The 144,179-nt window shown below is 44.2% G+C and overlaps 1 protein-coding gene across 3 annotated transcripts; it reads left to right on the top strand.

Moving 5' to 3' along the window:
• The first annotated feature begins 37,540 nt into the window (after positions 1 to 37,540).
• Positions 37,541 to 141,889, top strand: HCN4 (hyperpolarization activated cyclic nucleotide gated potassium channel 4). 3 transcript variants are annotated; one of them, XM_050903455.1, is made up of 9 exons: positions 37,541 to 38,244; positions 67,910 to 68,333; positions 100,527 to 100,688; positions 109,336 to 109,554; positions 123,078 to 123,224; positions 125,234 to 125,474; positions 127,418 to 127,582; positions 140,286 to 140,857; positions 140,975 to 141,889. In XM_050903455.1, exons 1-9 carry the CDS (start codon positions 37,541 to 37,543, stop codon positions 141,887 to 141,889), a joined length of 3,549 nt encoding a protein of 1,182 aa, XP_050759412.1. The 3 variants fall into 3 exon arrangements, with proteins under 3 accessions (XP_050759412.1, XP_050759411.1, XP_050759409.1); XM_050903454.1 differs by having other exon boundaries at positions 140,969 to 141,889; XM_050903452.1 differs by having other exon boundaries at positions 140,286 to 141,889.
• Positions 141,890 to 144,179: the final 2,290 nt, after the last annotated feature.

The following is a 144,179-nucleotide window of genomic DNA, read 5'->3' as shown; positions in this document are numbered from 1 at the left end:
ACCATGAAGTGCCACTCAATTTTCAGATACTTAGCTCTGAACTTAGCTCACCTCATACAACTTTTTCACAGAGTTGTTATTTCCATGAAGAAGGATTTCCAAATTATTCTCTGTTGTCAGAATGCAAACAGACAAAACTCGGTAAATCCTCAGCTACATGAAATATGCCAGTTGACAACCATTAGACTCACACTGTCATATGCTTTAAACTCAGATTTTTGTCTTGCCTTAAAATGGTTGTAAATTTGTGAGAATAACCTTCAGAATCAGAGGGCCAAGTAGTGGTGCCAGGCACGGGGAGACACTGCTTGCAGTGTTCAGCTTGGACAGTAGGATGGGGAAAAAGTATACGACAGATGGCAGTTTTCTAGAGATCAGAAGAGATTCTTCTGCAGTTCTCGCTGGTTTTTACTGCTTATCACACCATAGGCACTAGCTAATCTGATTGTTGCACATCATGCACCAGCAGTGTTTTAGGTAACCATCCCCCCTAGCTTATACCTGTGGGCCAAAGAAGAAACTGGGTAAGAAGTGCATACGACAGGCAACTTTGACCTGATTCAGAATACAGGGTGTCTTTGCCTGTAATATGAAATATAAATGTAACTCCGTATTGCTGTAATAGGAAATACAAGAATAATAGCCACTTACATTCATAATGGTAACTGATCAGCCTCATATGCAAGCTCATGGACTTAAACTGTCAGGAATTTTCTCTCATTAAAGCACATATAAAACAATCTTTTCATGACACAATATCTTCAATCAGTTTTTAAAAGTTCTATCATCTGCTCATAAATATGTAAATGAATAATATTTTCTCCCTAACAATCTCTCAGAAGAAATAATAATCAAGAATTGATAGGTGAGAGTTAAGGGTTCATCCTATTGCGATGAACTATGCAATTCATAATGCCTGAGCAGAATAATGTGTTTGCTTATTCCATGAGCACTATGGGATACTTTAGTTACAAAGTAACAACGAGATGAAAAGACTTAGCCTTGCCGTAAGTTCATATGGAATTAGCACCAGCAAGCAGCTACCCCCTTACTCCATTAAGGCCATCTTGCTTGCATTTTATAGACACTGATGGATAATTTTTAGCATCAGCATTAGTTCATAAGCCAGTTCATCGCCTCTTTTGTTCTAGGATGACAGTAGGCTTAGACACTCATAGTGTGCACATAATATTTTCCAAGCTCTAGTTTGCAAGTATAAGGGCTAGAAATACAACTCTTTTTTTTACAAGAAAGGTGGGAGTATCTGTTAATGATGTGACACTAAGAACTGTGGACCTCAGCATATGTTATAGCTTCTAAAACTTAATCTGGGTCATGTGCCAGAGGGATCACGATACTTATTATTATTGAAATGTATGGATATATTATTGCAAGGGTATAGAAGAACATTCAAGAAAGAAATGTCCAAAAAGGAGTTAAATAGATAGAAGGCAAAATACTGCTCTATCTAGGTGCTTGAAAATGCTCTCTGAAACAGTGTGAAGATCCAGAAGACACTGGCAAGTCATTGCTGATTAAAGAGAACAAGTCAGGGAGTTCAGGTTCCAGCTGATGACTTTTCTTATATGAGAGTTTACAGATTCCATTACACTCATCCTAACTTCAGAATTGTTCTTGCTAACTTTCTCCATTGAAGTGCATTGCTTGAAACTTGATAAAATAGAAAAAGTAATTATAAATTTGGCTCAGAGACAGACAGAAGCTATGTCTGGTTGGATCTGTGGCTGTTCAATATTCATTTTTCTTCTTCCTTTTGCACAGTGAAAGGACACAATTTATTTTTACAATTGTATTGAGATATTTTGTGGATGCTATCAGATGAGCAATTTAGTTGGAATCTTCTCACTATACTAAGAAGCTGTTCTTGGTCAGTCCTTTTATTCATGCATCACAGAATTCAGACCTCAAGGAAAAAGGAGGGAAAAGAACAAACTTCATGTGGTCACGTTACTTAGCATACAGCTGGATGACAGTCAGATATAATGAGGAAAGCAGTATAGGAATCTATATAACACACCTGTGCACTGTACTAAGGAACGCTACAGTACAGTTCAGGATGCAGTTTCTTGAGAATCAGAGACTCTGTTGGGAACGTGTAGCCTGACTTGTATACCATAAGCTGTAGAATTTAACCCAGTGCTTCAAACTGCAGCTTGTAGATGAACTAGAGCACTTCTCTCAGAAACAGTGATTCGGTCTTGTTTTAAAGCCACTAAATGATGCTGTACCATTTCAATTTAATCAACTCAATTAGGAAGAGAAATCTTTTTTAAAAAATCACCTTATAGAAACAATACTACCTCTTCCTCTTCATTCTGTGAGGAGTAGACCAGGCATAAGCTGGTGATCATAACACTTTGTATACAAACTCTTGAAGCATTCAGCAGAAAGAGGGTGGTCCTGAGTAGGCCTGTTACTGTCACGGGCTGTTCACCTTCTGTCAAGTTGCACATTTCCTGCTGTTGCTGTCAGTATTGCTCCGTGCCCTCAGTAGGTGGTACTAGCACTGTGACTGCTTTTCCAGATACAAGTTAAAAAGTATCTTAGTCTTAATACTCAGGCAATGGTATGTACCTCCTTTGATACTGCACCCCGAATTTCCTTCTTTGGGCTTAATATTCTCAGACTTATCCCAGCAGTTAGAGTTGTTTCATTCCTTATCAGAGGCTGAACGTGGAAGCATTTGAAGATGCTGTTGAAGTTCTTGAATAAAGTCAAATGTGCTTCTCACTGTGAGCCTAGGGAAGCCCTGGCTTCTGACATACAAAGTAGGATAGATGGAGCGGTTTCCATGTCGTCATTACTGTGGCCAGTGAAAAATATTCCTACTGAGTTTCATGCAAGTGGCAGGTGCTGGGGTTAAAAAAGGAAGACATGAGTCTAACAGGAAATTCAAGGAAGAAACTGCAGCCTCTCAAAGTCCCTTTGAATTAGGTTTGGGTAGGAATGATTCTTCCTGCTGGGTGATGGAGAAAGGTGGTGGAATCTCTCCATGTTGTGAAGGGTGTCTAGGTATGTGTATATATATGATGATAGACATTGCTGTTGCCTAACCAAGTCCATGCTTACCTGCCACACTTTAAAAAAAAACAGATGGTAGAGAACATAACAGGCCTAACAGCAGAGTAAACTGATGGGCCCTATTTATCCTGTAGAGCAGATACAGGTCAAGGTATAGCAATATATACCTCTCTCAACTACACATAGCTCAACCCAGCTCTGGAGGAGACAGCAGGAAGCGAGAGGGAATTCCTACACTGATATGAACAAAAGAGTCTAGTTGTCTGGGACTGTAGTCTGGTTCTGAATTCACCTCTCTGTTTAGTCTGGCAGCCATGGACTCCATTAGAAGTATCTGCAGAAGGGCAGGTGGGAGGGGAAGGTGTTCATTCCTCCACGAGGCCTCAGCATGAGATTCCACAGGAGCACAGCCACTGTGCAGTCATTCAAACACAGAAGCCTGCCACCAATGCCGTGTCCTAACTGATCTGAAATTGTGACTAGGGGATAAGTGGTGTCTTAAAGAGCTGCCAGCTGCACTCTTCTGGATTCCTGCATTTTGTCTAGTAACCTCTTTGCTTTTCTGCCTATTGCCTATATCCAGTTGTGGGCATACAACACTGAAGCTTCAGTGTTTGCTCACAGCCAATCACCTAAGATGCAGTTAGGTACTTGCTTAGTCCTCCTCTGGTCTAAGACCAGTGCTGACTCCTGCCATAATTTAATGGGATATTTTGACTCTAAAAGCATAGTCTGAAAAGGTTAACTTGTTCTACCGTGTATGGCAAATGGATCCGTCTGCTGAGCCACCTGGAAGGCCTCTATTTTTAGGCTCTTTTCTCGGAGCAGTTGTAATTTGAATTGACGTATTGTTAGCTAAATGCATGGCACGCTGGGCAGTAATACCTCTGGAGCCATGCAAGTCGTTCATTGTTAACAGCACTAGAAACAGGGGCCCTAGTGAGAGCCAGTTTGCTTTTTCTAAGCAGGAAAACAAGCACTGAAGTTTAGCTAGTATAGGACTTGCTTTCAACAGCCAGAGCTGAGCAGTCTTAAGTCAGTTATTCAAAGAGAGCGAAAGGATGAAGGACACATATTTTATCTGTCTCGGAAGAGTTCAGACTGTCAGTTGCCAGTTGATATGTGAGGCAGACACAAGTGACTGTGGCCTGAAGTACATTGTTAAGTTAGGTACCTAAAGCCTAATCTGTACACAGCATGTATGCAGTTTTGGCTAACATTGTTACATTGTTATTTTTTAAAGAATTTAACAAAAGTAGTACCAATAGCCATTATGAATGTATTTATGAAATGATTTCTTCAGCATGTTCACACAGTTTACATGAACTTGATTGGGAATTAATGTATCTTAAACTGCACAACATTTTGTACGTGTGTCTGCTACCTGCATGTACTTGACTGATCAGGTCATATGGATGACTTCTTGCTTTGGCAGTTGCTATTTTATACATAGTGATAGGCTTCTGTCTGTATGTACATGTGTTAGTTCAGAAAAGAGTAGGTATTGGCCTATAGCATTTCTCCCATAAAGATAATATGCATTCTACAACTGTCCTAGATTCACCAAAAGGAAAAGCAGAGGGACCATTTCATCCTTCTGTTCCTCACTGAAGGGTGAGAAGTCATATCTGGCTAAGGCAAACCTTCCAGGAGAGCATCTAGTCCTGATACAAAGTTATTAAATGACTGAAAATTCACCATCTCCTTTGGTAGTTTGTTCTGATAGTTAGTCAGCTTGCTTTTAAAATGTACTCCCTATTTATCTCCCGCTTACTTTGAGACATTTGTTATCTTTATGTGTTTCTGTGCTCACTTACAAAGTTCTTTAGTTGTTAGTGTAATGCCTTTTTATAAATAAGCGTATCACCTCTTGATCCCTTTTTATGATAGATTAAACACATTGAACCTTTCTTTTACTTTAAGGCATTTTTTTCCAAGATCTTCACAGTTCTTCCTCACTACCCAGCTGCTTATAGTCCATGGTCACAAAAGCCCTGAGAGCTCATGCAGGCAGTCCTTTTCAGGGCCACTGCTTTGTCAGGGTACAGTCCCCTAATCTGCAGATATTTCCATATTTTGTTTCTACATGTATGACCTTGCATATTGCTGTATTAAATCACACTTTGTTAAATCATCTCAATTTACCAAAGTGCTCTCTGTATTGTGCTGACAGAGAAATCATTATTTATCACTTTGCCAATCTTTGTTTCATTCACAAAAGGAATCGGCAAAGACTTTGCATGTATGTGGATCCTCAGGAAGTTAGTTTGAATGTCTTTCTGTGTGTATTTGTGTGTGTGTGCAGATGTGTGTTTCTGTTTGCTTTGTTATCACTGTTAAATGTTGGATCCAGAGCTATTATTTCTGGTCCCTTTTTCCCGGATCAACTTTGACAACAACTCTGCCAAGACAGATTTGCTTGGAAATCTGATTTCCTGTTTGTTCTTGTTGTATTTTAAGACTAGGGAAGTCTAATTTCTGCCCCAAATTCTAGCTCTGCAAGAAGCCATGTGCTGAAGCTTTGCCAAATGGAAAACCTGTGCATTCCCAGGAAAGCAGTAACACCTACATTTGTTGGGTTTGTGCATCACTTGTACAAATGGATGCAGTTTAGGTGCTAGTTTCTGTTAAATTGTGAACAAGGGAGTACTTTGAGTCCACTCAGTCAATTTGCAGCAGCCTTTTCTTGCTCTGAAATACTGTCAAAACCTCAGTAATCCATATCCTGCCTCTAAAAACATGCATTCATTGAGTTTAAAATGATTTCCACTTAGTTTTGTGTTCGGAAGGCTGGCAGACCAGTGTATTATCTGGCAATTTGAACTGACCGTAGGAGTTTTCTTCTGTAATATATATCTGCAGCAGTACCATGGTAAGTCAATAGAATACTGGTCTGTTTGGTCTCAGACTTTTTGTTAAACTAATGTATACGCCCCAGATGTGCAATCATATCTAGAAAATAGGTAGCGTGAGGCACTTCACTTCTGCTGAAGTACAGAACTGTTCTTATGAGGTGGAGGGAAATTGTAGGGTAATAATTTCTCTGGCGTTATTGATAGGAGGGCAAGAGAGAAGATAAAATCTGCTTGTTGATATTGGTTGCTAGGCAGAGCAGAGTGATAGTCTTTGCCTTTCGTGTTCATATCTCTATTGCCAGACGTTCTTCATGTAGCTGTGAAAAGACTAACAATGAATGAATGAGGATCCTAGAACACAGAGCTGTGCAAAACTGGGTGTCATTTTCTGGTTTGTCCCCAAGCATTCTTTGCACCGAAAAGATTACATATATTCCTCAGTCTGTGCTGTACCTCTGTCCTCTAGTTAGAAAATGGGAATGATACTGCTCTGCTTTATGGTTGTGAAGAGAGAGAAGTAATGCTAAAATGAATTCACAATTGTGATGCATTCCTACTGCAAGGGGATGGAGGGCAGTGTGACTCGATAGATTAAAGCTGCTTCCTAAGTAACGCTAAACTATTTTATTAGATCCCTATTAATTACAAAGGAATCCAGCTCCGGTTGCTTATTGTGATCATAGGAAAAGTCAGGAATTTCTACCAACTATATATTGTTTCATTCCAACTAGAATGTCTGTTTCCAGATAGTACAGCAAATGGTTCCAGTCAGTCAGATGCTGCTACTATACCTCAACTCACCAAACACTGTAGCTGTTCAGAAATCCAGGGTAATTGTGGTGCACACTTTGACCCTACTTGTCAAAACAATCAGTAACTCATGGAGAGGATATCTACTGAGGCTGCAGCATATTCCTGTGGGATATGGAAACTTCTCCCCTGTGTAATGGAGGACGTGATTAATTCTGATTGTGTTGACACAAGAAGGTTATTGAATAGGATTTCCTTGTGAATAGGCAAATCCATTCCCAGCAGAAAACCATTACAGAGATGTCAAACATACTCCCATTGTATTCTGAAAACCCAGACCAAGGTTGCATAAAAACAACTCAAGGTGTGCACAATTAAAAGTTACAGAGAAGCATCTACAAACTTGTGCATTTTGTAGTATTATGTAGTTACAAAACAGTATGGAGAAGACTCATTTTATTGAAGAAAAAGATTAGGTCTGCAGCCTCCCTGTGTCTCCTCAGTCTCTGTCTCTGTTTTCAATAGCAACCATCCATTAGTCTCTAAAACTCTGGGATTTTGGTTCATGCTCCTATGTGTCCAGAGACTCTAGTTCCCGCTCAAGGCAGTATATAATCACATTCCACATTTTAAGCAGCTTAACAGGTTATTGGCTCGGTCCATCCTTCTCCAGCCAACTTCAGTACCATCTGGAATGAGGTCGGCCCATAAGGGAAGAATAGGTGGCAGCAGTTAAAACTGAATGAGGCAGCCATGATGTTGTCAGGCAGAGACATGTCTTCCTCAGTGCTTGTAGGCTCTGCTGTTTGAAGACACATGCCTACACTAGACAACTTCAGTTAGTGAATCAGGAGACTGGAGGAACCTTTCCTGGCAGCAAGGGTAGGATTTATTTCCTCTAGTGTAAAATTTTTGCATGTCTGATAGTCACATCAAGGCTGGTCACAACATAGCTCACTTTATAGCCACTGGAGAGAAGGAGATACTACCAGAGTGTCCAGGCCATTATAGATACAGATACACACATTTGGAGTGAGGAATTGTGCCTCCATTGATTATGAAGAGAGATGAGTAAATGACTTAGATCTACACTGCAGACATCCATGTTTGGTCAAACAAATCATACATCTGAGTGATGCATTCATCACCATTGTCCTCTAGAAAGAAACTAAGGACCTTGACAAATCTGATCAGTTTTTGCTTCAAATGCAAGGTGCGCATCATCTTGACATTTGACAACAGATCTGTGCATGTGTAGGTGGGTAACAATTGACCTGCATATACTTCTTCCCCCTACTGAGAGGATGTAAGAACAAGTAAGTGACAGATATTACTCATGGTGCTCTAAGCACTCTTGAAAGATATTTTGATGCAAGGTAATGGATGCAGTATAGATGTGTAGAATTCCCATTGAATTCACTAAGATTTAAGTGTGCATTAAAACTGCTGGAGTGCTGCACTGCCTAAGGTAAGCTCCCCTTAGACAGCAGTCGCCTTTCTGTTGCTCCATTAAGCTCACTAAAGTCAGTGGAAAGACTTGCAGCTATTAAAAGTCACTGAGAGGTAACTGTTACCTCTCTATGAAGTTCTAAAATCCTCCTTTAGCAACTGTTGAAAAGCTCTGCCCATGACTCATAAAGGCTTCTCTTTTTATGACCGTTTCTGACAGGTACATTTTGGTGGACGGAGCAGTGTGTCCTTCTGGAAGGTATAGATAGCTGTGAATAACATTTGATATTTTTCTGGTGCCACAAGAGGACTAGATACATCAGCACAAAGTATTACAGCAGTTAACAGGATTGGTGTGATTGCAGGGGCCCTCTTTACTGTCTGGTTGTGTAGATTCCCTTGGAAGAGTTTACTGCTTATCATGGTCATAATACAAAAGAGTGCTTGACAGAGCACAAAGTCTCAAAACAAATAAGAAAAAAAAATATTATTTCTGCCACCTCATTCATATATTGGACACCTTCTAACTAGAATATAAAGAGGACTCTCTGAAGAATCAAGACATTTTGTACATTTCCTTGCCATAAGATGTGTTAGACATATGGTAGGTTTTGGAATTTATTGGTTAACTCTCTGAGTACCTGCCACAGCTTTCTAGGAGCATCAAGCCCCCTAGGAGATTATGCTGTTAAGATACTGGATGCTATTAGGAGTCTCATGGTTAGTGGAAGAATGATGTCAGGAATCTCACTGTTAATGCAAGTTCAAAAGCTCAGTGCATAGAACCATGGGAAAGGAACCAGTTCAGAATGTTTTCTGTCCTCCAGAAGTCAAGAATTAGGCTACAGGGTTTTTGAACTTCAAGTACTAACTAATATTTCATATACATAAGTGCTAGATATAACCTACATGTCACAAATTCTTCAGTAGCAACTACTATATTAAACCCTGTAAATACATAAATCAACTAAATGATGTTGTTATTCATGTTGTTGTTAGTGTGAAATCCGGGAATCATCCTTTTACTTGGACAGATCTTACTGATCAAGTAAGATTTTTTTCCCAAGTAAAATCTAAATTCCAAGTAAATTTCAGTCTTTGTTGCAAAGAATAAATAAATGAGCAAACATATGTATTGGTCACACAGCACTACATAGTTGTAAGGCATATCAGGAACAAAAAACAGTATCATTGGGGCTGTAAGCAGACCTTTAAAAGCAGTGGGTTTAGTCCTTAAGTATTTAAAATGTTAATAAAATTAAATGTTATTTTCAGCATTGTGCTTATTTGAGAATTTCATGGGATTCCAGGTAGTTGCCTGATCTATTTATTTCTGCTTTTGTATAGTAATTGGTTATATCATTCCTTCTGCTCCTGAGGTCTGGAGGTGGAAACTTTACAGCTTAATTAATCAGTGCTTTTGCTATTTTTATTGTCATTGTGGGATTTGGAATTGGTTAGGGTTCTTTTCCTGCTCTTAGCAATGTTTGGACCCATTTGTGTTTTGCCCTGTGTGTATGTAAGAAAATGCCCCAGGCCTAAAAAACCCTGTACGTTCTCAGAAGCATAGTGACTGATATAATGATTTTGGAATGTATAGCTTTAAGCATTGGCTTCAATGATATTTAAGCAAATCTGTAATACCAAGCATAAATGCTAGTCTGATATTTTTTCATCAACTTGGGTATCAAAATATGCATTTCTCGCTGGTACAACGTCTTTGAAATACAAGAAATTAACCCTCAAATATCTGCTTCTTGATGTCTGCAAGGCAAGTCCTCACTTAAGCAGTTAACCTGCCTTCAAGAGAAAGGTGTTGGTGACTAAGTGCTTTTCCAAAGCATGGTCAACTTTTGGTCTGAATATGTGGGCTTCAACTCTGCTCTCAGTCTCACTGAGTAAATAGACAGAAATTCATCCCAATGTCATCAGTGGAGTTACTCTAGAGTTTCTTATACTAAATCAGATTTTTTTAAAATTCATTGTTCTACCTTCTGTGGTGGCATAAGGAATTCAAATTGCCTTTGCCATCTGGAGAGGATGGTTGGATCATTTTTCCCATGTAAGTGAACAACCCACTGGTAGAAATCTGATATATTTTAAGTTTGCCTCTCTGACTGAGCTTGTCAGCTGTGGCAGTTTAAGTACAATTTCTTCAACAATATAGTTAGATCTCAGGGTTTTTTTCTTTTGAGTCTGAAAATATTTGGTACTTCTCAAATGCAGCAGCTTCCAAATTAAGAGTACAAGGCAAACATCACAGATTCACGTTGTTATTTATTTTGGGGGGGTGGTGGTGGAAGATAACATTTATAGATGTAGAAAAACATCAAGTGAATCATTAGGCAGTCATTATTTTAAAATAGATCTCTTTGTTTTGAAGGCCTAGTTTAAAACACTTAAAGTGGGGCCTGGTTTAAAACACTTGAAGTGGTAATGCTAAAGTAGCAATTCTTTCTGAAACTGTAGCTTCAGTATTGTGCAAAAGTCCATCTGAACCTGAGCGAGGCTGTGAGGGCATCCTTGTACACATGTAGTAGGTGGTAGAGAAGTGTACACCGATGTACATTTCTTTGTTCATTGCCTATATACATACATATACATTTATATAAATGTACACATATACATGCATATCTATATAGACTCTGGAAATGAAACCTCAGTTTTGAGCTTGTGTCTTGGTTGCCAGTCTGCCTATTTGATTAGAAGATAGTACGGCTGAGACTTCAGATTACTGCCAGAGATGGAGCATTCTACTTTCTGAATGCTGCAATTTATGTAGTTCGGTATTGCTTCTTGGATTATGTCTCACTCGCAGTCTAAGAGTGCAGTTAGGGTGAGATGTGTTGTTCAGCAGCGTGAGATTGCTCGTTGTTAGTACTAGTTAGGGGACTTGCTTTACTGTATCCCAAGTCAGTAGGTGCCTGAACTGCAAGGGAAGGTTTCATGTCATTCATACATTTGCTGTTTAATGAACATCACACTTCGGACTCCTTTGAGAATGCTGCGTCCATAGCCCCATCTTGGTTTTGACTTGAGATAAAACACTGGACCACGCCTCTTAAGTTCAGCTTGAGCTAAAAGACCAAGTTAGAGAAATAAATACTTGCTAGTAAAGGAGCACAAAAGGAAATCTATATCATACTCAGACCAGTGGGGTGTACAAAATATTGTCAAAGCTGGACAGTATTATTGCACATACTTCAAGGCTAATATAGACCTCAGACAAACTCAGAAGAACCCCAAAAGCTTCACTTCAGTGGGGAGAAAAAAAGTGAAAATATATGGTGTAGAAAATGGCTTTTTATCCCAGTCTGATTATGAACAGGGTGCCTCTTTGTCCGAGACATCATCATCAATTATACCTTTTCCCCCCAGAGCTGTTTACAGTAAAAATCTATTTTCAGACCTATATGTAGTAGCAACAACAAGAAGAAAGGCAAAGAAAACTGACATTTTATCCTTCAGGTACAGAGAAAAGGATCTATTAGTGGTAGGGGATGCTATTTTAGAAGCGTTACCACTGTCCCACTTATTCACTGGTCTGATCCATCCATCTACCTTTCAAAAACCTGTAACAGTGGCAGGAAAAAAAGCCTTTAGAAATATATGCGTGTCTTGCTCCTGTTTAATTGGAGTGTTGGGCGACTGAGCTCAAAAGACTTTTTCCTTGTCAGTCTCTGTCCCCGTTCCTGCACTGCTGTGAGAGGCTGTCCTCACCATGTTCCTGCTGTGGGTAACACAATGCTCAAGCACAGCTGCAGAAGACTTTGGGTCCCTCTGCTGTATATTGCTGTCACTGACAGCAGGAAGGAGGATGAACTCTGTTGAAAAGCATAGATGCACATAGTGCCTTTTTTAACTGCAGGGAAAAGTGTCATTTATTTCTAACTGCAGTGAAGAATTTAAGTACTGTAAGGGCCAAAATCCCCAATCTGCGTAAGCCCTGCTCCACACAAACCTGCTAAGGCTTTTGACTAATTTTAAGGCTCCATGTTTTAGGGGCAGGGTGTGAGGGAGTTTGAACAGCGTCAAGTTTGAGCTAGTTTACATTGTCCATCGAACAGTTCTAGAAGCTGGAAGTCACTGGAGTTCAGTGCACAAATCCTGACCTTCCTTTTATCTAGGTAAACTTAAGAGCAAGGAAGGCAAATGGCTTCTGAGTGTGTGTGACAAATAATCCTTACAGAGTTAGATCTGCTCTGGCTTTAAGGCAGTTTTGTTTCTGGATATCTTCCCCAATGTGATAGTTACACTTGAAATTTACTTTGCTTAGTAACTGTCTAGTGTTTAGACTGGCAACCAAGATAGCATAACCTTGCAGAAGTCATGAAATTGCATATGACCCTATTTGCAAGTCTGGGATATTAATCCTCTTGAAGAAGGGCAAGAAAAAGTATATTAAGTTTCCTAGGAGGAAGACTGCTGTGAAAGTGAGCATCATTGCAATTCACATGCTTGAGTGAGACATGACTACAATTTGCTGTGAGCTCTGCAGCATTAGCAATATTTTCTTCATTCTGTTTTACTGATATTTGATAATTCTATTACTTTAAAATCAATATAACATGAAGGCAAATCAACCTATGGAATGGAAGCATACTTCAGTGCATACACTCATCCTTTCTAATATCTTTAGACAGGCGTACATCTCATTGGAAGTAGTTCGTGCCTATGTTGTGAAAAGCTTAATACAGGAAATTGAGGCGCACACATCCTTCAGATTACTCACCTGCCCAAAAGCTTGTCCCGTTTTTCAAATTACAACACTTCCATTGAAAATGTACAATTTTCGTAATGATAAATATTTAACAGCCTTGAAGAACTCCAGACTTTTACACATCTGTCACGATTCAAGCAGAAAAACTTGTCCTATCCCTGCATGTGCCACTCTAAAAAGGGAGGAAGTTTGCTTTCCATGGCTCATCCAGTTCTTAATAGGCAAGCCAGTTTTTTGTCTGGGAACAGAACTGAAATCATTTAATGCTCTCTATCCAGTAATCAAGAGAAGGCATTGATTCTGGCTCTCCACTGATGTGGGCATGTGAGCTAGATTTGGTCTTCAGGCTCTGGTTACCAGTGCTTCAGTCGCTCTGTCTTCTTTCTAACCCTATCCCAAATTCATAAGACACTCTATCATATCCCCCATTCTAGTTAGTCCTGAGACTATAGTTTCATTTTGTTACTGACAATGAATTACATGATGAATGTATGCAAAAGGAGAGAACTATGAATGAGAAAGTAATCGTGGAAGAATTGCTTCTTTAATTCCACCCACAAGCATCCCTATCCCTCTCATCCACACATATTATGCCCTCACAAAGAGGTTGTAGGTGAAGTTTCAGGGAGCAGCAAAAGCAGGGCTGTTCCACAAGGAAAGGCAAGCCAGCAGCTGAGGGAGACCACAGCACAGGCAGGGGCAGCATCCCCACCAGCAGGGCCCAGTCCCACAGTACCTCAGCTGGGCAAGCAGGACAGGGCTGGTGACGGTAACAGATTCCATCAACAGTCCAGCCATCCTCGGGCAAAGAACAAGTCAGGTCCAAGGTCAGTCCAGGAAAGCCAAATAACAACTCAGGAACAAGCATGGAAACAGATACACCTACAACATAGCTGAGGCCAGGACTGGGTGCCCAGGCCTGAGCTTGAATGGAGCTCCTGGAGCAAAGAGCAGAGGTTGTCTGGGTAGGGCTGGTGGGGCAATTAAGGCCTATTGGTGCACTGAGGACCCTGACACTGCAAGTTGAATAGAGATCTGTCTTTAAAAGATGAGTGCTTGCTTTCTCCTGTCTCCTCACACAGTACTGGCTGACATTGTGAATGCACAGTTGCTGTTCCCTTCATTCGAATGAAATGAATCTACTAAAGCCAGTTGCAGCCTGACCATTGCAAGCAATTTATGGTAAAGCAATTCAGTTGTTTTTCAAAGTGTCATCGCAAGCCAATTTGAAATGTGGGTTTATTTTCCCATTTCTTTAACTGCTGTTTCCTGCAAATTCATAGGATAGAACAAATGAAGAGCACATAGTAATAAATTACTCTTGTTGAGGCTGCTGGGTGTCCAAAACTGCAGACCAAAAGAGGCGTCACATCATTGTTATGGTGACAGTGAAGTCAGTGAAGGATGATCCTTCCCCCACCCTCAACTCTAGTCATGAAAATTGAGCTATCATCTCTCTTTAGTTCATGATATATGCCAGCTGCCACTCATTAAGCAGCAGTAGAGAATCTGCATCCATCCCTACCACATATGATTTACTAACCAACGACTGGGAACCTTTTCTAAAGGAAACAACTTGTTTCTACCCTCCTTGATACATACAGGAGCTTGAGGTGGGGCTATCTTTTCTTCCTTAATTCCTGACTGTTTATTTTTAAGCAACCAAATAGCTAACTTATTTCCTAACCAGTCCAGTGTCTTCATATCTTACAGGCTGTTCCATGGGCTGCTGCTGAGCTGTCCTTTTAGACTTTGCATCTCGGCTCCTGCTCCACAGGATACTTTGCTCCAATTCAAGACTAAATATTAGGCTATCCCCCAAAAGAGAAAGTCCATATTTCAGTCAGATGCTACAGCTGAGTGATGAGTCTTCAGTCGCATACAGGAGAAGCACTACAGAAGTTGCTCATTAAGGGAGAAGCTATGTTTTCTCATTTGGTGTCATTGTTACGAGGCGCTGTTTATTCATGGGCCCTGTGCCTTGGGCCTGCTTGAGGCACTGCATCTAAAAAAGCTGTTTTAAAACATACTTTGCATCAGATTCCTGAGAGTTAAAGATGATCTGACAACATTTAGTGCCATAACTGGTGTCTTTGTGTTCCCTATTTTAGCACACTCTTAGTAAGAGAGCTTTGTGATAATCTCTCCCCAATCCTGCGGAAACCTGGTTCTTACTAGGCTGCCAAGGGCTGTGATCTGTAGAGGTAGGATTTGGGATATAGATGCACTCAGGAGCATGGTCTGTCTTACACGTGACGGGGTGTTCCCAGGAATGATCACTCTGACTCTCAGCCTCTTATTTTTGGCTACTAAGAGTCTTTGAAAGCAAGGGATTCTTCCACAGATAAGCCATGATTGGCTTACAAGCCTATTGATCTTCCTTTTCCTTTTTGATGAGAAATGATCCCCACTTCTGTCTTCAGTTTACTGGTCAAAGAAAAGGCAGCTGCCTGAGTTACAGCTCACATCCTCCAAAATAAATGAAACATTCCTGTGTAGGTCAAAACATTGAGTCTTGTACCAGTTTGAACTAGACTGCAACTGGTGGCCCGAGAGCAGAGAGGTGCTGCATCTTTTTGTTCTACCAAGACATCTAATGTCATAGAAGAGGATATAAATATTAACAAATAATTGGTGTTCTGGTTAATAAAGGAACCCATTTGTCATCGTCCCAGGAGCAGACATTGATTTCTGTAGAAACCCAGCAATCTCTGACCCAGAGAACAGATCTGTTCACTAGTTATGACCTACCCTGAAAGGTTTTCTAAAAAACTAGAGAGTCAGGGATTTGATCTTGAATGATTCATGAAAATCAGAAAATAGTCGATCCCCAAGAAGGTCTGATAAGTATTTCACAATTGCAGCAGCATCCTCAAAGACTTTATTCCTGTTGTTCAGTTAACATCTTTGAACTCCTTACTAGTCTGTGATTTCTTTCTGTCTTGCCCATAACCATCCTGACTGAATCCAGGGACAGGCAATTCTGTCACTGTCTCTATTAAGCTCAGAGCATTCGTTTCTGAGTTACCACAACAACAAGGATTACGTGACAAGCAAATGAAGAACCAGTCAGATAATGGAGTTTTTAAAATGGGGATTACTGGTGCTGAAGATGTAATGGCCTCTTTGATGCTGTTACTATCTATAGCATAAATCCTTCTCAGTCTTTGGACTATTGACCTGCCACGCTGAAAAGGCTCCTTTGCAGCCCCTATTGTCCAAAGAAAGGGAAAAGCTTTGAGCAGAGACATCTTCAAGGCACAGGAAAAACACAAGGCCAAGAGATAAGCTTGGTAATTTGAAGGCATTTTATTTCTTTCAAGCACAATCCCAACATTTTAGCTGAAACCGATATCCCGATTTTATCTGTGTTGCTTTTTCTCCAAGGTGTGCACTCAATACTTTGTAATTTCTAAAGATATCCTGAGCTGATCTCCTCAGGGCCAGAGCAGCAGCCTTGCAAATCAGCATCTGCTGAAAAGGACTGTCTAATGAGATTTTGGAAAAAACAGTTGTCTCTGACAGTTTGGCCATTGTACCTCTTGGAATGTCTACAGGCCTCTCATTCAGTATGACTGGATATATACCTTTACTACCTAAGAATAAACAAATAGCTGGATTTTGGAATAACTGGGTTCATTGTTGTTGGTTTGGGAGATACCAGTTAATGGCAGCGGAATAATTTGTAGAAAGGTGAGAATTTTTAGCCTTTGTCCATAACATAATGCTAACTCTCTGCAGAGCTGTTAATGTAAAGAGAACCTTTCTGAATTCTGCAAGCACGAACTGTTTGCGCTTTCATCCAGAGACCTCTGAGGTTTTTTACTAATAGTTTATCAGGTTCATAATATTGTGAGGCAGTAGGGGAATGTAATTCTCCCTATTTTACAGATATAAGGTGAAATTCTTTCCTGAATTAGGGCAACATTATGTTTTATAGCAGAGTTGTGAAGACTGCCTGCAGGAACTTAACAGATGTAGCTATGCTTCACACACATACACACACACACGCTCCCTTGCTAGGTTCTCTGATTAGTCTCTGGTTTTGTGAGAGCTCTATGGGATATCTGGCAATTAGCAAGTGTTGGACCAGTTTCAGTTTGCTCTGAAATTGAAAATATGTGAGTAAAAGAAAACTGAGGGGTGAGGTTGAAGGCTACACTTGTATAGGTGTTGCCTCCCTCAGTTTCGACTCTGCTCCTCAGCTGCATTCAAGGACAGGCGCATGGAAACTAAGAATAGTGGGACTCATTCAAGTGCCTTTTCATACAGATACCTTATCATCGCTGTCACCATGAGTCTCTGTTACATAACAGATGCTGTCACTCAGTGCGTGAACAAGCCTCCCTCTGATGCTAACACATTTGTTATGTTACGCTGCCCAAGTTCACAGAGGCCGGTGCTTCCTTTTTCTTGATAGCCCATTGTTGCCTGTTTGCAACTAAGGACTCAAAAGAGTTGTCCAGGAACTTGAAGTAGGTGAAGTGTACGTCCACAGTGACTTCAGAGTATTTTCCAGGGCAACTGTGCTTTCCCTTTCTGTGCTCCAGTTCTGTATATAAGAGCTGTTTAGGCATTTGTGCTCAACACCTTCATTTCCACAAGTTTTGAACATTTCTCTCCTATCAGTTGCACTGTTCATGTAGCAGCAACATCTCGCTGTCGGGAAGCTCTCTTGGGCTTTAGCCTTTGTTGCCTTTACTCCATTCCCTTTCCCTTCCTTCTCATTATAGCGCTTCATAACAAACTAAGTTTCCCTCCCCCCTTGTATTCAAACCCTTCAGCTATTGGTAGGTGGCTACCATGGGTCCCCAGTCATTGCTGAGCCAAGCTATACACATTTAATTTTGTTAATTTAATCTTTCTTCACAAGTCAATCCCTTCAGCTCCCTAATCACTTGTGTTGCTTTTTTCTGAACTCCCTACAAAATCTGTCAATGTCTTTATGATAATAAGGAGCAGAACACCATGTTATAGATGCAATTTCACCACAGTGGGAAAGAAGACATTTTACGGTTTCCTTGTTTCATAATACAATGCTGCTGCAGATTCTCCCTCAAAATTGCTTTGTTTTCTCTTCCTTTTTGCTGATATATTTTAGTGAAAACTTACCTCCAATTTTCTGTTTATCCTAAGGCCTCAGGTCTTGCCGATGGTCACACATACTACATAGGACTTTGGGAAGCTATTGGCCTTAGGTTATTTGTAAGAACAGTCCAACATCTTTTGATTGTTTGGGGGGGGGGGGGCGGGGGGGGAAGGATGGTGGTCTTATTTATCAGGGTGGCTAGAGCTAGTGGCAGGAGTCCTTCAAGGTGTACCAGTTTAAATAGAACTAGATTGAGGTAATGAGTCATGGCAAGAGCTGAGAACAGGAGACAGGAACTCTGGTTACTAATTTTCTGCATCAGCCTTTGACCTCACACCTCAGATACACAGGCACCTTCCCAACTGAGGAATGGCCTGTATCTGAAACTGCTTGCTTTTAACTGCCCATGGCAAGCTAAACAGAATCAATTACAAATTTATGTTTATCTAGTGTGCAAGCACACCAGAGCTGGTTGTCTGCAAGCCCCAGGAGGGAAAGTAAAGTTTATTCACAGAAGCAGCTATACACATTCTAGACTGCACTGTGTGAACTGATCTGTTTAGACTGGAGCTGGTTTAGGTGTTATCTATTACACAGATAGTGACAAGGTGAAACTGTGCAAATGGAAAATTAGTTGAAGTATCAAAGTGTCGTAACAGAGAAACAGCGTTGGTATATTGAACTGAGTTGGCACTCAGGAGACCTTGGCCCTACACCGGCCTTCACCACTGAATGACTACGTGAGCATCATTAAATCACCTTCCCACCCTCCTCCTCTCTTTGCTCTCTGACCCTTTATCTAGAACATCAGCCCTCTGAAAAAACAGCTGCCTGTCAAGGTATGTTTTATGCAGTGCCTAACACAGCAGGGCCTGGTTTTAGCTGGGATTCTCCTATAAATCAGCATAATGAAGCCCATCACAATAGAACAAACTACAGAAATAGAGCAGAGTGATAACCCCCTCACTAAGTTATTTGAACTACAATGGGGCTAAATCCCCACAGAATCTGCTGAGGACAAGATGGGCAGCAAAAGGTATTTAAGTAATGTAAAACATGTATGAGCTAAGATACACTGGGACAAGAATACATGGCCATAAGCTGGCCACAAGTAAAATTTAGGCTGAAAAGTAGGAAAAGACCTTTCTAAGCATCAAGCCAGGGATGTTCTGGAAGAGTTTCCCACTAAGGAAGTTGGAGGCAAAAGACCTAACTTTTTGTACTAACTATAAATGCCCTCTTTAAAGTTCATTAGTAACAGGATACAGAGCTTGCCTAATACGTCATTAAAACAGGGGCAAGTCATGACGTTTAGGGACAGATTCCTACTCCACATCTTCCTTTCTCAAAGCTGTGTCAGATCTTCATTCCTTCTCTGTTCTTTTCTAGCTTTAATTTCTACGATGAATTTCATTCAATTAACTTGAACAAGAATCTAAAACAAATTTGTGAAATAAACTAAGCTCAGATCAGACAGTTTGACCTGTGCATTCTAAACCTGAGAAACTGTGACTTCACAGTCAGGACTTTTAACAGGACTTTTGTCTGGAGCACATTGCCATAATGGAGATAATTTGTCCCTTGATTGCATCAGTCCACTTAAGGAAGTTTGCAACTTAAGTGTACAAGCAAATGCACATTCTTCACTATCAGTAGGAATCGAGCCTCTGCTCCCCTGCCTGCCACGTTTGATTTATGCAGCACGCTCCCTAGGACTTGCCTGTTTCTTAAATAGGTCAGTCAATATGTAAAGTGGAACCTTAGCTAGTTATCGCAGGTGAGAAAATCAGTGTCTTGGGTTTCAGCACAATCTGCTGATACAACCTGGTGGGAAAATGACTTCAGTGTAAAAAGCTACTTTTGTGAAGGAACAAAGCAGAGAGGAATTTGAATCTACTTGTAGCTGAGAAACTCCGCTTGGTATCTGCCTGCCTTTGTCCCACCTAACAATGCATTTGCTCTGAAGTATATAGCAGAAGAACAAGCCCAATACTTCTTGGACTGTAAAATTGCAGGAATTCTACCTGAGCGGATCAACGTCACTCTTGGGCCAGTAGCATGTCTCTGACAGGACTGCTGAATGCAAAGTCCAGTCAGAGCCAATCATAACCTCAAGGCCCAGGCAACACTTTTTTGTAAGAGGTGGGTTTACAGCATCCTTTTCCAGAAGGTTTTGCAAGGTAATGCTGACTGGCAGGACAATCTTACATAGACCCTGCACTTGAAGAATTAATGCAGTATGTGGAGTGGGAAATACAGTCTGGATCAGTTGTTTCTGTTTGAGGTCTTCCTTCAGTCTGTGGTTCACTGCTTTGTCCTTTCTTACATGAGGGCTCGTCCTGGAAGGCGAATCACAGTTGCTCTGTCCTTTTTGACAGGGAGTTACGTATGCTGCTGAAATTAGTCCTGAGACTCCTGTAAAGGTACTATCTGATACTGCCCAGTCAGAGCCCAGTACAGAATGTTCTTCAGGGCTTCCAGCACTTCTTTCTGAAAACATCTCAGCAGCTTTCCTGGCAAGGAATCCCTTCCTGATGTCTCTACCTTACCTTGCTATGTTGTGTGTCAGAGTGAACCCGATCAAAAGGTTACTGCTACTGAAAGAGGGAAGCTTTATTTTCCCAGCTACCTCCTACACTCTGCTGCTTTTACTGCCTCTGGCTCTTATCAGGTGCTTTAATAAACTGATGTAGTCTACTAATCTGTCAGACAAATAAAGAAGCAAAACAAAAAACCCCACTGTTTCTGGATTAGCGAATAGAAATATTTGTGAAGGTCCCTTGAGTGCAAGGAAAGGGGAAGGGAGAGCAGAGCTGGAGAGTGAAGAAGACCTGACCTCTTTCAGCATCTGCCAGCTGGTAGATCAGTGTGTGAAACCGCAGCTGTAGTTTCATCCTATTATTTTCTTAAACATTAGGAAAAACTGAAAATCTAGAACCAAATTTCATGGTTCAGGGAGATATCTCTCCTAATTATGCAAAAATATCTACAGGGTAATTATCACAGACCACAAAGCACATGAATGTAGTTTCCCTTGTAATTCTAGTTCTAGGTGTATTTTGGCGGAGTTAACCCTTAATAGTGAATATTCTTCTCCTTGGGTGGAATCTAGGCTAGACTCATACGTTAAAAGAAAAAAAAAGAACTAGCTTGTCTCAGTGAAACACAGGGTGGTGATTGTCTATATGTCTGTATTGCTGTTAGAACTTCAACACGTTATTCTGGATGCAGACTGTTCTCTTCTGCTTCATACTTAGCCTTGTTTCATCCGTCTGGAAATGGCAACTGCTAGGGTTTGATAAATGGATTGAAAGGTTGTCCAGCTTCATGGCGAGTGTCAGCCTCAGAAACTCGCTTATATAACGAGTTCCTCGGTGATTCACAGCAGCAATCCCTGCCAGAGCTGCGAGAGCCGCCTGGGAGTACCATTCTCCTGCTCTCTAGTGGTAGAAGCACAAAAAAGCCGAAAATGTTCTTCTTCAGAACAAACTCATACGTGCATGCCTTGTTCTTGCTGCGCAGACCTGAAAATGGCTGCCAAATTCCAAGCTGGTAACTTGGAAAATGGAAGTGTCTAAAATATCCAAAAAAGAACAAGAAACAGTTTAATCCAGTATATATGTATATGCATAAGTGTAACTTGAGAGTGTCAGAGCAATCATTATGTGGAATTCTGGAAGCTTTTAAAGTGAGAACTTTTTGCTTTTCTGAGAGCCCTTGCAGGAATGATTTTGCAGAATGAAAATTTCTCACTGCCATTAGCAGTAGACGGCCCAGGACACACAGTTGCTTAGTTTGGTTACAGCCAGTAGATAACAGCAGTAAGCAGACTCACTCACCAGTTTGCTGCCACTTTGTGCAAGGATGGGCAGGGCAGCACCTGGTGAGCAGCAGAGTCTGTTTCATGCCAGAGTTGAACAGCCCTGTGATGTGGTTCATTAGGGAATAAAAGTGGCGTGTGAGGCTGTCCTGCATGCTGAAAGAAAGTGGCAGCCTGCTGCAGAAGATGGTCATCAGCATCGTCTGCCAGGGGCATCTCGAAGGCCACTCCTGGCAATTCATGGAAAGTCAGGGAGAGGCAGCTTCCTCCTTGGGAGAGCAGGGGTCCTGTATCTAGTCATAGCTAACTGATTTCTTGTAAGGGTCTCTAGGCAGGTGCATACTGTCTTTTCAGAGACTGGAAAACTGAGAGATCAGCCAGTAAAACTGGAGGCAAAACTAGAAATAAAGTCCTTACCCACCTCCCTGCCTCTTATCTCAGGGGTGGCTAACTCATTGTTTAATTGTGGCTCACGAGTGTCCACTGAGGACATCAGCAGTGTTACGCATCATCTGTGATCCCCTATGCTGGCATAGCCACCATGATCTGTGTGGAGTGATCTGTGTAACTACCGCTCCACCTGAGACTGAGGCCATGTAGTAAAAGTAGTAATAGCAGGGAGGCTACAGGCTCATTGGCTGCCTGTCAGCTAAGGACACAATCCTTAAACATGTACCTGCAAACACATACCTAGAAATATAGTTGAGTCCATACTAAATTAAAGGTAAATCTGAATTTTAAACATGCAAACATTTCGGAACAGTGATGTGTACTGGAGCCTCTCTACAGTCCTGTATAGTAAAATAAACAAAAAGTTCCCTTTAAGGCTTGCTTTAACACAGGCAACTCAGAACAGATGAGTCAGTGCTAGAAAATTGCACATTATTCCTTTCTCCTTCCTCATCCAGTGGAAAATAAGGAATATAAGCTTTTTCCTACAGTCACCTGCTGACATGTGAGTAGTACATGGTTTGATACCTGGATGGGCAATCCTCAGCTTAACTGCCTCAGTTGCTGAAGTATCTATTTTAATCAGTGTTGCACAGCACCCTCTTCTGCTGAGAGGTGATGAGAAGTGGAAATCTCTGGTCCATCTCTTTTCCTGTCTCTGATAGGCATTTATACACTGAAGAACAAGGTAAGTATAAAAACTCAATTATAGCAAATAGGGGAGAATCAATAAAGGAATGAGAAGCTGGCAGCCACACAGATGGGGGTTTATCTCCATAGCAGAATCCTGACACATGACATTACAAGAACATAGAGTGCTCAGATGAGTTATGAAGGTTGATATTTATGATGATGACTTGCAATTGTGCTATTTAAAAAACCCACCTATTTGGTAATGAAAACCTGCTGGCAAGATCTGATCAAAGAGGTGAAATTGCAGGAAGAGTAAAATAAGATCAGTAAATCAAATGCTCTAAATCATCAGCGAGGCACACTACAATTAGGGTTGAATTCAAGCAGGTAGAATTATTGGAATTGCAAGCATAAATCCATGTCATGCACGTGCTGCCATTTCTTCTGGGAAACACATGCTCACCTCTAGCATCTCCAGACTGACCTCTGTCAAGGGCAAAAAGATAACAACTGTCTCCTAACATAATGATTCCAATTGACTGCGGCATGTTTCCGTTCACCAGAGGCTACACAGGCTTTGAGGATCCCCATTTTATTACCTTAGGAAGGCTCACAGATTTTGTGTCTTCACATCAGCTCTCACATCAACTTACACAGAATATAGTCCGTGATGTTCATCTGCAGAAGTGGCCCACAGTGCATACAGCTGGATAGGAACAGAGAGACCAGGTGGCTGTTGGTGAAGGCTCAGAGACCTTAGCTGACTTTGCCTGAGAGATTGTTCATTGTTATTGATCTGAAATGCAAAACAACCTTCAAACAGCAGTGCCTTCTACCTTTTCTGACTAAGAGCCTTGTCTCTTTTTTTTTTTTTTAACTCCACTTGCTCTATTTGTCTTACGAAAACTTCCAGTTCCTAATCATATACTTGCCAGTGTACGATATCTGCAGCACAGGAATCGAAGGTGAATAAGGCTTTCTGAATAATGCAGTACAATCTCTTGTATACTGCATTATTATTGCTTTTCTTATACACTGAAAGAAAAAAATGTGAGACTATCTAGTCATAAAGTTCCAGCCTGGGATTTCTTTTTTGGTCAGAGATGTCTACTTAGAACATTCATATCAGATGGAGATTGAAGCGAGTGGTGCCAGTTTCAATGGTCGTGGCAGCTGGTAGATCAGGTTTAGTGAAAACAAACATGTTTTGGAATGCATTTAGGGAAATGCTTAACAAAAGCTGCTTTTTGTTCAGTGACAACAGCTGGATTTTGGTTTTAAGAGGCAGTGCTGAACAAGCACAAGTGGAGAGAAATAGCTTGTTCCAATGGACTGATTATGGGATGAGGAATTAGGAAATCCCGTATTTTAGTTCCTGGCCTGCCACCGCTTTGCTGAGAGGCCTTGGTGAAATCTTTTAGATTCTCTGTAGTGAGCATCTTATTTCATCTCATGTAGCATTAAAACTTGCTTCAGTGAATAGTCAGAAAAGCTAGCAGCTTGATATGGTACAAATGTGCCTTGCTTAGAAAATTAAGCAGTGCATACGGTTTCCCTCTTTTAATTTTTAGTAGAGAAGAAAATACTGGCGATTGGCATTGTCCCAGCAGTGCACATGGGAGTGATAATATGTGTGAATTTCCTGTTCTCACTGGGGGAAAACACAGATCTAAGAGCGCTTCTGTCTAGTTTTCGCCTATTTCAGGAAACCCTGTCTCTCTGGTCCATTGATAAAGAGGAACTAGAATGAAAGAGTGGATTCATAAGGAAAGAGCACCTCAAACTAATTTGGATTTTTGGGGGTCTTTAGCTTTTTAACTTTGTTCCTTTGTAATATGCTGCAGAATGCTGACTAATGATTAGCAAGACTGTTAGAGGTTTTTAATTCTGGGTCCAGCACTGACTTTGTTGTGGTAATCTGGGCAAGGTAACCATTTTTCCTCCTCTTCCCTACACAGAAACTAGACAGAAGGTGCTGAAGTGAATTTGTGCACCTACTGTAAGTAGCATCTTTGGTGCAAAGTAGAGTGAACTTATTTCAGTAGCTCCATGACTTTCATTCTATGTATACCGAAAAACTGCTAGAGGGAACTTAGTAAATGAATGGTTAGTTATTATTCAGTCTTCAAAATGGCTCCATCCAGTTCTTTAAAGTGCCAGTTTATTAGTCATTGTACTTAGGTACAAGGCATTAACAAAACATGAAAGGCTAAAGCTGACTTCATTGCACTTGGAAATCCATGCAGTATAGTTACACAGACTGGGAAATCTCATTATTTTGCATTCATTTGCTACAGGAAAATGAACATTACGCACCAGCAAAGTTTACCATTTGTGGGTTTTAATTTCGATTCACCATTAGGCCACATTGCCACGCTCCCAGCAAGATATCTGCAAGAAGCAAAGAGATGACCCCTGAGAATCCATTGTGAGTCTTTCTTTGAAGCAGGTCCATACTGAAACTGGAATTGTGATGGTCCAGCCTGGTAGAAGCTCTTAATACTCAGCCCATTAAAAAACAAGTCTGTATGTACTCCCATTTCATGTGGGCACAAGTATCTGACAAGTGTGTGTGAACCCGCAGGGGATAATGACCCAAAGGCCATATGACACTGTCATTTTCCATGTAGGCATATTAGGAGTTCCATCAAGAGTATGAGAGAAGCCAAGGAATAGGAAGGAAAGGTATTATCTCAGCTTCAGGCACGTGTGACTAACAATTCCCCTCCAGGCTGATTTTAATCAGAATGCCAGAGCTGGCACTGAAAAGTATCAGAAGTGTAAGCAAAACACAGAGCTGAGTAAGGAGGATGGTACGATTTCAACAAGAAGAGTGTGGAATGATCTTGGCTGACTTGCAAAGCTATGTAGTGGGATAAGACTTGATATTAAGCAAGTGTTCTGCTGTATGCCGGATCAAATAAGCAATGATGTACACCTCCTGTGTAGACTAGGATTTACACAACTGAATGTTCAGACCCCTATTCTTACTGCAGTTCTGCTCTGGAGAGAGGTTTTCCACTCCAAGTAATGGAGCAGTATGTGTATATGAGGTCTGGTTGATGTTTACAGAAGATGTGAGCTGGGACAGAATGGCGATACTGCAAGTCAGGTGAAGTCGATACTGCAATTCAGGTGCATTGTCAGGTGGGTGTTGTGGCAATAGTATTGGCAGCTCTTAGAAAGGAAGAAAGATCAATCCATTTCTGTTTTATAATACTGGTTTTATAAAGGACACATGCAGCACTTGGCTGCAATCCTATTTTAAGTGCAGCACAACAAAATCTGTGAATGGCTAGCTATTTTTCCCAGCTTCAGAGGAAATCTTTAATAGTCAAATAGATCACTATAACCAAAACCAGAATCCTGAACTTCTGAGGACCAGAAACCTCCTGCAGGACATGAACTTGGATAAATATGATCTAGTTCAGTCTACTTGGGAAGTGTCCAAGTGGCTTCTGTAAAGGGGAGTCCTAATAGTTTACAAACCTCTTGGACATCTTTGAAGAATCATCAATAAATGGAGTAAGGATGATCTGATTTATACTGTCCATTTGAATTTTCAAAAGGCTTTGGCAAATCCAGTTTTTGAGGAAACTAAGCAGCCCAAGAGGATAAGGGAAGGTCCTAGCATGGGTAAGTAGTTGGGTAAACAAAAGAAACAGATGGTAAAAGTAAATGATCAAGCCTCATAATAGTGCCAACAGAGTTCTTTAGGGATTTGTGCTGGCATGTAGGCAGTTCAGCATATTCATAAATGACCCAGAAAAGGGTGTGAGCATTCTAGTCACTATTACTGGTCATTTGCTTTTCCAGTTTTCCAGATTTTAATGTAGAAAGGAACATTATTAACATTTACTCTAGCCTCCTGTGTGATGTGATCTAGGACTAACCGAAATTAATTGCAGATTCAAGTCTAGTATCTGGGACTGAGCTAAAGCAGATCTTTTATAAAAAATATCTAATCTTGTTTTTAAAATTTCCTGTGACAGAGAATCTACAAAAAACCTCATCATGTTAATCTAGAGGTTAGTTGCCCTCAACATTAAAAATTATTAGTTCTGGCCTGAAGGTATGTAGCTTCCAGGCAGCATCTTGTTTGCAACTATGTCTGCTGGGGTGAGGATTCCTCTGTGTTCAGGTCTCCACCTCTCCATGTGGGTACTTACAGATTATTATCAAATAATTACTTATATTTCCTTTTGTTTAACCAAAAAAGATTAAGCTCCTAGGATCTTTTCTATTAAAGTATGTCTTCCAGTTCTTTTCCACTGAGCCGGATCTTCAGCTTAGATTTGGTGCTAACATCTTCTACCACAAGCAGCAAAGGCAGTCCTGAGTACAGTTTAACCACCTTTTGAGAGTCTTCTGAACTGGGGAGGCCTTCCAAGAAAAGGGGAAGGGCAAAATCACCAAAGCAGTTCTGATACCACCCTCTTGTAGAGCAGGGAGTAAGTGCATGGTTGAGGGCTACATGTTCTAGATAGCTTAGACTAATAGATCTGCCTCTTGTGAAGAGCCAAAGTAAGCTAATGAAGTCTTCAGACTACTTCAAGTCGCAGGAAGATGTTTTAACAAATTCTGTGTCAGCCCTAGGCTTGATGGGAAGATCAAGTCATTTTGAATCTCACATTCTTTAGGTCTCACAGGAAGATTCAGTCTTCTCTATTTATTCCACTCCAGTCTTCTCCCTGCTAGAAGAAGTTAAGCATTCTCGAGTACTGAAAAGTGTGGGTGGCAAACACCTGATCTGAACCTTTTCCCCTGCTGAGAAGTTTGAATTTAAAAAAGCAACAACAAAATTGTGAGCTTTTCCCCTCCATTACTCATGAACTGAGTATTTTTATCACCACACATTTCTAAATAAATCCTGCCACCTAATCCTGTTAAGTGAAACCTGCAAATCCAAGGAAGTAGAAGTCTGTTGCTCCACTGAAACAGGGATTTGTGAACGGGTTTGCAGAATGGTGAAAACCAAAGACAGAATTAACAAGCACAGTAAGTGGCTAATAATAGGTACAATTTTTCTTTGAGCAGACTTTGAACAGCAGCCTGTCGAGCATATCCACTATGACATGAAGTTGCTCAGAAGGGGGAAAGTGGTATTTGTTGTTGTTGTTTAACCTTAAGTGCTTCCTCTGGTGTAGAGTATGCACTGAGATGTCGCCAGCTTCAGAGTGCTGTTTAGTCTGACATCCCTCTATGGGAGTAGGAGGAGAAAACGATTGCAGTGTCTAGGTCTGCTTTACTAAGCTACTTTTTATATATATATATATGTAAGTATACAGTTTTTTTTACAGCAGTAGCGAACAGAAGCAGCAAGCAGAAATAAATGGTTTTTGCTAGTAACTTTCTGCTATACACCATAGGAGCATGTATAACCTGGGAAGCTAAATGGACAGATGTCCTGTGTCACCTCAGGCAAGTTTTTTATGCCAGACCCAGTGAAGGACATAGGTGCTCAAAGTTGTTGTGTATTGCAATGTGTAACTCCTGGGGGCCCGACCAAGCCCAGAGTGTGACACTGAACCTTTCCATCCTGTGCCCTCGTGGCTCTCCAGGGACTACAGGCCAGCCTGCGTGCTGAGCAGGAAGCAACCTAGCCATGAGGGAAATGCTGACGAAATCAAGTAGCCACAAATTGCTTCTCCCTATCGTCTCACCGCAGTTCAGCCATGTGCGGGGCTGCATATTCCTTCACATCATCTAGAACCCTGCCATAAAGATTTAAGCTTTTTTTTAAAAAAAAAAAAAAAAACAGAACAGGTCTCACTCTTCTCCTAAATTGCAGCTGGTGAAGCAAATGCCACTTTCCTGTTCCCCTAGTGTCCCACAGGAAGCATCTTTGTGAAGTTGCTCCATTAAACAGAAGATTTAAGATACCATCAGTCGGTAGGAGGGCACAGGAGGGAATATGATTCTGTCAGCTAATGGTTTAGGGGAAAATCAGGAAGGCCTGTCTTCTGGTCCTGCTCCCAGGAATGTTTCTACAAATCACGTGGGAAAGGGCATTGTCTAAAAAGAAGACAGAGTCCAGGAAGCAGCATCTAGAACTGCTCTGTGTTGCCCTGCCCTTGCATTAAACAGCACAGAGCAGTAACATTAGATGCAGTGTGCAGTTTTCTCATTGATTTCACCGAAAAAAGCTTCAGCATTCACAGAAGAGCCAGGTGAGCGGGATCCCTCCCCCTCGCAAAAAAACACACACAAACACAAGACTACTATCCACTGAGACAAATTTATACAATGATGAACTGATACTATCAAGGCAATGGCCTCAAGAGTCTGTAGAGCTTTGTTTAAACTCTTACACAAAGGTCAGCGGAGTGTTGAAAACAAATGAAAGCACAGGCTGCGAAAATTAATCAATGGGGAGTCCCTGGGTGGACTTCTAGAACTGCTGCAGCGTGGGGCAGGGCTGGTCGCTCCCTGCCTGTGCAGAGCCAAACACAGCCTTGCAGCTCGGCTCCAGGAGCATCTGAGCATTTGACATTGTTTAATCAGGGCCAGCTTGTGTGGCACTGTGGAAGATAAAATCTTAGTTAGTCCTTAGTCTGTATGCCTGAGAACTAGCGAGATGCCTGCATGATAGATATTAATTAGCACAAGGGCATACAGTCTGAATACATATGGCTGGCAAGGAGCATCCAGAGAAGGAGAGGCACAGATAAGAAAATGCTGAATGAACCTTCTGCCTCCACCCTTCTGGGTTTACTGGGTATTTAATCTTTGTCAAGTGTACAGCACTTGCACTTCCTTTTATTAGGAAGTCCAAATCTCATTTTATTGTTAGCCACTTGGGTAATACATTGGTTCCTAAAATACCATTTAAAAAAGAGAACAGGAAAAGTGCATTTTCTCTTTTTTCTCTTCTACACATACAACCTTCTTGTTTCCAAAACCAGCAGGTTTTGCGTTAACTTTCAAAAGAAGGAAATTCACTTTTTGGTAAAGATAAGGTTTTCAGAATGTCAGCTTAGTTAGTTGAGAACAAGAATGACCCTAAAGAAGCTTATAATGGAAGTTCATACCCTCCTTAATGGTGGCATTGCAGCACAACTTTATCATTCAGAAGGGTGAATGCAATGCAGACAATTCTCTCCTTGCCCTCTTTCCATGTTCATAGTTTCTTCTCTTCTGCTTTGGATCCAGCCTTCTCTGTCTTTTTTCCCTGCTCTAGCTCCTCTCAACAAAGCCTTCTCTAAAACTAAACAAGCAAAAAGGAAACGGACAGCACTGAACTGGCATTTGAAGACCATGAGATTGTTTACTCTGCTGTTATATTCTGTTCCTCTGCTGTTTAGACTGGGATTGGACTACCTTCCTCTGCTGGGGTTTTGATATCAGCAAGATTTTCTAGATGCTTCAGTAACACCTATAGTGAAACAACAGTAACAAATGACAGAAGCCCAAACTGAACCTGGAGTGCTTTTTTGATCCAGAATTGACATAAAAGCTTGATTAGCACAGACACAAACGTGCATGTGTAGACATAGGCAGGCACAAACTCAAGGAAATAATCACCAGATTTAGGATAACCACAAGATCTTTCTGGTGTTGAGTGGTTTATATGCAGTACCACTGAAGGGCTGGTTTCTAAAAGCAAAGCCCAGACAGAGGAGGCCTTTATTATAATCTCATAGAATTATTTGCAGCCTTATCAACTGAAGCCTATTCCCTTTCTTCTACTTATCTACTGGCTCACTGAGGCACTCGGCATTGCTGACAGTTGCAGACAGTGCTGCTGAGCAACAGACATGGCCGTGGCGCAAATCATTCTTTTCTCTTGCAAGATAATGGGAATGTCTCGAGGACTCAGACTGGCCTAACCTGGTTGCTTGTTTGTCGAGGATGCACTTATGCCAGTAAGGAATGAAATGCAGGCAGAAATACTCTGTCTCCCTTGCCTTTGGCCTTGTTTTTATTGGCAGTGGAATTCTACTCCATTTAAGTTACTGAGTGGGAGGGATAACTACCTGAGACATCCCTCTGTGGGTAGCAGCATGACCAGGGGTATCTGTAAGGGGTAATGATAAACTAGGATCTTCTGCTTGAAGCTCTTCTACTGCCATATTGTTTAGACATGCTGGCTAAGCTTGTTTTTGCGATTTTGCTGTCTTCAGGAGTTCAGAAATCATGAATAAGCATGGAAATGCCTGAGTTTGTTCTCCAAAATCATGAAATGACTTCTAGCTGCTTACCTGAGGAAGTGAAGCTTATACAGTCATGCTTTGTATCCATCAGTCTGTCAGTTCCCTCCTACTAATATTTCAACCTGTTTGATGGTTTAAAACAAATTTGACAGAGGGATTTTGTCTCAAAGATAGTATCTTCCTACATAATTTTGAAAATAGGTAGCTGGAGTAGAGAGAGAATTCCTCGTGAGTCATAGAATCATAGAAGTAAAGGATAATTTAGGTTGGAAGGGGTCTCTGAGGGTCTTCAGCAGCTGCTGCAGCCTACAGCACCGGCATCAATAAATTACTAGACATTAGAGAATCCATTACAGTACAATTCTGAATTATGGAGGAAAAGTTTGTGTTGAATCCTGCACATTAGACATGGGAGACTCCAGTCACAAGGCATAAATCTATGGGACATTTCTTTCATAGCCATTTTACAGAGCATCTTGTTTCTAATTAGTCTCTTATTTCAAATTTTTAAATCTTCTGCCTGTCTTCAGCAATTGCTGCAGGGAGGCATTGTTAAGATACATCCATTAGGATTATGAGTTCTTAAATCAGAGCTGTATAAATGTCTCTCAGGTGGTATGGCTGTGAAACTTTGGTTTGCAGTTGCATCAACAACATGATGTTGAGTTCGTTTGATTCACTTACTGAGGAAGAAAAAGGGTTAAAATCAGCCCTGACAGAATTCAGCTCACTAAGAGCGGAGTCTGGACCTCCCAAAGTTGGGGGCTGCCATTACTGTTGTTGGAGACAATAGCAAATTTCCCATCAAATCCAGCACTGCATGATAATCAAAAATAGTACAGTTCATGTAGATGGAAGATACATCGGCGGGGACAGACTTGTGAAAAGGGATCCATTATTCTCTGTGAAGCTACAGCTCATTAAATGCTGGTGAAAGGCGCTATTTTGAGAAAGAGTCATTTGATAGTCACTGAACTGATCCAGTTTGAGCGAACCTCCCCATGCTGTCTCAACCCTCTCCTGAATAATTCCAGATGAGGGTAGAAAAATAAGCTAGTGCTCAGTTTTTAAATAGAAATTTGATGGAATATACATTTGGAAGGCAAATTGTATTGAAGTCCAAGATACAGGCTTATATGAGCATTTCAATGTGAATATTGGAAAATTCATTGGTAGAGTTTAGACCATAATGTAAAAATGTAGGTACTTCGTAAACTAAAAGTAATTGTGACTAAATCATATAGTTGCTCTAATCTCAGCAGCTTCTCGGATTCTGTGTAATTTCTCTTCCTCATAGCTTCATACCTGGTTACCTGTCTCTATTTTTGTATTTCTATTAAGTTTTCTATTCTCCAAGGGGAATATTAAAGGCCAGGTGACAAGATGCTCATGCTAATCAATCTGTTTCTAGCTATGATTTTTAGCTACTTGCTCCAGTGAGGATTACCAGCTTTTGCAAAACATCTAAACATCCTGAAAATCTCAGAAGTTTATCTTCTGCATAGTCCGTGACTTCTTTCCATAGATACCAACATGGCTGATTCTTTGGATAACAATTCCTTTTTTGCAGTCCAGTGGCAAAGCGCATTGCCAGCAACCCCCTTATGTCCTAGACAAGTGCTCATATTTTGATCTTGGTTACAAGGGTGAAGAGAGCGGGATTGCTCCAGATTTGTTTACTACTGGAAGCTGGAATGAATATAGCTTTCCAAGTACTTCCTGATACAAGCTTTTCTGTCCTGTTGTGTATCTCATCTCCTGCTGCTGCCTCTCTTGCCAGGCTCCACAGTCCATTGTTGTTAGGGATCTGTTTAGTATCTCTCTGCTCCCACTGATGGACTTCAGACCGTTCTTTCTCCCAACCCAAAACAATTCTTGCACAGCAAAAGTGGACTTCTTCCTTCCCTCCTGTCCTCCAGCTCTGTGGGACTCTTCTCTCTCCTCCCTGCCCTCTGGGGTGACTCCCCGGAGTCCAGTATCCTGGCATGGATCTCACTTCCCATTGCTCAGCTGTTTCCTTTATCCTGGCCAGATGCTCAGGTGCCCTCTTCTTTGTGCCTTAAATAGGTTTCAACATATGTTCTAGCAGTTCAGTCCCCCACTTTACAGTTTCTATAAGGAATATGATAGAGCAGTAAGAAAGCACTGGCTGAATCTCAACGAGTACAAGTGTGACAGCACACTTGGGTAATTAATAGGGGCAAGGGGGAGATGGGATTTGTGTATTTCTGGTGATTATTTCTTTATTATCTTCTAGGTATGATATGAGCTGCAGAGGCAGTGAGTGCAGACGCTACCACTAAAACTCTGAGGTAGAATTTCCCTGCTTTGTAGTGTTGAATATTTCATGAATTTCAAATACCAATTATGAGTTACTTGCTGCCTGCTAGGAACAATAGGCAGCTTTGAAAGGACTTGCTCCCGTTCTTCCAATCTATACCACATGTTTGTTGACTCCTTTTTTATCTGAGAATCAAAGGGTTCAAGGGTGATTACTGAAACTCTCACCCAAGCAAAGGTGGTCCTAATAGGCCAGCATGCAGAAAGCTTGCACTGCTGCTTTCTGTATCCTGAGCTAGAGGATATCAATTTTATGGCTCTCAGTCTATCCTTCTATAGTCCTGAGCTCATTAGGAATGTGATTTTTCATATTTGCATTGCAGCACTGGATTTTTATTACAATAGCACCACATATATATGTACATATATATATGTATATATGAGCTGGCAAAATCTCCGAAGAAACAAATGAATCTTTGGCTGCTTCACCTGCGTTCTCCCTGCTAAATCCATTCCCTTTGTATCTATGCCAAGTCTTGGAGGAGTATCTGGCAAATACTGTTAAAAAGGAGAACATTTCCCTCAAAAACAGTTCTCCCTTTTCCTGGCAGGTGGGTTCTCTATACCAACTTTGAATGTACTGGGCAGCCAATGATTGGCAAGACTTAATCCTACAACAGTCCTAGCTTTTCTGAAATATTCTAAAAATGTGCCTGTAAAGGTCCATTTGCTGACATGGAAAGCACTGCCATAATGCCGACAATAAATAATGTCCATGACAGTAGTTTCATACCATTAGACAAGGATAATTCCCAGCCTCCTGCACTTAGTTCTTGGAAGGCTCTCAAATAAAATATCATTACTTTGAAGTTCTCTAGACACAAAATTGTCATTACGTTTTAAGGACTTTAAAACTTCCTCTGAGTTTGGTACCTGTAACTCCTGGAGCCAAGTTTTTAGAAGTATTTAGGAACCCACACTTGGAGACAGAGCTACACAAGAATGCACGTTCTGGTTTTTAGCACTTTGGGCTACCTGCTTTGGGCTATCTGCTCGACAAGGCCTAGATTCGATACAGCACTTAGGCTCTTATTTCAGGTTAAGCATTCCCCCCCCCCAAATGGAACTATAGTATTTGCTAAAATGATGTGCTTGAAAAATTGCTTCAAAGCAGGTGTGATACTGAAGTGAAGCTTAATGCTTTATACGTAGATGTAAAGGTTAAGAAATGTGGTCCCCCCAAAAAAACTTCTCTGTATCTGAGGAATCATATGCATCGTATATAGACTGGACACTGGTGGCTGGGAAGTGCTGGCCAGAATTCTGGGCACAGGGATATCTGCATGCTTCTGTAATTGTGCAGCAGTGTGCCAGTCAGCCTGACTCAGTCTTTGCACCTGATAATTTTCTTTCCTAGCTTCAGAAGTGATAAAGGAGCATTCTGCTGCTTGCATGCTCTGTTGTATTCTTTCCCCACTTCAGGGCTGTAAGAGAATCTTATTTGTGTCACCAAATAAGGCAGCACTCAGAGAATAATCCCAGAAAGGCCAGGAAATAAAGAGTGTAGGTATTTTCTGAGAGCCGGCTAGAATACCTATAGCTGAAAGAGGACGAACAGCTTGATTCCTTGAGCATGTCCTTTATTGCTCTGTCATACTCTGGGAGCATTAGGGACTGTGTTTAAGAAGCTGCATCAGTTTCAGATGTTATGCACCTCATTAATCAAAACACATCCTTTTGGAAGGCAGTTGATTGCAGCTTAGGCACAGAAGTGCTTACACCTCAGCATCCCTAGTGCCTGGAGGAGGGAAGAAGAGGAAAAAGACCTTTAATGCTATCACTGGCTTAGTTCACATTACCTGATCTACAGGAGGATTTGAAAATCGAGATTTATTTCCCCTGAAAAGCTTGTTCTACCAGAAATTGTGATGAAAATAATAATATTAAATAATATTTGCACTAGGTAGCTTCACTGTAGAGTATTTCAAATGAGTCACAGCCAGTCTAGGTTGTGCCAGGAGGTGGGAGGAGAAGAGGAGCAGGTGAATGCTTCAGAGAAAGGATTCAAGAGAGCAAGCGAGAGAGCAGGCAAACAAAGATGAGGAGGCATGTGCTGTCTGTGTGTATGGTGAAGTCACTGCTGATGGCTGCATTTCCTTGAAGTAAGAGCTTAAGTAACATCTTGCTGCTTTAAATGGCAGAGTTACCTTAGGCGAGTGACAGGTGACTCCTGGAAGGGAAAAGGTGAATATTTGCTTATGAAAGCAGAAGCGCAGCGATCAGGTGAGGATTTCCTCGCTGCTTGCAGTGGGCATTCGTTGCCTGTGTTTAGCCTCCCTGCCTGTCTGCACAGTTCACGTGGTTTCCTTTTCCTAGGAGGTATGATTTTAAATGTATAAAATAACAAACATTCTAGAAAGCCTCAGATATTGAATCTATGCGAAAATATATGCAAACAGTCTCTCATATGGCTAAACAGATTCTTAATTTAACTCCACTGGTTTCAAAGGCTTTACACTAGGAAATAATTTGAACCAGTTTATCAGTCTAAGAGCTTCTTAAACATAACAGCATAAACAGCCATTCCCAAAAAAGCACAGGGCAGGACTGATTGCCACCTCTTTTCCTCCTTTTCTCCAAAAAACCTCTCAAAGAACAAAAGATGGGGAAATGCCTGATTTTAGCCTTTTTTCCCCACTGCTTTGGCCTCTGTTATACGAGGTGCATTGTAGCGAGCAGTGAAAGGAAGAAGGATTCCCATCTGGAGCTGTGATTTTCCGAGGACCAACCTCCCGGGAGACACGCTAGTCGAGGGTGAGCCGCAAAAAGTGCTGACTCAGGTGCCCACTGGGAAGTGGGTTTCCCCATGTCGTAGGGAGAGCCCACGCAATCCCACACACTCCTTCGCCATCCCAGTCCAGCCTCCCCAGTCCAGTAGGGGAGCTCTTTGAGATGCAGCTTGCTTTTTTTTGAATGACTTCTACAGATCCAACCCCGCAGGGGAGAAATAGTAACGTTTTGTATGTCTAACGGGGAAGCAAGACAGCGAAGGAAAAAGAAACCTTCCAGACCTTCGGTAGTTTGCAGACAGGTACAAAACACAACGGGTTTCCCAGCAGGCAAACTTCTGCTAGAAAAGACAGGCACTCCCCACGCCCCTGCTTTGCATGCAAGTGAGATTTTCAAGGTGAACTGCTGTTTTTCCTTTAGATTTGGATGTGCCCCTTCCCACAAAACCCCCTGTGTCTTCACAAGCAAACCTGCAACAAAGCAGCCACAACTCCAGAAGGAGAAAGGATCGTCAGCATCTAAGAGAAAAAGGAATCTTCTTGCTCCTATTTTTTTTTAATGTTTATGATGCTGCTATTTTTAAATTCACGGCCGCCCGGTAATTTTTGCCGTTAAACCAAGGATGACATTAAGGCTGGCACTGTCAGCTAAAGCCGAGCCGCGGGTGACTTTTGCTCAGCGGCAGGAGTTCTGCAGCGCCAGGGCGATGCGGTCCTTGCAGCCCGGCAGCGGCAGCAGCAGCAGCAGCGTTGCGGCGCCCGTTCAGCCACACACACCCTTGGCAGCCAGGCGTTGCCCTTTTAAGAAGCCCGGGTGCCGGCTCAGGTAGGCAGAGCCTGTGTGCAGTAGTCGCTCCTATGGCAACCCAATAGAATGGGATCGCTTCATGAATATTCCCAGGAGCAGGGGCTGCATGAGGAATAAGTGATGACAGTGATGTAAGCAAGCAGTGGCTGCTGCAGGTTGCAGTTCATTGTGTTATTGGCCGGCAGGTTGAGGAGTTTGAGGCACCCGGGCTTGAGCTTCGCTTTCCGGATGATGTCTGCCCGCCGGGAGACACAGCACATTTGCATCTCGAAGCCAACATGGCAAGGCGGCTGCTGCTGCTGCTGCCGCCCTCCCTCGCCTTCCAGCCAGAAGTGTGTGGCTCTCCTCTAGACTTCTTGCCCAGTGCTCTGGATCTGAGCAGACAGGGATTGCAGTAACACTCACCAAGGGGAGACAAGCAGCAAGTAGCCAAATCGGGACAACGGAGGAAAGAGGGGGGCTTTTTTGCCTTCCCTCTTTTTTTTTCCTTCCCTTCTGGATGCAGAGCCTGTGTTTTGATGCAGAGCCTGTGGATGCCACAGTCTGGTAAGGAGATGACACGCCAGTCTCTGGTCCCTTCTGCCCCTTGAGCTGGGGGCAGGGGCCTGGGGGCAGTGACGGTTCCCCTCCTTGGGCAGAGCGGGGGGGGTCTCTCCCTCTAACTGAGCAGCAGCAGCAGTAGCAGCAGCAGCAGCATTGGCCATGGACAAGCTGCCCCCCTCCATGCGCAAGAGGCTCTACAGCCTGCCCCAGCAGATAGGACCCAAGGCGTCGATCATGGACGAGGAGGAAGACAGCGACAAGGACACCCGGAGGAAAAGCATCAGGCTGAAGCCACTGCCTTCTCCCTCTGCTGGGAGCACCCGGGCACTCGGGGGAGACCCCGGCAGAGGGGGAGACCCCGGCCTCCTGGAGACGGATGCAGGCAGCAAGGGTGCCAAGACCAGCACCAACGGGGACTGCCGCCGCTTCAAAGGGAGCCTGTCCTCACTGACCAGCAGGCACCTCCACGATGCGGCCGAGGAGAAGAGGCTGATCGGCGGCGAAGGGGAGCCAGCCTCCCCCAGTGAGGACAAGAGCCCTCCCGGCAGTGGGGAGCTGGAGCAGGGACTGCCAGCACCTCCACCACCAGCGTCCCCCCCGGAGCCCCAGCAGCAGCCCCCCCGGGCTTGCTCCTCTACCTCTATCAAAGTGGAAGGAGGTGGAGGGTGCGACCAGATCACCCCAGATGAGGAGCAGAGGCTGGGCCAAGCCGGTTTCATGCAGAGGCAGTTTGGGGCCATGCTCCAGCCGGGGGTCAACAAATTCTCCTTGAGGATGTTTGGCAGCCAGAAGGCCGTGGAGAGGGAGCAGGAAAGGGTTAAGTCTGCCGGGTTCTGGATCATCCATCCCTACAGCGACTTCAGGTACAATCCCCCCCTCCTGGCCCACTCAAAACTAGCTGGCCTGCCCCTTCCCCTACAGTGTCCAGCTCAGACCTTTCCGCACAGCGCACGCACCCAGACATAACTTTCCTTATTTCCTAGTCAGAGGAGCTGGAGAACGCATCCAAGATCTGCTCCAGTCAAACAATCTGCAGGTTTCATTTATATTTAAGCTTAATTTTAGTGTCCCCACAATATTATTAATTTTAAGTTGTGTTTTTAAACCTACAAATGTCTTTCACTTTGGCTTTTTGTAAGGGAAAGCCTCTCCATAAGTTCAGTGTAAATGGGTAAAAATGTTCCCACCTGATGCACAACTCTAGACTAAAAGCATGGTGTCTGCTGTTGAACTAGTCCTACATGTCCAGTTCAGAACATATGATCTGCCTGATGAATGTTGCAGTTCCCATTTTCGTACCTCGAAGTCCCCTCCTTTCTCCTTGCCCAAGAGTTAGGGAAGGATGTTGCTACTGTTGCTGTTCTGTACGGCTTCTTACTGCAGCATCGCTTGTCGGGAATTGGTTATGTGCAGGGGATGGCAGCATTCATTAAGAAGGAACTTAATACCTTCAGAGTCTTACAAAGAAAGATTTTCTCTTTTGCATCTGTGGATCCTTATTTGCAAAATTAATTTGGATAGTGAATAGTTAACATTGTCTTTATGAAAGTAATGGCTTTCTTTCACTCAGACAGCAACATTTCCATGAAGGTTAATAAGGAAATTAACTTGTAAACCCTAGAGCCAATTTTTGGATAGTTCTGTATAGCAGAGGGGTTGTGTTTGGGTATTTCTGAGTAAAGTATTGTCTACTGCACAGATGAATTGTCCTCTGCAATATGTATGTAAAGTACTGCAATCAATAATTAATTACTTAGTGCAATCAATGGCTAAGGTTTATTGCTTCAACTTTAATTACAACTTGCTTACATCTCACATTTAAAAGCACACAGTAGAAGAACATTATTCAAACACATATCTATCAAACTACATGATTTTATTGAATTCTTGGACTCTTCAAGAAACCTTGCATTATTCCCTAAAATACAGTTAGCAAGATAATTGCAGGAAGGAGTTCCAGGGTGGATTTGGGTGCCCAAAGACAGAAACAACAGAAACCTCTTGACACTACCTTTTAGGGATTTAGCAAGCAGTCCACATGCTTAGAAGATTCAGCACTGGCACTGAACAGATTCCTTGATATTTGCTTGGATTAACAAATGTTATTAGAAGGCTACGTGAATTGGAAGACTGAACTGTCATTTAAATTCAGTGCATTCAAGTGTCTCAAGCGCACAGCTGACCGAGCATATGAGGGTTTCCAGTAGCTACATCATGATACGTAGCCCTTGCAAGTACAATCTTATTCAAACCCAGACTGGAAAGAGTATAAAATTGGCTCCCAGTTGTGACTGATCAAGTAACACCTCACAAACACAGTGAAATGTGAGAGTGATTAGCTTTAAAAAGAACAAAACCGATTTCATATTCTTAGCTATAAATCTTTGTATTATTTGCCACAAGTCTGGAGTTAAAAACTAACTACTGTGCTTTCTTGGGTTATTCTAGCAAGGTGTTCTCTGTGTGTCACACCCTCAAGGAATTTTTGATTTAGTCTCTGGATTGTATTTGGATTTATGCAAAAGTAGCATTCAGTTTGCATATCTTTTATGTATCTGTATAGTGGATTTATTCCCTTCCATCTTTATGACTACATGTTCAGCATAGAACCAGACTGGCAAACTTCAGTAAAAGAATTGTAGCAGTAGCTGAGTTAACCACCTTGCCCAAGGTGAGACGGTCCTAAGAGTTTATTTTTTTAAGATTCCTAGTGAACCAGTGCTTATTCCTTAAAACAGCACAGTAAATTGTGAGGTAAGTTTTTATTTCTGAGGTACTTGGCTATAGGGCCACTCCTAGCCTTACACAAAGGAATGAAATACGCAGGCAAGCTTAGACTCTCCCAAGCCAGATGATCGCACTGAGTCTGCTAACACTGAGATGTTCGTATGCATGCAGATATATATGAATGCATGTATGACTCGTTAGTATTAATAATAAAATCCTGCCCAGACGTAGGTTTGCATTTGTGCAGAGAAAGCACAGTGAGTTGGATTTCTGTACCCTGGTGCAAGATGCTCTCTGCTTGGTGTCAGATTCCAGGTAGGCTGATATCTTGCTGCTTTGTGTTTCTTCTAAATTGATGCTAGAAGCCTAGCACACAAATATGTGCTTTCTCCCTGCTATTATATATCAACATCAGATGGGGCAGTGGTACTGATTGTACAGAGAGACATCTGAAGAGACCAGGAGGAGCTGGATGCACTACTGTATGGTCAGTATGTATATTTTCTGGGGAACTTTGCTCACCCCTGTTTCTAGGTCACCTGCAGCATATCTGAATATGAATGCCACTTAGAGAAAATGCGTTGGCTTCCATGAAAAATGACCTATGAACAATGGCTGCCTTGAAGGAGAAGAGTGGGAGCTTTCCCAGATTCTGTTCGGGTTTTGTATTCCCTCCTTCTCTGAATGCTACTAAAGCATCTGTCTTAGAAAAAACTCCCATGAATATGAATAACATTTGTTGACCTCTGAAATGCAGCAGATTGCACCAAAGAGCAGATATTGTTAAAATATTTGCAAGAGCTATATCCTTGACCCAAAGGACTCTATTTTCTGCTTTGCAAATTACGCAGTGCAATGCGTGATTGCTCCTTGTTATAGATGGGTGCAGATTCTGGAGCGTTAGGATCTTGTAAGAGGCATGAGTCTCCATTATCCTTGCACTTTGCTGTCACCAAAGGTGTGCGGCGGCATTTGGTGTACAAGTTTCAAGTCAGTAAATATTTAGACCCAGATCTTGTTTTCTGTCTTTTTGGAGAAACCAGTTTCCCCTCTGAGAGCGAGGTGCATCTCCAGGCATTTTGGTAGAGCTCCAGACCTCATGACTCCTGTCTCAGTACAGCATGAGATGTGAAGTTTTGAATGGAACACTCCAGCCCTATTTACTGGAGCTTGATTCTGCTGTGAAATGACGTTGGTGTAATTCCTCTGACTTCATGGCGTTGCTTCTCCTTTGTGCTATGCGAGAGGAGTTCCTGTTTTAGAATAGAACAGAGGCTTTCATCATAGTCTCATTAAATTATCATTTTAGCATCTAATATGGCTGATTCCAGTGGCAAATCTATGACCCTCCAAGAGTAAAGCAAATTAAGGCTCTGTTGATTTCTGCTTTTAGTCCATTGTGAGGGGAAAAGACACCAAATGACCTTTATAAAAACCAAACTCAGTGCCCCTGAGTACTCATGACTAATGCAGTGGACTAGTTCTAGAAGCACTTAAAAGGTATCTTAGCAATTTCTAATGAAAGTAAGAATACTAGCTCCTATTCTGAGGTGCAGATGTATGTGCTAGCGGCTTGAGCTTATTTGCATCTGTGGTTGATCGCACATCGGTGCAGAGCCAAACTGTATTTCCTAGATCAAGATTTATCTGTGACTTTGAAAGCTTTTTCACTGGGTAGATAGAATTGTAATTTATTGCTTAGAGGAAGCATTGATCCAGTACAATTGGTTTAATAAAAAAATTCCAGACAAACAATGATCTATGTAGTTTGTAGCTGACTGAAGCATATTGGTTGTAGCTGCTATCCAGAATTGCTTGCAAAGAAGTGTAGCATGCTGCTTTTAGAAAGGCCTGAGAACAGATACGCTATCTGAAGGACGAAAATAGTCCAAACAGTGGATGTAAATAGAACTGCACATTATTCACTGCCCAGTAATCTATTAACTTCTTCACAGAAAAGAGAAGCTGCTGCCTCCTTGAAAACAATGGAAAATATTCCACTCAGTAACAGTCCCAACTTCAGATTTTAGAATTTTTCTTTTCACTGTTCTCCCTTACTTGTAATACTTGTCTGCAAACAGATCCTTTCTTTTTCATTTGCTTCCTCTGCCAGAGCCCCTTATCTGCTTGGGAACCTGGGGAGATTTCTGTGGCACCAAAAGAAATAGATGCTCAGGTGCAATGTATAAGGTAGGGGAATTCCTGAAGAACAAAATCATTTGCTCCCCTTCATGCCGCTCCAGACCTCTAAGCAGTGTCATTCAGACTGCCTTCTTATGGGGAATCAGTGGGATTTACTAATTATAGTAGTAAATACTGAACCCAATACCACTGGTGGGATTGAGCAAAAATGGGAAGGATGTGTGTTTACCTTTTCCACTCTCCTGAGCAGAACTGATTTCCAGAGTGCCTCACAGAGTGCTGCTCTGTCTGTGGAGATTGTTTTCATTCGTCAGCTTTTCACTATTTTGTTAGAAGGGTAAACAATTTGTGAAGCATACAGCACTGCTCGCTGACTTTGGCAGTTCACTTAGGTGGGTGTTGCTCTCCCTGCTCTCACACAATAATGCCCTTTTCTTTACCTGCTGCCCAGAATGCTGCTTCTTGTGCCGGCCTCGCTTCGTGCCTATCCACATTCAGAAGCCGCCCACAATGGCAAACTCTGATCTTGTGACCTGCCCACTGCTCATAGCAAAGTAAAATGAAAGCTGCCCATTGTGTGAGCCTTATGTACAGCAAATTGAAATTCTGGTTCAGTGAAACCTCTGCTTAGAGGGAAAGGTCGGGGAAACAGTTGCATTAGTAGCAGAACCTGTACCTGTCATTAGAAAGAAACACAAAGTGCAAATCAGGCATAGGTTTATTGGTAGGCAGCTCATAGACTTGACTATCTTCTTTTCTTGTTCACGCTGATGGCAGTTGCCTCAAAATAGTGTGGGCACGCTGCTAGCTGAGGAAGGGGAGATGCTTTCCTGAAGTCAGATCTTGCTGTCTTTACTGCAGACAATTTTCCTGCCAAATCCCAGGGCAGTTTTGCTGGAGCAGAACAAGGGGATCCAAACAGGAATAATATGAGGGATAATCCAAATCCTGCTGAACAGCACAGATTGGATTTCTGTTGTCTACAGTGGACTGTCAATCAGGCTGCAGGAGAAGAAACATGGTTTTGTGACCATGAACTAAGGGGACCAAACTAGTGCAGCCATACTTCCCATGTCCTTAGGCAAGTCGTCACATGCTTCCTGCCCTAGTTCCCATGTCATGAGGCGGAGGATAAAAAAACCCATGCTAGACAGTCAATGTGGGGATGTAGTTTTTTGTATGAGACATGTTCAGATGCTACAAAAGGCATCATTTGAAAACAGGAAGGCCTCAGTAAATGAAACACCTCAGTGTATCACCATAATATGTTTTAAGACTATAATCATATAATATTACAGTATTTTCATGTATGCTCACGTGCAGAAAATGACATGAAAGAGTATAAATAAAAACTAAAGCAAGCACTGAGATTTAAGAAAGTGCTATGATTAAGATTTTCTGCATAAACTTAATTCAGGCCCTTCATACAAATATCTGTCAATAGATGAACACGTTATCTCTTCCACAGAAGCCCATGCCTCATTCAGTGCACACAGGAGTGGTTCTTTGTGAAAAACTATTTAACGTTTTCTCCATCTCTCCTTGTAAGATAGCATACCATATTTATTATATCTTATTCAGATCCTGTTCTGAAAAAACAGGTTAATTTCCTCATGGCCTTTTTTTTTCTTTGGCACTTATAAAATATTCAACTATAATAGCAATAAATGTTCATTTCGCTTCCCAACACCTTTGCTAGAAAACTGGTACTGTCATCCCCAGTTTATAGCGAGGTGGCAGAGACTCATAGAGATTAAGGTCAAAAACATTCACTAACTTGATGTAGTCAATTTGAGGACCTGTTTTGTGGAGTACGTAGCATTACACAGCATACCTTTTGTTCAGAGCTCTGCCTCTGTGGGTGCTTACTAAGGAATCAGCCATCGCTGTGACCCAGAAGACAAGGGCACAGAGATAATGACTACCTGTTTTAAGAGTAACGGGTGCTTTAAGAGGATTGAGACATTCTGATTTGGACAATTTCTTAGACTAGCTTGGTGAGCAGCCAGACTGAGAAATAGGCATGCCAATCCCACCCACCCTTTTCCCAAGCCTCTGATGTTTGTTAGTTTATCTGTTGTTACAGCAAAAAAAAAATCATAGCTGTAAACAATGACATAGTGTTCACCTAAGAATATTATTCTAATTACAGTTTTGGATTGAGTGATTTGCCTAACACCTCTGCAGGAATTTTTTGGCAGAGATGGGATTCCCAGGGTACCGCTCATCTGCCCTAGCCATCACATCTCATTCTGCAGTTCCTTATCTCTTTTATTGCAAACCTTCCAGATTGTGCAAGAAATGAGCTCCCATAGAAAATCTCTTTCCTGCACACGTCTGCCTCAAGCCCTTCCTCTCATCTTGAATGAAGCGTGAATTCTATGGGAAGAACTGTTTTGAATCAAGTAATGACTGTAACATAATACATATGTACAGCTAACCTCTGTTCTGCTATTTCATAACCTAAGCTTTTGACTTTGCAGTCTAATTTTTAATACAGTGGTTTTGTACAGTTGTTAAGATTTAAAAAAACAAATCAATCCCTATCTTTATCATAATAATATCTCTGGATTCAGTAGCAGGTATGGATCTTTTCAAGGATATGCTGCACTGCCCTCTGCTCTGAATTAAGCAATGGCCATAGCAGGTAGTTACAGCAAAGGAACGATGATGCACCAGATTCCTGGGTTACTCTCCAGGCTTCGAAGGGAAATATACTCAGCTTATTACAAACTCTCTACTTGTTTTCTCCCCAGTACCTAAGCATGGCGCCTTCTGCCCCGCTCTCTCCAACCTGTTGTTTTCCCCATCCCTCACTTCAAGCTTGTGTTTCTTACCCACCAGTCCCATCTCTATTTTTTAGGCTTCTCGTGACAGATTTCTTGTCCAGCCAGTCCTAGGTCCCAATACCCAGCTTATCATCTGATCGCTGTTTTCCACCTCACCTTAGTTTTTAGTAATGCCTGTCCTGCCCCCCCTCCCATCCCCGCAATGTTCCAGTTGCAGTATGTTGCGCTGGGCGCTTTACTCAGTCCAGTTCCCTCCCTTGCCAGTCTCCAACCTTATCCTTCAGGTTTTTTTTCTGAGTGGGTCTCCCCAAATTAGTTTCCTCTCCTTCTATATATTCTTAGTTGCTATCGTCCCTCTGACTCTTCAAACAATCTCCGTTTTCTCAGTCCCTGCTTTCCTTCCTAATTTAAGAATGGATCATTTTGCCTAGTAATTTAAAACCCTTCCACATTATCCCTCTTTCCATGCTTGGATACTACCAGCCCAGCAATGTTTAGACAAATTCTACCCATGTTTTATTTTTTAAACTTGAAATATCTCAATCCTTGGAGCTAAACATTTAAAATGATTAATTTGTATAGAAGCACAATCTCCACCGCATTAGTGTGAAACAGATTTTATTTGAGGGAAAAATGTGTTTTCTAAAGGTGTTTATTGGTAGGCACACACAGAATCAGTGTAGGACTTTTCAGTACTATTATAAGCAGGTAAACTTAAGTTTTCTATACAGTGTTATTCCGGTTAGGTAACTGTGCTAGTGCTTTCTATTGCACTGAGTTTTTTCTGCTGTAGAGTCACTGCTGCTGCACTGAAATCCATTTATTATACAGATAAAAGAGCGATCTTTGTCTGGAGATAACATAGTGTCATTTTAGCTTGAAACCATTGCAATTTGTCTTTGTTTCTGATGTGTTATGAGCATCTCATTAGCAAGCCCACGAATCCCTCAGTTTGCTCTCGAAACCAACTATCTGAGCTCTCGTCTCTGCCAGAGCACAGATTTCTTCCTTTCTCTTGTTTTTGAAAGCTGTGTTGGTGCCAAGGCAGTTATAGGTCAATTGAGTTGTTGGTTCTAATTGGCACTCTAACAAGCTATTAAATCAATTTACCTACAGATGAATGTCACTCAAAAAGAAAGGTGCCAACTCCTTTTCTGTCTTTGAGAACTTCAGAAAAACCCATTTCCACTGCTGAGTGTAAGGGGAAGGCCAGTCTGTAGGGAAGTGGCTAGTGAAAGCGTAAGATTTCACCCCTAAATGTTTATGCCATGAGGTCTATGGCTGAACAAGGTCCAGGCTGTTCCTGTGTGCAGAGGGGTGAGGCTATTTCCAGAACTCGAGGCTAAGAGGAAGAATTAAGAAAATCACCAACTCTGACAAATGCTCTTATATCCCTTCCCTGGTTTCTAACAGAGCATGGGTTTACCTCCATGTGGAGAGACCTACGTCCTCTTTTCCTCCTTTATTGGTTCCCAGTGTCCCACATGCATTCCTGTGACTGCTGATGCAGGTGTAGTATCCACAACCGTCTTTCAAATCAGGCAGCACCCGGCTGGTGACATCATTACCTTTTTGGTGTCCAGTGATCTATAACTTCATGAGATTTACTTGCTCTGTGTTGCAGAAGAGTCAGAGTTATTATGGTGAATAGGGTTGATTTAAGTTCCGTTCTGAAACATTTAGATAACCTCTTCCTCTACCAGCAATACGGTGCTTATTCCCACATCATCTGAGCATTTCTTAGTGAGATGGTTGTAAAACAGTCGCTTTTCAGCCTACAAGTCAGGACAAGGTTTCTTGACCAAGCGGCACTGCAAGTTCATCCTGGGGTCTCCAAATCAAAGCTGCTTTATATATGACAAGCAGCAAGAAAGCAAGAACTGCTCAGGTATCCTTGCTTAAGTGGGAAATTTTTTTGGTGAAGCGCAAGGCAGATGAGAACGCAGCTTGGCTCTGTGCAGCTCTACAGCTCTGCAGTGCTGACAGCACTAAAACCAGGGTTTTGTCAGCAGACAAAGCAGTTAGGACTCCAGAAACGGAGAAGAGAGAGCAGATGTGTGCTGGGCTAACAAGGTGCTATTATAGAGACTTTTTCTGCCCCTTTTCCATGTTGAATGGTTTGCTACCTGGGAAGTCCCTTTACAAATTGAAATTATTCATTCCATGCAGTATATTCACCGTGGCTAACATCAAATATGGGACCCAATGCCTAGTATTAGCACCAGACTGTAGTAAAACCAGGCTGTCAACTCCTGAAGAGATGCTGCATGCAGCGGGGGAAGACAGTGCCGGTGAGAGCAAATCAGATGAGCATCCAAAGGGGAATTCCAAGGTCAGCTTGAGGGTCTACCACTTGGACATTATAGGGGAACGACTGCTTCCCCAGCGATGCGCAAAAGCTAATCTCATTTGTGGTGACTCGACCAAATGTGCTAATTAAGGATTTAAATCTCTGCCTCTTTGGATGGAGAGGTTGTCTGTGTTTATGCATCTATTGTTAAAGAGCTTAGAGGCAGGAGAGGTGGTGCAGGTTGCCAGCTGACTCTAGTGTAGGAGCTATAACTCCTTTTTTTTTATTTTCACAGCTGTGCTCAGGGTTCTTGTGACTGCCAGGAAATCAGTAGCTGTACACTGAGTAACTCCTCATCCCTATACACAGCTCCAATGAGACTATGCAGAGGAACTCTGACGGGATTCCGTTTTCCTGGTCAGAGCTGCTGAGCACTGTTACAGTCTGATGCTCAGTTCCACCCCCTGCATGTTTGGGGGATGGAAAACCTAGTGAAGTGCATTTGGATTTGCCTGGGTGTGGGAAAGAAATGTCTTGCAAAGTTATCAGCGCTCCGAAGCTTGTGAGGGAGATAACAGCTGCATTCCAAAGACTCGGGGACTCCACATTAATAAGTCCCTTCCTCCCAGCCGTTGCTTCACACGTGATTTCAGGGCAAGGTGCTAACTCATCACAGCACTAACATCATTGTTACCCAGTGCAATGTCTCATCTGCAAAGGAGTTGTGTGTGCGCGTGCATATGTGCGTGTCTCCGGGGGCCGGGAGGAAGTGGAGGCCCCTAATTATCCAGCCCTGCTCTGCATGTTCTCTCACCTCTGTTCACCTTTCTGACTGGGCTGGAGGGATGGTGCAGAGCACAGGGGTGTGGGCTGAGCGAGTGCAGTGACATCTTGGCTCTCTGCAGAGAAGCAGAAGTTGCATTAGGCATAGTGAAGCAGTGCAAAGGGGACGTTTCCTGGCAGTGTCAGCGTTTGGACTAGCTCTCCCAACAGTCAAAACGATAACAGAAATGATAATGATGACTGGCACTATGCAGCTTTTTTAACAATAGCAAACCTGCTTTCGTTAAGCACAAATTCTTGATGCTTGATCTTTCCCCCTTTGCTTTAAAGTGGTAATGTGTGCACAAGTTATAACTCTATTAATAACAAGAGGAATTTTTTTTTCCATCCCTGGTTTTCTGTGAATTGTGGGGAGGGCAGGAGAAAGGACCAGTCTAGACTACAGATCATGGTCTGTTCTCCTTGATGCCTATATAAACCATTTGTATCATTCTCCCGTGCTCATTTAGCTGCAGATACACTTTGAATCATAAGCAGTGTATAATGGATAGAAGGACAAACTGGAAGGCTGGTCAGGCATCTAGTTTTGACCCTGTGAGCCATCCTGAACAGAATACTCTGTGCCTTGATTTCTCCAACGTTGAAAAGGGGGTGATGGTACTGCCAGGGGCCAGTAGAACTCTAAAATATTTTAATGTAACAGAAGATGCCAGAGTAGATGTCAGCAAGGGTGTGGTTAATATCTACAAGGCAGTTTCGTGAGAATTTCTTCATGATTATCCTTTTCTGTGTGCTGCTGTAGATTTGGTTACAGTTCTTGTCCATCTTTTGTTAGGACCACAAAAATGAGTAGATCCATGTACTGCTAGGTGATTTCTGAATAATTGGTTCCTTTGTCTTAATAACTGGTTACCAACAGCTGTACCGTTCCATGTATGGTGCTATATTGTGTGGCACATTTAGAACTAGGCTGGAAAAAGACAGAAAAATAGCCTGCACGGGGAGGGAGACAAGATGAATTTAACCTTTTGTGTCTGTAAATGAGAATTGTGCAGCCCCTGCGTGGGGTTTGGAGATGCTCTAAAAAGAAAATGTTCCATCTTTTCCTCACTGGTCACGTGTATTGCAAGGTGTGCTACCCTTTTCGTTGGGAATATGTGACTTCTTGACTTTAGTAAACACTCCCGAATAAAAGGTCTGGCACAGGAGCTAGCAAGATGTCTGTCCTTTTCTGTGGTGTGGCAGCTTTAGAAAATATCCTCTAAGCTCGCCAACTGTTGAATCTTTTGGATAATCTGTTGTGACCCTTGGCTTTTAGTGCAAACACAAGTGTGCTTCAGATCATGCCTGCCATGGTTAAGGTGATACACTGTGTATGCTATGGTTAGAGAGCAACTAGGCTTGTTCCACAGTTGGGAACTGGAACAAATGCGTGGGTCAAAGACATACTTAAATCAAACTCCAGATTTGGCAGTGACTGTTGGCTCAACCCTGACTGCATTTGGAAAGTTTCTGGTCCTCAGTTTTGCAAAACCTAACGTAAAGTTACAGTGTTTGGAGCTTCTCTCGGTGTGTTCCTGTTATGACTGGACTCCTCTGCTGTCTGTGCAGCACAGGCACTCCTCTCTCATCTACTCCTGATCGTTCACCCAAATAGGGCGAATTCCTCTGGCTTCTTGTTGTCTACATATATTGATCGAAAGTTGGGCCAAAGCCTTCTAAACAAGGGCAGCTCTGCTGGTTGTGTGCTCCTTTTGCAGCACAAACAGGAATTTAGGCTAACAGTGGTAGATGTGGGTATGGCCTAGGGCCCCTGCTTTTGAACAGGGGATCCAGAAGCCTCATCTGCAAGTAAATTCACACAGCAAAATCTGCACTGCAGACAAAAAAAGATTTGCCTTGACATCATCTGCCCTGCTCTGAGATCCTCAGTCAGTTCAGAGAGCAATGCACAGCTCCCAGCCTCTAGCTCAATAGAATTAAGGCTAAGCTTCATCATGAGCTAATGCAAGCTGTTCCCACCCCAAATAATTGGCTGCTGGATGGCTTTGTGTCTTGTCTAACCATTACTGCATGTGGGTGGATGTGTTATGTGTGTGTGAATGAGTCTGCTTTGGAAATTAATACATAACATCGGGGGTGCATCTAATAATACAACACCTCATGAGTGATGCGGATGTGAGAAGCGTAAAACAGAGCTGAGCATGTCAAACATCTGTACAAAGATGTCTCTCCCTGGTACCACAGGATGGTGATTCCCATGTCCAGACCACCACTACCTCTTTTTTGCTCTTCCTCCCACCCTAAAACACCTCAGATGTCTTTCCAGTCCTGTTTCCCATAACCGAAATTTAAAAGCAGGAAAAAAAAGCAGTGAAATTTCTCAAAAGCTCAATCCCCCAATCAGCACAACCCTCTTTGCAGGGCAGAGCACCCCATGGTGAATAGGAAATGACAGAGGTGTTGACTTGTCCATAGAGATGAAAGACAATGCCTATCCATGAGCGTAGCTGTTGGAGACACTGATGTATAGAAGTCATGCATGACTTGGGGAATTGGGAGATGTAACCCCTCTGGGACTTGGCAGCTGTTATAGGGTATTATTTTCACAAGGCTGAGCTGTTCTTGAACACTTCCTCTAGTGTAATCGTCAGACACACATTTTTTCAGTAATGGCAGGCCATCAGCATTTCTTTCCAGTCTTCTTAGATAAGATGTACAGAGACAAGCTGTGAAAGAGCTGAACAAGATGCCTTGACGTTAGTCATTCACATTTCCTCAGCTTGGCCCAGGAATAAGCTTTAGGCCTTGCTTTCTGTACACATCCTTGTGGCTGAGTTTTTTTCAGGGAAAGAGCACCTCTTGGTGCTCAGGAAACTTGTGCCTGCCCCAAACTTGGATACTAAGATCTGCAGTCCAGCTAGCAAAAAAGACATATGGTTGGCTATAGCTCCAGTTGTAATGGTTCAAGGTGGAGCATAGCTTTCCTACAGCTGGTCACAAGAGGAGGGGAGAGAATTCTTCACAAGCTTTTTGAAAACTTGTTTTTCAAAGGAAAAATATATATGGTCCTGGTTAGCTCAGAAAGCAGAAGGGAGGATATTTCAAATAAAGTAGTTTCGTAGTAATATAAACTACCCTGATCGTTCAAAATCCATGGCTGTTGACAGAACAGACTACTAGCCTTTACAGGCAGCCAGATGACACTGCAAGTAATTTTAGTACAGTTTAAATGGTGTGCTTCAGCTTTACTCATACCCTGCCCCGAAGCAGTAGTTGTATGTTGTTCTGCTCTGTACTGCATAACTGTTGCATTTCACCTCAGCATTAGCCTTGCTACAGTGCTGGGTAAAATTATTTCTCCACACACTGGGGTTCTTGTGGATGCAGAAGGATAAATCATAATTTCTTTGAAATTAGTTTTTATCAGTAGACATATGGAGCCAAATTCCTTGGTGAGAATCCATTGCAGCTACTGAGGGTGACACTGAGAATCAGTTTTACTCCTTGGAGCTACTTCTGGCCTGTCTGTCTTGTATATGTACCTCTGAGGCACATGTGGGCACTGTGTCTAGCACTGTCTGAGACCTGCTAATATTGCACTACAGTGAGAGATACCAGATTACATTCACATTTTGTTGTTTGTGGAATGGATCTGCAAAGCAGGATTTAGTGAGGCTAGCTCTCTGTTGCTACAGTAGAAGTATTTGAGAGCACTGAATTTTCTGCTCTTCGCCCACAAAATAGCTATTTCTGATTCAATGATGTCTTTCATAAAGGAAATCCCTAATTTACAATCTGAATATCTAATGAGCTAAAATGTTTTTGGATATACTTGAGAGCAGAGCTAATCTGCTATCTGCTTTTCCTGGACTCCAGTGAAAGACCTTCTGCTGTTCCCCACTGAAACCAGGGAGTGCTGAGGATGTTGGCTCGAGTGACTTGCAGAGCTTTCTTCCAGGTACCCTCATCACTGAACCATCTTTATACTTCCCTTTCTCAGCCTTCCTGTAATCTATTGAGTGCCAGCCAGTTGGGCTGAGTCATATCACAGATATTTCTGGTGGGATGAATTTGAAAGAACACAGAGGAAAACCCTAGCTTTTGCTTTACTACTAAGCTGACTTAAACAGAAGGACTAGATTAACTAAAAGGAAGAAAAACATAGAAATCATGTAATCAAGCATTATTGAAGTGCACAAGTTCCTGGCTAATTTACATAATATGCTAGCACATCCCTGCTCCTGCTGAAATCAAAGGTTAAGTCAGTGACTGCTACAGTGGCCTTGAAATTGGGTCCTGTATGTGTAGTAGTAAAAAACTACAAGTATATTTCATGTTTTAGAGAAGAGGGCCTTTGAGAGTGCGTTCTTGTGTTGCTTCTTGGAAAAGCTGGAATTCATTGAGACATTGCTGCCATCCTAGGTACCCAGAACAGGGCAGGGAAGAGACTTGCCTCTAGGCACCACAAGCAAAGGATAAGACATGTCTTTTCTTTTAAGACACAAAATATAGAAGTCTGGAATAGTCTTTTGTGGCTGTAACTTTCAGTACCCAGGGCATGTGTAGATTGTTTCAGGGTTTCTTCTTGAGACTCGGGACCAGAAGTACATCTTTCTACATTGGTGAGGAGGGCTGTGGCATCCGCAAAGTGCCATTGCCCATCTTGCAGTTGCATGTGCTTCTCTGGGCTTCAGGCATGAATAGACCCTGTCCTCACCAAAAGAGGAAAAGCAAATAGAAGGAGCTCTGGGATGAGTTCCTGCCTTGAAGTAAGGGGATTTAAAATTTAAAACAGGTAGATTTAAAATATACACTTACACCTCATTTGTCAGTGGAATCTGCACCTTAAATAGGCAGGAAAGTGCTTGAATATCACTGCCTTGGAATAGATACCTGTCCCGCTATCCTTTTGGTAACTGTTTACTGTGTCAACAAAACTACTTGCATGTTTCAGTTATACCTGAAGTCTGTGGTAATTATATGGGTCATATGTCCAAAAATCTTTAAAGAGATTGTTATTTCACATTCACTTTGCAGCATGTCTGAGCCCTGATGCTGAAGTGCAAATACAGGGGTTTTTTTCATTATTTATTGGGTTTTCATGACTATCATATCTGCACTGTCCCAGCTGTTTGTAGAAATAGCTTTGTAATATTCCTCTGAAATAGCAAGGATATATATTCCCATTTTATGTCTGGAAAACTAATTTACAGAGAAACTACATTATTTTCTAGCGAGTTGCTCACAGGATCCAAACTTGAGTTGTGTAGACAGCACAAGTAGTTCCTCAGTGACAGGACTATCCTACCTTTTTCTGCAGTGTCCCTCTAGATAGGATGGAAACTGGCAGGCTGGAGCCTCCTTGTTATGTATTGATGGAAAATGGGCTGCATCAATCTGAATATATTTCTGAAACAACTTGTTTCTGGCAGGTTGTTCATTCTAAAAATATATTTATTTCTAATTGCTGAGCGGAATGCTTAATGAATTCTTCCTTCCCAAGAACAATTAATCAAAGAAATGATTTAGGGCTGGCACTTGCTCCCCCAGGGCTCAATGGATGTGTTCCATTGACTTAAATAGAGCAGATCAAGTCCAGCCCATACTGGAAAAGATTTATCTAAGCATTTTTTAATGGTGCCCATAACTATTTGTCTGGATGTCTCTGGCAGAAAAGTACTATATATATTGGAGGAGCAGCACTGGACGTTACAGTAGAGTTACAGCAAGCTGCTGTGGTTTGCAACCATTGTTTTCCTGTTTTGTATATTTTTTAAAGAGAGGTATTATGCAAACTCCCATTGATGGTAACGGGGATTCAGAATGGTGAGGGAAGAAGGAGCTGCAGCTACAACTTGCTCTGGAAGGTTTCTTGACTGGAACAAAGGGCTGGAGAGGATTGTGTGGGTCACTGAGACCCTGCAACAAGGATTAGAGCTTTGATAAAGGAGAATCCCTTGGGAATCCCCACCACACCACAAAGATGTGCCCTTTCTACAAAAGATCAAAAGTCAGAAATTTGCAGCGTGTCCTGGTAAGAGCGGGAGAGATCCATGAACGTCCTGCATCTTGGCAAAAGCCAGATACATGTTAAGTGAAAATGTCCAGATCCCCTAGCGCCTGCTCCCTTTACAGGAGTGTTACATAGCATGCTCCATGCCACACAGGAAGGTGAAAAGCCAAAATGGCTCCTGCCAGTCTGACATGAGGGGAAAGGCCTTATATGCCTTGAATGTGACTGCTGAATTTTTTATACTCTGTATAATTGGTGATTCAAAGCATCCTCTTTGGGCAAGTGTGTCTGACAGTATCCTTTCTAGGGGAGAATATATTTTAAATGTCCAGTTTCTGAGTTTTTCATTCTCCTATCTCAGAGCATGCACCAAGTCCTCCTCATTTTTCCCCAAGTCTCCTGCTGCCTTTGGGTTTCTGCTGGGTTTCCTCATTTCAGTCAGTTCAATGTCGAAATGTTTGTGGGGACAACAACTAATAGTTTCTCAGAAACTGAAAAGGGCTTTGGAGCACAGTGGCTCCTTGCATAAGGAGCTGCCTTTCTGTGGAGCTGAAGTGCTAAGTTGTGAGCTGAGTTGAGTGCCCTTAAGACACTCGAGTGCATGTCAGGATTCCTGGTCTCTCTTCTCCTTTCTGCTGTGGACCTGCGTGTGAATGAAGCACTCAGGAAATAACTGCCTGTCTGTGCCTCAGTTTCCCCAGCTGGCAGATGCTCATGGTGAGACTCAGCCACCTGCCATAAAGTGCTTTGAGGTCAAAAGGAAAAAATCTCTTGTGAGCTACATACTGTTTCAGTACATGCAGTAATTAATTCAGCATCTGATGTTCGGAGGGGATAGTGGATTCAGGTGGATGCCTTAGATAAGCATAGCCGTAGCAGAGTATGTTTCTTCTGAGACCTAAAATAATGAGAGGCAATTGGACTTTTTTTTTCCTTAACTGCTGCATTTTTAGAAGGTGATTCATCTCTTGTCTGGGGTCTCAGATACCTGAATAGCCCCAAGATCCCAGCAGCATTAGTCTTTCTGAGGATTCATTGTGCTCCAATCCAGCCTGAATAACTCATTGCAAACAAGAGTCTGATGTTAGCAGCAGGAGAGTTGGGGAGGAAAAATATTTTCTGCTTTTGAAAGTGAAACACACATAGTCACTACCTCATTATCATTTTAGATGTCTTACTCCCTTCCACCCCCATCTTCTCTTCCCCACAGAAAGAGGCTTATGGCTGGCACTTTGTGCTGAAGCTTGTCTGAAACAGCGACACCAGCATTAACATTTCCCGCCAGGGCTGAAAGTAATGATGTAAATCAGTGTTATTCTGTTATTCTCATAAAGTAATACTGATCAGTAGGAGCTGAAGTTTGGAAACAGTGCAAAATATGTACTCCATCCATCCCAATCCGTGGTCCTTACACTTTGCTCCTTTGGCACTTCCTCAGCCCCTAACACTTGAAGCCATACTTCTGTTCACAGAGTAGGCAGAAAATTTGCACTAGAGTTGCCATCCCTGTTGGCCAAAGTGTTTTTAACCCAGAAGCAATACCTGTTAAAGAAGGCATTTGACTTGGGAGTGTAAGTTGGGAGTGAACTCTCTCTTCCAGGTCTTCTTACCCCTGTGCTGTGTAACCACTAGGTCTGTGGTGAAGTGTCCTTGTCAGGGACAAAAGCTACATGCAGGTAACATGTTCTGTCACTCTGGCTTTCTCTCTCCTCAGTGAGCATGTGGTTTAGGAAGTTTTGAGCCTTTAGAGTAGCACAGGTTTGAATATGATCATTCCAGCAGACCGCTGGAAAACCCCAAACTACTTTCTATTACACCTTTCTGGCAGCTTTTTGGACTCCCATCCTGCCATTAAGCAAGAAAGAGGTTAAACGTTTTCTCCCTGCCCCATCTGGCATATCCAGGGCTCACACAGAGTGGTAGGAATAAGCGTGCACGGGTGCTGAAGTCTGGCAGATGCTGTTGCTTGTCTCAGACATAAATCCTAGTAACTTTAAAAGTTGAAGAGAGAATATGAGAGAGCATTGTGCCTTATCCTGCAAGCAAAGATCTTTCTCATTGAGTAAATTTCTTCATGTAGCTGAACGACAGCTGCATCAGGTTCAGGTTTGATCCATCCTCAGGCACAGGAAGCTCTTCCTCTGTTTTTTGGTCTTTCATCGTAAGGTAACTGGATGTAAATGGCCAGCTACTCAGCTAAACGACATACATAGTTGTTTCTAAGGCTGCTTAAGCTCGCTGGTGACCTGTTGTGGAGATGGTTGTCCTGGTGGCGCATGGTTCAAAGGTTACGGTGGGTACCACAAACCTGGGTCTCTAGGAGCCTCTGTGAGAGCCTAGATGTTGTAATAAGAGACCTGTTTCACCTCGCTTTCCATTTGGGGAGACTGGAGTTGTGATTCCTAATCAACACCAAGCTCTGGCATAGCAATACCTAGGAGGAACATTTTTAGCATCTCAGATGGCTAGAAGTCTTTTTCTCAGCCTGGCAGATGACTTAGCTATCTGCTGCATGCGTTTGTCACCTCTTTGTGGACTACTGCAGAGCATGAGGGCATACATTTGTCAATCCAAAGCAAAACAACAGCTAGCAGAAAGCAGAGCAATGTCCCCTCCAGTGTCCCCGACTTTCTAGACTGTGATTCTTATCTAGTTATGTGACTCATGTCATGTCTCTGCCCTATTTTAGTGTTTAATTTTAGTAAATTTGGATTCCTAGTGGTGAGGCTGACATTGTCATCTCATGTAAACACATATTATGTTAAGAGAGCCATGTCAATACAAAATAGTTAAGAATCCAGCCTGTCATTCTTGTAACTTACCAAGAAGATAAGTTGGTAGAAGATACCTGTTCCATCAGTTGGTGTCGTATGTCCTCTGCCACTCTTGCATTAGCATTTACTCTGAACTAATATACATACATACATCTATATCATCTATATAGATGTAAAGTCTGTCCCTGCAGCACTGAATCCTGTAAGTGTGAGCTGCTGTTAATACTCTGGCAAGTAAAGGTGAAAGATCAGATTCAGAGAAGTAGGCTTTGAAATCTCTACCTGTATGTCTCCAAGACATTGGAGTCTGGGCACTCTGAAATAAGATACAATCACTTTCTCTCATATACTTGGGTACAAATCAAACCCTTGGACCAATATCGCTGCTTTTTGAGACAATTCAGAACTCCCTAGTGCAGATCCACCTTTCTAACAGACTGCCCGAACATTTGAATTTGACTCATGCAAGATGTTGGATATGGGCCAGGGCCTGAACTTCATAATGTCACAACTTATGCATATCTTTAGGCTTTAGTCCTTCACATTCCACAACATATTCATGATGACTTGGAAGCTGCAGCCCTTATTGATCTATCCGTTCTCTACAACAACAACATATGGCACGTTTCCATGGCAATAGGTCCCCCTAAAGGGGCTTCCTTCCTTTCCTCAGTTTATTGGTCCTTTTCATTATTAAATCATCAGAGATAAATGCACACAGAGAAGGGTCAACGTCTGGATCAATGGACAGCAAACAAAAAGGAACTTTTCCATATTCATACAAGTGGGAGATTTCAGAAGATCAAACAATATGGAATTGCCAGGCCCTTAGCATGTCAGTCTCATACATAATGTATTCTGGGAGCTCTATGAAATCAATACACATCTAACACCTTGAAAACCTTTGGGATTCAGTGGAGGAGGGGCAGAGGAGGGAGGAATCAAGAAATATTTATGAGTGCAGTAGGGTGGGATATGAAGAGAGCGTTAAGCTCTCTGGCCTGGGCTTTCTACCATGAACGCAGTTTTGGTTAAATGCTACAAATAGAAAATTGTACTTAATTCTTTAACTCTGGGAGGATGTGGTGTTGCAGGTTCCTTCTGATGAAGTTTGATGCGGCAGCCACAGAGTGGAACACATCTTAGGCAGTGTTGTGGCTCTGTAGGAGGTAATCCCAGACCACCAGCAGCTGGTGTGCAATCTGTCTATACCTTCCCTTAACAGGGAGCCTGAGATGGTCTAATGTCCCACCAGTAGGGAGAGGAGTCTGTCCAGACGGGTTAGAGCTTGGTTTGCCAGTGGTTCCACTGACCTGGTTTCCTTCTAGAAGAAACTTGTGCTTATAGATCTCCCACTGAATCTGTACCATATTGTCTTCCCAATAGTGTCTCCAGCCTTTGCTGCAATGAATTTCCACTGCAGAACGATTTATATCTTTGATCATCTCGGTGCTATGAGAACCATAAATTGTCTAGGTTCAGCGTGTAAATGTTCTTCCTTTGGGCCTTCAAAAAGAGAGAGAATGAGCCTTCCTACAGGTAGTACCCACAATAATTTCACTGCTCTTTCAGCTTGTTACAGGGGAATTCTCCATGAGCTAGTAATAGCTGCATCCAGGCAAGTGAGAAAATATTACTAATGCTGTTTTTAGTCGGAAATGGGATGTGTGCTGTATTGGCCTCCATACTCCAAATTTAGAGCCGGAACAAACAAAGTCTCTTGTGGCTATCTCTGTTTCTGTGTGTGCGTTCCCCAAAGGGGGAAATGAAATCTTGTTTATTTTTACCTTTCTGGGAAAATTGGGTTCTAAGTATAGATTTAAGATACGGTTTAATTTGTTAGGATGATATCTGCAGACAGGAAGGCAGCGGGAGTTGAGGAGACCGGTCAATTGACTACTTTGTGCAGAATCCACCATGACTTTTCTTATTCTTGTGACATGTTTATGTTTCAGCATTATTGGAAATTAAGTGCAGGAGCATATTGTTTCTGTGTGATACGGTATGTCTGCGGGCCAAGGACTAGGTGTAAGTGTTCCAATACATTTGCATTTATCGAATGGCAGATTGCACATAAAACTCTTGAAAATGCTTGTACAATTTCTATTAAGCACACTGCAGGGTTAGGTGGTAGACATTGACTTTACAGATTAGATGTCCAGAACTCATTATCCCAGGACACATGCAAGCCAGGCAGCAGCGCTGTAGCCTCCATCAACTTCTCTGTCCTGACATGCCTCAGACTGTAATGAAACGACACCCTGCAAGGTTTGCTCAGTCTCCATGAAACCGAGCTTAGTGATACCACTTGCTGTATAGTTCACATACACCGTATGGCATTTGGAGGAACTTGAGTGACAGATAGCACTATCTAGTAGTTAGAGTGCTGTTGTCCTAGCCAAGTCACTTAAATTCTATCATCAGCTTCCCTATCTGAGTGAAAGTTAAATACACTTATGAGAAGGGGTGTTATCAGCTCTTTGGGATAAGGTTCCTTTTTTTTTTTCACATGCTTGAACAATACTTTTCTTAATGTGGTTTTGGTTCATGACTGGTGCACTTCAGCGCAAAGACAATACAAAGTGCTTGGGTATTCTGAGACAGAAAAACAAGAAACACAATGAAGTTGTGCCAGCAAAGTCACAGAACATCAGGACTGTCTGCCTTGGCTGATTCACAAAGCCTGTTTTAAACTGACTAGATGGAGGCCATAGAAATGTCTCTATCTTGATAAATCTAGTTTTTGTGAAGGACTATCACCACCAGTTTCTTGGTGCTGCTCTAGCAGCTCCCGTAGGCAATGCTGAGTGTCCCAGCTATCCAGAAGAGCCCTGGAGGAGAGATTTCCCTGGAGGTCCTGGCATGTGGCATGTTCTCCCTCCCTGCAGAGGCCAGAGCCCATATGAGGCGAAGGCTTTGCCATTTCTCCTTAGCTAATACTTGATGAAAAAGGCAACTCCCCTCGTAATGAGCTCACATTGCGTTTTGCAGTTGTTGACCAGAGCCGGTGGGAAGTGCAACGTCCAAGGCTTTTGTAGTCACGGCAATAAAAGCCTGGGCTCGTCGGAGGGGGCTGCCCACTGCGGTGTTCTCTGTGGTCCGCTGTGACCACGCTTGCAGCAGGGGCTGTGCCAACAGCGACCAAACTCTGTGTTTATTTGGAGCATTGAGCTGTTTCATAGTTCAGACAAACACGTTCCTTGGTAGATTACCTTCGATATAAGGTCTGCTTTACTAGTCCTCGATTCTTTTGAATTCTCCTGTAAAAATCTCCGTCACATAGAATCATAGAATACTTTGGGTTGGAAGGACCTGTAAAGGTCATCTAGTCCAACCCCTCTGCAATGAGCAGAGACATCTTCAACTAGATCAGGTTGCTCAGAGCCTCGTCCAACCTGACCTTGAATGTTTCCAGGGATGGAGCATCTACCACCTCTCTGGGCAACCTGTTCCAGTGTTTTACCACTCTCGTAAAAAATTTCTTCCTTTATATCTAGTCTAAATCTACCCTCTTTTAGTTTAAAACCATTACCCCTTGTCCTATCACAACAGGCCCTGCTAAAAAGTTTGTCCCCATCTCTTATAAGCCCCCTTTAAGTACTGGAAGGCCGCAATAAGGTCTCCCCAGAGCCTTCTCTTCTCCAGGCTGAACAACCCCAACTCTCTCAGCCTTTCCTCATAGGAGAGGTGTTCCATCCCTCTGATCATTTTGGTGGCCTCCTCTGGACCCACTCCAACAGGTCCATGTCTTTCCTGTGCTGAGGACTCCAGAGCTGAACGCAGTACTGCAGGTGGGGTCTCACCAGAGCAGAGTAGAGGGGGAGAATCCCCTCCCTTGACCTGCTGGCCACGCTTCTTTTGATGCAGCCCAGGATACAGTTGGCTTTCTGGGCTGCAAGCACACATTACTGGCTCATGTCCAGCTTTTCATCCACCAGTACCCCCAAGTCCTTCTCGGCAGGGCTGCTCTCAATCCCTTCATCCCCCAGCCTGTATTGATACCGGGGGTTGCCCCGACCCAGGTGCAGGACCCTGCACTTGGCCTTATTGAGCTTCATGAGGTTCGCATGGGCCCACTTCTTGAGCTTGTCCAGGTCCCTCTGGATGTCACGCAAATCTTCATCTCTTTAAGAAGCCTGACAGTAGAGTGGGTGTATTGTAGGTACTACCAAAGAACTAATAAATTAAGCTAACTCATCTTGATATAATGTGCTGTGTTTTGTAAGTTAAAGGAAGGGCATAATTCACAATGTACTACGTCATAATTGGTTAAATGCATTGGTGCCTCAAATGTGTTGTTTGCAAATTGTCAAGTATTATAGCTGGAATAAAAATATCACTAAGTAATGTGTATATTTATATTTTTACAATGGAAAAGAAAGGAAATTTCCCCTTTGCTGCTACTGATCAAATTACAGTATATAACTTGACTGGAAACCTCTTCTGAAACTAGGCAACCATATTTTCTGGGTAGTAGTTCTACCTCTGAATAAGTTACTTAAATCTTTAGTATCTCATAGTCTATCTATTTGTAATATAGGATGATAATACCTTCTTAATTATGTCTGTTGGGATTTAATTAATGTATGGACATTACTTTGAAAAATGCAGGGTGTTGATTATTGTTTAATAATGTAGTGTTAGATTTAAAAATTGATGATAGAGAAGCAACAAAAAGCTAACATGCTACCTTGCTTGGACTGCAAATGCCATTTTAAAGTATTACATAAGCAATAGCTTTCTTAATTTTCCACTCACCAAAATCCATGTAATTATATTTTAAGGTAATAATATGAGCATATGTGTTAAACTCAAAACACAGTATGGAATTCTGCACGGTTCAGAGGGGATTAGGTGAGCAATTATGTAGATTGGAGATAATCTAAGTCAAAGGCTAAATACAGACCTTGGAAAATATCTTGCCTCAAGTAAAACTGACAGTTGAATTCAGTGAAGATTTTGTCACAGCCAACGCATGAGTTTTAAGAAATCTAGATGCAAAGTGCTCCAAGGCATACGTCTCGTTTGTAGCGGACGCTGTACTGTGAGATATCCCTAATCATACACCTGCTTATGTAAGCACTTAAAATTCATCACTAGCTAATAGTGCTTTTGCTCCTGATAGGAAAGTTAATCACATGCAGAATTGTATCCCATCTTAGTAACTCACTGATACCACTTACTCTGTGATACCCAGCTGAGGCATCATGATGACTACGGCATTAAGCTCAAAAGAAAGATGAATAGTTCAGACTACCAGCTGTACAGGGCTCCCAGTCCTGCCTCCTTACTGTCATCATAAGGAGATAGTTGGAGGAGATAGACCCATAATTGCAGGTAATCTGAGTGTAGCCCTTAACCACTGTATCAGCCCTGGGTGTATCTCCACTGTTTATTTGCTATGTCTTTGCTCAGCAACAACTGGCAGTGAAGTTGAATTTGGTGCAGCCCATGTTCTGTAACAGACAGGGACAGCCACGGCTGAATGAGAAGCAGCCAGCGCTGCTGAAGCAGGCAGCCAGGGAATTCTAGAGGAGGCTGGGACACAGCAGAGCTCTTTTCCTTGTGTTGTCGTAATGCATGGCTAATTATCAGTGCTCTCGGGGGTTTTATTCAGGATGGCAGAGGATACATATTATTTGCATAGATTGGTCAGAAGGAATTAAAACTGTTTGTCTTATTCTTTAGCTAGGTCCCCCTAATCATTTCCCATTATATAGCACACAGAATATTTTTGTGAGTCATTTGACTCTTTTTTTGGTGGGTATTAATTTCAAAGAGGCTTTCAAGTGCACAGGTATTTGAATAACTCCCTATAAATAAATGAATTCTTCTAGCAAGTGAATTCTTGGACTTGGTAGCTGGTTAAGTGTCCTTTAGTGTGTTTAGGAGCAGTGAATCACCATGTTCCTCCTATTATCTCTGTGAATAATGCAAAGTTTGTAACTCTTCAGTAGAAATACGCCTACTCGTATCTGGGAGAAGTAATGCTTCCAAAGACAGAGAAGGATCTCTTCCTGCTTCCTTCTCTTTCTCTCTCCTCTGTGTTCAGATACCTATGTGAATGGCTGCTTTCTGGAGTAAACTTTCCTCCCACCATTGCTGCTCCAGCCACACTGACATCCGCTAATGCTCTTTTTAGATGATTTCTATTTCTAGCCCGACTAGCAGTGCTGGGAATTAAAGCGTGACCTCTTTCCTGTCAGGATAGTTGCTGGTGAGCACAGCAGTGTCTAATTCAACATGCAATCCAGAGCTGGGGAAGGGAGCTGCCACTCTGGAGAAAAGGGCAGATTTTCATCAGCTCTTCAAGGGAATAATGTAGCAATTCCTCCCCATGCAAAGCAGAGGATGGAGATGTCATTTGTGACTCAGTAGGTGGCACTCCATTTCTTGAGTCAGCACCGAGCCAGTGCTCCTGCCTGGGCTTGGTAGAGCAATTGGATTTGTCTTTGGTTTTGGTTTTAGCAAGATATGTTCATTAAAGATCTGTTCTTGTAAGGTTAGGAAGGTTGGCCACGGTGTCTGAGCTAAATTCCATTGCTGCTGAGAATATCCTGGCTCCCTGGCATTTTCAGTTAGATGCATTTTTATTTTTGCTTCCTTTCTGTGCACTTTCAGGCAGCGCCTCAGTTCAACCCAGAGTTGGCTGCCTTTCAGCAGAAGCTGAAAACATCCAAAAAGCTTTGTTAATTTAGAGGTGAGGCTGCTCAAGTCTATTTTCTCTCGACAGGGCAAACACTACAGAGCAAGAACAGAAGTTAAGGCCACAAACGTGCGCCACTCAGGGGCAGGTTTTGAATGCCATACTGACACAGTGATGCTGACCAGGCTAACCTCTGCAATTCACTATTTTCTCTGCAATTGGTCACAATCCTTCCTGAGCTTATGCACTATAATTGGTTACACTGCATCATGGAATAGTTTTGAAAAATCAAGGTTTATTTAATTAAAAAAATGACATCCGAAAGCAATATTCCTAGCCTGCTGTTACATTATGCACGAGACAGAACAGAAAGACGATCTAACTTTCCGGTCAAAAACCACAAACTAATACCTACAAAGCATACGTACTATCAAATCAACTGAGTGACACCAACTATGCTTAAAGAGCATATATTCTTGAAGTGTCTTTGCCACACTAATTCTCAGACGCATTCTGTTACAACTAAATAATATATCAGGAATTAAAAGATCAGAGGTAGCGGTGCATGTTAAAATGTGATTTTCAGATCTAAGAAGCATGCATAGAGTAGGATGTAGTATAAAAAACAAGTATGTTTGAACAAGACATCTGGTTTATGTAGTGCTGGCTGTTCCCTGTGCTGTGAGCTGTTCAGTCGTGCCGAGTCAACTATAATAAAACAATACATTCATATTTATTAATTTTTTATGTAGGCTTTTGAAAACAGGGAGAGAAGTGAGAAGAAGACAGGGTATCAGAGGAAGATGTCCATGAGATGCATGTCTGTTAAACTCTTTTTCAAGCCATATGAGTAGCTTCAGATCTGGTTAGACTCAAGAATCAAATTCAGGTCCTAACCCTTATTTAGCCTCAGACTTCCGTGGACAAATCCCATTCCCTTAATTTTGCCATGCGGCTTCTCTACCTGCAAGACGGGGATAATAACTCTATCTGCCTCTCATGGGTGCAGTGGAGCCAATTTCATCACTGTCAACTCTGTGGAATCCCTGGGTGAAAAGAACAACAGAAATACAGAAAACATGGGTTATTAATAGCTGGTGCTTGCCCTTACGTACATCACATGCACCGTTAGTCATTCTGGCCAATAATTTACAGGGAGTGAAAAGATGTTCCTCAGTCTAAATACAAAATGACACATAGATGATATTAGACCTCTGAGGTGTTGCGGTCCCTGAGAGTCTACTCAGTCTAAATCCGGTGATGCCACCCTGAGCAGATCATCCTTCATATGTAGGTAAAATTAAAATGTGCAGGAGCTGTGGAATCTCAGTAGTTAAATTTTAACTTCTAGGCAGTTTACATTGTAAAGGCAGGTGAATTTCCTGTGCTGGAATTGGTGTGCAGACCAAATTCTTCGTGGTTTTCAGCTTTTTCTGCCTCCTTTGTAGAGTCCAAAGGCTATCTCCTCCCTGACACCTTGGATACCCTTTTATTAGCAGAGGTGCATTGGATACAAAAGTTTACCTTCTGTGTTTTCGAGGTGATGGCTTTAAAGGTCAGAACTGAGGGGAGCCTGTGACAATAATCTTGAGTCACTAGTACACCCTTGAGGAGAACTGTGGTTTAAGAAGCACATGGCAATGAATCTTAGCACTTCATCTTTGTTTGCCCACATTGCAAACCATGATTCTCTGTGGACAGTTCAGCAGTAATAGTGGACTGGGACTGAAGAGCATGTGTGAAGTGAGTTTAAAGATCTTAGAACTGGAATAGGAAGAAATGCTGTAAATCAGGATGCAGGACAGCTGACCGTGGTATGACCATGCTTGACTATAAGAGACTGGGGTAGCAAGAAGTGCTACAGTCAGGCAGAAAGCATTTTACTGGGGTTGTGCGTGTAGAAAACATCTTACTTAAACTGTGAGCCATGCTAGCCACTGTTGTCATTGTCCCCAGTTGCCACTAAGTATTGAAATCACCAGCCAGCGTAAAAATAAGAGGCACAAAAATCCAAAGATCTCTGAAGAAAGCCACTTACATTTACTTCTCTGCATGTCTGGCCATGTCAGTCTCATGCCATTAATTTGAAACTTGGGAAAAATAATTTTTTTTGTGCATATCTCCTTCTGTATCCCCTAAGGCAAATTAAAGATGGCTGGGAGGTTATTTATTTTCAGTAATAATATACACACTGCTTCCAGACTTCCTGCTATTGTGTGATTATCTAGATTAATTGACTAGGAAAGCTGCAGCATCATCTCAGGCCCTTAATAAGGAAGACCGCAACATGGATTTATACAGTATTAATGCATATTACTGTGTGACACGGCCTTGCTCTTAGAAGCATATGGACAAATCTCATTGCCGAGTGTCTACCAGCACCAACTGTACCTTTATACTAAGTGAAGGATTGTGTGCTACCTTGCCTGCAGGGGCATGGCACCTTGAGAGCAAGAAAGAGATAGTTGATGACATTTTTAGGAACCTCGTTAGTGGATAACTTTGCTCATACTGAAGTCAGTTCCCATCAGCCTCTGCTGAATGTTTCTGAGAATTGCTGGTGTGCTGCTGGTTTGTGACCCTGTCTGTACATGTGTAATAGCTGGAATCTTAAATATGCTTTTAGGTGCTTTAAAGTGTTATGTTGTTAACAGGGAGAGAGAATCTATACAGAGAAGGCTTTTAAGGCATATTCTGCCCTTTTTGTTTTCCTGCTGAGAGTTTAACGAATTGGTGTAGTTGCCTCACTATAGTGATACTGTTCTGCAGCAGCTCAGTCTGGTCCAAGGCCCAGGCTTAAGCTGAACAACTCTTACCAAAGCTAGATTTTGAGGATCTTTAAGGCAAATCTATTTCTCCTAAAACATTTCAGTGATTTTGACTGTAATCTGTCGGATAGATAGAGAAGCAGCATATCCATGTCCTTCTTCAGCAAACCCAACAGTTTCCTTCATTACATCATTGTGAATCCAGAGTCACTCTGTTGGCTTAACTGCTATTGAGATGATCGGTTTAAAGGAAGGCTCAGTTCTCTCGCTTGTGTTAATTGGCTGTCGCCTTTTTTATGGTCTAGGAAGTTAGACTTATTTGGTACTCAAGGGATTAATAATAATATAAACACTATGCTAATTTGTGTGACTGACTGGAAGAGCCACTGCAGCTTTGTGAATGTTGCATCTTCAAGTTGAAGCAACCAAACCTGATAATTGGGTTGCTCTGTGTACTTTGCTCATTTGCTGTGCCAAGTGCATCTTAATACAAGTCATTTATGATACCTCACAATATTATAGTAGCCACCCTGTAGTATACAATGTAGAGCTGATGAAATCTTGGCAATGTGAAACCACAATACGTTGGCATCTCTACATGTGAAACATTCGGAGGGGACTGGAGCACCACTGTGTTGGGCAGTGAGGCTCCTTTGTGAGACTCTTCAGCAAAGTATGACACCCAGAAAAGTTTTTAGTCCTCACTCTGGGTGAATTGTGGCAACATTGTGTGATAGTGTGTCTTTTACACTAACACATGGGGAAAATCTTTAAACAATCCCAAACAAATAAATTAGGAACTATAGTCAGACTGTGTGTGCCTTCAAAAACAAAAATGAATGTTATTGTAAGGTCCACTGGATAATATTGACTTGCCACTAAAGTGAAGATAAGCTTTTTGGAGATTGTGCTTCATGGAACAGTAGTTAAATGTTGTTGTTGCTTACTTTAGAAATGAAATAGATATTTCCAGGCATGTGACTCCAAGCTTTATTGATTATTTCTGTACAACACAGGAGTCTATAGAGTGTGGACTAAACTCCTGAAGTCCAGGCTCCCCATAAGCTTGGCTCAGCAAGAAATCCGAACTGAACACTGCAGATCACAGCATGTTCTTCAGTTCAATCCTGATCCCAATGCTATCAGTGCTAGCTACTTCTAAAGAAGGATCAGACAGTAGGAGCAAGCCTGTAGGAGCAAGCCTGATGATTTTAACCCCAAACGGCTTTATTGGCATACGAACTCTGAGGCCTTCCAAATACTTGTTCTCTCTCTCTCTTTACCTAATGGTTGTTGTAGGAACTGCAAGTATGTCAGTGTTTTCTTGGGTGGCTCTGAAGTCAAAGTTTTCGAGTGGGCCTGTCCAGCCATGTACTCAATTCCTTTCTGAACCCTCTAAGCCAGAATATGAGTGTTCCTATGATATTAAAGGCTTAATTAGCAGCTTGTGCACTCTGAGTACATCAGGCAGACTAGCAGAGCATAGGGAATGAATGACAGTAGAGATGTATAAAGCACGTTAGTTCTATTGACCTGGGCTCCCTCATCTCCTATGCTATAGCTGATCTCACGTGTCTCTGTCTTGCTGTCCAGGTTTTATTGGGATTTGACCATGCTGCTGCTGATGGTAGGGAATCTGATCATCATCCCTGTGGGCATCACTTTCTTCAAGGATGAAAACACTACCCCATGGATTGTCTTCAATGTGGTTTCAGACACGTTCTTCCTCATCGACCTTGTCCTCAACTTCCGAACAGGCATTGTGGTGGAGGACAACACAGAGATCATCCTAGACCCACAGAGGATCAAGATGAAGTACCTGAAGAGCTGGTTTGTGGTGGATTTTATCTCCTCCATCCCTGTGGACTATATCTTCCTGATTGTTGAAACCCGCATTGATTCTGAGGTGTACAAGACAGCCCGGGCACTGCGCATCGTGCGCTTCACTAAGATCCTCAGCCTCCTGCGGCTGCTGCGGCTCTCCCGGCTCATCCGCTATATTCACCAGTGGGAGGAGGTGAGCAGAGGCTGTGATGCACTTGCATCCTAAATCTTTTCTCCACTTACGCTGGTATTACACAAAAGTGCTTTCTTTGAATGCCCATTCTCCTACTTTATCCCAGTGTGAATGCTAAAGAATTGTGTCTTGAGTCTAATGCTTTGCTTTTGGCAGGTTCCTGAGAGGGTCTTCAGCATATTGTTACTTAGCCACTTGAGACTGTACTATCTGCTTCACGATCATAATATATATAATCTGTGGAGATGATGCATGGGCTGGGAGGAAAGTACAGGTGGAGCCCCTGCAGGAAGTGTGTAGTTATAGATCTGCCTGTGAGTAGAGCAGTTAGCCAGACAGCGGGGTCTTGCCCCCTCAGGGTCCCAAAAGGTCCAGAAACAGCTCAGAGGAAAGGTCTAGAGACAGCTGATTTGCAGAACCTGTGGCATTTGTTTACCCAAGCATCTTCTTCTTTTACATACTTATCTCGAATAAATGGCTTGATGATGTATTTATAACCTTCTTGCTTTCTAAATTCTCTGACACTATGTTAAGGGGAAGAGGAAAGAAGAGCATGGAGACAAATAGGGTCTGTTTAAAGACATAAAGGTCTGGTGAAAAGCAAGAGCCCCACTACCCCTGGACCCTGTGCTGTTCCCAGAGGAGTTCCCATACGCAGGGTGAGTTGTCAGGCCTAGTGTGAGTGAAGCCACAACCTTACAAGTAGCTTGAAAATTAGGGGGTTTTTTCCCATCTCTGTGCTCTCCAAAGCAGAGAGAAAGCTCCCTGCAGCTTTCTCCACACGTCAGGAGCATATTTTCAGGACAAGGAAAGCTGGTCAAGGCAGTTTCATCTTCCTCCCCATACTTTCTCCTCTGCTTTGGAGCAGAGCCTGATGCAGAGCATGATCTAATGCAGAGTGTCCTCCTGGGAATGTGAAGGGAAAGCAGCCATGCAAGTCATGGCTAGATTGCACCGAGCTGTCAGAACACTAATTCATGATAGAGCTGAACTGTTTCCTCCTCCCAGCATCACAGACTCAGAGGGAGAGCACTGGTATATACTTTACAAATTTCAGGCTTCATCTTTGTGGTGTTAAAATTTGTGAATGCTTCACTTACAGCAGAGCATAATGCCTTGTTGAAGTTTGGGATGACATTGTGCAAGGTGCTGTACAGATGTATAGGGAGAGATGGCTACAGCCCTGAAGAATTCACTACTAGGTTAATTTGCTTCATAGCACAGGCAGGCAGGAAGTGCACAGAGAGATAAATAAAGCAAAAGTGTCCTTCCCAGTGTGACTCAGTAAGTCAGAGACTGAGCAGAGCAATGAAATATCTCCAGGTCTGTTGTCTTGTCCCTTAGTTGCATTGCTTCTCTGTCCTCTAATCCGAGAACGCTCAGGAAAGGTGAGTTGGTGGCTTAGGCTGTTGTTAAAGTAGCTCCTTCATACAGATTTACATGTAGCCACAGCAGTGCAGAGCTCCATGCTTGCTTGTCTCTGCTCCTTGACTTCCTTTACATAAGGTGGTTGAAGAGGATTTAAGTATATTTGCTGTTGATTGTACTGAATTTGTTTTAAAAAATAATGAAATGGAAGCAAATCAGCACCCTTTCCCTGTCTTGCTTCTCATACGGTTTCACTGAGCAGCCATTTCTAGTTTCAGTCTCATAATACAAATCGGTGGGGCATTTTTCCCTTTTGCTGGCTGTCATGGGTACTGGGGGACAGCACAGCCAGGCGCTCTCTGGATCCCCCCTGAAGAACAGACTCCCTGGAGTAATGCAGTGCTGCAAGTGGAAGGGACAGATGGTGTTGGATTGCAGCTTGAGACTGCAATGCAGACTCTGTTATGCATTGCAGAGCCCAGCAGAGCAAACATGATAGTCATTTTTTCAAACAGAGCTCAACCCAAGCAGCAGTTTCCCGGAGAGAGTATGATACTAGGAGGTTTTCCACGTTCTCAAATGGGGGAGGGAAGCAGAGAGAAGGGGTGATCCCTTGTCATTGGTGCAGTGCATGCTACAAAGCAACAAGGAGACAGGGAAGAGAAGTGCTTCTTCATCTTTGCGTGGGAGTAAACAGTTGTGCTCCCTGGAACCACACTGACAGTTCTTTCTTCCTCTTACTCTGAAGTGCCTACAGATGATCCATCTCTGAAAGTTCACGTTAATCTTTCCTCACTGCACAGATCAGCAGTGGTTATATGGAAGTGTTAATTCCTGTGGGACGGAGCGGTGTTGGACTAGACATACTCCGGGTGTATGCAAGGGGCAGGTTGCTGTGCAGAGTTAAAGAAGGAGGAGGACTGTTGGGAGAGGGAGTTGCTGAAGACTTCTGTTCTCCTTTGCTCCCCCACACTATCCCACTGTATGTCTCATCTGCTAGGTAGTAGTATCCTTCTCTCTTAGACTCTTTGCATATGACCAGATAAGCTAAAAAAGACCTGTGAGTAGGGCACGCTGGTCCACTGGAGAAGAGTATGTGTGCAAACTACAGGAATGTGTGTAGGGCAGTCTGAGGCAGAGTTAATAGAGGTGGATGGGCTAGTCAGAGAGGGAGTGTGCTGCATTGTGTCTGGATAGAGCATCCCCACTCACCTGTACTGAGCTTATGCAGTGACTTTTGATGGAGCAATCGCTGCTGCCTTGCTTATAACTAGTGCTGAGACTCTGGGTCCTGCATGAGGAGGAGAGGGGGATCCAGTATACACAGAGATGTTAATCTACTTACTCTGCCTCCTAGATGAACATTACATCTGTGCGTTAGTGTAACTCTGAGTGAGTACAGGGATAAGTGGTCACTTCCTGAGTTCACAGTGAGCCTCTCCGTTTCTTCCCCTGCAATTGTCCATGCTCTGCATGAATTTATCACTCACCCTGCAGTGAGGAGAGAGCAGCCTTCTCTAAGGCTGCAATGCTGTAAAACAGCCAGCCACTCATCAGTTCCAGATCAATGCTAGTCATGAGTCTGTGGGCTCAAGAGCCAGTGGTTTGAAGTGCCTGCGCCATTCTGGCTCAGCAGTGGACTACTCTGACATCCTCCCCCAGATCTGAAATAAGTGCTTTGGGGACTACAGCTAAGCAAACAACCTAAAGAAAAAAGAAAAGAAAAAAAGAAGAAAAACAATCTAATGCACTCATGTTCACGGGAGTATGAAAATAAGCTTAATTCCAAATGTAGCAGTTTCATTTGCATTATCCATTTTGCATGAGTGGTCCAACGAATGAATTTACCAGTAGGGCAGAATATAAATAGAGTCTTTTTGAAGTGTCTGCCATATCTACCCTGCAGTAGGAACCTTGATTGCAATGTAGGAAGGCATACTCGCACTGGCTCAAGCCTAGCTTGCCTGAATATCATATTATAAACTTCAGTGTCTGGTAGTTACCAAGTCCATAAGCAGAGTTCCAGGAGGGCTGGCATAGTCTGTGTCTGGAGCTGTACTGCTGGGGTTAGAACAAACATGGGTACTCCGGTCATGCCTTGTTCATAGCCAGGGAAGCTCTCGTCATCTTGGCCTTTGAGTCACTCCAACAGCTCTTCAGGCTATCTGGGTTGGTCAGTGGTTCTTGACCATGCAAACATGGAGGCACATTGTGGCTCACAGAGTCAGGGAGTTGGACCTTCACACTGTTGTCTCTGAGAAACTGTTCAGAGAAAGCAAACTCTGAACATGAACATCCTACAAACCTTATCCCAAGGTCACCCAGCAGAAAGAATAAAAGCAGAATAATACCATGTAACCCATATACTCAATCAAAATGAACCAATGCAGTTCAGATTGTGAGTGTTAGACAAAAAAACCCTGCAGGTTTTCAAAGGCAAAAATAATTGATTTTTTTTTTTCCCCTAAGAGCAATTTGGTGAGCTTTCCCTATTTTATGCGCAGCATCTACCCCCGTGTTTGGTGCCAGGATGCAGTAAGCTATATTTAAGATCAAACTATTTTGACTTACGAACAAGGAACATTTATTGGGACAACAGTAAAATCCTGTGCCTATAAATTGGTTTCCAAATAGCACATAGGCTAAGATAACCAAAACATTTTGATTTCAGAATCTGTGTGAGGGATTATGATGGGAAGGAAAGGAACTAACTGGGTTTGATATATATCACAATGATAAGGTTATCGTGAGAGGATTTTTTCAGATTTTTGTCAGAAAAAAATTATAGTTTTCAATTTTTGCAGCTGAAACCTGAAGAAAAGGACAATTTGGTGATTTTCAAACTATTACATCAGTGAAAGCTTGAAAACTTTCCTGAATGCTGTCCTTTTCTTTCCTTGAGTTTCCATATTACGTAGACATTTAGAATGGAGGGAATGCATCTTCTCAGGTCTGTTACTAGGTACAGATTACATCATCTGAAAGATGACATCACTTTTAAGAAGATTCAGAGATATTCAGAAAATTGATTCAAAGGCTAGAGGGCCTATGTGGAAGGACTAGGAGAGAGCTTCCAAAGACTATGAGAATATGGCTCCCAATTGATTTTCATTTTGATTTGAACAGCTAATTCCCTTAGTTTCTTCTGACCTATTTGTAGCCTTCCTTAAATTAAATTAAAATAACGTGGCTGGTGGCCTAGGGGATGTAATGTTTGGCCAAATCCATAACTGGATCCTGAGAGGGGAGGAGCTGGGCAAAATGATTGTTCTCAAGTAGCACAGCAGGGTCCCATTCCATAAGCAGTTCAAAACAGCTTAGCAGATTTTTTATCGATATGATTTGCAATTCTGTCGTATTAAATAGCAAGGCAGACCCATGAGAGTAACTCATTAAAATCTCTGGCCACCCTTGAGTAAAATCAGACTCAACAAACACTGGTAATGTGGCAGGGAGGGGGAGAATAGGCTGGTTTTCTTTCTAAATTTGCATTACCTCATTTCTGAAGGCAGCATTATCAAGCATTTGTCTTTAATGTCATTACAGGAGCTTATTAGAACCATAATGCAAGTTACAGTAATTTTCATTCCCACTGCACAAAGTGACCCAAAACTCGAGCATCTTTTCCTTTTAGAGAAAATGCTGGCTGCACTAAAATCGATGGCAAAAAACTCTTGTTGACAGGTTAGAAGAAGGTTGTTCAAGATTTTACCACAGCCTTTTACATTGAACTGTTTTCACTTGTGCAGCACAACATCCTTGTGGAGGGAGGACAGACAACAGAAGGAAACAGATGTTCTCCATTCCTGTACAGACATTGCATTTTCCCTTACTTGCCCGTGGGCAGCTAGTGATCCATCCCCTGCCCTGTGCCATGTTACCTTTCAGGAGAAAGAAACCTAAAAAGGTTTTTTGGTGGAGTTTGTCTTTAGCAGGAAGTTCTACTGCTGTAATGCAAATTAAGCTTCCCACCTGGGCAATGGGAATACAGTTTCAGAAAGAATATAATAAAAAATGGGTTATAATGAATTATAAGGAGCCAGGCAAATATTTGAATAGCTGTGCAGCTACAGAGGTTGCCATAAAAAGGAAAAAGCCTTTTATGTTTTTTACAGTCACCTTCTGGCAGTGCTTAATGTGTCTTCTGTCAACAGGATGGTATGATAGGGGGAATAGATGGCTTGAGGGGTTGGGATTAGAGCACAGAGCCATTTGTCTCTAGGTCAGTAGTTCAGGTCCAGCTTGTAGCAAGTGAAGTCATTTGCTGCCTCATAAGTGAAGTCATTTGCTGCCTCATGGATGTTTTTTCTCTGATCTGTTCGCAGTAGACAGGTGCCTGTGTGACAAAATCATCTGGGGGACTGGCTCTGGTAAGCCTCAGGCTCCCTGTAGCAGCAGCAGTGGGGTTAAATTCCCACACACATCTGAAGTGAAGTCCCCGCTGACCAGGATGTAAGGCATGTTAATAAGAGGGTCTTGTCTGTGCCCAGCCTCTGGTTCTCTGTGTCACAAGGGCCATCAGTCTGGGCTTTTATGCTGGGATGGAATTATAAAGGTTTTCAAAAGAGATAGGCTGATCTCCTAATGATCTCTAATCACTGTGATAGCTGGTTGCTGCTCCAGCCTTTCATTTTCCTCTTCCCTCAGACTCCTCCTAGCCTACTCCTTATGTGTCCCTTCACTGGACACTGTGGTAAGTTTGCCTTTCTCTTGGGGAGCTCACGTCTCTGTATTTTTCTGCCAGCACCAGCTGCCTGCAGCTCAACGCCCATATCTTGCCAGCTGCCTGTCATTTTTCTTCAGACCATTGTTTTTAGAGGGGGGTTTCTGGCAGGCTTTGTTATTGCTGTTGTGTTACAATAACAGAGGGTCCTCAACGGAGGAGTGCTGGAGTCTGGCATGAGGATTCCTCCTGCAATCAGTGTCATTTTCTAAGATTTAGTACCATGGAGGCTACACACTTTATTGATGGGGCATGCTCCAGCTGGAGCAATGTAGGGACCCTGGGCCCTCAGCATACTGGCACAGCCTGCCGTGTTGCTGTCATATAGGTGACATACGAGGTGGTGTGACCTACATCAGGTAAGTTTGTAACAGGAAGAGGGGTCTTGACAACCCTGTACTCTGGCTGCAAAGCTCAAGGAAAACTTCTCGGAGCCTTCTAAATCACAGAAAAATCCTGTGAGCTCAGGAACCAGCAAGGGCAGTGCCCAGTTCCCTTAGATGTGTGGGAACACAGATTCACACCTCAATAGGGCTGTGCCCCATTAAAAAAGCACTGTGAAGGCCAGCCTGAAAGGGCTGTACCCTCTGTGGAGCTGGAATTGAGCACCTCAGGTTGTGTATATGCCCTAACCAGCCTGCACAGTACTCTGCACAGCCTTGTGTCAATATATCATATGGTGTACATGTGATGTACATCTATATAGTGCTGATGTTAGGGACAGCCGATACAGCTTTTGAAGCCATTCAGAGGGAGATTTCTGTTACCATTTGGGTTCCTGATCCAATGCCAAATCTGTTTTTGTCTTTTAGCAGTATGGGAATCATGTTCTGCCAAACTCACCCTATACTTTAAGGCCAGTGTGTCTAAGGCACATTAGCCTTGGCAAGTGGTAGCAAATCAATTGCTCCTCTCGTTGAAGCTTCTTCCAGGAGGGCACTATTGATTGCATTCATATCAAGTGAAAAACTTTAATGAGGTAGCTGAAGAGAACAGCATTTCCTCGCCTCACTTTTTGTATTTAGCAAGACAGGGTTGGAAAGGAACGTGCCGAATCTGTAAGTTGTATGAATGAAGCAGGAGCTTGGCCCAAATAGGACCATGGAAAAAAAAAAAAATCAAATTGGTTAGAGGGGGAGGAAGAAGAGGGGATTTTGAAGTGTAAGAAGGAGCACAGCAGCGTGGAGTTGCTTTTTGCCAAGAGAGATTGAAGTCAGCTACTTCATCTCCCCACAGAGCATCCTCATGTGCTCTGAGCCAGTCACTGGGCAAGGGGATGTGCCAGATGGGGACCTGAACAGCTGCTCTTGCTGGAGTTGGAGTGAAGGGGAGAGCAAATCTCTGCTAGCAGGAAGAGAAAAATACCCCACTCACTGGCATAATTAAGGGTTTAGATTCTGGAAAAGAACCTGTATCTGAACAGCTCTTTAGATATGTGTGTGGTTTCTTCTGTCTGGTTTGCTTTGCTTGTCTCCCCCCTCGAAGCTGGTGGGCACTCTGAGGCACCACTGGACACCAGAGGAATTCACAGTAGTGGGTACCTACCTAGTCCATTTTATTCTAGTAAGTGGATAGGGCTGATGGGAGAGAACAACCAATTATCAGTACACGTCACTGTCTGTAGACACAACACCCTGTGGCAAGTGCTGTTGTGTTGTGGAACTCAAGCCAGAGCAGAAGCCTGAATCCCTCTCCCAAACAAAGCTCACTAGGATGGAGTGCAGTGTTCAGACCTCAGGCTCTAGCACCACTGCTAGATAATACTGTGAGTTGAAGAATTCATATGCATTGCCGTGCAAACAAGGTAGCCGAAGGCAAGCTCTTGCCTTTCAAAGGTGGTGTGCCCTGAGGAAGGGGGATAGGGCAACGTCAGCCATGCAGAAAGGTCAGGACCCGTCCTGCCGGCGGGGCTGCACGAGGGCTCGGCTGGCTGGACTGGCCTGACCCTGGCCATACTGGCTGGGGAAAGAAGGAATGCTCTTCCACAGGGCAGCAAAACCTGAGGCCAAGCTTTGGCTCTGAGCAATTCTCACTTCCACTCTAGAGAAAAAGTTGCCAGCCACAGTCCAAGACTCTCTGCAACACACTATGTGTGGGGAACCAGAGCTGGAAAGCCCCAGCCCTGAGAACATTTTTGGTTTTCACCCTCTTTTCTTCTTGCCAGAAATATGCTAATGTAATGCCAAACAGCCTTACTTTCCCCACTAGTTTGAGGTGAAAGGAAGAAGTCGTCTTTCTCAGGAAGGACAAGCTTCACTCCTCAGCAAGGCACAGAGAGGTGCGAAGGTTTAATGGGCAAGAGCCTTATTGATGAAGTTATTTTCTGAGCACTGCTGTGAAAAGAGCTGTTTCGAAGACAGTTTCAGGACATGCAATTATCCAGTTTGCCAGCTTAATGCATTCAACTTAACCTCATTTTTATGAAGCAGAAATCAATGTGGTAACTTTCTCAGAGCTGAGATGACATTTTATTCTTGCTTCTCTCATAAGGATGCATATTTTTAAGCTTCCCCTTCTACTTTAACTCCTCCCTCTCCCAGTTTCGATTAAGCAGGAATACCCCAAGGGCTAGAGGAAAGGGTGAGGCAATTTCCACGTTCCCAGAGCCAAATTTAGAATGGAAAATGTTTCTGAAATCTCTTTGCAATACATGGGAAAATTTTCCTTATTGCCTTCTTGGAGAAGGACTTGGAAGTACATCTATGACTTCAGTACAAGAACCTTTTTATTCATTTCATTCAAGCACCACTTCACCAGAGAAGAATTCTGAAGTGGTGTTGACGGTGATCTTCACTCCAGTGTTTCGTTCCAAGGAACACGTGTCCCCTGTTCTCTGCTCTTCCAGAGTCCTTCTCTACTCCCACATGGTCAGGGATATTTTGGTAACTATTCCTCCCTTGGAGTCTTCTCCTCTTCCTAAGCAAGAAGTCCTGCAGAACAGCAACAGGCAGAGCTGTGAGCTGGATAATGTCAGTCCAGAAGTTCCTCAACAAGAGTGTGCCATAAAATTGAAGAGAGTAGGATAATTGCCCTGCTTTTCATTCATATGCCGCCTCTCCTGCCCTGGCGCTTCCTGAAGTGGGTTGCACCACACATACAATATTTTAGTCTAGTGACACATGCAAAATCCTTGTAGACTAAAGATAAAACTTTACAACAAAAATCTTCAGCCCAGGCTTACTGTGCTGCCACCTTACCCATCATGATTCTCTTATGTTCAAGAAAGGAAAAGTGCTTTACTTTTTTGATTCTTTCAGGTAAATGTGAGTTATACCTCTCCCCCTCCCCCTGATCAGTGCCCTGTGACTGGGGTTTTTTATCATAGAAGCTGAGAAGAACATTTCATTGGGGCCCCTTGTTTCAAGCTTTTCCTTAGTGGATCGATGGCACGACGGTCCCAAAGAGCAGAGCCCCAGCCCGCCCCAAGGCTCCCTGGGCAAGTCACAGTGCGTGACTCAGCAGTGCTGCTGTTGGATGCACTGCAGCATCGGAGAGACGGATGGTGGCAGCCGGCCACACACTGTGCAGTGCTGAGCTGGGTCAACTGCAGAGGAGCCTGGACCATGCAGCACTCAGTTCTCACCTCAGTGGTTCTCTACACGATCTGGTTGGTCAAGGGCAGAATGCAAGGGCATAAGTGTGCATATACAGAGGGAAAGGAGAATGAAGACTGTGGACTTTGGCTTTTTAATCTGAAGAGAAAACTATTTTCCCTGACAATGTAAAATGGCAGTTGTGGCCCTATGTACCTTGGCAGAGCCATGTAGCAGGCAGTTCCCTGCTGAACTGCTGGTGATTTTATCTTTGCCATTTGCTAATCCAGTATTTATGAGGGAGAAGCCAGAAATCAGGGAGGGCCTGATCATAGGAAACGTTCTGCCTTTCCTGACAGCTGGAAAAAGAAAGTGAGAGATGTGATCTGAAAACAGAAACACCAGAATTCTTCTTCTAGCTTCCTTCTGGGCTTAGGATATGCCACATGCCTGTAGTCCCGCAATGTTCCTTTCTATAAATGAAGATAATAATGTAGTAACCTCACAGATCTTAAACAGCTGCAGTTCATTCACGCTTCTGAGGTGCCATTAGGCCTGGGATCTGCTCTGACATAGACCCTGAGCAATCCCACTCAGCTATGACATAAACATATACTTCTCTGCTAAGTACCCTTTGGCAGGTCCTGCCCCCAGGGCTGGGGGGACACTATTCCTATGCTTCTCTAGAAACAGAGCCCTAACCCAATGTGGGACATATGTATCTTTATCTTAGCACACCCTACTGTGTCATGTGGCTTTTCATTATTCTGTGATGTATCTAATATCTTCTCCCTTGGCCTGTTGACTTGGGGTCATGAAGGTAGATGAGCATAGAAGAGGAAGGTATCATGGTTACTCTGTATCTTTGATCCCTGAGGGTTAGGAGAGAAGGAGAAACTTGGGGAGTTTGTTTCTCAGGTTTGGATCCAGCCAGGATGGATGATCAAGAAAGGATGATGGTCTGTGCAGTGTGTAAGTGGATTTGGAGTAGGAGACTGCTCTGAGGGGAAATCTTGAGGTAAGGACTGAGTCAGGTGTGGGTCAGGAACTGAAGATGGCTAGAGACAAATTGGAAAAGAAGTTACTTGGTACAACGCTAGTGGAGGAGAGAGCAGCAACACTGTGGGCAGCGAGCTCAGGGAGGGGAAGTCACTCTGCAAAACACTGCTCTGTGCTGGGGTGTGCACAGAGCCGTACCACAGGGAGCAGGGAGCAGCTGGGAGTCTGCCCTCGCGTAGGATCACTTTAGGTCTGGCTCCACTCTCATGTGGTGGAGCTTGTGGTGGGTGAACTTTGAGAGAACCTCTCTCTGTGCTGGCAGTGACAAGCAATCAAACAAGCAGCAGCAGTGCTTCCTTGTAAACACCAGGAAGAAACTGTGAGGATAATGTCCCTTAAAGCAGCTGACAGGCCTGCTCTTCCTCAAGTCCCTAGAGGGGGTGGAAAGCAGTTAAGACGCAGCAGCTGTGTTTGGTTTTTTTTTTTTCATTTATAGTTCTTTTTTTTTCACCCAGCAAACTGCCGATTGTTAATTCCTCTTGATTTGCTGTGTCTCAGTGTAGCCCAGTTTGGAGAGGCTGTCCCTCGAATAGGGTTGATTAGACTCCTCTCCAGTGTGCATCACCCAAACATCCACTAATTCCACTTTATCCCAACAGTGTGCCTGGCTTTTCTGATGCTACAAAGAATTAAGCTGAAATTGTGTAGTTAATTATACAAACTTGGTGCAGCCAAAGTCCAGAGACTTCTTTCGGGGCCCAGCAGTGATCACCAATGAAAGGTCCTGAACAGATAAATAACTTTCAGTCATCCTCTCATCACCACCACCCAAAACTAGTCCTGTCTACTGGGCCCGGCTCTAATTGGTTTCTGCAAGTAGCAGGGTGTACCTAGGGGAGATGAGACATGTCAACATCACCATGTTACTGAGAAAGCTCCTCCCTTTCAGTGCTAGAAAGATGCAACATCCCCCTAAATTCACCACACTTATAAATCTTCCCTGAAAAATGTGAGTGGTTGCTCAGGGGAACCGTGCTTCTGCTACACTGGAAAGTTGTTACAGCACATCACAGAGGTCAGAAAAGCTTTGGAGCAGCCCTGACAAATGGCTTGGCTGGCAGAGCCTTACCATGGCTCTTACCTGCCCTTACGTGCCACAGGGATATCTGAAGAGACCATCTAGAGAAAGCCTAGCCAACTGCACACCTCCCAGGGGCTCCCTGCAGGCTGGGGATATCCCCCGCATCTGGAGGGGGATATTCTTCTGGTGGGTTTGTGTAAATGTGTTGTAATGCACAGATGAACTTTGGGTATCACATGAGCCCAGCACTTCTTCACTCTCCCTGTATTTCCCTATATCTCCGTCCCTGCCTTGTGCTAGCGCATCCATGGGAGATGCAAAGTGGAGCCACTAATGAGTCATGGGGAGCTTGTGCCGTGATCGCCTTCCTCTCTATTTCCATATTACTCTTTCATGCATAGAAAGGATAAAAAGGGCTGTCATTTGCACATAGGTGGAGAGAGGAAAAAAATGTGTGTGATTCAGGTTGGTTGTGCCTTCTCCAGCAGGCTCTTCCCCCTCCCCACAGGCCTGGCCTGTGGGTGAGCCTTGCTCCTCTGCACTCTGAGCACTTCTTCAAAGGTCTGTTCCCTGCCAGGATGCGCAGACATCCTACCAACTGCCTCTGCAGTTGATAAATCACCTCAAGCTTGTAGGTGTGAGGAAGGGCAGGTAGAACTTTTCCCTTTAGCTCTCTTCCCTCCAGACTTGAAAGACATGCTTGTATTTTGTCTTGAGCATAAGGCAGACCCAGTCCAACTCTGGAATGTGAAAGAAATACGGAAGAAGGCTGGCAGGGCAGGAGGAAAGCAGAATGAAGAGAGCTTCTGTGAAAAGAGACAGCGGAAATGAGAGATGGGGAAGGCTTGCTGCATCATCTAGTCTGTCCTGACACAGAATTGTCTGTCTGATCTTCAAGGGCTGTTGTCAGATAAGTTTTAAATGTGTCAAGCCACAATACCTTGTCACTTTTTTTGAGATGTTCATCCTGCAGCATTGTCTTGTATACTGTGAAGGGGATTGATTACTTTCCAATGCAGTAGATTGCCGTGCTTAGCCAGGGTCTGATTGTGCTTTGGCCCACAGAGAACAAGTGGGCCAGAGAGTGGAGAGCTGGTCTTTGCTGTTGCCAGGGCGAAGAGATCAGCTTCTCCAGCATGGAAAGCAAAAGGAGAGATCTCTCTTGTATCCACTGTGAGGGAGAGGGCTCAGCATGTGGCAGTGAGCAGATTGCAGCTCCATCCTGCTTTGCTGCCTTAAACAGTGCATCCCATGTGTGCATGTGGGTAGAGTGCAGCTATGCTTCAGGGGAACTTGAGGAATCCTTCCTGGAGCTTCTCTCATGACCCGTGGCAGTTGCTGGAGATGAGATGCCAGCAGATGATGATGATGCTTCTCATATACAGATTTTTTGCCCCTCTCCTTGCCCTCTTCAAGGTCATTTTAGCAGCTGGCAGGGAAGGAAGAACACAGCCCACTTTTGGAGGATGGAAAAAAACCTTCAGTTCCATCCTGGCTCGCTGTGAGTGCTGGGAATGCAGACGATGAGGTCTGGAGCCAGACTGGAACATGTTCCTCTGGCCTTTACCCGCTCCCTCCTCCCCCCTTCCTGAGACACAGCATGCCGCAAGCTCCTATAGAAGATGGTTCCTTTAAAAGGAACCTTATCGCAAAGCACTCTCTCCTTATCTGTAGCCTTCAGATGTGGACGTGCTGCACAGAGTGCTGACTGGGGACCTGCAGCAGCTGGCAGCAGCTTTCCATCTGCTGCTGAAAAGAGGAAGCTCTCTGGACCTCCCTCCCAGCCTGTCTACAGCAGTGCATCCACTAAACTGGCCATGCACAGTCATGGGAGAGGCATCCCTCCTCCTTTTAAAGATTCACCAGCATTGCAGAAAAATGCATACGTATCTCTGTTGACTTTGCTCTAGGCTGGATATCAATAGCACCACGGAGGGGGGACCTTACATGTCAGAGCAGGATCATACCCCCACTGAATACCCATGGGCCTTGGTGAGACTTATATAGCCTCTGTGGAGGCTTCTACTGCTTCATCTTCCCTGCTTTTGTATTCAAGCAAGCCTCCTACTGTGGGCTACAAGTGCAGTGCGGCAAGCTCCTGAGGGTGAAAGCGTTGGACTGCTCTGCTATTTCCTTGCCTGATAAATGTTGCCCCAGCCTGAGCGATTGCCGGCTGCAGGATGTGCTGCTCATTTCAGCCTTTCCTTCCTACCTCTGCAGCCTCTGGCCAGCAGCAGCAGATGGAGGGGAAGCAGCCTCAGAGCCCAGCATTTGACCCTGATCAACTAATGGGGGTGAGGGAAGGGAGAAGAGCCAGTCTTACAATCAGTCATTTGAGTGAAGCAGTGCCTGTTTTGATTAGCTAGCAATTTTTCTGGTCATTTGGAGGAAAATTTGCCTGCGTGCGTTCCCTCCTTCCTGGGGGAGATGTGAGCTGTAGGACACCACCCCAAAACTTCCTGTGCTGTTTTGGAAGTGGGGAGAAACTATTCTCTGGAGAGATCTTTCAAATAGAAGAGGAGGGAGAGGATATTTGCACAGTGATTGAAGTGGAAAGACCAAGCTAAAAGGGACGGAGCATATTTTGTTCCAGACAAGGCATTTCCTCAGCATGAGGGCTGGGCATCAGCACCCCACACAGTGGCTTCTTGCTCCTATCACTTGTTTGCAGATGGTCCAGAGCTTACCCTGTCTGACAGCTAACAACCAGCTCCTTGCCTCTGAGGCTGGCAGTTCAGTGCACTGTGGGTTGCTTTTTGGAGCCGGGAACGTGGGAAGGTTGCACCGATGCGCCAGCTTAATTGACAGCTGGCACAGAAAAGGGGATGTGCTGATGGATGGGAGGCAGCTGCCAACTCCACATGCCAGCACTGGCATCAGAAAAGTGGCAGGAGAAAGGGCCAGGAGCAAGGCGGGGTGGCGGTGGGGAAACAAGCCTGGGACGTAACCATGTGAGGGGGGTTAGTGCATAACTCTGTGTTGAAAGCCTAGGAAATGTGGCAGACCAGGTGGCTGGCTGGGAGGCTTGACTGCAAGGGCAGCGGAGTGCTCCGAGTCCTTGGTCCGGAGCCTCCTGGGAGTGGGACAGCAAGCTGTGCATTTTTCTGCTTACTGCTGGAAAGACTCAAAGCCAGGTGCGAAGGGCTAAGCTCCCCGCAGCTGGTAATTACAGGAGAGCAATGTCAGCCAGTTCGCAGGCTGACCAGGGAGAGATCTTCTTGATTCCTGGAGCGGCGGCAACTGGAGGTCATCTGTGGTCATCAGTTATAGTGGAGACATCCTTTCATCTTGCGTACATGTGTATATTTGTGTGTATGGGGCTGACAACTTAGCAAAGCCCAGCTGGCTTGCTGGAGGGTGACGGGACATACTGGCCAGACGCTTGTCTTTGTGACTGGCCCAGCCTGTCCGTGGCTGTCACTGCTGGTCTTCCCTTTATGTCTTTTGTGATGATAAGGATTTGCCAGGTCACCTTGGGTGTACTGAATCATAGCAAAGATATGCTGGGTTGGGCAGATCCAGGTGCAATCACAGCTGCTCACAGAAGCCTCCTGTACTCCATATCAGCCCTGATTTCTGATGCTCTAAATGATGTGGCTTCCTACCTTTCCTTTAGCAAGGTAATGCTGCTAAAAGAGCCTTACAATCAGTATTTTCCCTTGATGTTCAATTTAGGGTTTTCTCTAATTGCATCCCAATACATTCTACTCCATGCCCCTCACCTCATCCCTAATGATCTTCAACACTTTCTTCCTCACCTCCCTCTTGACATCCAGCAGATGTGAAGAAGAGACAATTGCCAAATTCTTTCTCATTAGTCTTGTCAAAAGTGTTTGCATCCTCCATGATATTTAGTCTACAGATGAGAGATGGGATCTGTAATGAAATCCTGGTGTTCAGATTATTTCTTGTCTCTGTGGCAGGGAGAGTTACGTAGCTCAGATTCAAATACCAATCTTTTGTTAAAAATTTGGACACCCATCTAATCCTTCCAGAGACTGAGGTGCCTGGGGTTTTAGGGAGATCCAAACTGGTAACTGGGATATCAGACATCTGTTCCTGACTCCCTTCCATTTTCAGTCTTCCCACTGGGGGCTGTGAAATATTTGATCCCTCAGATTATTTTGTTTACTGCTCTTCAGAGTGCCCACACCCATCTGCGTGCTTCAGAGCAAATTCTCTTGAGGAATTTGCCAGTTCGGAGGTGGTCATGAAGAGAAACTTCACTGCAATTCCCATGTCTCACTAGCTGCCCACCACGTGTACAAAATTCTGATATACGATGGTGCTGTGAACCCAACAGATATTCTTGTAAATTTAGTGAAAGGAGGCAAAATCTTCCATTTTGTGAGATTTCAACTGTATTGGACACAGAACTGGGAAATCAGATCCCGTGGTTCTGAATTCATGCTAAGCCCTAAACTGATGAAGCAGGCTCATATGTGGGTTCTCCCATTCAGGCTTTGAAATCTGAAGAGGTCATGTTTGGTGCCCTGCATTTGCTTCATCCCATGCTCAGCTTAACCTTGGCTTTTTGAGGCATCCCACCACCCCTTCTCAGGCTGCTGAGATGACAGCAGTCTGAAAAGGGGTCAAGTTTGCCTGAAGCTGGGTTTCAAAACAGCCCAACTGTTTTCTACGCCATGTTGCTCTAACAGAACTCCTTTTCTGCAACTTAACTCCCTATTCACTTTGTGGAGGGGAAAGCACCATAAACACAAAGAAAGAAACTAACAGTATTATTTAAAACAGAGAATCATTTAGTCCTAGTGCTAAAGCTTTCTGAAACAAGTACTTTAACATTGTCTAGGAAGAATGTCCCTACTGCCCTGCTGGTTCTCCTTGCCTGATCCCATATGTTGCAGCTGCTCCTGGTATCTACATCCTTTGCCTGACATGCTTGTGTCCTGATTCACATTTCCTGCTCTGCCAAAGCTTTACGGGGTCAGGGATACGGCTTCATTTATAATCACCGCTGACACTTAATAATAATTCTGCCTTAGGTTAGAAGTGCTCATGGAAAAGACACTCATTATAGTAAATGCAAACCACTGAAGCACTGCACTGGTCCCTTCTCCATCCCTTCTTACAGCATGGCTTGCTCTCTCGGGCAGAAATGTAGTCCTACGTTGTGGTTTTACCATTCTACTATTACTCTTTTGTGGGGGGAGAAAAGGCAATGTCAGCCCTTCTCGACTCCTGCTGTCATTTCAGCACGAGTCTGAATCACTTCTTGAGTCCCAGCTTGTCTAGTATCTGCACTGCATCTGTACAAGCACACATCCAGACAGGGACTACACCATAGCCTTACTTCTTCCAAGGTGGAGGGCCTGAGTATTTTCTGCCCTTTTGCACAGCTCTCATTCATGTGGTCTGGAGACATCAAGCGTGACTGAGGCTGAACACTATCCAGGAGCAGATATCCTGAAATACTCAGCCCTCCTAAATTCATTGTTGATACTTTGAACCGGCGCTACAGCGACAGCCACTGATAGGCGTGGAAAAGTGTGTGCCACGAGGCTGGCTCCACATACATATTGCTTGCTTGGAGTCCATCCTTGCTTTCCAGTATACATATAGCCTCTGTGTACATAGTCTGTAGCCTTTGTAGACATAGCCAGTGTAGACATAGCTCTTGTAAGGCCCAGTCAGTCACAAAGGTAAAGCCAATTCTACCCCAGACTTAATTTCTCTGAATAAATATTCAGAGCTATTGACAAGGGAGGCTCTGCTGCGGCAGCATGCAGTGAGCTGCTAGGGGATTGTAAAGAATGATCAATGCTGCCATTTTCATGTACTTCATTTCCCCTGGTAATTTTTCAGTGCTGCTGCCATCATTTCTTCTGCCCATTTCTTCTTACACTGATGGGGGCAAATTTTCCTACTGCTGGACTGGGGGCTTTCACAGCAATGAGGTGTCATTAAGTCAGACAAGGCAGCAGAGTTGAAGAATGATCCAGACTATAGAGGGCAAGGCAGGAGAGGTCGAATGAGCAGGTTATGAAGTGAATTCCCAAAGGACTCAGTTTCTTTTAAAACTGAACAAGAAACCAAGCAGAGTAAATATGAACGCTTAAAGCACCTGCATTTCTCTTTCATAGTATAGCTTCTTTATAGGAGCTTCTTCTGTAGAGCTTCTTACTGTCTGGTTCTCTGCTGGAGGGGATAAAAAAGCAGAGCTGGGATTGGGGAAGCACAGGGTGGAGACAAGCACTAAAAAATAATATAAATGGCCATTGTAGGATAACTGAGTATAAAAATATCCCAATTTTAGTTACTTGGGCTACTTCTGCACTGTAGGAGTAAAGTGAATGCAGAGAAAACTGATGAGAATGATTGAGAACAACCTGGAATAAATGAAGTTTGAAATTCTTTCCTTTAAGGGGAAGAGATTAAAAGAAAAAACCTGTAAAGTAATAAGTGAGCTAGAAAAAGATGAGGGCCGTATATATTTTTCCTGCCATATTCAGCAAAGATATGGAGCAGTCAATGAAATTGAAAAGGCAGCAAATTCCAAATGCATTCAAGGAAATACTCTTTCAGACAGCATGCATTCAGACATCAGAGCTTCTTCCACAGACAACACAATTCAAGGGCAGTTTGGATGTGTATGTGAGCTATAAGTATATCCAGAGTTATAAGGTAGACAAGAGCTTTGGAAGGTTAAAAAACACTCCTGCTTCCAAGTTTAAATCAATCTCTCACTATTACACATTCAGGTGAAGTCTTCCAAGGAGGTGGGTTATCGTCCCTCTGCCTGATGTGAGGTTTCTTATGCCTTGTTCTGAGTTAACTGATCGTGGTTGCTGCCAAAGGGCTCTTTCTGGAGCAGTTGGGCTCCACATCTGATGTGGTTTGACCTTGTTCAGTTGTGGTTGCAACTGAAGTGGGTGAAATTATTCTTCATGTACGCTGGTGCGAAGGAAGTCAGGCTTACAGGCCAGGAGAGGAGTGAATCAGGAGAGAGTGGTGGGTCCCATTCCCATCAGGATTAAAAGGAAAAGTTGAATAGATGTAGCAGCAAAGCCATTTCAGAAGGAAAATAGCAAAAATTGGGCCAAAGCAAGTAGTTTTGTTTAAATAATTCTATCATGCAATGTGCTTTTTGGAGAGAAATACCAGTAAAATACTTTCTGATCACATGATGCAACAAGAAGAAAGGGTTTCATTAGGACTTTGTTAACATTTGTGCGAGCATCTTGCAATGCCGTGGTGGTGTCTGGGTCCGTTCCAGCACTGACAGACAGGGACCTAGTATTGAATGCCTCTTCCTTTTCAGGGGAAAAGGATAAAAACCTGCCTGTGGAAGGGTGTGGCCTTTTAAAAGCACTTACTAATATCTTTTGCTTTTTGGATGGTTGGTTGGTGTAGGTTTGCTGCAAAGAAAGGGTGTCAAAGTTTGAAGATTCATTTCAAGGACAAAAAAGCCCAATACTGTGAATAAGAAGGGGGACTCCCCTTTACATTATCAGCTTGATGACATGCCTCCAGGCCTCAACCTCTGAGGCACAGCTGGAGACAGAGGGGACAGCAGCACTTTTTTATAACACCCTCGTATTTTACTTAAATGTACAACACCAAACTATTATTATTACTATTACTATGATTATCAGAATATTATTGTGTTATACCTCTAAAAGAGCTCTGCAAATCTCCTCCTTCTCCCAGGCTGTAGCTCTGGGGATTTTTGCCTTGATACCTGTCATCAGGCAGCATTTCCTGTTGGATTTCTAATTAAAATGGCAGCCTTTAGGGACTATGTTCCTGCCCAGCATATATTAATGGAGGTTTAAGAGTATTTTAGATAGAGTTTAAATACCGCTTTTAAACATCTTTGTTCTGACTTACTTCATTTTTCTATAATCAGTCAAAGTATCTATACACAACCACAGCAGGAATTAACCTGTCATACTTTCATAAATATAATCTACACTGCTTGTTGGTTAAAAAACAGTTTTCCCTGCCCCAGATTCTTAAAGCAAATAAAAAAGGCACCCAGCCACTTCCCCCCCTTTGCTCTCCTCCTGGGATCAGTGCGGCCTGTGTGCATGTGAGGACAATGACTGTATTTCCTCCAGCAGCTCCTCTTCCTCTAATTTCTCTGTGTCTCCTCTGTGAAGGTTACAGGAGGGTACAGGTTTTCTGAGGTATATTACTCAGGGAGTTATTTTCACTGCGCTCTTTTTTTAAGAGATGTCTTCTCTAAGGTGCACGTTGCAACACTGAAAAGGTTATATTGCTATTATTACTCTAAAAGAGTAGGAGGGCATTTGTCTCCATTACTTGTCTTGGGCCGGACGCGACATGTGTGACACACTGTATGCAAATAAATTTGCATCAGTCTGTGCAATGAAATCTTTTGGCGCTCTGCCGGCAAACTGTTGAGGTCCCCCAAAAGACGATTCAGATCCTTGTTGGAAATCTCCAGACCGGTCTCCGTCAAAGCAATTTAGGAAAAAACCCAACACTAACAAAGCAATTTAAGTTTGTGCTACTAGGGACCAAACAGCAGCCTACCCAGGAGCTTGTCACACCTCTCTTCTGAATTTGTCCAGGGCTGCGGTCAAAAATTTTTATCACTGTGGTGTGAAAGCACCGGTCGTTTCATCTGCAATTTCTGAAATGTTACTAGCAAGAAAAAGAAAGAGTGCCCAAAGTGGATCAACGGAGACTTTGCGGGCACATGCTCAGCCCATCTGAAAATCAAGCCGTTGTGCTGAGCATCCTCAGTCTGTGAATTTCGGTCTCCATTAAAATACAGCATCACCGAGTTTGCAACCGGAGGAGCTATCATTATCTTTGCTCACACTCTCTGCCTCATGGCGCATGAAACCATTCAAGTCTCCAGGCCTGCCAGGCCACTTCCTTTCATGGATGTTACAATCACTAACAGCATAAAAAAAGTCAAGAGTGGAAGTTGTGCTTGGTTGCCGTGGTTGTAATCGAATTAAACTAGAGGATTGAGTTAGGTGGAGAGTACTCAGTCTCCCTGCAGAACGTGAACCATCCTGGCAGGCTGAGCTGTGCTATAAGCAGCAATAGGTTATGCTTTTGTACATAAATATAATCAAACGTAACACCAGCCTCAGCGGGCAGATGCAGCATGTAGAAATTTACATTATCGGCTCTGTTTAAAAACAGGAGGAAAAAACTTGCCATCACTTCAGTCGACAGAAAGCCTGATCCTTTAAACAAATGCTAGCAGCAGAGCCGAGATCAGTGTGAAAATATGTGTAGCTGCAGTTCTTTTAAAGAGCCCATAGGATTCATTTTGGCTGCTGCCCTGATCTCTGCACGCTGCTTCTATAGGGTCCCCCATATGGAGCTTTAGCTGTGGAGGGTAGGCCAGTTTTCTGTAGAGAAAGAGGCTGTGAACTCCTTCTGCTTCCAACCGCCCAAGCTCATTCCGGGGTGCTGTGGGGGCCTCACCTGTGTGTGCAAATGTTGCCCTGCTTATGCAGAGAGAAGTGTTTTGAAGACAAACAGGCGCATGCTCATTTCATTTTGGGGTGTGCATTTTTTGGCTCAGCTTCTTTCAGTGTGGTCTTAGAGACATCTGAATAGGGCTTAATAGTGGGTTAATATGCATGTGCTTTACTTTCTTGATTGAAATACAAGATGCATTAAAGAAATACTAATTGATCAAGAGTAAACTGCATGAGTTCTGCAGTTCTTCAGCAAGTTTGCACTTACTGGGCAGGACCTAATGAGTTTATATTATATCTCAGGTGGTAATCATATGAATCCGTAAGTACGTTGAGTGACAATCTTGGATTTTAAAAAATCTGTTCTGAATTTTAAACTAAAAAATGCAAGTGTGACTGAAAGAAATATGAAGACAAAGGTCACTGCTAATTTCTTTTGCAACAGCTTTCTCTAGAATGTGAACTAGGGCTATTTTACAGGCAATTTGAATTTTGAGAAGACCATTTTCTTTCTCATTTGAAGGGTCGGTTCTCTTGATCTGATTTTCTTTCTCCCGTGTTCTGGTTGTGTGTTTCTGGATACGAATACAGCTGGCAGTCCCTAGTTCTCTGGGTCAGGCTCTTTCATGTATGTAAATGGAGACAGGGAGGCACTGTGGCAGACCAGACATTCACGTAGTCCACTCTCCTGCTCTTAACAGTGATCCAATGCTTCAGAGGGAGCATGTGATGAATTCCAAAACAAGAGCTCTAAAATAATCTGCTCATAGGTAGATTTATTCCTCAGGGGTTTTTAAGCACTGAAAAGGAAGAATATAAACCAATTCTTTAAAGTTATTATTAGTCAGCCATTTATTTATTTAGGCATGTATTTAATATCCTGCCAAGTTCCTGGCCTGGAGGATTCCTGTGACAATGCACTCCACAAGCTAAACTGCACATTGTTTGGAAAAAAGAGCATTTCCTCTCATCAGCTGATCCTTCACTTTGATAAAAAGTCCTCTTGTCTTTCGGTAAGAGAGGATAGTTAAGAGCACTACGCCTATCCCATGATACCGATGTTTTTCTGGGGTACTTGTGTCTTACCTGCCTGTCACCATGTCCTCCCTGGACCAAACTGTCCCAGAAGGTGTTCTATAATTACTGGTTTTTAACTCCTACCTCTTAATCAGGGAACTTCAAACTATGGTAAAGTGATCACGTAGTGGAAGGCAAACAGCTTCAAAACAGTATGTGACATGGCCCAGCTTTGGGACCTGATGTTTCTGCTGGGAGGAAAGAAGATTGAGATCCCCTTCCTCAGGACACCTATTTGTACAATTTTTTAATTTCCTCGCTGAAAATAGATCCGTGCTCCAAGGGAAAGGGTGTCGCTGACCTAGGTAATAGCATAACCTGATCAATATTACCATTAGTATTTTGTCTCATTACTTGTCCATGCTAACTGTTTTAATTGACTTTGTGCCTGGTAGCTCAGTGCACTCAGGGGGTGTTTTCCCACTTAGCTCAGTGAATTTTTGATCAGACCACAAATGAGGTCCTTCTGACATAGTCTGCAGCCTGGACTCACCTACATCATCTGAGTCATCCATCGATTACCTCATCTTGCTGCTCAGCTGCCTTTTCCAGCAAGGAATGCCTTCACTGAGTGCCAGTCCAGTGCAGAGCCATGTGGACCAACCTCTCAGACTAAGTGCTCCTTCTTGATGCCATTTCCAGGCCTTGAGGCCCCAGTTTCAAACCAATTGTGTTTCTTGTCTCCTTCTCAGGTGTTTATACTTCCTTTCCCCTCAGCCTCCCAGATATTTCTTTCCCTAGGCATATCTATGTATAGCTACTGAGCTAGACAGACCTTTTGCCTGATGACTGTGGTCATTCTTAAACTTCCAAAAAAGCCTGTGACCTATTTCCAGAAGTGATTCATTGCTAGCCTCTCAGAAGAACTACAATTCCCAGATAAGAGCCATGAGAGATTAAAAAAAATGCCTAGGCAGGTAAGAGATCTAATTCCCACTGAGAATGAGACACCTAACCTACTTACAGCTCTGGGGGCTTGATTTTTTTTTTTTCTTTCTCCAAAGGCATTTAACTATATCGAGAGATACTGTTGAAAAACCTGAGCTGTAGGCGTATGAGAACATAAGCCCCACTGAAAAGCAAAGGAGCGCTTCCTCCAAAGTCATAGACGTTCTTGAAAAAGCCCTGGCCCCAGTCCTTGCGTTGCTGCCCTGGGACACGTTCCCTGGGAGGTGAAAATGCCGTTGTCCCTCCACACTGGAGGCACCGGCCAGCTCCTGTCCCTGCTAGCTAGCACCCATGGGAGGCTTACAGCTCAGTTCAGTGGAGGCAGAATCCAACCATAAATGTTTTTTCCTAGAGGTTTAAAGAAAACCATGCAGGAAAGACAGTCATTTGAGTTGTGCTAGAAAATATTTTTAAAAGTCTGTGTCACGTTGCCGTGGTGACAAAAGTTCTTAAAATGATGAAGATTAAAGTCTGGGCTGGGAATGGTGGCATGGGGAGGGGAAGGGGGGCTGTTGTCATGACAACCTGAACTCTGAGAGTGCAAGAGGCAAAACACATGATGGTGGCAAGATCTTTGGGGTTTATATATATCTATAAACATCTGCCATTTATGCCAGCTTTCTCAGTGCTAATTAGTCCTGCTATTTCACCTTTCTCTGCTGTAAATATTTTCCAGTAGACACAAGTCTCTGAGGGAGAAGGCAAGAAATTTTTTTTTTTTCTTTCATTTTTGCATGGGCTTTCTGCTGTTCTCTGTCTATGGCCCCTCAGCTCCTACTTGGAGAACTTCCATTAGCCAGAAGCAAGCTGCCTGGGAAGAGTTAAATCATCTCGGGAGGAGGTAGAAGCTTGCAGGCTTCCATCATGTTCTTACAGAGCTTTAACAGCACCAGGCTGCTGCAAGATCACTTCTCCCTGCCCTGCATGCACATACACACTCTGGCTTTTCTTGGTGCTGAAGTGGCTGTTTCTGAACGTGAAGGGTACCTCCTTGGGCTCTAGTTAGTAGCCACAATACATGGGCAGTGGTTAGAGCAGGAGAGCAAAGCTGGCATCCCTAGATTTGGCTCAAAACTTTGCTCTCAGCTTCCTGTGCAACCTCTGGCAAGTGGCTTTTCCCTTTTACGTGCCTCATTTTGCCCATCTAGAATAATGGAGATCACACATTCACTGGAGATATTGAAGCATACCAGATTAATGTCAGCCGAGCCCCTTGAGACCTTCAGATGAAAACTGCCACAGCAGCACAAAGGATTATTATATTTTAAGTGTAAAATCTACTTGGATATCTCTCTTAGCACCTGGCACTCAGTGCACTTCTCTCAAACTCACTGTTCCAGGCAGCCCCGAGACAAGCACACTCCGCAGTATCTTCCCCCGTGAACGTTAAACCTAATGAATCACGGACCTGATTCTTCTTTCACATTGACTCAAGGCAGCATCAGCAACTCTGCTGACATTGATTATGTCATTTGGTGCAAAGCAAGCACAAAAAGAGAATCAACCCCAAACTCTTGCCTTCATCTAGAACTTGATCTTCTGGCTATAGTTTTCCTTGCTGGCACAGCAAAAAGTAGGCAAAACCAAATCCCACACCATCTCAAACTGTCGAGTGCATCCCTGAATCTGCACACTGCTTGCAGATGTATCTGTGCACCACAGATGATTTCCTGTCTCCAGTCCATCTGCTGTGTGCTGGCTGGTGCTTTCAGCGTTGTCCCAATACAATCTGGATCCCAAAGCTCCCTCCCTCCCATACCATTGCGCTGTTCTGCCAAACACATTGTGATTAGCACAGCCCAAAGCTGTCTGACCCAAAGCTGATCCTTCATAAGGGACTCCTGCTTCCCAGTACACTGTGAAGTTGTAAATAAGCCCAATTGCATTCCTTTATATAATTTTTCTTCCTTAACTAAGCTCCTTTTCAGCAGGCCAGCCTGAGCAACAGTTGCCTTAGAAATTCGGAGTTTATATCTTTGTATAGTTTAGTGGCAAGAACAGCATTTTGTCCATTCTTCCAAAAGAACCAAATGTGTGGCCTGGTGAGTTACTCAAGACAGCAAACCTTTTGGAGTAAAATTAGTTTATGTTTTGGCACAGCTTAAACGTGACATCACTGGAAGAATAAATAGAAAGTTGGGGAGGGTGAGGAAGGAGCAAGTAAAGGGGTTGATGATGCATTTCCCATAGCAGCATCAGGAGAGGGAAAACAGCAGCTGAGATCTGTTGTGTTGCTTTGCTGAAACATTGTGTTTCCTAATGGTGTGGGTTTACTCAACAGGCTGAATTTCTTGGGGAGCTGCCCTTTCCCTCTCAACTCTGATTTCTTGTGCGTCCTTACAGTGTCTGAGTTGCTCAGGGGTTTTGGCTCTGTGCGCCTTGTGTATGCTTATGGCTTCCATGCTTCGGTGCTCTAATGTGCATAATGCTGTGTGTGCCTGGAGAGGATTTTTCCTCCTGGGGGAAGCCCATCCTGCGAGTTCTGTGTGTTGTTTGTCTCTCCCCTCGCTTCAGCCTCCCAGGATGGATCTGCACATCAAGGCTCCCAAGCCCTTCCCCTCTTACATGGGTTGTGTCAGTCAAGACTCTTGCTGAGTGTGGAGAAGGTGACATTTTGCCCCTTGCCACAAGAATTGGCACTGATTTGTGGTAGTGATCCCTAAATGAGCAAAACCACTGGTGTTTTAATGAGCTGCCTTTAGTTTGCGTGTTGGCCAGAATGAGTAAGAGCTTAAACTGTTGTCCAGTCAGTTTTGGTAACTAAACAGGATGAGGCCCAGTCAGTGATTAGATAGGTGATATGCAGAGACACTGTAGCTGATGATGCAGGGACTTAGTACAACCACCCTACAATAATCTGTCTAACAGTATTTTCGGCTCAGAAGAGCTCTTCACAGCAACCACTTATCGCCAGAATATCGAGAGATTAACACTTAGGTTTGAAAAGGCAGCTAATGCCTCTATGAGGAAAATGTATCTTTACCTCTGTTAGCTACAGAAGCCAGGTAAAGAAAGGAAGAGTGAAAGACATGTCAACTTTCTTCCCCATAGTCCAAAAATACTCTTCTTAAATGTAAGTAAACATGTATTTCCTCACAGCAGAACAACTTTGACTCTGACCCTAGAGCACTCAGAATAATATATGATACTATTTGGATTCTCTTTTGAGAATTGTATTTCCCTTTAAGGTCTTTGGTTTTTTGAAGCCGTAAGTTAAGAATAAATTCTTTGCTTTCTATTAAGCTGGAGCAGTGTCACAGCTACTTGATTATTCAGAGGGGATTTATCACAGTTGTATATTAACCATCCTGTGGGTACAGACACCAGCACTGGCTCAGGATCAGCAGGCTTTCTTAGTTTGGATGCAGTGCTACAGAAATACTGCTATGTTGCTAGTAGAGGTAGTGAAGGGCAACAAGCAGTTTCACTGCTTTCCTGCCGTGCAGAATCTGTTCATAAACCCTGTGGATGGAAGTCAGTTCTGTGTAGAGCCAGTGTTCAGCTGAGCGAGTGTGGATGCTGTTAGCTCTCTCTGGCAGGGTGTTTAGCTCCAGCTCAGCCGCACTGGCTCTAAACAGAATCATTAGTATGCCTCTGCATCGCGGTCCCCAGACCCTCAGGAAAACCCATTTGTTCCAAGCATAGCACCTCCAGTACGTGCAGAGCCAGCAGGGATGTGCAATTGCACCCCAGCCTGCAGAGCTTGACACGCTGGGGAGCTGAGCGCAGAGACAGGGGCTTTGCGGGAGCTGGCCTGGGCCTGGCAGGGCTGGCGCAGAGTGTGCCCGGACCAAGCTGCCTCCCTGCGCAGCACTCCCTACAGTGTCCTCTCGGTGGGCGCTCAGTCTCTCGGAGCAGTCCAGCCTCCACAGCCCTAGACAGACAGACGCACTAATGCAACATCACTCTCAAGGATCTGAGAAATTCTGGTAACCTGCTGGTTTGGATAGCCACATCGAGCTGTGTGCCAACATAAAACAACACGCCTAATTAAACATACAACTTTGTTTTCAGTCAAAGCCCTTGTTTCACTGCCAGAGCCAGGCCCCCACTTCTCCAAGGTGTCCTTGATTTCTTCCAGCTCAAGTGATCAGGTTAGAAGAATCCTGCTGCAGTAGAGAGCCAACTGAGGAGTACTGTACAGAGTTATTTGGGGCTGACAAGATTTCAGATTCGTACTGATAGGATCCTGATAGCTTGTTCTGTATAAATGGGGTTTCCAAGATGAAGCTCTTATATAACTAGAGATGACTTTGTTGAGGAAAGTTTTGGTCCTCCCACTTTCCCAAGCTGTCCTTTCAGAAAGCGTTGCAAGGTCTCCTTTGGCCAGAAGGACAGAGCCGACTTTGTAACAGGGATTCTGAAGCCACAGCTTGTTTTGAACAATCAAGAAACAGTGATATTAGCTTTATCAGAGAATACCCTTGGAAAGAGGTGCTTTTAAGTGTGAATCTGTGCTTTGTCCTTCTCCTCCTCCTCACTCCCTTTTTCCAAATCACAGGCAGCAGAAAGCCGGAAAGTGCAAGCAGTTCCAGGGGCAGAAGGAGGTGTGATGCTCAGGGACCCAGCCTGGGTTGTGTTTCAACAGGACAAGAAAGCCCTGAGTGTTTATGATGAAAACCAGAGAAGTTCCAATTACCACTCACGTTCCTCTGCTCATGGACAAGCTATTCTAGAATGTTTCTTCCCCACCTCTCCCTGGCGAGCTATGGACTGCTTTAGGGCACTGTAGCACTGGCTTAGACACTCTCCAGCACACTGCTGGAGTTAGTATTCCCTGCAACACAGGCACCCATTTACAGTAGGAACTTCTTAGTGAAAGGTGTTCGTTCACACCCCTTCACAGTTATTCCTGTGTGCTGCACAATGAGCGTTTCTTATTTTTCTCTTGCATGTGAATGCAAATGTATTCCAAGGAGTGGGCATGAGCTGGTAACTCCTGAGACTGACATTTGAAATTGGATTTGTCTCACCTGCAGTTCAGACATTTACAGTTGGAGTTCATTATCTAGGCTTACTTTATGGGCAGCAGAGAGAAACAGGAATTTCTAAGACGCAGTGCATCTCCTTCTCAGGTAAATGAGTGCCACAAACCAGATGTGTCACCCTCTGGGTGTGTGTTTCCATCCACTGACTCTAATGCTATAGTCTTGATCTCAAGGTCCAAAGTAGGTGAGCTGAATCCACCCTTGCGTAAAGCAGATATTGTCTCTAACTGAGTGGGAAGTTTATGTCAGCTCAGTTGTGATCCTTCCCTCTAGTCAGTGCTGGGCTTTAGAGGGCAATCCCGAAAGGCCACTGAGCTCCAGTGTTAATACAGAGGCAGGACTCTACGCCCCTTTGTGCTTCAACACTGGGTCCTACACTTATGGGTGGGTTACATGATGTGTGATGACCCAGCGGTGAAGGAAGACCTGTGAGCCAAGACATACACACACTCTGCACAGAGCTGCCATTTCTCAGCTGCCAGCAAATGTGTGAGTTATTAGTGCATGAGAGGAGGCAGCGGGGCCTAACGGCAGAAGCGAATACACTCATTTATTCCTGTTTTTCGGAGGTGCACCAAAGAATAAAGGCTTTCTGCCCTAGCCTGACTAGAATAGATCCCAGTCATCATATAAGAAGCTCCATATCCATTCACCTTTCCCCTAAACCATCCATTCCCTCAGGCTCTTCACTCTCTGCTTTTTATATATTAAAGGCACTTCCTAAATCTGACAGGGTTTCTCCCTGTCCCTGGCTGGAGTTCCCTGGGTTGCAGGAGGGCTGGAGCTCTTTGAAAAACACACATAGGTGGGAGAGGAAAAGTCATTAGCACCGCAAAACCCTGGCGATACAAAAGGTCCATTCAGAGATCCTTCTGCAAACTGCTGCTCTGGCTTCATTAAAAGCATAGCCCATGGCTGTCACTCAAATAGGCTGGATTCGCTTTAGGTTATCTAAATGAGAATGATCATTTCTGCAATGGAAAAAAAAAAGATGAAACCAGTAGGAATTATTCTTTATGAACTATGTGCTCAGCTTTCATACTGACCTATTGAGTCAGCATCGAGAGCTGGATTTCCTAGAACAGCCTTTCATGCTGGATTTTGGATATTTTCTTCTTTTCAGCCCAGAAATATCGCTAGAATGGCCTTTCTCACACTAGGTGACACCGTGGACTCTAGCTGCATCTTGGATGCAGCAGAAATAATGGAGTTTAGAAGCAGTTATCCAAATCATTCATCCTTCTGGTTTCCAGCATTCTTCTGTGGCTCCCTTCTGCTCTGGATTGAGCATGTCGGCATCTCTCAATGCGTCTGACCTCGTGGCATCCTAATTAGGTGGGGAAGTGTTAATATCTGGTGTGGAAACAGGCATTCAAATTGAACAGCTAGTTCTGACAACAGAGCGATGAGCCAATTTAGGCAGCTAAACTGACAAACCATGATTCCTTTCTTTTATAACAAAAGTTTTCTGCCTTTTTAGCTGCTTGAACTGACTCACTATGGGATCAGAGGAGGCCGATCCCTGGTATAGGCAAAGACGGCAGGTACATACTGCCATGGGTGGTTGGGAGGAGCAGGACTATCTCTGTCAGAGCAGCAAGGAGTTATATGGACTTAGCCATATAGTCACATAGCATGCCTACGGCCTATCCCCTGCTTCAGATACTTCCCTGACAGTCATCTCCCTCGGTAATTGCCTGCCCCTCCGGAGGTGATTCCCAGGTGGCTGGGTCACCCGCTGCATGCCCATCTTCCTACACTGAGGCTCAGTGGAGCCCAAGCAGTGCTCTGGAGGTGTTCAGCACTCAGGAAGCACTAGGTGTGCTTCTCCCTGCAGTTTCAGTGACTGCACTTTCAATTTTTATTAATAACACGGCAAACTGAAAATTACTTTGCCATCTTATATAAGCCTGTATCAGGGTCGCTGTGCCTTTTGGCCCACTGCCTGGTGCCCCATAAGAAAGTTGTGTTTACAGGTTTATTTTACATCTGAAGAACGGACAGTTAATCCTGCTACATCCCTAAGGAAATGGTGAGCTTGGATGGGTGTCACTGTGTGCTCTGCATGGCTCACTTGGAGGTCAGTTTTACAACAGCACTGGGAGTCACACTGTAACGAGAGGTGTGGTGGCAGGTCAGAAAACAGAAAGTGTGACCACGCAGGGCTGGAGCAGCACGGCAGGGCCGAGGTACAAGAGCAGAGCTGCGGAGGGGGACTCTGCAGGTGACATAGCAGAAAGGCTGTGGGCCGGAGTGGAGGGGCTACGGCAGGGTTGTTGGGGAGTCCAGGACTGAGAGGGCAGGAGGGGCTGCAGGGTGGGGTAAACAAGCTCTATGGGAAGGTGCAAGCTGATGTAACCAGATTAGGACAGATCTGATTGAAATATACCCTGGAAAGGAGTACCATCCTACAGGTCAGGGTGGAAATGCAGGAATAGAGCTGGGACATGCAGCCTCATCTGATTCACAGTAGTCTTCTTTGCTCCTCGCATTCCTCTGCTTTTTGTTCCCTTCCATTAAATCCAACTAGGACATTGTGTCACCAGATTGCGGGCTGGGCTGCAAAACAGCCAGGCTGTATGTGCCTTCAAACCATTGGGAGGCCTCCTTAGAAGGCCCAGCTACTGCAGCTGACAGCAGTGAGTCTCGCCGCTTCATTCACACACAGCTGTCCAAATGTTTCATTCCTCCTCTACCAGAAGCAGCAAGACCATGTGTGGGGAGCAGCGATTAACATTTCTCCAGATGAGGCTCTAGGGCAGGACATGTTGGCAGGGGTAGGGCATGGCTGTCAGGCCTCCATCCATCCTGGCTCTGTCACAAATTGCCGTGGTGACACAGCAGAGTGTGGGAGAGGATGCCAGATGTGTTCGGAGTTTCTGTTTTCAGGGGGATGCAGTAGGCTTCTTTAGCTGGAAGCCAGCATGCTGTGAGGACTAAGTGTATGGTCCTTACTGGATCCAAACCATTGCCCAGTGACAGTTTGAAGGTCTCCTCTCTTCATGAGCTGTGTTAATGGCAAAAGAGGCCAGAAGGTGGGCTCTGTGCTGAGCCACACAGGGCCAGCCACGCTCTCCAGAGCCCATCTCTTCTCACTGTGGCATGTTGTAAGGTAGGGAAAAACAAACCTGGGCAGATATGTAGTCAGGATAGCAGCCACTGGCATGCCCTGTGTGTCTAACTGTCATCACAAAGCTGGGCATAAAAGAACCAAGCACCCCCGATGTCTCCACAGCACACTACCTGTAGGAAAAAAATAGTGTCCATCAAGTAATTCTTGGCTGCATATGCAGGTTTGATAATAGGGCACCTGGATTTCTCAGTGTGTCCTGCTTATGACTAGTACTATGGACAACACGGCCATAAACTCCCTTTGCATTAGAGAACTGACTGCAGAGGTGTGGTTGCTGTTGCCTGTTAACAGTTTTCTGGGCTTCCTTGCTAAGAACTGCTATACAGCTCTGCCATGTTTCTCTTTTCCTTACCCACCTTCACATAAGACTGGCAGTGATACAGCAGCAGAATACAAGAAATACAAGAAAATAGTTGAATCATATCCTCTTCTAGAAGTCTCTGCTGAGTTTGAGGCCATTCGTTCTTGCATTTGATACTTGCAGAGACTGCATCTGACATCCAGTACAAAAACAGCTTCCACCATAGGTCAGTGTGTAGCATATATTCAGCAAGAGCAGGAATCAAAGAAGGGCATTGCAGTTGAAAAGATGTAATGATAGAGTTTATTTCTGAGGAGTGGCTGATGTTCCAGAAATATTTGCAACCAACTTATTTTATAAATGAGTTATGGAGCTTTTAATGTAAATTAGAAGGCAAAATCAAAGGGCAAGAGGGGTGAATGATTACGATTTTGTATTTTGGTTTTTCATCTGTTTTTCAGCTGGTTCTGCTTGCATACTGTGACTGACCTGAGCTGAGCTGATGCAGCCTTTTCTGTTACTTTAGCAAGGTTTTTGACCCTGATACTGCATCTAATTATGTTGGGTTGGTTGTTTGGGGAGCTGCCATCTAATCTGCTCCCTGTTGGCCCCTGCAGATCTTCCACATGACCTACGATCTGGCCAGTGCAGTGGTGCGGATTGTGAACCTGATTGGGATGATGCTGCTGCTGTGTCATTGGGATGGCTGCCTCCAGTTCCTTGTGCCTATGCTGCAGGACTTCCCCGACGATTGTTGGGTGTCCCTCAACCGCATGGTGGTAAGTGCCTGCCTTGCTTGCTGCCTCACGGCCCTAAACCCAGGCCCTCGGTCACAGCGTCACCATTTCAGCATCGACCTCCCAGCACTAAGATGGCATCCCCCAGCTTCCCATTTCCCCCCACCTCCTTTTAGGGCCTTCCTCCACTGTCCAGCAGGCACTTGTAAAGCCACGGCACTGTGGGCATGGAGGCTCCTTGGAGGCAGTCTCTGCAACGTGACAGTCTCAGGGCTGCAGAGCAGGAACCAGCCCCAGCAGAGCCTGCTGCGGGCTGCCTGCAGCAGAAGGCAGGGGCCAGGCTCCCCCTCCTGGCAGGAAACAGCAAAGAGCAAGAATGGAAACGGTTTTCTGCTGGGATCTGGGCATACTGAGCCAAAGGAAGGAGACAGAGGGGGTCCTAGAGCCATAGCTGGGTCTGATCCGTAATTCCCATTACTGGTCCCAAGGAAACTGTTAAGCCTTCTGCTCCATGTCCACTTGAAGAGTCGGTGTGATCACCCACCCTTCTCCCTGGGGAGCTGCACAATATCCCATTAGAGTGGGCTGAAACAGACTCTGCCAAGGCACAGTTCGGCCTCCCGTCACGGGATCAGTAGCCAGACTTCCCAATAACGTCCCAAGCTGTGCTGTTCACTCTACTGTTTGCTGTGAGGGAGATTTGTACCATATGGTAAATGCACGGGGAGTTCATGGTATCTTTCAACCATTTTGCTGAGAATTCAGGATCTTTTATTCAAAGGGACAATGTCCAGTTGATTAAGCAGCAAAAACTGACAAAGCTTAAAAAATTGCCTCTTATTGCAGCCCTTAACCTCCAGATTCCCCCAGCCAATTTCTTCTTAAAAAAAAAATAAAAATCAGGCACTCGGGCAGAACAGAACAAATGTAAAATGTATAAAAGAACTGCCAACTTCCCATGCCTCCCACATGCAGAGCTGTGGGCACATGCTGCCCATGCCTGAGAAGAGTGAGCATCCATGAAAAAGTCATCTGTTTGGTGTTTATTTATTCATTTCTTCCTTCTGCAATAATCATTCACTTCGTGCTGTTGAAAGGTGCCAGACTGACAGTTCTGGAGACCAGAACCCTTTATTTATCTACAGCAGAAGAACAACCCATGCAGCAGCTGCCTTATCTTCCCCCATGCTGCCTTTTTATTATTTATATGGCAGGAGCAATGAAAGATCAGGGCCCCATTATGCTTGTACTATTGAGGTTCAAAAGGGCATACAGCTCCTCATCCTGGAGAGCTCAGAGGTGCAGACAGAAATCATCCCCATCCGATGAAGTGACTTGGCCATGGTGCCCTTGCAGGACAGCTTCAGAGCAGCAGATTTGAACCATGTTTCCTTTATCCTAACATTTGGGTGGAGGCTGCTGTCTGATGGCAACAACTTCTCTTTGCTTTTCCCATCCAGCCCTGGGGGAAGAGGTAAAAGCTAGGGTTGCAGAGTTACAACTGTGAGTAGCACACTTGGCTCAAAGGCCAGCGAACAAGAGCTGCAACACAAGCTGCAAAGTGACCGGAAGAGTCAAAATAACCAGGTCTGCTGGTAACTGGTGCATGGAAAACCTTCACAGAAGGCAATAACTAGCAATGGCAGACACACGTGGTGAGAGGAAGAATAATCCAGTGGCTAGAGCACTGACTGAAAGTAGGACACCTGGTTCAGTTCCCAACTCTGTTCTGTGTGATCCCAGGCAAGTCAGATGGGAGGCTCAGAGAGTTCTCCCTCCCCAGATGCTTCTGAGGATAAGTAAATACTGTAATGGTGGGTATCTAAAACAGTCTGAGAGACCTGGGGTTGTACTGATTAGGTTGCACAAATGCATGGCACAAGCTAATGCAAATTGGCTCCTGGACACTTTTCAGTCAGAGGCTGTAAAGCCAGAAAACCACTTGTGTAACCCAGTGGAACAAAGATCTGCAAACATATTGGGATCAGAGCCTGATGAGGAGGGGGAGGGAAACAAAGCTAAATTTAAATAATCGAGAAATAGTTGCCTGGGTCAGACTATGATCAGAGCCTGTAAATGACCATCACGGTAACTCTGTAGTGAAGGGATAGGGTCTTGAAAGGTGGCAGGAGACAGGACAGAGGAAGAAAAGATTTAGCCTAGGCACCTTTCTTAGCAGCAAGACTAAGGAGAGGGGGAAAGGATGCATCCCACAGGCAGGGGGGCTCAGCAGAGTCTCCAGGAGGGGCAGGGTAGAAAGTTTCTATCCAGAGCAGAGCTTTAGCAGGCAAGGACTCATGCTGCAGTACTTGTCTTCCCAGCCTTGAGAACCTGTGAAGCTGGGAATTAAACCTGCCTTGTGTGATTTTTTTCTGCTTCTGCTCTGCAGCTAAATCACCTTCACTTTTTCCACTTAATAAAAGTGAAAAAAAAATTATTATCTCAGTGACTGTCTCAGAAATGGAGCCTCAGGAAAGTGGGATGAAGAACTGGAGAGATGGTTATATGCCCCACCTATAGTTCAGGTGGCTTCCACTCCAGAAGCTGTACAGGAATATGCCAGCCTCAAAATAGCTTGGTTTTAGAACATTTACCAAAGAGAATAATTAGTTCTTCTGGAATCAGATAGTTTCTTCTCACAATAAGATTCTGTCCTCTAATCTCCTGAGAAGATTTCCAGATGTGTCATTGGGACCAGTGATGGAAGTGGATGGCATGATTAGTGCAACAAGTTATGTATAGTCTATAGTGAAGTAATAGGAGAGGCCACAAGAAATCGGTGGTCTGGGCTGTTCTCAGACTTTGGTGCCAAGATCTTGATGGTAGTTTCCAGAATGGCTCTGTTTGAGAGCTGTGATGGACAGGGTTGGGAGGTGGGTGGCCAGGATGGCATCTGTCTGTGACAGAGAGTCAGTAGGTTGGATTTTGGGACATTCTGTACTGACCTGGTCACAGCTTTGAGGAGATAAATATACTTGGTGCACAACTGCCCTGATTAGACACAGGAGCCAAAAAGCTGGGATGGAACCACTGCAGGAAAAAAAGGAATCTTCTGAAGCTGCTACAGCCAAGGGGAACTGAAAGTGAGGTGCCAAATGCTTTGGAGGCTTTCTCCTTGAGTATGCTGGTGCTGCTCTTCCACCGCTCTGGAGTTTCCCACCTAGCCACTTGGCAGTCCATAAAACCAGCTCTGATTCTGATGCAGCAGGGAAAGAAGATTCATCACCTCCCACCTACTTCCTAATGGTTTGATTCTCTTCCAGGGGATATGTGAAGGGTCTGGTCTTGCCAAAATCATATCAGGGGCTCAATAAATCCTTGGGTCCAATTCATCTTGGTGTTTTCTACATGCACCATGTTTCATCTTTAGCACTTGTAGAAGGAGTGAGTCTCTGTATGACTTCTTTCTGAACTGGCTCTGAAATGGCAGGGAAGGATGTTTTCAGTATTAATTGCTCAGTCCCAATCTCAGGGGCTTCAGCATTAGCTTCCCTACAGGGCACTTTATTAAAAAGAGAAACACTAGTGAGTCAGCTGCAGAGCGGCATGTGTGCGGGCAGTAGCATCTCCCCAAGACTCTTGCCTGGCAGCTCCTCATCAGAGAAATCTGAGCTCTGCTGAGACCTGAAAGCTGCTGGAAACACGTGGCTCGCTCCCTTGGGTATTGTGCTGAACTGATAAACCCTGCAGAGAAGGCAAATATCCCCATGTCAAATGCAGCGACCTTGCATAGGAAATACTAATCGTCTTCCCTTCTACCAAAAGAAGGAGAGTAGCTTTCCTTTTGAGCTTAAACGCCCCCTCCCCACTCCCCAACACGTTCTTGTTGTGTTGCTGATAGAAAGGAAGAAGAGAAATGGATGCAGCATGTGTTGTGGAAGACAGAGCAATCCTGCATAGATCTCCTGGGTGATTCCTAACTCCCCCCCAAGCCTCTGGTCCAGCAGATCCCTCCTACCCTCACTCAGCAGGCATATGAAGCTGTGTAGCAGATTATCATGTTTTATAAAATCTGTCAGGGAGCAGCAAGAGTAGGGCTGCTCCACGATGGAATATGAGCCAGGAGCCAAGGGTGACCCCTGCACAGGCAGTGCCCTCGCCAACTAGGGCACAGTCCTACCAGTCCGAAACAGGGTGGGCAGAGCAGAAGTGGTGATAACAGGGTCCATGGACCATTCCAGTGAAGGCAGGGTGACATTCCAGTCATGTCCAGGGTCTACCCAGGCAGTCCGGTTAGGAGCAGCAAGAGATGGGGCCAGAGGCAAGGCTGGAAACAAGGCTAAAGCATATGTTCAGGGCCCAGGGCTGGGCACAGGTACAGCTAGCTCAGGCAAGGTCCGGGTGCCCAGGCCTGCGCTGAAATGAAGCTCCAGGAACAATGGGTGCATGGGTGGAGGTCCCAGGCAAGGCTGACTGGGGCAATTAAGAATGGTGCACTCAGAGTCCTGCGAAAATCTCTTCTGTTAGGTGAAGGCCATGCAAAGCTCTCCTTGGAAATAAGCCCAGAACAGGCAGGTTCTGTCTGATGTGAACTTTGACCTATCATCTCCATTTCTTGTCCCACTATTCCTTTCCTTTAAACTGGATCTGAAGGTTTGTTTTCCCGGCGCAGCAGTTACAGTGTTGTCCAGGCGAGGGCAGTGATGTTCAGAGGCCTTATTTTGCAGCTTGGCGTAAGTGGTGTGCAGTAGCATACCCCGAGTAACAACTCTGTGGCCAGATAAGATCACTGCTGAGACAAATGTTGGAGTTCACACGATTGAAATATGCCCTCTCACTACAGACAGCTCCTTAATACTGTGAAATGTTAGTGGTGTAAGTCCGGCATAACATTGTGCCCGTAGACTGTGCCCCTACCCCAAGAATTTGCCAGCACTTCTCTGTGTCTTTACTTCTCTCTCTCTAGTCTTCTCCATTGAGGGTTGAACCGGGTACACTTGCATGTGCATCAGACCCAGAACATCCTATAAGACACCATACTGTTTCTTTAGGTGCTTCTGTAAGGTACTGCAGAACCCAATACTGCCTTTGATGAGTTCCAGGAACGTGTCTATAAGTATTCAAGGGTGGATCTGAGCAGAGACATTGCAGTCCAGACACTAATCCCAGAGAAACCCTTATAGTACTGCCAGTGTGGATGCGAAAAACAAGCTAGTCTGAGAAACTGCTTCAAAGTAATTTTAACTCCCTTTTGCAAATGCTCTTAGTGCCTGGCATGTGTCTGAGATAACATCCCTCTTGACTATGTTCAAGCACAGATCTGTAGCTCCATTTTAGCTTGCTTTGAGATTTGGTTAACGAGGAGTCATTTCTTTCTGCAGTTTAAGGCCTCATTTACCTACCCTAATGGGCCATTTTAGCCACTGCAATATATTTGAAGGAGTACAACCCTCCCACCGTGGGGACTGGCATAGTGGTATATTGAGTATAGGGGTATGGCTCTTACGGAAACCAGCTGTATCAGTATAAGGCACCGTGATGCTAGTAAACTTGTGTCCACAGTACATTTGGAACCACTACTACTAGTCTGGCTTAAAGTACTGCATTCTTGACCTGCCTGCTTATTCTGGAAAACAAAAGAGTGTAGAGCAGGCCTAAAAACTAAAGATATACTGAGACCTATAAGCAGAGTCATCACATAGACTGTGCCATGAGGATCCATTGCTCTTTACACATGCTCAAAGAGCTCAGAGGTTGTGTCCTAAAGCTAATTGCTCTAAAAGGTTTCCCCTTCATGGAAGTGCCTCTCTTTCAGCAGTCCTTGATCTCTTCTCCCAGCAGACTACATTGCTCAGGATTTTTTTTTAAACACTCCGTGTTTTCCTCCAGCTCTCGCCCCTCAGTCTGTCATTACTCAGCCCTCTCCTCAGTCTGGCACGAAGCAGGCTGTCCTCACAGGGAGCCACGCTGCTGATGGGAATTGGGGTTGTGACTTGTAAGTGTACAGTTCCCAGGGAGCCAGAAGTGTTTCTGCAGGCTATGGAGGCTCAGTGATGTTGGATGTTGCAGTTTTGGATGACTAATTCCTACAAAACACTGGCAAGCTTCCTCGTAAACAGCAGTCCTGAGCAGCAAGTTGCTGGAAGAATGGCTTTTAAAGCTTGAACCTGCCCAGATGTTCCTCTTAGGCTCTGATCGTTCGTGGCCATTAAAGACCTTGGCAGCCAGTTTCCTGCTACATCAAATTCCAGCTCAGCTATTCTTATCCTGTCTCCCCAAATTCCCTTTGGAATTTCAGCTCAGCATTTCTTTTCTCCCTGCTCTCAATTCTGTTGCGGAGATGTGCTGCCCTGTTAAACTACTGCCACACTGAACTCAGAAGGCAGCAGCGTTTCTGCAATGCCCAGTGAGAAATGCCTGCATGGGCAAGGAATTCATTTAACAAGGAAGGGATGGGACAGGACGCCTGCACCACTGGCTCTGCCCCAGTAAAGCTGTGAATGTGCTGCCGACCTTTGCAGGTGATGCACCATTTTAAGCAAAGGTTGGTCAAGTGTGACTGCTCCTGCCTGTTGTCTCAGGATGACGACTTCCCTGCTGAAGCATGGACAATAGATGGGCTAAAGCCATAGAGTTTACAGCATTTGCCGTTCTGTAAGTGCAGAGGCCATGGCTTTATGACTGCTAGTACTACGGGGCTGAGGGAAAGGGACTGTGGCTCCTGGAAGTGTTAACAGTGAACATGCAGGGGTGCCTGTGTAAGGTGTGTGAGATGCTTGATGCCTTCACAGATCAGAAGTGGGTCTGCAAAATGACACAAAACCTGGGTGATGGAAAAATGGGGCCCCCCCACTTCTTTGGCCAGGACTGTAGGAGCCACAGCATAGACATGGGCGAGGCAAAGGAGCAAGCAGATTCACTCCTTTGGTGCTTACACCTCAGGCAGCCCCTGTGGTTGGATCCTTCCTGCTGCCCTGTACAGGCAGCAGAGTGCAAATGCTCTTTGCCTTCGCCTGTAGCTGGCTCCCCTTCGGGCTGCGGCTCCTCACATACTGGCAAGCCAACTGCATAGCCAGGAATAGAGACACCAATGGCCACATTGTCTCTTGTCTCTCTCTGTTGACCCAAGGGTAGTTTTTTCCAGTGCAGGAGGTGAACAGGTTCCTGCTTTGTTAGGGAGGTGAGCCCAGACAGGCTGGCACCAGCAGGGATCAGTCTCTTCTGGGGCTGTGAATGTGCTGCTGCTTCTGTGTCCGCTTTGCTGTCACTTCTGTTGCTTTGCCCTTCTTGTTGCAGCGTGAATCAGGCCTGTCTTGCATAATGTAACTGAATATGGCCAGGGTAACGCTATCACCTGTCTTTGTCCATGTGCTTATCTCCTAACCAAGCATTAACACTCTCCAGAGGTTCCAGCTCTTTGCCACAGCTCACAAACAGCAACAGTATGCTTTGCTTCTGTTCGCTACTTGTAAGCTTACTGAAAAATTTCCATCAACATTAGTGACACTCAGAGAGCTGTTTGCAGAGAGGTCATCAGCCGTCCACCTGATTGCGATTAGATACCTCCAAGGAGGTGTCCAGTAAACTCCAGGGCTCCCAGCATTACTGGTCACTGGTGCTGAGGCTGCTGCATCCCTCTGAATGGAGTTCACAAAAGTATTGCTTGTCTATTTGACAAGCCACAAACCAGGCCTTCTGTCCAATGACCTTCTAAGTTGCAATGGTATGTGTATCTGCACAGCTATATCCATAATGTTAACACCTTCCTAGGAACAGAAGGAAGACTGATGAATGTACAGATTATGTGCTGTGATGAATGTCACTGTAGCAGAGGTATTTTTTCACATACCTTGTAATAGCAATGTGTGATGACAGTGCATTTACTTTACAAGGTTTTGTGGCAAGGACTTGCTAGCATATAATACCCACAGGATAGTAAATGTACCTTGAGCTGTTCCATGAACTCAAGCTAATCAGAATAATCATAAAACTTATGCTGGTTTTTCTCCCAGTTGCTGAGGTCCTTCTTGTGTTAGTTGCAGTGGGAGAGCACAGGGTGTCTGAAAGAAGCCGTTGACTTCAGCTGGCTTCTCACGGTGGTTTATTGCATCTCTCAAATGAGACCATTTGTAGTTTTCTCAGCTCCCTGAAAAAAGCCCTGTTTTACACTGAGAGGAACTTGCTGTCTGGACATTATCATCTTAATTTTCTGCCCTTCCCATCTCTTCGGGTAATGACCAGAGATCCTGACCATTTCCTAAATTGCTGGGGAGTAATTTTCCCCACTCTAAGATCTTGCTGCTGGCAACCTTGCTCAGGCTCTCTTTTACCAGTTCTCTGTTAAAGTCCATTTCCCAGTGGAATAATCATTTGCTTCAGTTCCTTCTCCCACACATGGGTCATTTTGAAAATATCCCAATGCATCATCTCAGTTTATCCCAGGTTACCAGTGTGTCAGACTGTCTGGCTTCCTTTCTGGAAAGTTTTGCTGGAAAGAGTACATGGAACCTGTAAAAACCCTGGCCAAAGTCAGTTAATGTCAGATGACTAAATTTGGGCTTTTTTTGTTAAATCGAGTGTGCCCAGCACTTCCAAGCCATCAAAGAATTAAATTGCTTGTTTAACCTATAGAGGTGCTTTAAACATGGACTTTTGGGTCTAATGTTAGGTATCCCTTTCTGAAATGTGTTCATCTCAGAGAATGTCTTGTCCCACTGCTAAAGCTTTGTCTGTCTATCTGTCTCTTTAGAATGACTCCTGGGGGAAGCAGTATTCCTATGCGCTGTTCAAGGCAATGAGTCACATGCTCTGCATTGGGTATGGGCAGCAGGCGCCCGTTGGCATGTCAGATGTGTGGCTCACTATGCTGAGCATGATTGTCGGTGCCACCTGCTATGCCATGTTCATCGGCCATGCCACAGCCCTAATCCAGTCTCTGGACTCCTCACGGCGTCAGTACCAGGAGAAGGTAAGGACTGGGCTTTGCAACCCTTACGTGACCCAGGGGTGGTTTACGCACTGTCTGGAGGAAGCTGGGGCTGTCAGTGACCCATGTGAGAGGCCAAAGGTCCGGTGTCTTTGTCATCACGGCAGTTTGTTGGTAATTCATACCCATCCGTTCACTCAAACAGACCCTCAGGAGGAAATAGATGCAAGATCAGATGAATAATAGTAGGGCAAGTGGGTGATTCTTGTTGTCTCTGACTGTCGTCTTAGATCAACATTATCAATGTCACTGGTATCTAAAAGTGACTCAGAAAATCACTTTTTCCTTTCCGAGATCTTGTTTCAAATCCCGAGTGAATGTTCCAGAATGTGCAGCTTTTGTTTAGTAAGCACTTTCTCTAATAGTATCCAGATTATTCACTTTAGTGCTTATGAGTGAAACTACGTAACAAACGCCAAAGCACAGATCAAAGCTCAGGAGCTCCGAACAGGTTCCCCAGGTAGCTATCAAATTAATTGCACAGTTGTTGAATTGCGTAATGTAGGACACAGACAGAAATGTCGCAACTGATCAGGTTACCACTGCAGTAGCAGTAACTGGTGGTGGTGGGTTTAAGGTGATGCTGTGAATTTGTAACATGGTAAGGGGCAAACAGGGTCAGTCACCGTGATTCAGCTGATGAAGGGTAACTCATGGAACTGCATCAATTCCTTCCCTCTTTCCATGCCTTCAGTATATTGCTATCTGTACAATGGCATTTTGTTATCTAAAGCAAAGGGGCTGCTGGTGCAATGATCCTTTTCCCTCTAGGACATAGACAGGCAAAACTTCTGCCTTCAGCTTCTGGTTGAACCAGCAGGCTTGCACCTCCACAGAACAGGAGAGCTAATTGAAGAGTGACTGCATACAACTAAGAGCAAGGGCCTGGGTGGCTCAGAGGTGAGGAAGGGACTTCACCACAAAGACAGTAGGTTACTTTCAGGCGTCAACAAAAGTGACTGCCCTCTGTTAGTAGGGCTGAGGATGCCATAGGCAAGGAGGTGTTATGGTCAGGGTCTCATGGATACGTTTGATCTGAAGATTAAGAAGAGGAAGAATTAGTGGCTAGCCCTATTCTGACCCTGCCAGGTGCAGTTAGATTAGCTGTTATTCAAGTGGGTAGACTCTGGCTAGCATGCACAGGCTAGGTGAATTTTAAGTTCACAGAGGAGGAGGGAGAAAGGATTTGTTAGATGGCCTAGGAACAGGTTTGAGACACAGGGATTAAAATGCTGAGCCACAGAAAGAGAGTAGGACAGAGAGTGAAAGCAAGGAAGACCGGAGGCTGAATCATGCTTTCAGGATACGGAAGATCTCAAACCACAGCTAGAGCTAAAAGAGGGAGAAAGCCCAGGAGAAGAAGTGTGGAGGACTGGGATGCAACTAGAGCACTGGGCTTTGTATAGAGTTTTACCACTGTGTTACAGATTGGCTGGACTAATTCTAATTGAGAGTAAGGCATGCCAAAGAGAAGGACACTGCAGCACCAGGAATGCAAGCTGATCAAATCTGTGTATGCAGAGTATTTATTCAAATGTTTTTGAAGTAGCATAGAAGTCAAGGACTGATTTGCAAATCCAACCACCTGGTCAACCTAGCCGCAGCCAAGTTTACACCTGCAGGACTGGGCACTATGATTTTTTTCTCAAGTCAGGTCTGAAGATGGCAGAACTTGACCCTGGAAGTTGGATTCCCATCAGTGCTCAGGGAAATCAGTCACCAGTAAGCCAGGAGGGACTGCGGCAGGGGTGGCAGAAACTGTGAAATGTTAAAGCCTTATTAGAATGTGGAGATGTGAATGAGAGGGTTAATAGATCCAGGAGAAAAGCTTTGCGACAAAAGCGGTGGGTAGAGGATTTAACAAAGGATGTATTTCATGTGTAGTGGTTATAGCAGGTTCATTTCCCAAGGTATTCTCCTAGGATTGAAGCCTCAGGGATTGAGTACGTTCATTTTCCTCTTGCAAATGGGACAAACGATGGCCTAAAAACAAATATGTATTTACTTTCTGCATTCCTTAGCACTTGAATAGCCATGATTAAAATGAAGCTGCTTCGTGATTTGCAGCCCTGCAAATCAATTTAGTTCAGTCCTCATGGGACAATGTGTCTGTTGAAGCATATTATAAGCAAAGAATCTCAACAAGTTTGGAGGTCGATTGGTAGAAGCAGACGGCAGTTGAGAGAACTCTGCTGAGTACACCTTTGGGCTGCAAACAGGGCTCTGCCTCTCACCTCGGCAGAGTCTCAGGCTACAGAGACTTTAGTTCTGGGAGTAGCCAAACAAAGGGGCGCAGTGGGGAGGGAGAGGAATAGCAGAAATAACATAGTAACAGGACAGAAGATTATAGCTAGTAACTGTACTGACAGGTTTTGCTTTGTGTAACCTTCAGGACAAGGTTCAGGAGTGAGTTCGTAGTGAAGTTTCAGATTGTCTAGATCTCTGCCAAACCAACTTGTTCTTCCCTTGTACAAACAGGGCTTTTGAGAAGAGGAATAAAAGCCAAGATGTGCTGTCTGTTGGCTTCACTAGCAGGCTTCTCTCACTCTGGGCTGGATTCATTGAATATTTGGACATTCAGTCCCTGTCCTGTCTATATCTCCTGTAGCAGCTGACTTCATGCTATGCTGTTTCTGCAAGGCAGGGAAGCTGTATAGGATTGATGAGGTGGTAGGAAGTCTGGAGAATTTGGAGAGGGAAGTTGCACTCTCCAAGACAGTGTAGCACCGAGGTTTCTGAGTACCAGTGGAGAGTTCCATGTGGCACAGAGCACTCACACCAGCTCAGGCACTGGAAGTGGCACAGCCATCATGTAAGTCTGGCTCTGTGCCTCCCTTAAAAAGCTCTGAATCAGAATAGCTCTTTAGATCTGGCACTCTGAAGTGACTGTTTTATTTCCAGTCCCAGAGGCAAAGTTAGAAGGGACCTGTCTGTCCCATCTTGCATTGCAGAGTGTGTTATACCCTAAATTACTTGCCCATGGTCACAGAGAGAGTCAGTGGCAAGATTAGGAGCTGACTCTTACCTCTAACCTCAGCCTGGTGTCTAACTCCAAAATATCTTTGCAGCCAAGATCGGTGTCTATTTCCTACATGTGAGAGAATATTACTACAAGTCCATCCTGAAGGATTCTGATAGAAAAATTTCCCAAAGTCATGTTGTGCAGTTACGTATTATAACTGAATCAGTCTGACAGCTTTGACCAAAGCGGGGAAGCCTCACATACCCGTTCTCACCCAGTGCTCCCTGCCACTATTCTCAGCTGCCCATTTCACTCTTGTGCACCACCTTTCATACTTCTCAGACCTTTACTGAGCTGATTTCTTTCTTCTGGGTTAGTTTTCTGCCAGATTAGTGGGTCGAATTAGTTTACTGTAGAGTCTAGTGAGTGCCAGAGCTCGTGCAGGGTGCTGGTGGAGGAGGTCCATAAGCAAGAGCAGAGGTGCAAGGCCCGTTTCAGCTATTCATGGATCAGCTCAAGCCTTAACATGTAAGTTCATCATTGACTGTGAAATTACCCCACAACCTGCAGTAACTGTGGCTCACGAGAGGAAGAGTGTTTCCTGCCCAGGAGATGAATAAACTAGACCAATATGCAAGTTATTTTCATGCTTTTTGCAGGTTCCCGTATTAATTTCTTTCTCTAATCCTAAAGCTCAGCTGGATTAATATTTATGTCAAGTCACCACACACACACACACACTCATCTTCCCCAGCAGACTCTGTAACCTTGAGGCTTTGGGGAGCGGTGATTATGCTGCTTACTGCAGCCATGCTCCTTGGAACAAAGCAGAGAGAGACTCTGGGCTTCACTCTCCCATCCCAGCAGGATGCAAGCAGTGATGGGCATCCTGCAGAGAGGCTCAACTCTCGCGTGTTATCTTCTCAGGTACATATGGAAGAATGACTGATGAGAGGTAGGAATTGCTGCTGTCAGCGCTGCAGAGCCCAGTAAAGCTGTAATCTCTCCTTCCAGAGCCTCATCTCTCCTCAAGATCTGTCTGCTACACTGGCATTCTGTCAAGTTCTCTGCTCTCCACATTTGTTCCCCTGGTCTCCACATTTGTTCCCCTGCTCCTCCTTCTCCCTGAACAGTCTATCCAATGCCTATTGTTCTTAAAATATAAATTGAAACTGGGTAGATACTTGCATATTCACTTGTCATTATTCTGAAGAAGCACCTGCTGCAGCACAGTTGCAAGGGGGCAAGCAGGTAACACTGAAGAGAGAATCACTTTATAAATCCTACAGAAGCACTAATGACATCACCTCTCAGTTCCTGAAACAGCCCCGCTTAACCATCAGCACAGTCCTTCTTGCCACAGTTTTATCCCATGGTCTGGCTATCCAAGCAAAAAAGCACTTTACTGTCCAACTATCAAAATTTCAGCCCTTCTGTCATCAGCCTGAATTCAACAAAGAGTAATTGGGGAAAATTTAGTAATTGTAAAGGCTGAAACATAACAACTGGAACGTGCCATCTCTGTTGGAGGACAAAGCAGATGTTAGACCAATATTCGTTAGAGGGGAAGTGAGACACTGCCATTGTGCCTGCCTACTACAATGAGAGCTGAGAATCTGTCTTCTGGGCTTAGTCAGTCCTTGCTCTTTCTTGGAGACCAGCAGTATAGAGTCTTATTAGGTAACAGGTTTAAACAGTGATTTGGGTTTTTTTATGGTATGTAATTAAACTGTGGAACTCATAGCTACAGAGTGCCGCAGAGGTCCAAAGTTTGATTAGCCTCAGAATATTTAGACAAATTCACATAAGGAAAATCTTTCAAGCATTATTGAATGCTAAGATGCAAATACAACCCCTGGCAGTGGGTATCCCTAATCTGCTTTTGTCAGAAAAGCTAGGAGGGTATGGCCAGGAGCTGGATTGTTGTGTGCCTCTTTTATTCTTTCTCCTCTTCCTCAAAGCACCTGAAACTGTCAGCGACACACCACCAGGTGAGAGGAGCCCTCAGGCTGACACTTCATGGCTACTCCTGTGTTTTTAGGCTGTTTTACTATGCAGTTCAGTGTTCTGAACTGCCTCCATATGAACGTGTGCAGGGAATTCAGTGCAGAGATCCTAGCTGGGGTCTCGGATACAGTATAATCACATTAGCCTGGCAACATAACCTTGCTGATTAGCCCCCCTCCAGCCCTCCTTTACGTAGAGCTAATTAACCCAAGCACAGCACTGTACTGAAGCTGTATTAATTCTTGTGGCTCCAGGACTGGCTTAGCCAGTGCTACCTTGGGGACGACGCAGCACAGATACATTAAGATAAGTTGTGTCAGCGGCTCTGTTAGTGTGGAGTAGGGCAAAGACTGCCATTATTCCCACACCTACTCTGCCACAAAGCTGTCAGATGGGAAATTTCATGTTCATTACCAGTCTGGACAGGTTTTGAAGTGACATTCCCAAGATGATTGGTCACCAATGTCTGTAGGTTCTCAGGTGGCATTCCCAGATTCCTGGAGTTCAAAAGGGTTATGTAGAAGTCCACTCCTGAGCTAACGTCTCAGTTCTGGATGTCAGGAAAGCTGCAAAACTCCCTTACTCTTCTGGTAATGTGTGGGAAGGAGAGGATAGGGAGTGTGCAGCACTCCAGAAATTAAAGGTGTCTGCAAAATTTAATCAAATTTCCTAATTGGAAAAAGTTTGGAGAGCCTTGCTTTATCCTGTTATGACTGCACTAGTTGTGTATTACCTCAGTCTGTTAAGAGATGGCCTGAGAACTATTATGTCCCATGTTACTGTCAATCAAAGCATTTGGGGTTGATAACAAGGCTTATAAATGATGTGCTTTATTGATTGTGTCTAGAAGCAAGGGCCTCTGATGTGCGCTGGGCTTGGTGTCTCAGCACTGCCTCTAGGTAGTTTTTTCTGTAATCAGGACTGGGTTTTCTGGCTGGTTTGTAGTTCAGAGTCAGCAAGTGAAAGGAGCAAGGTCCAGCTTCGCCTCTGACATATTAAAGAATGGCTGGAATAGCAAAGGGTTCCCCATCCCCACCTTCTCTGCATACCCACCCACATGTGATAGTAAGTCCAAGGAGGCTGCCAGAAAATTGCAACCTGATGTAAGTTGGCCCTCCTTTGAGTGGGGATTTGGACCAGATGACCCCCAGAGGTCCCTTCCAACTTACATCATTCTTTGACTCTGTGATTCAGAATCTCTAACTGCTTTCAGGCAGTGAGCAGTCAAGATTCAGTGAGAATGGCTGCCTCAGGATTGTGCATCCAGTGCTGCAAGGCAACTGTCCTTTTACAGATAGCACATCCATCTCGATTTCAGAAGAATGTTTGTAAGAAATAGGTAATGGGGTGGTATAAATAATGATTCGGTCAGTTCAGCTCAACCAAAAAATCAGAAATTTGTGTCAATTGTTTTAAGGTTATTTAATCTTTCTCATGAAAGAATCCTGGGTTGGTTATAAAATGGAAATGTTTTCTGAATGAAAACCTAATTGTTTCTTTTAAAAACATCTCGCAGTGCGAATTGCCTTCCCTTTGTGGCCTTAACTAAACTGGGGTTGAGTAGTTTTTGTTCTTGCAGAAGAGTATTGCCTTGGTGAACTTACTATTCTTTGAAACTGTTTACCCATGTGTTACTAAGAGAAGCCCCATTTTGAAGCTGTAAAACATGTCTTCTAGATATCTATGCAGTGGTGATCAGTCAGCACTTAAAGCAGACAGTTCAGTGCCCAGGTGTGTGAGTGTGTCCATCTTACGGGTGGCAGTGCCTATATGGAGCGTATGACTGCAATGAAGTGCAGGGGTACATGCAGTACCCTCTGCATGCTCTCACACGAACATGGGAAGGAAGGAGTCAGCGACATTGCAGTGTCTTTGTAGCACATCTTTACAGAAGGAGAAACGAAGCTGCCGTGTAGATTGCCTTCTGTCAGCAGATTTATGGTAGGGATTCGTCTTAGTTTGCTGTATCAGAGGTACTGTGATTATATCTAGGATTTTGACATCTTATTTCTGAGAGTGGAAGCCAGACAAATAGTTCTGTTCTTTGAGCAACGTCGATGACAGCCTGGTCTGAGCAGTATGTTTGTGCACGCATGAGCACTGCGTGTGTTGTCACGGAAAGGAAAGTGCTCTTGCCTCAGCAGTTCTTCGTATCCCAGTGTGGGATTTCAAACTTCATTATCAGTTTTGAAATTCATTTTGGCACTTGAACTGTAAATAAATAAATAAATGCATCATAATGTGAAGTGCTAAGCCTCCCTGCTGAGCCGTCTCTCCTGGCAAAAGGCTGCTCCCAGCAATACTGATTTCAAATTGCACAGTCTCACTGTTCCCTTTTCCCTATCTCCAGCCTTTGTCTGGAGGCAGATTTTACCTCATCTCTCTCATTCTGCTCTTCTGATGAAAGTAATGTTGATCTCTTTTTCCCCATCACACTTGCAGATATGTGGATCCAGTGACACGACCTGACATCTCCAAAGTATCCTGTGATATGAGTTTCACAGTGCTTAATGAATAATAAAAGATTCATTGACCAGGTCCAAAAGTTCCCTGTGCTGGACTACTGACTTATGCTAGGATGTGACCTCTCAAACCCAGCAAGGCATTCTCTTCAGATGCCTTTCCCAGGCTGGAGCTAGTCATGGAAAACAAGCTGTTTCTGTAGCCATGACGTACAGGTTTGTACATAATACATTCATCATTGCACCACCTTCCTGTGATGCACAGGATTAGACCTTAAGGCTGAGCACCTGTAAGAGCAGACAAATGGGGCATTGCCCACAACATTTAATGCGAAGAGATTTGTCCCAAAGTTCTTGAATCTGCTCTCCTAGGACCCCTGAAGTTAGCAGACATTTCCATTGCTTGCAGCAAAGCCAGGCCACGTCCTCTGGGTGTGTGACTGCAAACTCAGTGCGATGTGCCAACGGCACCATCCCCCGTGGTGGGGTTCCCTGGCTTGTGCTGTGGCCAGTACAGCAATGCAGCCAATGGGTGGAAGTAAACAACTGTTTCATCAGGCTCATAATTGACCCGACTCAGTCTGTTGACATCTCACAGCCCAGAAATGGGATTGTCTGAAGCATAATCCTTGCCTAAATAGATTCTGATTAACAGCAAGGGGAGGCAGCTATGGCAGCTGATCATTACAGCTATCCTCAATGTAATGAATGTTGTATAAAAAGTAGAAAAAAAGCTCCAGGAATTTTCTGCTAGTATCTGTGGTCTTTGTAACACAGCAAGAGATAAAGAGCCTGATTCTAGGTAAGACAATTTCTGAAGGTATCACTGCAGTAAGGGTGAAAGCGTTCTGTGTTTTTCAGCATGTAACATGCAACACATAAAAGTCATCTTCCTGTAGCAAACTGAGCTAGTGCCGTGGTACAAAAATTAACCCAGTCTTTGGAAGAACTCAGAACCAGGACATTACGTAAAGCTTTTTGCAGAATGGAGGTAGTTATCAAACAGCTTCCAAAGCTGAAGAGTAGATGGACGTGGGTTTAAATTTAGCTCATTAATCAGAAAGCAAAAGTAGCACTGATAATGTTTGGTGCTGTGCTAGATGTGGTCTGAGTTGTTCTGGTTGAATTGGTATTGAAATAACCACCGGTTCCTATACAACCTGCTACAATTTGCCTGTACCACACTCTGATCCCCGCCCAGTACCACTCCTCTCATGCAGGCACCCCAGCTGTCTTTCTACTTACTAGTTCACTTAGAGTTTCCTTTGGTTCCCTCTGTGAAGGAATCCAGCTCCTGCTTCAGTCTCATCTGTAAGCCCATCCTCTTGGTGCCTGGGGCTGGAGGATATGGAAGGGACAGTATATGGCTGAATACAGCTCCTCTCAATCACTTTCCTTTTGCTATGCAGAAGACAGCCCTGTGCACATTTAATTTTATGAATGTCTATATTCTTCTTGGAAAACAGCAGGACAGTGCTCATGAGCATAAGTATGTGTGTAGAGCTAACTGCATTCATAAGTGTAGGCAGACTCTGGATAAACTCTGATAGCCTGCACCGGTTACAGTTCTTAGCAAAATTTCAGGAAGAGGGAAGAGCAAAATTATATAAGCAAGGACTGACACTAAATGTGCTACAAGCATGGAGCTCTGTAAAGGGAAACGAACAAAGATCGCACCAGCAGTGTCAGCATGATTTTATTGTGTTACAAAAGTTCACTTTTCTTCCCTTAAACCACTCACTCCTGGAGTCATTTGACTCCATGAGAATGTGTGTCTTGATCATTTTGAGTAAAATGTAGATCTGGTTGTAGAACAAATCCTGAGGATGGGAATATGAATGGCTTAAAAGACAAAAAAAGTGGAACTTGGCATTTATTTGGTTTTGATGATTACTAAATGCTGCGGAGCTGCACTGTTTTACTCCTAATCATAGGTCAGAGAAAATAAAACAAAGATGCAACTGTGTCCCATCAAGACACTCCATCTGGTGAATCTCATGACTTGATCTTTACCCCTATGAAGCACTAATCCACTTGAGAGAGCCACAGCATTATACATTGTGGCTGCTTATGCGTATCTTAATCCAATCTCACAGGGTATATACTACCAGCATTTGAAATACTGTCAGAGCATCATAATTTTTCACTTAATTGAAAATGCATTACTCTCTGCTTTTTCTTACACAAGTTCATCTCTGTTGACTTCCATGGAGTCCAGATGTGGAGACTGTGACCCAGATTAAACTCTGTCCCACAGTGATTTCAGCCTATTTCTGGAAGGATGCAAGCAGTACAACAGCTCTGTATAGGAAACGTATATTTATCTTTGGATAGAGGGAGACAAGCATCCCAAGTGCCTTCATTACAGTAGGTTATGTGTGCGTGCCCATGTCGGTAGGCATAGCGTGAAAGTGTGTAGTGTGTTTGAATTAACTAAGATGCAAAAATGGAAATCAGCGTTTCTCTGAAGCTGTGAAGAGTGGCGTGTGTGGACCAAAAGAGGACTCAAAGAGGTGTCAATGCCAGGACCAGGATGGGAGCAGCTCTTCTCAGATGCAGGATCTTTTTTATATTCAGAAGTAGAGCAAGGAAATAGGTGAGCCTTTTCAGCCAGTGATTTATTACAGCCAGAGAGAGGAGGATTCATGATAGAGATTGAGGGCATGGAAGGAGTTAAAAATATTTAGTTCCCTTTGGACAGTGAGTGGTCTGAGCTTTGGTAGAAGGGGAGGGGAGTGGTGAGACAACTTGGGAAAGTGGCCAGTTATAGAAGGAAAAATACTCAGCTAAATGGTTTCCTTTTGATGTATTAATACCTCCTTCAGGGGCTTATTTGAGGAAAAACAGACTTAAGAAAATGACTTAGGATTTAAATGGACTCAGAGAGTCCATTGTCTTCAGAGAGATTTAAATAATTCCTAAATGAATCTTTTTAGTTGAACTCAGAGAGGCCACTAATCTCCGCGCATTCCTCTGAGCACAGGTCAGACTGAGGACATGGAGACAAGTAGGAAGACTGCACAGACAAGGACAAGGGAGAAAGGAGGCAAAAGGGGGCTGTCGGGTTAGGCCTGGCCACAGCTGAAAGGCACTCAAGGGGGCATGAAGTGGCTTTAGAGCGTGCCAGATCTGCATGGTATCAGGGCCTCAGTTAAAAAAGGAAGACCTGTAAATTCAGGGTTATCAGGCAAAGTCTTTAATCCCCATGCACTCTGCTGTTGATGTTTACCACACGATTACCCTTACCCCTTTGCTTTGTCCCATCACTGAGTGTTGCTGGTGACCTCAGGAGTGATCTCGTTTAGAGCTTAGAGCTGAGAAGAGACATGTACATCCCACTACCCTTTGAAAGGCCTTCCCTCATGCAGTTTTTTAGCGGCCTTTTGGTTAGTCGCTATTGATGCTTGACACTGCAAGAGTGGTGGCCTTCAGCCTGGTTGAGCAGCTCCAAGGAAAGGGGGAAAACCCCACATGAATCTTCAATTTATCAAACATAGAGAGAAGGGGCTGATGCTTTCATTTCTGAGCGCCTCTGCAGACTCCATCTCTGCACAAGGGAGAGTTAAGAGCCCACAAAACTCTCCAGCTGCCATGGGTCAGAGGAGGTAGCACTAGCAAAGACAGGAGAGCCAAGATGTGTAGCTCTTGTTACCTATGACAGAGAATTATAGTTTCTTATTTTACAATTTTCTTTTATAACTATGTTTTTAATTTGTAATCAGAAGCAGAACCATGTTTTTCTGGTGAAGTAAATTTGTCCTGTTTTTACTCTGAGCCTTATCTAGGGACAGTGATTGTAGGAGAATCTGACAAGCCCTAGGGACTTGGCAGGGCAGTAATTTATTGCTCTTTGTTACAAAGCAATAAATCTATGTACAGTAGTGAATAAGCAAAGAGTCTGAGCTGCCCCATTCAACCTGTGCTTGTGAATCTGAGAAGCTGGGGCTATTTTTCCCAAGAAGCAAAGGTCAGTTGAAGATTGATAGCAAGTGCTTATGGTGGAGAGAAGAGGGGTAGCGGGCAGGTGGCTGGCAGCAGGTGATGAGAGGCATCTTGTGACACTGGTCAATGGTCCAGTTCAAGACATTGGGTTAAAACTGAGAGTATAAGATGATATTTTTGGCAAATAATTTATTCAACAAAAATGCAGCATTAAAACAAGCAGAACTGTTTGTGGATTTAGGATAAATTTAATAAACCTGAGTCAGCAAAAGCTAGTGCCTAATGATTTCCCTTTCCATAATGAGGGTCCTGCATGTCCTATGTCCAATTTGCCAGGTCCCATGGATGCCTCAAATGCTGCGGTGCATATCCAGTGGCAGTAGACATCTTTGTTTAGGCATCTGAGCCAAGCCCTTAAACTTTCTGCATTTAAGAGCATAACTTGCAAAATTCTTGATGGGCTCAGACCAGTGAGTTGTCCACATGTGAGATGTTGGTTTCTGCTCCCTTCATCTCCCTCATTCACGAGCTGCAGAGTCTGTGCAGCACCCAGCATAGTGCCGCCTGACACAGCGTCCTGCCAGTCTCTACAGAACTTCAACAATCCAAATAATAAAGTGCAACATTCATTGCCAATTCTCTGCCTGGCTCCCTGTGGGGAGGTGGTGACTTGCTTGACTTTGATCATGCTGTAGCGATCATGAATATTTACAGCCAGCTCCTCTGCTGCTAGCTACAGACAAAAAGCTCTGGAAATGCCAGGAAACCCCGAGTGTCTCCTCTGCCACCTTGGCTTCTTAGAGTAATTCCTTCTCCTCTCTGGTGCAGATCAAGTTGTTAGCATGCAAGGCAGTGCCAGCACAGACTGTACTGAGAGCAGAGTGACACTGGTGTGTGCAGGGGAGGTCTGTAATGAGCAGAAGTTCGGTAATTAGGCTCTTCAGCACAAGCTGCAGTAAAGGGGCATTCAGGGACAGATTTATTGGGGAGAAGAGGGGAAAGAGGGATGGCAAAGGGGGAGCATGGTCCTTTTGTCAGCATTATTTAGTGTGGTGCACGCTCAGGATCATGTTCTGTACTGCGTACCAGTGGGAGGGAGCATGACCATTGCAATGCACACACCTTGTCCCTGCAGCACCTTCAAGGCAAGTGGACCCATTTACAGTCCTGTGCCCTTGAGGAAGTATCATTTATTCATAGAAAGCACCATTCATCCCCAAATACTGCTCTGGTATCAGAGTGTGCCCTTGTATTCCCCTGTAAGTGACATGATGGAAATCCAAATCATTAGGTAAAAATATGGACAGGTTAGATAGCACAAGTGCATGGGGCAATAGAGACCCAGCAAAAGGTGAAGAAAATTGGGACCTGTGCAGCCCTAGGTGGGAAAGCAAAGGTGCCATCATAGTGGGGCAGACAAGAACACAGAGGAGAGGAAAAGCAGGCCACGGGTACTGCAGCTTCAACCGAATAACTCAGATTTCTGTCTCTGTGTGTCCTTCAGTTTGTCTGTGACTATGAACATCCAAGGCAGAACTGTGTTCTGCTGGTTTGTACGGCCCCTGATACAGCACGTTCCTGTGCTTGGCTGAGGCCTCGAGGTGCTGCACATGACTTACTGGTCTAGAGCCAAGCTGCCAGGTCATACACCCTGGCCGCCATTCTACTGTGTGCCATGGAAAAGCCTTCTGTTGAGGGCACATTGTACTTTCCTTGCTCTCATTCTGCACAGGGTTTGGACAGTCTTCGCTCAGCAATATTTGCTGAGAGGAGATTCCCAGCTGAGCACTTCTTACTCATCTCTGCGCCCAGCTTTTGCTGTGTATGTAGGGGAGAACAGGCACCTTGGCAGCTCAGCACCCAGGGAATGAGGAGGTGTCTCCACAGTGTAACTGGCTGAGGATAAGTTTAAAGGTTAAAACTTGGGGCAACCATTTGGGGAGTATAACAAAGGTGTCTGCAAACTCCCCATGTGTTCAGACAATTGCTCTCTCCTGCACCAGATTTATCTGCCTGGGCCTGGCTTGACATGAAGGAAGCAGGTATGGGTATGGCCTAGCATGTGCTTGTCCATGAGCGGGCACCATTTGTTGCATGTCCTGGTAACTCCTCTTCCTCTCTCCCCTGTGCAGTACAAACAAGTGGAACAGTATATGTCCTTCCACAAGCTCCCTGCAGACATGAGGCAGCGCATCCATGATTACTATGAGCACCGCTACCAGGGGAAGATGTTTGATGAGGAGAGCATCCTGGGAGAGCTGAGTGAGCCCCTCCGAGAGGTAAGGAGGGGGCAGTGAATGGGCAATGCATGTTCCTGTCATCTTTGGCAGCTGTGGAGTTTCTGGTGTGCAGTGTCCTGTCCCAGTGCTTTGCAGATGACACCATCAGGTGATGGGAGTGGTGGGAGGCCAGCTTTCCCATTAGAACTAGCTGTGTGTGTGCTCTAGTGTCATGCCCAGCAGAGACAGCACATCCATGTGTCTGAGCAGCCATAAAAGCCCCATTTTGCTTGGGGCTGTACCTGTTCCTGTGCTGTGCCTAACTTTCTGGGAGAGCAAGGCCAAGAACATGGTCCACAGCTTGGCTATGTCTCTGTCAGACACAGTTTCATTCAGAGGGAGTGACTGTCCTAGCCATTGGTCTGGTATTCCCGTGCCTTGGTCATGGCAGATGTCACTGCTGTGGAGAGAGAAACCCAGGCCTTTGGTATTTGCAGAACTCCTGCCTGAGTGTGTTAATTGCTGCAGCACCAGTGATGTCTGACATAAAGGCAATGGGGGCTGCAATATGCAGGCCCTGCCACCCACTCAGCATGTGAATAGGCACATCTTGGCACCTTTTGAGCCCATGGCAATGTCTGGCAATGTCATGCCCTTTCCCAAAGGGAGCACTTCCCTGCAGGAGAGCACTCTGGAAGGTGCCTTGCTATTACCTCACACTTCTGCAAGCCCCCTTCCCTCCCCACACAAACATGCACCGCTGCCTGGTACGGCATCTCAGTAAGCTCCCACCTCATTCTCCCTAATATTAAGCTGTATCTCTTGTATTTATATAAACCTCTATGCGGTGTGCTGGCCTCATCTGTGCCCCATCCATCAGCTGTAACAGCATGTAGAGTCAAAGGCAGGAGGAGCCTTCTAGCAGGGCCCACACTTCTAAGGAGGCTTTACAGAAAACCCCCTTCCCTAGCTGAAGCCTAGCAATGCAGATTCTGCCTAGTATATGCCTCCAATATGTTACCCACAAGCACTAGAAGCGGTCTTCCTTCTGTCTTCCTCCCACCAGTAATGTACCTCCATAGGAGAGAGAAGAGCTGAGGATCTACCAGCCATATTTTAAAACTAGTTCTGCCGAAGTTTTAAAGGGCAACCCTGAAAAGAACCCCAGTGAGGAGGAGACAGATGCTTCCCCAGCCCTCTTTCTTCCTGCTCCAGTCATCCAGATGCTCCTTCCCTGCTTGGCTGGGGAGCGTTGTGCTGAGGTGATTTACTCAGTATCACTTTCTGCCACTTTCTGCCACTTTCTGAGTCTGAGCTGACATGGCACAGAGCAGCTCCTGTGCAGTGGAAAGTGCTGTCATACCCTCCGACTGACACCAAGCCACAGGAGGAGGCACAGTCCCTGTCTGCTATATGACAGCTGAACAGCTGAATTGGGTTTTCTTCATCTGAGGTTGATGATCCAGCCCATGCCCCAGTGACTGGTGGGCACCTCTCCCTCCCCTCTCTTGACGCTGTCCCCATCTGCCCAGGATAATTCTTTCTCTGAGCACCTTGGCACATTTGTGCTGTTTAGTATCTCATTGACAAGCAAGGGCAACAGAGAACGTAAGGCTGCCAAGGTGAGTTATAACATTTTCCCCGAGAGGAGCCCTGGGCTTTTTCATACAGCATTTCACCAGTGCTATGCACCTCTCTCACAGTCTAAGGTTTCCTGCAGAAAGAGGTATATTGTGTGTATTTGGGAGGTTGGGGGGTATTGTCCCTGCTCAGAGAGAAAGCATATGAATGAAAGCAGTGAAGCATGGTGTCAAGCTGTCAGCTTCAGCTCACACTGCTACATGCTCTGAGCATCCAGAGCCCATTCCAGCCTGCACTGGGGGAGCCAGACTAAAGGAACAGCATTTTTTTTTTTTCCCCACTTTGTAATGTACAGGTCAAGTGGGGGATCTTCATAGGTTATTACATGTTGACTAAACATATGTGTGTGTCTTTTCTGCTCCCCGTCCCATCTTTTCTCCTCCCTCCCTCTCTCTCTTTCTCGTCTCTTTGCATCACATCGTGGTCAGGAAATCATAAACTTCAACTGCCGGAAGCTGGTTGCCTCCATGCCCCTCTTTGCCAACGCAGATCCCAACTTTGTGACGTCCATGTTGACCAAGTTGCGGTTCGAGGTGTTTCAGCCAGGGGATTACATCATCCGGGAGGGCACCATTGGCAAGAAGATGTACTTCATCCAGCATGGGGTGGTGAGCGTCCTCACCAAAGGCAACAAGGAGACCAAGCTGGCAGATGGCTCCTACTTTGGAGGTGTGTGTTAGTCAATCACCCTTACACAGCGATACCCACTGCTATTGCTCATACATTCCTTAACTTGTCCTGGACACACAGGGATGGCAGCATGTGGAACTGATACCCCAGGCACCTCCTCCTCCACCCTCCATCTCCGTTCATCTCACCTGTCTTGCAGCTTCCCGTATAGTAAATTGTGCAATGGGAGGTGACTGGGACTCATGGGCAGTGCAGGAGTCTAGATAATAAATCATAACAAAACAGAGAAGAGAAACTTAATTCTTGTAGGTTCATTTCTTTTTGCCCCAAGCAAACTGACAGATCTGTGAAGCTGAGAACCTAAAGGAAAAAAATGGAGTGTTCTCAATTCTCCAAGCACATTTATAGTGTTGCCTAGTCCTCCTGTCTGGCATCTATCATACGAGGTACCGTATAAACACGGAGGAAAAAACATAGTCCATCATCTCCCCAGCCTGTGGCTCAGCAAAATGTCAAGAAGGTCAGCAGGCAGGCGTAATGTATCAGCAGCAGAGCTCTGGAAGAGTGAAATTAGCATGAGGTCAGAAAAGACTGTGAGAGAAGATTTAGGATATTGCTCTTATGAGTAACATAGAGATACCCCTCCTATCAGAGCCCCGTAGAGACCTCACTGACAGCCCAAGACAGACAGTTCTCTGGTAGATGCATGTTTCAGTACAAGCCTTGAATGCTCCACAATTAATGGCCACCTGAGAGGGGGCAGAATGAAACCTGCCTTTCCTTCCCTTCTATAAAGCCTTTTCTCTATTAAAAAATCCCTATCATGCATTTCCCACACTCTTCTTAGACTCTTAGTTCCTCTGAAACAACCTGTCCGCACCTACCTGGAGTACAAGGATTTTGCATGTCCCTACCAAGCTGGGTCAGTTTGCTGGGATTTGGAGTTACAGGGTTGGAGTCAGGATACCCGGACTCTGACAGATTTGATTAAAATTACCCATGACATTCAGTGTGGTTTAGATACCATACACACAACTCCTCACACACATGGCATGGTCTCATAAGCATCATTTCCTTAGGAAAGCAGCCTAATAACACGCTTATAACCTTGTAGTGCTACCATACCAGTGCTTTGGCGTAGACCCGGAATGAATCCTGAGAGTGGTGCTGGTGGATTGACACCCAACATACAGCACAGAGAAGAGTGCTGTCAGTCTTTAGGTCACACCATCTGTCTTTAAGTGCCTGTCTTAGGTGCCCATACTCTGTGTGTAATCAGTGGAAAAGCAGGACTCAGGAGCTCTCCGCTGAGTGTTCAAGGAGCGTCTGTGCCCAACTCAGGCATTTATGGTGGAGTCAAGGGCTTTCTGTTCTGTAACCAGCTGAGCATCCTCCTAGGAGTAGATAACTGCAGTGTAAATACACCAAGAGTTAGTAGGTGCCACTAACTTGGCTTTCCCTGACAGTCTGTAAGCTTGTGGCATATCTACAAAAAACTTTGAAAACTTTGAAAAGACAAATGTTCTGGGTGTGGGGATCAAAATTACTACCAGGCACCAAAGCCACAGGTCAGCACAGAGCCTTTACTACAAATCTAGAGAGAGAATTAGCTTCAATGAGAGCACGGCTTCACCTTCTGCTCCCAGTGCCCATGAGGAGCTGGAGAAAGACAGCTTCTCCAGTCTGAATGCACAAATGATATCCACCATAACAAAACTTGTCTGGCTAATTAGATCAGCAGAATCCCTGAGGTGCAATTGTGTGTAGCAGCTGCCACAACTGAGCCCCTTGGTATTTTTAAATGTTACTGCATATGCAGAATATTACCACTGTTCATGTTTTCAGTGGGAGAGCAGGTAGAGTCCAGCTAGAGAGGAGACTGAGTGGCAGTCAGGACTGCCTGTGAGTGACAGTGCCAGGTCTTGTATTGCAGGGGTGATGGCGTGCATCCCCATGTTCTCAGGCTGGGTTTTTCATTCCAGAAATTTGCCTGCTGACGCGTGGCCGGCGCACAGCCAGCGTGCGAGCTGATACCTACTGCCGGCTCTACTCCCTCTCAGTGGACAACTTCAACGAGGTGCTGGAAGAGTATCCCATGATGCGGCGAGCTTTTGAAACCGTGGCTCTTGACAGGCTGGACAGAATTGGTAAGTAGAAGGTGTGAGGGTCTCCTTCCCATTACCTCCTGCCCTGGCACCCCATCTCCAGGCTTGGTCCTTAGTTCCTTTGCTGGAGTTGTGAACTGAAGGAGATCCCAGCCTGTCTCTCCTTGCCTGACTTCAGCTCCTACAAGGACCCCCATTCACAGCCAGTTAAATCCACATCCTTTTCTCTCTTTCTTTCTCACACATATACATTTCTGCTGGCTCCTGCTTCCACTCGTTTCCAAGAGGTCTTTTTGAAGAACCGAGATCTGCAATCTGAGGCCATCAGGGCCATGCTGGTGAATTCACCAGATTTTGAATTTTAGCTCAGAATGTGTAAATACACTATTGATAAAAACCTAACCTCCCACAGCCCCAAGTAAACACAATTGACCAAAGAGTGTTAGTGGATTGTTATAGCTCATAGTGACCCATCCCAAGATGCTCTCCTGTCCTGTGGGAGACATAACCTGTGCTGCAAACATCCTTGTCTGACTAGAGGAGACCAGGATAACATTCCTTGGTCACAACCAGAGACGTTTTAACATAGAGAGATTAAGTGACTTATGCAAGGTCATGCAAGAAGTCTTTGCAGAGCTGGGGACTGAGCATTTCAGAGTCCCAGTCTAACTTCTTTAGCTTCTTATTGTACATCTCTTAAAACTGCATGCATTTTCATTGCTTTTCAGAATCAAAAAGGTCAGTGCAGGTCTGAGTACAATGCAGAAGGCAAGGAGGATAATGGGGTGAGGGGGGTAGGGAATAAGCTGGCATCCCAGCAAGGGGTGCAGTGCCTCTGGGGCTTTTCGTGCCAGGAACATTGTATTCTGTGCATCTCATTACCTGCTGCAAATCAGAAAGTGTGACCCCTGAGGAAAAGGTTATGAGCTAAATATGTAGAGTTTGGCAAAGCCCACACTAATGAGGCCCTAGTGTAAGTGGCAATAGTCCCATCACTTGGGTTATTTAAATTAGACTGTACAAACCGCTAAGAAAATGTAATGTCAGGCGCAACCAGGGATGGGCCAGCTTGACTGTATCTCAAATTCTTCAGCTTTAGGTGGTCAGTGCTGCTCAGCTTCCTAGGCTGATGCTCTCTGCGACTGTGTATACGGGTGGGCAGGGCGTCCTGTGCTTCTTGTCTTTTGCTTTGTGTGCTGCTGCACACGTAACTAAAATTCATGGAAAATTCTGAACCAGCATAAAGAACCTCACATGCTTCTTTCCCTAGGAGAAATTCCCTTCCACAGACAGCTGCAAAATGTCAACATAAGGTCAGAAGGTGACACAGAGCAACTGGCATAACAGGCCCTTTGGTGCAGAGCTCTGGCATTGTCCTCCCCTCCTTTTGCCATTCTGCTGACCTGAGACAACGTCAGTCCCTATGCCTTATAAAAGGCAGAGACCTTCAGAGTCGTACATTGAAAATCCTAGTGTTACCCTTGTTTCCCTGGCAATCAGACTTGAGAGCTGCCTGTTCTCTCAACTTCACATCCTCTACTATTGCAAAATAGCATCTTCATAGCACTTTCCAACCCCATTGCACCCAACACTCTTTGGCTGGAATTTCCCAAAAGAGCCTAAGGGAGTTACGTGCACCCTACTGAAATTGGCAGATCCCATGGAAATCCCTGTCTTTATAAGGCATTTCTTCACCTTTCCCTGAAACGTGCACCATCCAGAAAGAGCAGTGCAGTAGCTGTGTAACAGCATGTGACTTTTAGGGAAGTCAAGATTCTGCTGAGACTCTCTCTGAAAGTAGAGGGATTATTCTAGAGGACTGAAGTTAAGGAACAGCAGTTCATAAAGGCCAGGTATGAACAGAAGCAGGACCATATTTTTCATTCCTGTTAGGTTCAGCTCAGGATCTGTACACAAGATGGAAGCAAATGGGAGCCTCTTTCCAAGTCAGTGGTGCATTCACTGTCTCCCTTCTACCCAGATGACAACATGTCCTTGAGAAGCCCCTGCCTCACTGAGTACATGAAATGATTCAGAGGGCTCTATCGCTATTCTGGTACCAGGATAAGATCCATCCAGTATTCGCCCTGTGCAGTGAGGAATCAAGAGAGCAGGGAGAAAAATCTCAGTCCATCCAGTCACAGTGACTGAAGAGATGTTTACAGGATTACCTGCTATATGGAGGATTTGGAAAGCACGGTCTAAGCTTGTCTAGGTAGCAGGGAGACAGGATGAGAACGTAAGACCTCATCCCTTGAAGCAACAGGAGCAGTACTGGTTGACTGGAGGTGCGATGAGGCATTCACTTTGCAGAGCAAATGCAGTTTGAAAGCCTGTGGCTAGGCAGAGGGGAAGGAGAGGGGCAGATGCACCCTGATCTGTGTGCCCCCGTCACTTCCTGCTGGTAGATGGGCAGTGCAGCAGCATGAAGGGCACGGCCCCTCAGGGAGCTGTCAGCTACATTGATCGCTCGGCAAAAAGCATGTTGATGTATCCTTCTAACCTCTGTTGTTACTGGGAATTGATATTGGCATCCTGCCTGTGCCATGCATGGCTGGGGAAGAAGTTTCCCAGGTGTTTTGCACTTGCAGAGCTCTTTAAAGACTGGAAGGGATTAGACTCCGTGAATTGACTAAGGCTGGGATTCTGCAAAGATTTGTGTCCCTGCTTAACTCTGCTCTCTGAGTAACTTCAGACTCTAAAGAACTCTTCAACCTGCAGAATGTCACACGCCTAACTCTCCACAGGCTCAGGGCCTGAAGATTGAGACTCAAGGAAATTAGGCTGATCACTGATTAATGATCATTTTGCCACTGATTAAATCTTTCTCTTTTTCTTGTTCTTGACCAAGCTGTAAAATTCTTTGTAGTATTTGTGTGTTGAAATGATTTGTTCATTTCTCCAGTGAGTAATTCTTTGTCTGACAAGCATTTGTGAATCGTCCTAGTTTGTGATGCATCAGTTACGTAAGTTGCATCATTCTGTTCCTGACTGGCTTTGAAACTGGCTTTCCGTGGCCATTGAAGCTTAAAATTAGATTTTCACAAGTATTTGCACTTGTAAAACACAACTGCTCAAATGTTCATTGAAAATAAATACAATACGGGTCGTGAATATTGTCGAATCAAAATTCACTGATGCGTTCAAAAAATATTGGGGGACAATTATTTTCCATTGTTCGTTGTGCTGTAATAAATACCATAAATGTCTGTCATAAGGTTGCTTACCATCCGTATCAAGGTCACTGGTGAGAGCTGAAAGCATACTTAAAGCCAGAGGAAGTTATTTTTTCATTTTCATCAGGAATTTTTCGCCACATAGTTTTGAATGCCAGTTGCATATGTTTTGATACAAGGATCCCAGTTAACCCAGGATGAAAGGTGCCTTGCATTTCCTCCAGGCATTGCAGATGCTAAAAAAACAAAGAAAAGCTAAGACAACACCATACCAGTCTCTAAATACAATTATATATTATTACGGTACAAGAGTGTCTGTTCAAGATATTATAGTGGTAGAAGTTTTAAAAGCTTTGTCATATAAACAAGCCACAAAAATAGCCGTTTCCAAACTTTTTGACTGGGCACCCTATTTGACAGCTCGTGATCATGCTTCTGCAATTGAAATCCTGTTGGGTTTGCAACCCCGCTTGTCTAGGTCATGACTAATACTCTGGGATCTGCTGCCTCAGAGGAAGGGCTGACCTGTGTTAGGCTAGGTGAACTGTGAATGAGAAGATCTGGGATCTGTGCCAAGCTCTGCCACAGATTCCCTGTTTGTCCTTGTCATGCCTTTGCTCTGTGCCTCAGTTCCTCATCTCTTCCACAGGGAAAATAATGCTAACAAAGGTGGAGCTCTGTCTTTGAATGTTTCTTAGCTGCCTACTCCCTTGTGTCAGGTGCTGTGCAAGATCATATGAATAAATGAAACAAACTGAAATGTGTATAAATAAACCAATATGTACTCAGCATAAATTTTACACTGTATCCAAATTGTAGTCCCAAATTTGTTTACTGTATGCAGGTGAGTAACCCCCAAAGAGCTGCACATGTGAGATGAGCAAGCAGATTTGATCATAAGGCTACATATGCTTCTTATTTGAGGCTGCTGATACAGGCACAGGTGATATAAGGATAAAAGTTCCTGTGGCCCAGGTATATGATGCTAGAGTGTGTGTGCTTTAGGAGAAAGCTTTATTTCAAAATCACATTGAACTCTGCCCAGCCCTTTAAGGAGGTGGAATGTTATTATCCAAGTACTGAGAAGGTGAGGGTATCAGTGGCTGACAAGAGATAACACAGGTTCTCCTGTGTTGTGTCCTCTGTTGTCATCTGGATAACCCACGAACATAACTGTTCATGAGGAATCAGAGTTCAAATACCACTATGTGTATTCCTCTGACTTGAAATCCTCTCCCATCATTTCCAGCACTACAATGTGGAGATCTGAATTTGACTTTTTATAGTCAGCAGAGAGAAAAAGGCATTTAGAGTGTGATTCGTCTTCTCCTAAGGTGGCTATCTAAAATGGCTTAGGTGAATCACACCCTGGAAATGCTATCTAGCACTGATATGCAGGATAGGAGCTTGGACTTAAGCAGGAATTGAATATTTGAATTTCTTTTTGTTTGGAAGTGAAGGCCCAGACTCAGTGTATTTTGTGTTTAGCCTAAGGAAGGATATAGGCAACTCACCAGCCATGAGTGAATGCAAATTACTTCAGCTTAATTAAGGTGAACTGGCAACCCTGTTCACCTGAATATGAAGTGCCATTTCTCATGCAACTCTAGAAGGAAAATAAAGCCTAAGACACCCCAATAGAAGGGACAGTGGGGGGTGGTGATGAGATCGCAGGAGACCTGTCTTTGACTTTGTAAATGACCTTGGTCAGATCAGTTTATCCCAACCCATGTCTACATTGCAGGGTGCAAGTTCTCTGGGAAGTTTGGTTGTCTAGGCAGGAGTCACTAGTACTACAAACGGGTAGTTGGCTAGCTGAGAGACATTAAGCAGAAGTGAGAGAGTTGGAGGAGATACAATATATTTGTGCCCCATCTCCATGGGTCCCCCAAGTTACCAGATTCCTTTTATATTTAGAGAGCCACGTCCACAGCTCTTTGCTATCTGCATCAAAATAAAACACCTGTTCAGATAACATTTTACCATTCCAACACCTTTAAAAATAATTTTCAGCCTCCTCTTTAATTACATGAAGTCGGACCTGCTTACCAACCACACCTCTAGACTCAGGGGACTTTTCCTGCCTTGAAGGCAGTCCAGTAGCTATCTGCAACCAGACCACACTGCAAAGCACACAAATGACAGAAAAACAGTGCCAGAATGTCCAGAGTCTTCCAGAATCTGTCCCTGTCACAGCTGTCAGCTCCAGTAGGGCACTGAGAATGAGTGCAGGAGCTTTGGCTCCAGACACAAGCACTTCTGCCATTTGAGGAGAAGGTAGCTCTTTGGCTTCAGTCTCCAGCAATAAGTAACAGCCAGGACACCATGCATCAGGCAGCACAGGGCATCACAGGCACTCCAGAATTACACAATTCTTACACCCATTCATGGATATTCACAAACAGTTTGCTCTAGATAGCTCTATATATTCAATTATTTTTCTGCAAAGCTCTGTATGATGGGCATAAGTGTGAAGAGTGGGAGGGAAGAGCTTAATTTATTTTAGGGTTTTTTTTAACTGTCATGAGATTCATCAGATAACATTGTTCACTGTATCATTTGACCTACAGCAGTTTGGCCCAGTTAAAGGTTGTGTTCTGTCTGTTAAAAGAGATGCCACATATTTTGGAAGATATCTGTTCGGTTTATGGGAGAGGAGAAGCAATCAGTGGCAGGCCTGAGCTGTACAGGGAGGGAAGACCTCCACTTGGAAAGACAGGGAATTGTCCATTTTAAATCTTTGAACTCATTATTGTTTGTTAAGATGGTAATAAGACAACAGATTCAGCTAACCTCTCCAGTACAATGGGTTCTACACTGATAAAATTTATTTCCCTTTCAATATGATATTTGACTTTCCTGCAATAAAACCCCTGTGTACAGGTGTAACTCCACATAGGCTTGCAGAGGGCAGAGCAGGGGAGAAGGAGATATTATTGTACTTTAAATGTACCACCAGAGTTCAAAGGATACAGCTTTAGCAAGAGCGAAATGAAACTGCAGTGTGCAGGTGGGTGCTGCCTTGTACTTATCACGGCTTAAGAGCACACAAATTGCAACTCCTGCAGATCAGTTCATCGAGAACTGCACATCCAGTTTGTAATGTATTTACACAGCCAGGCTCTCAGGAAAGTTAATCTGAATTAGTTTCTAGAGCAGATTTGTTAAGTGCGCTGAACTCCTCTGTGGATGCTTTTCGAGTTGATCCAGCTGGCTTTGCTTTGCTTCCAAGAGCTACTTCAGTTCTGACCAGAAACCTTTACATGACAGTTAATACAGTTCAGTGTGGGTTAACTTACATTTGAGAGAAAGTCAGGCTTGAACAGGAAAGAGCACATGTACTGGGAGTTAAGAATTATTTTGAAATCTCTGTTCCAGCTCATTTCCCTGTATACACGGACCCTTAAGACAGTGGCAAGAGCTGGTGCAGCGAGACCTTCCAGCCAATACAGTCCCAGTGCAGAAGAGTTCCCCTGGGGCATAGAAGCAGCTGTGGCAAACTGCCAGTTACTGAGTATGTCCAGGGTTTCTTTGCCTGCAGTTGCCAGTCGCTGTATTGCCCTTCTGGGGACGGTGGCAGCAAACTGAATTACCACGGGAGACCAGCTCAGGACACAAGTAACCCATAGGCAAGAGAGGGCAAAGGCCACCTTCAAAGCTGCAATGTGCTGTGAGCCCTTTGCTGCAACCAGTGATCCAAGCAGGGTGTTTAGTACCCAGTCGTATGGATAATAAGAAGCAAAGACCCGAAAGAAGTAACCATGTGGCAGAGGGCAGCCGCTTTGACAGCAGGCCAGGGCATAAACCAGCCTAATAAAGTAAGATTATTTCAAATACATGCAAATTCAGAAAGCAATTTAGTGACCTCAATTCTTAAACTGCAGCCGGTGGGCTTAGACAGAACTGAAAAGAGAAATGAACAGAAAGTCACAGCTAATTTCCCCTGTGTCTGTGCAGAATTTTAACAACAGAAGGCTAATTTTGATTATTTGATAGAAGAATTATTGTTGAGTGCTGGCTCCTTTTATGAAATCACATGAGCATTTCTCCCTGTTCTTCTGTGTGCTATCTACAGTTGAGGAAAATCTGACTTTGCAATTCTCTATTAAGGGAGCAACATCTATTTGCTTAGTTTCCATAATTTTACATATCCCACTTCACTTCAAAGCACCAGTAGCTTTGCTATGAACATCTTCTAGGCTCTAAATATCTTCCTTTTTTCCCCTGTATTTAGCCTGTTGTTGCAGTGAGGAAAACAGGGAGTTTTTAGAACCCAGAGCACTCCATTGATGATATTTATTTTTGTCTGACTATGGGAAAAGATCATATTGTGTTAGGAGCTGTACAAAGAGAACAAAAAAGTCAGTTGTGCCATGGAGACCTTTTAGTCTTAAGTCCTTTAACTGACTGTGCTCCGTAGCTCCATTAGTTTAACTGTCCCTCAGTCCTGTGCAGGGGCACATCCAGCCCAAGTGGCTGCTTGGGAGCCACCCAGTCCTGCCTTCATCAGGTTGTCACACACCGCTTGCCCTGCAGAAACCCAAGGCAGCTTCTCTCTCCTCTGTAGAAAGGTAAGGGGCCTTGAGCTAGCTCAGAGTAAGCAAGGGTGGGGAGTTGGTGCATGAGGTGGTTGCAAATGGCTCCTGTGCCAGCTCCGTGGCATCTCAGTAAATCTGTATAGTGCTTTTGGGTTTAGGAGAAATGCTTGGGTGGATTGTTTATCTTAGTACCTTAGACTCTGCTCAGCACTTCAATTTATGTGGGATAAACAACATAGAAGGAGAAACTGTACATACAGCCTCCGTGCTTCCATGATTAGATTGAAGGGGAAACAGGAGTCCCTTTTCCTTTCTCCTAATGAAGCTTCTCACTGGCTTAGCAAGAACACAGGACTCTATTGCGGTTCACTGAGTGGAGCTGTGAGCTGCAGAACACCATTTCAATTAGGGTTACACAGAGCCAAACTAATCAGCCTTTCAGTCCTCTGATTGCTGTCTTTTCTGCTCTCCTTTTGAGGCAGGTGCTGTGACAATAAATCCAGAGCAGGAAAAATGAATTTGAAACTGAAGCAATTTCATAAATAAGATGAGGAGGAGAAATAATCTCAGATCCACCTGCCCAAGCAAACTTGCTCCTACTGCCTTGTTCCACTGTTAACTTATGTTTCATGCAGGACTTTAGTCAGACCTGCCAGGAAAATGTCTTTGTCCCACCAGGACTCTGCTGTGTGCCTGTTCTCATCTGGTGCTGGTTGGAAGGAGGCTTTTCTCCAGAAGCAACTAATAAGACTTATACTGGTGTGTGGAAACATCATGTAAATGATGCAATTAACTAGAATGGTGGAACCAATTAATTTTTCAGTTCGCTAATCAAGTACAATTTTGAAAAATGATTTTGAAAAATTCCTCTCCCCTTCAGTAACCGAAAGAACGTTTTCAGTAATTTTTTTAAATGTTCTGGAGCAGAAATTTGAGACTTTCTTGGCAAAACAGAAAAGAAAAATTTGATCTAACGAAACAGTTGACACATGCAAGTTGGGCTCAGGAAAACAGTAAAGTGTAATGTAATTTTAAAGGAAAACTGAAATGTTCTGTTTTAAAAACTAAAAAAAATAATAATTCCAAGGTTTTTGCTGGAACTATTTTATCAATTTGACACAAACTTAAGGAGCTTTGATCAAACCATTTTCCAGTAAATAGTATGCATGTTTGGAAAAGGTTAGCATATTCTCTATTTAGTGCTCTGCCAAGGAAACCAGAATCCGCTGTTCAGCTCTTTCTGTGTCTTGAAGAGCTCCGGTTATGAAAACATCAGTCCCCTCAATTCATCCGTGCAACTCTGATTAACATCGCTATGGGTTCTCATTTGAATTGAGGGCAGCATTGGAAATTGCAGGCTATTCAAGCACAGACAAGCAAATCAGAAGCCAAAGACAGGTGACATGGAAGTAAAAGAGTGAGATGAGGTGTAATGATGGAAACACAGAGCAGTTGCTGGTATTGAGCTTTTTGGAAAGCTGCACTAGCAACATCTGCTGTTTCTCCTTCTTCTACCCCTAGCCATTCCTACTCAGCCTAGTTTTGACAGTGTGTTATGAAGAAAGCAAATGTGGTAAGGCGGCTTTTTTGCCTGTCTGCTTTGAGCTCAGCATGCCGTCTCCCATCCGCATCCTGACCTTGCAGTTGTGCAAGATAGCTACAGATTCCCCATGCTGGGATTTGTACCTTCAACTCCAGAAAGAGAATGATTACAAACCTGCAGTCTGAATCCCTCTTTAACTCAAGTGTGCTGGCCAGATTCTCTCTTACCTGTCAATTTTATTTAGATAGGTTGTTCCTTCTCTCCAGACTTGGAGCGGTTAGTATTTCTGTTTCTGTTTAAGCAGCTCTTTGTGATCTAATTTGTTTGTGAGTGCATAGGTGGAAATTATCTGTGTGTGTGTGTGTGTGTGTGTGCAGCATGACCCTCTGCGCCATTCACTCCCCTTCACTGTATGTTCACTGCAAAAATGCTCTTAAGTTTAAAGGTGACATTCATGCTCGCTCTGGTGTGCCTGGCTGCATGCACGGCAGGTAGAACCAGGATCTGTCTGTTTAGGGGGTATCTGGTGCTGTCTATTCCAGTCCGGTATACAATGAAACAGACAGTATATACATATCCTACAGACGCGCTTCCAGCGCAGACAAGCTCTCCAGCCCCTGTAAGATGACATGAGCAGCTCAGAACACTGTTTACCTTCAGGACTGTGTCCTTCCAGGGCTGGTGTCTTTCTCCGAGGCGAGAAAAGAAAGGCCAGTTCATATGCCTTACTGCTTTTTTCAGAGGGAGTGATTAGCAGTAGGTAAAACACAAAAGCATTAAGCATCCCGTATCACTACCCACAACAGAGACGTCCCAAACGCACCAGTTGCAGATCTAGAATCAAAACCCTGTCAGCATTTTAGTGGCTTGGTTTTATGGTGCAGTTCAGCCCGCTGTAGATTGCAAGCTCTACCCGCTCTGAACAATTGCCTAGCACTATTGCATAGCACTCAGTTATGCCACACCTTGTCCTTTATAAAGAGATAAACGCTTGATTTTAAAAAGTACAGTAAAGGAAAAACCCTTAGTGTGTTCTTCCAATGCTTAACTACAATTACAGTTAGATTGCTCCTTCTTTTTTTTTATGGGCTTGTCTAAAATCACGATATCTCATGGGTCCTTCTGGAACTGAAGGCAATGGTTCTTAGCAGCTTCCTTCATCTGTGAAGTTCCCTATAAATCGGTATCAAATCACCTCTTCTCTGAGAGAAGCTGAATACGTTGTACTTATTCACTGATGTTTTTCAAGCCTGATTCTTGTGGATATTTTCTGTATCTTTTCATTCTTTCCAGCTAGACACTAGAACTAAAACATCATACTGTATGCCTTCCTAGCATTATATGTGGTAGTGACTAGTATCTCCCTTATACTTTACAATTTCCTCCTTATTTGTGCAAAAAATGTTTCACCTTTTTCTGGTGGTAGATTTGGAACTCAACTAGTTATATTCAAGACTCTACCATTTCAGAGTTACTTTTTAGGGCACCAGGATACCAGCTACCCTCTTCAGAGTGTCATTCAAGTTCTTTGCTGACAGATGTTTGATTTTACATTTGGCTAGAGTAAAGAGGCATGTCCTTAAACTCTTACTCTTTTATCTGTTACAAATGTAAAAGATACATCATACACTAAAAAACCCATACACTAAAAGAGTGGCAGTCCATTCAACCATTCCTTCTTGGAAACTATCAGCTGACCAATTTAAACTAGAATGCTGTATGGGACAAATTAAATATCATACTGTGGTCTTAGTCGATAATATCAACGATTGACTTATCTTGAAGGTTGTGATTTCGTCAAAGTGTGGAGACAAGTTCAATGGACAAGCCCTTGTTTGCAGGAAACTTCATTGACATGAACTGTGCTGTCAGCCTTTAATTCTTAAAGCGTGACATGATTTGGGGGTTAAAATACAGAAGAAGAAGCCCTTCCACATCCAGGCCTCCATTCCATACCTGCCGCTATCTCATGCTCTGTAAATCCGCAGCAATTGGCAAGATGCTGTCTGTTTGCCCTGGTCCTGTACAGGAACTAGAAGTGATCAGACAAGAACCAGCAGAAATGAATTTGAATCAGAGCAGAGGTTTGCTAATGGGTGCGGGGCCTGGGGATACATTGGCTTTAGGAAGAGGGTTAATACACCTTTTGATCTGATCCAGACTGGCTGGTGCCTCATCTAGAGGTGACCCTTCTATACTTACCCCCTGAGCTTCAGCTACAAAATGAACTGTGTACAGACACACAACCAGGGCACCAGGTATGCACATGCACACACACAGACACACACACAGAGAATTTACTAGGCTGAACCCTTCAAATCCAAACAGCTTCCGTAAACAAAAGTGAAAAGGAAGCCCATAGGCAGGTGTTGTCATCAATTCAAACTGGCATATGTTGTCAGGATAGAGGACCCTTGAAAAGGCAAGAACAGGGATCTAATCCACACTAATTTTGTAAGAAAATCATTCAAATCAGCATATACCAGCTCCTTATAAATCAATGCTGGCAGAGTTACCAGTTCGCTTGCTGTTATGCAAACAGAGATATGAAAGCCATTATGCAGAGAGCCTGTCCACATCAGAAATCCTCTCCTTTGAGAAGGCATTTGTGCTCTGGTGAAAGGGCATCGCTGGCAGCATCTCATCGCCCTGCATTGAACGATTCTGTCCTTCAGTCCAGGAGAGTGCATCCCTTCAGTGCCAGGTGCACTCTCAGGCCAGACAAACTCATTACGCCACATTTTCCAGCCCATTGAAAAGGCAAAGCGCTGAGCTAATATTTTGCTGCAGGCTAGGAAGTCCAGCTGGAACATGACGTTTGCTAGCCTGCAGTTTCCTTAAAGCTGGGGCTAGAAGGGCACGGCCAAGTAAGATGGTAGCTGCAGCATGTCTGAGGTCTCTTACTTGGGCCAGCTGAGCTTTTCCAGCACGTAAAGTCCTTCTGTCCCTTATTCATAGAGAAATTTCCTCTCAGCTAAAACCACATATTTGACTCCAGAGTGAACAAGTTGCATGAGACAGACGAGGAAAAGGTGTAGCTGAAGGAGAGTAGCTGAAGACTCAGGAGACTTCACTGGACTTCCATTTTTGAGGTTTTCCTTTGCAAACACAAAAATTGCAGCCTTTGGTTTTATTCTGTTTTTCTAATGGAAGTTCAGATTATGAGGTGCAAAATGGGAATCTTCCAGATTCATAAGCTTTGCTAGCCGTCTGCCACACTTACCAAAAGTGGCTTTACTGTCTAACTAAGAATATGTGTCCTGTCAGGCACATTTCTATGGGATCTTGAGGTTTGTTGATCATACCACAAAAGCAGAAGATGTGATGTTTGTCATCTTATTGCTGGAGCACAGAGACTGTGAGCACATAATGACAGTGGAGGGGAGACAGTGCCAACAATTCGAGGAAAGTCTGGCAGAAAGCTTTGAGGAAGTCTCCCATGCTTTGACATACCAGAATGACTCTTTCTCTCTTCACTTTCTCTACAGGCAAGAAAAATTCCATTCTGCTGCATAAAGTCCAGCATGACCTCAATTCGGGTGTTTTCAACTACCAAGAGAATGAGATCATCCAGCAGATTGTGCAGCACGACAGAGAGATGGCACACTGTGCTCACAATGTCCAGGCTGCCGCCGCTGCTGCTGCCGCTGCCGCATCCACACCCACCCCTGTCATCTGGACTCCACTGATCCAGGCACCCCTGCAAGCTGCAGCAGCCACCACTTCTGTCGCTATAGCTCTGACCCACCACCCACGCCTCCCGACAGCCATCTTCCGTCCTCCAGTGTCCGTCTTGGGTTCCTTGGGACAGCAATCCAACCAGACTCCAAGACAGCTGAAAAGGCTTCAGTCTCTAATCCCATCGACCGGCCCTTCTGCCGTTGGCTCTCCCTCCAGTACTCCATCCCAGCTGCATACACCAGGAGCAGAAACCCCTTCGTCCTCCTCCTTCCACATCCAGCAGCTCGCAGGATTCTCAGCTGCTGCCGGCTTAGGCCAGTTCCAGGTGGGATCTCCTCCAGGTGGCTCAAGCCAGCCGGGTTTGAGCGGCACATCCTCAGTGGGCCTGAGCCAGTTCCAACACGCACCTTCTGGATCACCCTTAGGTACAGCTCAGCCCATGCAGCAGCAGCAGCAGCAACAGCAACAGCAACAGCAGCAGCAGCAGCAGCAGCAGCAGCCAGCCCTTTCCAGCAGTGGATTTGGGCACTTCCAGCAAGCCACCACTAGCTCCCCATCAACATCACTCACCCAGCTCTCATCAAACTCACCCCCTAGTCTTCTCAACCAGTTCCAGCCCTCCACAAGACCACTGCAGGGGGGACAGTTACAGCAGCTCTCGGGCAGTGGGACTTTGGGGGGAATGAATCACTTCCAACCCCCTCCTTCTTCCAACTCTCCATCCTCCAGCCTAAGCCAGCTGGCACAGGCCTCTGGTGGGCCATCCTCAGGTCTGTGCCAAACACATCCAAGTGCATTAGGATCTTTAACTGGAACGATAGCCCAGCTCCACCAAGAACGGCCACCTTTTGCCTCCATGTCTCCACTACAACAGTCTGGTGTCGCCTCTCCCTGTTATACCCCTTCTGGCCTTAGTCCTCCTAGTCAGAGCCCAGTGGCAACAAGAACTTTTCAATGTGGCCCTTCTGGGGCCTCAGGCTCTCACGGATCTCTGCTCCTGCCTCAGACCGCCAGCCCACCTCCGCAGATCCTGCAGTCCAAGAGCACGCCGCCTGTGCCACCGGGACGTCTGAACCAGGACATCAAGTTGATTTCTGCTTCCCAGCCATCTTTGCCCCAAGAGCTGGCTCAGACACTGAGCCAAAGTTCTCCTCATTCCTCTAGAGAATCTGTTTCCAGCTTCTCTCCTTTTCCTGGTGGAGGGACTGGACTTCTTGGGAAGCCTTGTAGCTCAATTCCTGGGCGTGTGACTTTACCACGTCAGATGTCCTCAGGTTCTTTACCGCATCCGCTGGTGTTTGGGGCCAGCACTGCAGGCGCTGCTTCTCTGACTGCTGGTGGGCGGAAAGAATCCATAGTGTTCACAGGGGATCTGGAACCTGTCAGATCCAAACTGCCCTCCAATTTGTGAGGACTCCTTCTGAGAGCTGGTTATGTCAGCCGTGCAATTCAGTTCCTGATTAGACTTTCATGAAACATTTTTTTCTTTTCTCCCCCCCCCTTCTCCATTTCTTTTGTTTAGGTTTAACTGTGATTAGAAACAAACAAAAAACACATGAAAAACAACAAAAAAAAGAAGATAACCAGGTATTCTTAGAGCTATAGATTTTTGGTCACTTGATTTTATAGAATATTTTAATACATGGAACAAAAGGATATGAGCAAATTTAATCCAACGAGGTAACGCACAGACAAGGCGTGTGCCTGAGCTGGAACATATGAATGATCAGCCATAGAAGCCACCAAAAAAGGTTTTCCTGTTGAGACAAAGATCCGAGGTTGACGTGGGCCATAAAAGGGAGTATCAGGTCAGGCCTGTAGCTGGTGTTTTTAGAACAGCTTTGGTTGGCCTCAGCTTTGCATTGCTTTGCACCAAGCTGTGAACCTGGCCCGCAGCACCTAGTTACGGGGGGACTTGGATGGCTCACTGCGCACACCAGAAAGTTTTCACTTCCTCCCAGGTTTTCTCCTGTGATTAGCAGGTTGCAGAGGAAGCAAGAAGAGGGGTGAGTTACATTAATGCAGTCCCCTCTAGGGATTTCAGAGGGACTGAGTTTTTGTTTGGACTCCATCTGAAGTAGATAAAGGTGACCAGCAGATGGACGGGCCTGACTTCAGATGCTTGTCTCTTTCTTATTCCACTGATGCTCTAGTGGGAACAAGAAGCAATCCCTTGTAAGTCACAAGGAGGGCAGTGAATATCCCCTCTGTATTTTTGTAGGCATCATGGATGTGGGTTGTGGGAGAAGTCCTGTCTCTCTGCCAGCACACCAGGCAGCTGGCCTCAGCCAGCAGAAGAGCCCAAGCTTCAACCTCTCCATGGTTTGGAAAGCGTGTGCTGCCTTCCAGGTTGGGGCGTGCAAAGCAAGGGGAGGGATGAAGAAAGAGGCACCACTTTAACCTTCCCCCTCTCATTTTAATGTCTCAGTGTCCATGGGCTGACTGCTTTGAAGAGAACTGGGTAGAAAAAGATTGAAAAGTGGGGTGCAGTCATCCCAGCCCTCTTCCTCCTTAGCCCAGGGGAGTTTTGAGGCACTGAGGGTAATACTGGTGCCCAGCCAAGAATCCTCCAGATTTGCCACTATGTTTATACCGTTAAACTAGATTAGACCAGAAATTTGGCCAACCATGGTCCATGCTTCTCCTCTGATGGGGGAATTGAAATCGTTTGCTTGATTTCACCAGCAATAACAGCCTGCAGCTGATTGGCTTTGGTCTCGCCCTGCACTTGCAGCATCACTGGACACATCTGGGGCCTGGCAGGCACCTTGAGCGGGATTTTTTGGGCTCCTCCTGATTTAAGGCAGTCAAAGTGGGATGAAGACAGTAAGGGGCCATTGGGTGCACACAGCACTGAGAAGCTACAGGCTTTACCTCTAGAGCAAATGTCTCCTTTTCTTTTACTTTGATCCTTCCTTTCTCTTTTGGTTTTTCTTAGGCCAAGAGGTGTCTCCAGCCACCTCATTGTAAAGAGTCAGGTGCTCAACTTTTCTAACACTTGTTAGAAACGCATGTCCAGCCTCCCTCTGTTTCCAGCTATCATGGGGTCCCTCCAGCCTTCAGAGGGAAAGCAGGACTTCATGCAGCAGTGCCAAAAAACGTACTATTATCACAGTAACGATACAGGTCCATGTAACTCCCTCTCTTACCTCCTCCCACCCCCAACTCTCTCCCAAAACACTGGCTGACAGTTGTTTTTTATACCGAATTGTTTGCAAAACTCTTGACATGTGCCTGTATCTTGAATGTTGCTGCAAGCATTCCTGGGCACTCCTGCTTCAACATGCTTTGGTGGCTCAAAATTCAGATGTAACCGGCTTTGGTCTTCCTTAAAGGGTCAGGGGAACTCTAGAAATGTTTTTTCTACTAGCTACATACAACTATATATGTGTGAGTGTGTGTGGTGGGAGGGGTGCATGTGTGTGTGTGTGTGTGTGTGTCTGTATAGATTTTATATATATATCTATATATACACACATGCTTTTATTTATATAGTATACAGTTATACACATATGTAGTCTATTTATGCACATGTGTAAGCACACACACACACACACATATATTTATATATATATATCTCTCTCCTAGTTTTAAAAGACATGTCAATTTTGACCCTCCTGTAGGACTGATTGGCAAGTGATAATCATAATATATAGATCCTGCTTTTCCAAATATGTACAGGTTCATCTTGAAACAGAATC

Source organism: Gymnogyps californianus, chromosome 11 (assembly GCF_018139145.2).
Source record: "Gymnogyps californianus isolate 813 chromosome 11, ASM1813914v2, whole genome shotgun sequence".
In the NCBI taxonomy this organism is placed as follows: Eukaryota; Metazoa; Chordata; class Aves; order Accipitriformes; family Cathartidae; genus Gymnogyps; species Gymnogyps californianus.
The sequence above is the reverse complement of the archived record's forward strand: the minus strand, read 5'-3'. Positions and strand labels throughout refer to the sequence as shown.

What these genes read in the sequence shown, in the direction of transcription:
- HCN4 (XM_050903452.1), top strand. Translation starts at nt 37,541, where the DNA reads ATGGACAAGCTGCCCCCCTCCATGCGCAAGAGGCTCTACAGCCTGCCC. An exon ending in CATCCCTACAGCGACTTCAG is followed by an intron (nt 38,245 to 67,909) that starts GTACAATCCCCC and finishes CTTGCTGTCCAG; the next exon opens with GTTTTATTGGGATTTGACCA. An exon ending in TGACAGGCTGGACAGAATTG is followed by an intron (nt 127,583 to 140,285) that starts GTAAGTAGAAGG and finishes CTTTCTCTACAG; the next exon opens with GCAAGAAAAATTCCATTCTG.